Source organism: Varanus komodoensis, unplaced genomic scaffold (genome assembly GCF_004798865.1).
Source record: "Varanus komodoensis strain SLA01 unplaced genomic scaffold, ASM479886v1 scaffold7_3, whole genome shotgun sequence".
Lineage (NCBI taxonomy): Eukaryota > Metazoa > Chordata > Lepidosauria > Squamata > Varanidae > Varanus > Varanus komodoensis.
The window spans coordinates 1,384,500-1,502,676 of NW_025336480.1; the positions used below are offsets into that span (position 1 = coordinate 1,384,500).

Genomic DNA, 118,177 nt, shown 5'->3' on the forward strand with positions numbered 1-118,177 from the left:
CAAGGGACTCGCAGGAGTCTCCTCCAGCACCACAATTCAAAGGCCTCAATCCTTTGGCGCTCAGCCTTCCTTATGGACCAGCTTTCACAACCATGCATTGCAACTGGGAAAACCATAGCCTTGAGTATACGCACTTTTGTTGGCAGGGTGATGCCTCTGCTTTTTAGTATGCTGTCTAGATTTGCCATAGCTTTCCTCCCCAGCAGCAAGCGTCTTCTAATTTCTGAAGAGGAGGTATGGCTTGATCTCCCTCTTCCCAGTGACAGTGGGCACTTTCCCTTTCTCTTCATATCCGACCTGCAGCTTTCCCTCCGCTTCCTCTTGCCCCAGATTTCAGCCCTCCCCTTGGGGTTTTGGTAGAAGCTGAGGATCCTTCCCTCTGACCCATCTTACAGATGTCTAAATGTGTGCTTAGCAGCAGAGTGAGGCGAATGAGTGTACTGCTTCTCACTGCCCTAGAATCCGGGGGTGGGGGGGGGATGGTAATGTTAATTCCTTGTGACATGACAGTGACAGTCGACACTGAAGAAAGGTAGTTTGTGGACGGACGAATCCTTTTAAGAAATGACCCTCCAAACATTCAGCGAATAGGGCTGGGCAACAACACGGCAAAAGCCTCTTCTGCAAAAATCCCTAGCGTTTGGTCACTCAGCTCCTTCCCTGACTGAGGGTAGATCTTTTATGATCACAGTCACCCTATAATTACTTAAATGGTCTGAAAACAAACAAACCAACGGCAGAGCAGCCTGTATAGTAACAGAGCCCTTGCAGAATTAAATATTAAAACTTTGTATTATGAGTCAGAGTTAGACTGCACTTCTTGGGTTTTGCTCTGCTCTGCTTTTCAGTTTCACTCGTGTTCTCAGTACAGGACACCGGCAGTAAAGCAGCAAGTTTCTTTGCCTGCAGTAAGAAGGAAGGGTTTGTGTAATATGCAGTTACTATGATTCAAAGAGCAGGATTTATATGCTTCTTGCTAATGAGTGAAATAAGGGATAACTTAAAGTGATCTGAACAAATATGTACCCTAAGTTACTCATCATTCTTTTAAAGCACTTACTCACAATCATAGTGGCTATCTTGTCTTCTTTCTCTTGAGTGCTTGATAGCAAAGGATGTAAAGAGCCCTTTCCATGAAGACTATTAAGAAGCTTAAAAATGCAGAAGCTCAGTTACAAAAAATAAATGCATCCCAAAAGACTCAAGAAAACAAGAGTAACCCTAAAAATGGCATTTTAAAGAGCAGATCTGTGAAAAAAAAATGAGACAGAAAGTGAGCAAGTGGAAAGAATATCTTTTGAATTCACTTATATTGTTATTGCAATGAACAGATTTTCTGAAAATGATGAAATAGCCACCACAGAGGCATCTCTTGGTGCCTTTGAAGTCTGAATAAGTAAATCTGTTTAAGACACAATCATATGGAGGTTTAGGCAGAAAAGGGGCTTATAATTCCCAGGAAGCCAGGTGGCTGAAGCATCCAGGCAGCTGTAGGCCTTTTTTCTGCTTAACCCTGTCTAGGATGGTGCCTTCAGCTCCCTAGGAATCACTGTCCTGACAAAGAAGAGATTTCTGTAGCCAAAGTGTCCTTAGAAAAACAGAGCACCCCAAATGTGTTTCAAGCAATTTACCAGAAAAAGGTGGCTTTTGCAAATACATATCAGCTTCTGGCTGCTGCAAAGACTTTTGCCTACAGCACAGCCATCTGCGAGCTGACATTCTCGTTTCAACTCAGATCAGCCACAGAAACTTTCAGTGACTCACAGCATTGAGCAAATTTGGTTTTCTTGCATTTGAAAAAGAAAGGAAAGCTAACCTTAATTTTAATAACGTGTTTGCATTACTTTGATTCTAGGAAAAACCAAAAGCTACAACTTTTTAAAGTATGATTGTTAGGTGCAATGATGTTTCTTTCTCTCTGAAGAGTTGAATTGTGAAAATTCCATTCTGAGAGCTTTCTTGCATGTGCATCAAGCATTTTTACACGTTTATGAAAGGAAGGATATTATGCAATAAATATTTTATCATGTTAAGGACTCAGTTTCATTGATTTCAATGAGAAAGTTATGCATATTGCTTTCACCAACATGCCCCCTAAATGCTTGACTGTGGTTGGATTGAAATGTGTTGTTACTACTTCTAAACCTTTTCTTTGTTTGTTTACTGTGTTGTTGTTGTTGTTGTTGTGATACAAGCTCAAAACTGAACTTTTAGGGAAACAAGCTCCACACTAGTTTTTTAACTTCTTAATTATAGCAAAATATATTTTGTTTGTTTTATATCTTTTGATACTTTGATGTTCACTGTATCCTTAGTGTGCCTTTCTCTCTTGAAACAAATGCATTCCCCTTATTTAAATCTTGGCGTTCAAACTAAATTTTCAGTTAACTTGGCCTTTATAGAGCCCAATTTGTAGGTTCACACACACTCTGCAGACTGAAGGAGTGAGAGGGAGGGTCACTGCCTTTCAGTCCCCCTGCCTTGGCCCACACATCCTTTCTACTGGGGGGGGGGCATCATCTGGATCTGTGTGCCCCCCACCCAGCAAGTGTCCCACCTTGAAAGCCTGGTCAGAGGGCTGCCCTGCCTGCATCAGAGACTCATTTGAAAAAGCCAAGCATGTAGACTGGGTGGCATGACCAGTCCAGCAAGCCAAGCAGTCCGGTGTCCCAGGTGAACCAGGTGACTTTGTGGTTTTGCATTTGCGAAATTCCATGGGGACCTGAGCAATGCATTTTGCTGTTGAAGGGCTACTATTTCAATGCTTTAAAATATATACGAGATGACCACATTGTTTTTCTTAATTATTATTACTCTCCCAAAAGCACAAGCACAAGTACAAGAAAGTGTACAGCAAGTAGAATAGACAAGTCAGTTGAGGATATATTGATTGAGCTGCAAGATAAACTGTATCTCAGAAACTGGTAACAGGAAGCAAAAGGCAGGCTCTCTTGCCATTGTTCAGTTTAGCTGTGGAGGACGTGGACTTCTCCTTTTGCACAGTTCAAACAAGAACTCAGTTTGTTTTCAGTGTCAACAAATCCGAAACATGCCCTTCACGAGGCCTCATGAGCTGCATTCACAGGGTCTGGTTCATGGCGGAGCTTGTCACAGAGCAGAAACAAACCTCTCGTGACAAGTATCAGGAAGCTACATGAAGATCACTTCCATTACAGCGGAACTTCTTTCCCTGAGGAATCATTTCTGGTGGGGCCTTTCCAGACAACTTGTGCCTAGGAGTGGGGGAATGGGGAAAGATTTGGTGGTGACCCACGAATGTTAAAATGCTGCTGAGCAGAATCTCATGCCGGCAGTCATTCTCACCTGCAGGAATGTTGGGCAGAGATTAGGAGCCGTGGGGTCCAGCCGCCACTCAGCCATGAAGCTCTCTGAGTGAACTTGGGCCACCCTCCGTCTGTTTTACCCACCCCACAGGGCTGTTATGAAGAGAAGTGGGAAGATGCTGCCTTGAGCTCCTTGTATAATTACAAAGTGTACATGTGGATAATTTTTATCATTATTCAATTACAAGAAAAGAAGGAAGGATATCCCTACTGGAAAGAAGGAAGGGAACAACCTGGCTGCAGGGGAGGAAATGGCAATATTTCTGTAATCTTTTTAGGTAGATGTACATTCCTGTGCCCCATAGGAGGAATACAGAGGACTTAACATGCAACTGTTCAGCTACATTCATGGAATTTAAGGGGAACTCTAAAAGTCTTGAGGAGTGTGACTTTTCCTCCTAGGGGACCCCTACTTTTCAAACCCCCCTCCAAAAAAAAAAAAAAAAATTCCTGCCAGGCTGCCACCAGTGAGCCCAGAAATGCAGGACTCAAAAAAACCTTACCCCAACCCTAAAATACAACTGGTAGTTTTACAACTGTGCTGTCATTCACATGCTGGAAGGATTAGTGAGGATTCCCTTTCAAAAGTGCAGCCACATTTTTAAAAGCAGGCAAGAGAGGACATTGATTTGCATTCAATGTGCTTATGAAAATATGTGTGTATAGATGGCTATTATTTAGGTATTAGTAGTAGTAATTATTACTGAAATAGCCATACAGTAAAGATAATGTATTTGGTTTTTATGTTTAAACTGGACTCGGACAGAAAAGCACTTCAGACACAGGGCATATTCAAAACAGTGGGCTGGCAGCCCTTCAAAGGGCTGTCTTCTGTAAGAGAGGATACTTTGCAGTTTTAGGCTTGTTGCCCGTCATCTTAAGATTACCCCAAATGCAATGCCTGATGTAATGCCGGGGAGCAGCTGTAGTCCATTCCAAAGCAGCATCCCTCCTCGAGGAAACGTTTTGGTGAGTGGGGAGGAGGTGGAGGCAGAAAGCAACATGGTGGAGGCAGGAAGTGAGCAGATCAGCGGCAGGGAAGCACCTGACTAGCAGTGGGCAGAGTGCAACCAAGCAGGGACTCCATTCCCATTCAGGAGTGCTGAAGCAAACCCACTGGCTGTTTTTATTTACTTTTTGCCACAGTAATATTTTGCATATTTGCAATGTTGAGTACCTTCTATGCACCAAGTAGTAACAAGGACATTTAAATCCATTTCAGTTCTAGGTTGCAACACGAGAAAATGTGGAAACATCTGCCAGACACTGTAGCAAATTTCACTTCCTTAGTGAAAGACCCTCCTTCCTAATGGCCATAAATTTACACCTTAGAGAGGGCAGCCAGTTTGAGCCAGTTAGCTCATTCAAAAACAGAGCTTAAGAATGTTGGGGGATGTTTATTAGGAAAGATAGAGATGAGATAAGCCTATTTAAATTGCCCAGCAGGGTGCCGACTTTCCAAGTGCTCTAGGGGGCAGTGTTGAGCTACATCAGAATAGAGGGCTTTTTCACAATCTTCAACCTCAAATCTTCCTGCTTGTTTCCCCATCATGTCTTCCTTTTTTCTTTCCACCAAAAATCCAGTAAGGAAGGAAAGCCACAATAGTACTCAGAAAGCATGAAAGCTCCCCAAAATTTTCCTTTTTCCAGATGGTTAACAAAATAGCCAAGTGGGGATGCAGGGGACAGTAGCTTTCTGGTAACTGGTGCACTTTTACTGGTGCACTTTTACCTCTGCTAAAGACACTTTAACCCCAGCTGCCCATCTACCCAACTTGCTGACTTCCTGAATTGTTTAGGATTAAGCAATCTGTCCCAGGCTATAGGCAGTTCCTTTGGCTTGGAAAGAGAAGGGCGTCTCCTAGTCTATACCAAGTTTTCCTCATTTAGAAACCCTGGAAATCCCACAGCTTATTCATAGTTTCAGAAGTTCCTTATTTATGAGTTTTCTTTGTAATTTTGCTTTTTTCATTCCTGACCCAAGTTCAAATGGGCCATTTGCCTCTTCACAGTAGCCTGGCTGCTCGAAGTCCGCTATCTTTACTGCTGAACATCTGGCTGTTCTCTAAAAGGAGAAAGCGTGAATAATGTGTCTGCTAGGGACAGGACTCCCTAGGAAAAGTGGGAAGCATGGAGATGTTTCATTGCCTGGAGGTGTGGAGTACAATTTAGTTGGCTAGCACAAAACTTGTTCTGCAGGTCCAGATGTAAAGTCTGCCAATCAGGAGGGTGGAGGAAAGCGATGTGGTAATTGTGGCAACACGGAATATGCTGAAGGAAACTGGCCTGGCCGATACACATCACTGCTGTTATTTTAAGAAGTGAGCGCTGCGAGTCTAGTTTCTCTGGTTTGTGTTTTAAACCTGTGGTCTAGGCTGCGTCGCAAAAGGGGGCTGCATCGCACACGTGGCCTCTGTGTAGGAACAAACTGTGCACTCCAGTATAGCTGTCGTGTTGAAAATGCCGTGATGAGAATCGATTTGGCTGCAATTTACCTATCTGGAAGATGCAAACTCTTCAAATACATGCCAGAGTAGATAGTAGTTTAATGACTGTGTACCGCTGCCTTTATGTCAGAGAGTATAAGAAAAGCCATGCTGCTCAGACTTGTGCTTCATCAGCCCAACACTGTCTGCACAGCGGTGGACCAGCTGCCCGCAGGATCCCTCGAGCAGCGGGGGTGCAAGACCTCCGCCTGCCCAAGCTCCCCAGCAACAGGGGCAGGCAGGCAGGCAGGCAGGCCACCTCTGGTCAAGGAATAGCACATAACCAGCCAGGCTTGTATCCCTGGAGAGCCTTCGTCTTCACAAAGGCTATATGGGCTTTTATTATTATTATTATTATTATTATTATTATTATTATTATTATTATTACATTTCTATGCCGCCCCTTGCCGAAACCTCGAGGCGGCTTACAACATGATAAAATACATTGAAATACAATAGTACATAATAAATTACCATTAAATACAAAAATACAAAAAATACATTGATTTACAAATACAAAATTAAAATTATCAGTATAAAATAAAAATATAGGAGAAAGAGAAGGAAGAAGAAGTTGCCCAGGCCAGATCATATGTTTTAACAATTGAAATGATGTTTAAATAAAAAGGTCTTTACCTGGCGCCGAAAAACCAATAACGACGGTGCCAGGCGGACCTCTTTGGGGAGTGAATTCCATAGGTTGGGCGCCACCGCAGAGAAAGCCCTCCTCCGGGTACTTACTCTCCTAATTTCTTTCATGGAGGGTTCCCAGAGAAGGGACTCTCCCACAGATCTCAAAGGGCGGTCGGGCATATACGGACGTAAGCGCTCGTTCAGGTAGCCAGGACCCAAGCCGTTTAGGGCTTTATAGGTCATAATCAACACCTTGGATTGGGCCCGGGCTTCAATGGGAAGCCAGTGAAGCTGACGGAGGACTGGAGTCATGTGAGCATAACGCCCCGTCCCCGTCAGCAACCTGGCAGCAATATTTTGCACCAATTGAAGTGTTCGGACTGTCTTCAGGGGAAGCCCCACGTAAAGCACGTTACAGAAGTCTAGGCGGGAAGTCACCAGCGCGTGTGTCACCGTCGCCAGGCAGTCGTACTCCAGGTAGGGGCGCAGCTGATTAATCAGCCGAAGCTGAAGGAAGGCGTTCCTCGCTACCGCTGTCACCTGAGCTTCCAAAGAAAGCTCCGGGTCGAGAAGTACTCCTAAGCTGCGGATCTTATCCCTAAGAGGGAGTGTTGCACCATTCAGGACCAGGTCAAATCCACCCTCTCTGAAACCCGATCCGCCAACCAACAGGACCTCCGTCTTGTCTGGGTTGAGTTTCAGTTTATTGGCCCTCATCCATTCCCTTACCTCAGCCAAGCACCGGTTCAGCACAGCCACTGCCTCACCTGGATTAGTGGAGAATGAGAGGTAAAGCTGGGTATCATCAGCGTATTGATGATTCCGCAGCCCACACCTCCTGATGACCTCTCCCAGCAGTTTCATATAGATGTTAAATAGCAGAGGGGATAGAATGGAGCCCTGTGGTACCCCATGGCATAGCTGCCATGACGTAGAGACATGGTCCCCCAGCACTACCTTCTGGTATCGACCGTCGAGATAGGAGCGGAACCACTGCAAAGCAGTGCCTCCAACCCCCAATCCCGCAAGTCTATCCAGAAGGATACCATGGTCGATGGTATCGAAAGCCGCCGAAAGGTCCAGAAGAACCAACAGGGATGTACTCCCCCTGTCCTTCTCCCTGCACAGGTCATCGTACAGGGCGACCAAGGCAGATTCAGTACTGTACCTGGGTCTGAAGCCGGACTGAAAAGGATCCAGATAATCAGTTTCATCCAAGAGTGCTTGGAGTTGTCCCGCCACCACTCGCTCCGATACCTTGCCCAGAAATGGGATGTTGGCCACAGGTCTATAGTTAGTGGCCATCTCTGGATCCAGTGACGCTTTCTTCAGGACCGGTCGTATTACCGCCTCCTTTAAAGGGGCAGGCACTCGACCCTCCCTCAGAGAAGCGTTAACCACTTCCAAAATCCAGGTCCCAATCCCGTGCTTGGAGTTATTTATTAACCAAGACGGGCAAGGATCCAATAGGCAAGTGGTGGGACGTACTCTTCCAAGCACCTTGTTCACATCATCGGGCCGCAATAATTGAAATTCCTCCAATAATTTTGGACCAGACGGTGGCATTGGCGACTCCTCAGAGACCTCTGATTCATTAGTGGAGTCCAGCTCGTGACGAATCTGAGCGATTTTCTCCCTGAAATGCCTGGCAAAGTCGTCACAGCGGGCCTTTGAGGGTGGCATCGGATCTTCCTTAGGACCCAGGTGAACCAGGCCTTGCACCACTCGAAAAAGCTCTGCTGGACGGCATTGTGAGGAGGCAATGGAAGCGGAAAAAAACTTCTTTTTTGCCACCTTCACCGCCACAGCATAGGCCCGATAGTGGGCTCTCAAGTGGGTTCGGTCAGATTCATCCCATGATTTCCTCCACCTACGCTCTAGCCGTCTCCCAGCTCGCTTCATCGCCCGTAATTCAGGTGTATACCAAGGGGAAGAGCGGACTCTGCCCGGTGGGAGAGGACGCTTAGGAGCGATCGTGTCCACAGCCCTGGTCATCTCTCTGTTCCACAGTTCGACCAGAGCCTCGACAGGAGCACCAGTCTTGTCAGCCGGAAACTCCCCCAGGGCCCCCAGGAATCCATCCGGATCCATCCGGCTCCGGGGGCGGGCCCATACAATCGGGTCCGCACTCTTATAGAGGGAGAGGCCGCTCTCGAGCACAAACCTCACCAGGAGGTGATCTGACCATGACAGGGGAGTCAAACATAAGTTCTTCACCCTCAGGTCATCCTCTACCTGCCCCGTCGTGAATACCAGGTCCAGAGTGTGTCCACGTTCATGGGTAGGGCCAATGACGTGTTGAGACAGGCCCATGGCCGTCATAGAGGCCATGAAGTCCTGAGCCGCCCCGGTCAGTCCAGACTCGGCATGGAGATTGAAGTCCCCCAGGACCAACATCCTGGGGGTCCTCAACACCAGATCCGAGACGGTCTCTGTCAGCTCAGATAGGGAGACTGCTGGGCAGAAAGGTGCACGGTACACCAATAGAATCCCCAATCTGTCTCGTTCGCCCAACACCAAGTAGAGGCACTCCAGCCCTGGTCTCAAAGGGACCGGAAGACCCGTGAGAGAGATGGAGGCTCTGCAAACCAACGCAACTCCCCCTCCCCTCCCTTCTGGGCGTGAACAGTGTTGAACCAGATACCCGGGCGGGCACAATTGGGAGAGGGCAACATCCCCTCCCTGTGTGGGGATCATGTCTGTACGAGAAGAAAGCCATCTATGTTGTGAGCAGCAATTCTCAGGACTGACTGAAGCTCTGAAGATGTTCAGAGCTTCAGTGGGAGAAACAAGAAGGACAGCATGTGGGACCCAGAGCAACACGTTACCCTGTGTTTTCTTTCCTAACGCAAGTGCTCCTGTTTAGGTTCTAAGCCAGCCAGCCGAGCTTTCCAAGATACCCCAGCACCCCAGTTTTCTGTCCCTCTTCAACTAATATTCAATGTTGCACGGCTACTGGCCATGCTCAGCCCTCTGTGAGGGAGGAGGTTCTATGGGGAGGCTCTTAGGGGGGAGGTGGTTAATTTGGTGGGCACTGACTTCTTCAGATCTTGGACCTCCCCATGTGTCTTGGCATCTCCATTTAAGCGCCATTTCTGCACCCTGGCAAAAATGACCCACATGGTCCAGTAACACGTGCAAGGTCCGTCTGGGATCTGCCTCAACCAGCAGTTGCTTGGAGGTCCCTTTATGCCAGACCTGAAAAAATAAATTTGGCATGCAATGCTTCACTTGACTTACAGTTCTCACTGGCATTAGATATGAGGGGGGCGGCCAGGTGTCCTCTTATACTGAAAACAGTTCTCTATTGGAAGATGTCCTCTGTTCAATTCTGGTGTAAAGACAGAGAACCAGAAGAACCATTGACCACCAATGGTTAGCCGCTGGAAAGAGGCTGGCACAAAGGTCTTCTGTGCTATGGGGAGAAGCATTGTATTCTTTTAAAATTCAATTATTTCTAAACTTGCATCCATGCACATAACTAGAATAAGCAGATGTCATGAAAATCTGTATCCTCTTTTGCATTTCTTCTTTTCTGGCAAATCCTAAGTTGCCATCCTTTCACTAATTCAGATGATGTTTAGAATGTTTAATTAGAAGGGGAGAGGAGGAGAGAGACCAAGTGATACTGCAGCTGAGCTCTTTGGCTATCTGGAAATGGCAGCCCTGATCTAGAGGCTTTCCCCCTCTATTTCTAATATGCATTACTGATGCCCCCTGAACTGCACACGAGAACATTCACCTGCTTTTGCTTCATGTGGCTTAAGCTTCAGTTCTGCTACTGAAAACAGAGCTGGACTAAAACTGGGCACCAACTGAAGCCTAAGGCCGTCAGTTTCATGGAAGAGAAGTCTAGCAACAGTTATTTGCCAAAAAACCTAAATGCAACCTTGGAAAGCCCGATGTAGTAAGCACAAGTGGCAAGGAAGGACTTTTGCCTTCATGGCTGGGCCTATCGGCTTCACAGAGCAGCGTGCAGAGCCAGGGCTGCTTGTGCACACAGCCTGGGCTGCCAGCCTGCCCAGCCCATCCTGCAAACCCTCAGTGGGTTCCTCCACAGGCCGGGGCTTGGCCCAAAAGCCCTGCCACTGGAGGATTTCCCTTGGAAGAGCACATGCTCTGACCTCTGCTCTAGAGGCCATTCTTACGAGCAGAATGTCAGATGGGATGATCCTTTGTTTGGTCCATCGAGGCTCTTCTATCGAGGGTGGAAGAGCTGGAGTACGGCAAGGAAGAAAAACAGCTGACATTCACTTAAAATCTCCCCTGTAGCCCATAATAGACATGAGGTAAGCACAAAGCAGAGCCCATCACGCATTCCTGCAGCAAAGATAGAGCTTGTGTTACAGAAATTGTTAGTAAGCACATTACCTGTCATCATAAAGCCATAACATCTAAAGAGAGCTCACCGTTTTCACAGGAAATGGCTTGCAAAGATAACCATTATTAGAACAGAGATGCTACAGGGTTATTGTGAAGTCATCGGTAAGAGCAACCACATTGCCATCAATTCTGTCCAGGCACTAAATGGTTTTGAATAAGATGCTGGTGCACATAAGAGATGTACGGAAAGCTGTCCTGTAGGATCCATCGTGTCTGCCATGACCCACCATGTCTGTTTCACTCCTTTCTCTTCTATCCTTTCAAAGGAGCGTGGTGTGATGCCACAGCCATATACCTGGCGGGGCCGCATCAACCTTCTCTTCCCCTTGGGTGGTCCTCCCAGGTACTTCCTGGGCTGACAAGATCCCACTGTAGAGGACTCCTTATCTCAGTGGGTACCCCAAAAAGCAGAACCGTATGGAAAAATCACAGTGAGCCAGTGGAACTAAGCCCTCCACTAGGTTACGGATGCAGCTGAAATTGTATCTGCTAGCAAGGTACAGTCCCGGCCAACAAACTCTGCTTAGCACAAGATTCGGTATGTTGTTTTCTTTCAGTTGTGCCAGGTTTATTCTCAGTGTTCCCAACATGTCATTTTATGTTGTTGGTACATTGCATTTCTATCCTACCTTTTTTCCTCTTGTGAGGAAACCAAGGCGGCTTACATTAGTTCCATTTTATCCTCACAATGACAACCCTGTGAGGCAGCTTAGACTGAGTGACTAGCCCAAAGTCACCCAGTGAGCTTCCTGGCCGAGGCGGGACCAGAACCAAGTCTGCCATCCAACCCTCTAACCACCACTCTCAATTCTGAAGAAATGTTCTCTCTATTGTTTGCCGGTAACATAGTGCTAAAGCTGTCGCCTTCTCTCCTCTAACTCTTCTCCTGTAGGTTCACCTGGTAGTGCAAAGGAAAGCAGGGGCAGCTTTTGGTGTCACCTTGGGTCTCGGCTCAAGTCTTTTTAAATAGCACTGAGATCACTACAGAAAAAAGAAGCACAACTAGGATTGTCACCTTTCTATCAACTCTTCCCCTATTACAGGCAATATTCTCACACTGCCGTAATGGCAGCTGCATTTGTACTGCCCCTCATTTTCTGGGCTGCAAACTTTTTATCTGGCTGTACGCAAGCTTTTTATCATGCCCTACCAATCTTAGTGGAATCTATATCTGGATAAACGTAATAAATAGAGGTGGGCAACTTCTGGCCCTCCAAATGTTTTGGGTTGCCGATCCCATCAGCTGCCCCTTTTGTCTACACTGACTAAAACTGATGGGAACTGTAAGTCCAACATCTGGAAGCCCACAAGTTATGTAGCCCCATGCTAAAGGAATCAGCCATATTTAAGGAGAGCTTCTTAAACCAGTATGTTTCCTCTCTGAGTTATTACGCTACTGCCCACCCCTCCCCACACCAAGGCTGGTGTTTATCCTTTTCTGTTTTAGCAGTATTTCACATAACCATTATCCACGCTTATACGGAAACTTGTTCCAGTACAAAAACCCCAGATACAGAGACACCAAATACTGACATCTATGGCATCTAAAATCCAGACCTTCTATACTTCCTAAACATCACAGAGCAAACACCACAGACATAAGCACACTGAGAACTTGCTGGGTGGAAAGGTTAGACAAAATGGAGAACAAATCAGCCATGATTACACACAATCAGATTTATAGACAGATGCCTGTTTGGAAAACATGCTTCTTTAAATGAAGCTTATTTATGCATCTCTTTCAAATAGATGGATATTCTAGCAGCATTTTAAAGGCGCTGTGTCAAGATTCTGCTCATTTTATCAGGAGTCTGACATACCAAAACTCATTTTGGCTCCTCCTGCAATCATGCCCTCCCATTGAAAGCATTGGCACTATTATATGATGTGCCATCCAGTGGGGAGGCATAACCAAGGAGGAAATCTTGGTGGGGGGGGGTGTGCCTTGAAGCAGAAACATTCTTGGCTCATTTATTCTCACTAGGAAAAACTCCTCTGTCTAGGAGAAAGGTGAGAAATGTGACCAGAGCAATGCAGGAACTTCAGGTTGGATTACACGATCTGTCAGAAGGGTTGGATGTCCCGGGATTGGATTTCACTTCATTGCAGGCCTTCTAGAGTCACAGCTGGTGAATTGTGGGCCAATCTGTATGCTTGCATAAAGCACGTGGTTCAGAATTCCTCTTGGGGCTGTACTATTTCCAAATGCAAGTAGAGAATCACATGCTTGAATATGGTCCATGTAAAACCCAAAACATAAAAAGCCTCAGCATGCCAAGCACACGGATTTGGGAGAGTAGTTCTAGCCTAACTAAGAAGCTGCCCTAAACTGGGGACCTGGTGCAGAAAAATGATGGTGCTCCACATAGTTGGTGTCATATTTAAATTGGGTCACTGATGCTCACACATACAATATTCAACAGCTCAGGAATCCGAGGTCCAGGAACACACACCATGCTGGGGTGCTGATGCTGAAGGCATGACACAAAAGCACATGGAATAGTGCACTGTTGCTCTTCTTTCCAGATGCCAGCATTGTAATTAAATCATGCCTGACACGTTAATTTTACGACAACTAAATATTCAGACACATCTAAATATTTGCATGAGGAAGTGGTTCAGTTCCTACCGAAGACTTAAATGGACCACCGTCAGAAAGACATAATCTTCAGGCAGACTTTACCTCATATGTGTCATAGGACACTTTAGGTCAGGGGTCCTCAAACTTTTTGAATAGGGGGCCATTTGAAAGGCTGCAGTGACCGTTGAGGGCCGGTGAAGCAGGGGTGCCTGGGGGCCCGGGCTGGTGAGGTGCCGTCGGGCGTGCGCAAGGTGGCATCAGGCATGCGTGGCAGTGGATCGCTCACTCGGAGATCTCCCAGCGAGTCCAAAACCATCTCCGAGTGAGCAAGTCAAAACCTCGTGCACGCCTGCCTCGCGCACGCCCGACAGCACCTCACTGGCCCGCAACGGTCACTGCAGCCTTTCAACTGGCCCCCTATTCAAAAAGTTTGAGGGCCCCTGCTTTAGGTAATGTGGTCCACTCCAAACTACAGTTCCCATCAGTGGATAGCCAAAGGCTATGGATAGCCAGCATAGCCAAAGGCTATGGATTGTGGGAGTAATAGCCCAAAAATCTGGAGGGCACCAAGTTACTCCCTCCTGCTCGTCTGATTGCTTTCTCAGCAGGTGTGGGGAGACAGAGGGATGAGGTGAGGATCCCAGTATATTGAAGATGTTTTGCAAAGGGGTTGGGGAGACTGGGCTCATGCCTTCTGTGCCATCCTGTCTGCAGCATTTCCCATGGAGTGCAGCTGCTGCCCAAGAAACCCCAAGCAAGTACAACTCATGTTCCAACTCTCTGACATGTTTTGTGATGCCAGAATGCCCAGATAAATCCAAAGGTATTTGGTCTAAGTCTTTTGACCTGCAGTCAGCCCTTCAAACACACCATAGCTTGGTGGCAGAGCACCAAGAAGAAGATCCCTGGCTCAGTCACTGGCATCTCCCCTTCCAAAAGGAGCAAGCAGCAGGTGATGGGAAGGCCGCCTGGATCCCAGAGGACCAACCACTGCCCGCCACAGAAGACAATATTGTGCCAGATGGACTAAACAGCCTGATCTGGAAGGAGAAGCAGCTTTGCATGTGTCTCCTCACGCCCAGCAAGAAATGTGAAAAGTGATACAGAGGAGATGCTAACTGAAGGAGGAACTGCCTGACTACTTGCTTGCCTACCTAAAAACATGCTAAGGAGTTTTGAAGCAATAATTCAAGTTCAGTATACAAAAAGTAAAGATAACCACGATGGCCCTAAGAAGAATTCCCAAATCCATATTTAAGCCAATACTTTTCTTAGGCAAATTCAAAACATCACAAAATAACTTTTGGGATCTTCAAAATTCTCTTGCCTGATGAAGAGAAGAGGGATCTCAAAATTTCATGACCTCTGCATTGGCCTAATTAAGGCATTACCTTAATGGGGATTTGGGGATTTTTCCTCCAGTAGACTGCTTCAGATGACTTCTAATGGACAAGTGTGCATGAAAAACTCTGCCACAACTACAAACGAGGTTGAATCTGCAGGAAGGAGCCATAAACATGGTTGGATATTAGCCACAAATCTTTCTTGCAAAGGCCCCTTGAATTTTTCCACCCAGAGGTAACATTTACTACTTCTTCTATCAGTACCAAAACTTTCCTACAGAGGAAAAGCACATGATGTAGCAAATGGTTCTGGTGGGTTACACAGACAAAAGCTCCTCCGTGCAAGAAGCAAAGCATCCTCCGCTCTGCACATAGAAACAGTGTGCTCCAGGGAGATGTACACTAGTCTACTTTTCTCCCTGATATGCTAATGTGCAGAGATTACATACAGGTACAGACACACACACACACACACACACACCCATGCTGGAACACTTAACCATGATTCCAGTACCTATATTATGAAATGACACAGTGCAGAAAGAGGTCCAGACAACCTCATTTGATGCTAAGTGAATCAAGGCTGGAATGATGCAGCACTTTACAGAACTGGTGATTGTGGAATTATTTTCCCCAAAGGTGACACTGAATGTGTCTCTGTCTGAGGCACTTCAGGCATCCTCCACCTCCACGGCACCTCACAATACCGCACTTTGGTGAAGGGCCCCTCAAATGCTCCCTTCTGGTTAACTGTCCCATCTCACAGTCGAGGGACTTTCCCAGGGCCAGAGAGCAGGTGCTCAGGCTGACTAACAGTGGTGCCAGTGCAAATGTCTGTGGGGGCCTGGGGGCATTTGCCTGGGGCAATCCAATTTGCCCTGCCTTAATGGGAGAAGCCCACCCTGGGCTGGCTATCAACTATGGAAACTGCTTGGGGATGCTTCATATTGAGCAAAGGATAGCAGGTACTGAGGATTGGTTGAACCCCTTCCCAGCCATTTGCCTGCTCAAAACCATCCCTTTTCCCAGTTGATTTCTTCCCCTTGAATAAACAGTTATGGACCAAATATCTTTTCTTATCTCTCTGGGAGAGACACAGTCAGGCATGACCTGCAGCAGAAGGAAAACTGAAATGGCAAGGGTGAAGGAGCCCTCTTGCCCACTCTCAGTCTTCTGCGGGTTGGAAGTCTGCGGCTGCTGCTTTCCTGGAGAGAAGGAAGCCCTTGCGGGGACAAATCATGGAACAGGGCCCTAAGGAGGGCCCACATTAATGCTAAGCCCAGCAGGCTCTCACTGAGAGGAACTTGCTTCCTTGCTTCCCCGGCCTTGTTCAGCGGCCTCACCATCTGCCTCAGCCAACAGCAGTGGCAAAAAGGAGCGGGGGTGGACACCCTGGCCTCCTGCTCTCTGTCTGCCGAGCAAGCGAGGGGTAGCCATGAAGAGAAAAGGAAGGAGGTGCAGGAGAAGCTGGGACAACGGCGGTGAGAGGACAGACTCAGGAGGTAGGAACCCATTAGCAGTGCCTGGAACTGGCACTGACCCAACCGCACTGCCAGTGCAATCTGGCGGGGATCAGAGAACCTCTGCTTGTGGCCCCCACAAAGGATATCCCTAAAGCAAGGTGCTGCTATCCGCCCCGTGGGACTCCCAGGGCCAGCCCTGTTCTTAGGTGGAAAGAGGGGGCCACCCACAGTGGCCCCAGGATTGTGGGGGCAAGGAATGTGATGAGGCATCTCTGTGTGCCCTTCATTCATTCAGTGGAGGATGCTGCCTCATCACCTGTGTGGGGATTAGATTCAGCTGTAAGTCCCATCAGCTTTTAGGCGTGGAAAGGACATGTGGATGGCACTGTGTCCTTGAGCTTGGGCTCAGGCCAGCCCTTGTGTTTCCACCAAACACGCAGCAGCTTCTGTATCTCTTGCTCCGTGGCCTTTATAACCGTGAGGCAAAAGAGTCCCTACTTCAACGCTTATCCTTGGGGCCTTCCCTCATTTTTTACTTGTAAGGGACATTGCCATTAGTTGTGGTTGTTTAAAAAAACACTTCCGAGCGTGTATTATGTTAGAAACAAACACACTGATGTTATTATTCATTTTGTAGAACTTCCCCTTGATGGAGAGATTTGATGCACCTCAAATTGTGTAGTACCTTTTAATATTGTTTCCTACATTCAATTTGCATTTGCGCGCACGGCTTATTTTCTGCCCTGGGGTGTTTGAGTGCAAGCCTCTTACTGGATTACACTGAATTCTCTGCCTTGCAGCATAGGCTAGACTGGGAAAAAGAGGCTTATGGCCAGGCAGAGATGTGAACCCAGCACTGTAAACTCAGTTTAAGTACAACATTCTGCACGTTCATACAAATTTATGTGTGCTGGGGCAGGGGAGCAATGCTTCCCCGATTCCCTGCCCACTACATCTATACAGCCACACTTTTCTGCTGTTTGCCAGGAGTCAGATCTGGGAGCCACAAAATGGAAGGTGAGGATTGCAGACTCCTTCTCGCTGCTATTTTTCACCCCAGTTTCCCCCCCCCCCATTGCTTTTCTTTGCTCTTTTTGAAAAAAAGCCCCATGAGGTGTAGATCATCTCCTCGTGGGCCCTCTCTGAAGCTCGAGGGCTGACCAAAGCAAGCCCTCGAGTGGCAGCTAGGCCAAGCACCCCAGATTTCTCCTGTGCTCAACACCCACGATCTCCTGCGTATTTCTCCCCCGTCTGCCTTCCCCTTACCATGCTGCCAGCCGGCGGGCCTGCCTGCTTGCCCACCCGCAGGCCTGCTCTGCACACCCCTGGAGATGACTTGGCAACGCCCCGCAGGGACCTGTGCTTGGCACATCCGATCACATGCAAATGGAGGCTTCTGTGTCTTCCTGGAGACAGCTTGATCAGGAGGTAGTACTAGCCAGCAGCTCCTGCCTACGCAAATGTGTTCAATTATGCAGCACTAACAGCTTTGTCATTCTAGCCCCTCCAAATGCCTCGTGGACTCAAGGGTTCTTTCTTTTTCTTTCTTTGTTTTTCCCCTTTTTGTTAGACGATTAACTGTTTATTGGCATTTGTAGTATGAAATGCAATCTCTGGACTGCCTTAATGCAGGAAAAGAGGGGGGATTCCACCTCCCCAGTCACTTCTACAAACAGAACAGGGGTTAATGGTGGACTTTTAGCTCTTAACCAGATCAAAGGCTTTATGTTATGAAGGGCTGGAAAAACACAAAATTTCTTGCCAAGGGCAAAGGCTATCATTAAACATATTAATAGCAATCTCGATTCTCCAAGTGCCAGTCTTTATGGAGCCAAGACAACACCATCTGTTCGGGATGGTTTCAGCAGGCTCATGGAGTGGCCAGGTGTCCTCTTTTATAGGTGGCAGTCTTCTCTTTGAAAGGCCCTTACAGCTGAAGGGCTCTCCAGCCCAATTCTGGTTTAAAGATAAAGAATCCGAAGAACTGCTGCCCATCAGGAGTTAGCATTTGAGCAGGCAGGTGAGCCTGCTGCCCCCTGGTTGCCATGCCGTCTCCCACACAATGCTAGCTGCACTGTATTTATATTTAAATTCTAGTATTTTTTTTAAATGCCTCTGTGAATATACATCAGCTCTCCCTCTGTTGAAGTGGACTTGGACTGAAATAGTGCTTCCAACTTAGGATGCCTTCAAATTGAGGAGGGCTCCATAAAGCAGGGCCCATGACCACCCTCGCTGCCTGCTTGAGTTCTGCCTCACCCCCAGCTGCAGAAGCAGGCCTGGCTTGGCTTTGCACCCTCCTTGAAGCCACTGGTGTTGCTCTTGGGTGATTCAGCCCCTGATCCTGACCTCAGAGAGGGCGGGAGGGCAAGGTCTCTGGGGTACGGGGAGGGGCCTGAGAGATGCCCAGAAGGTCTTCGTGCATGCAAGGGCTGCCGGGGGCAGAGTGCTCTGTTTTCGGAGAAATGCTTGCGTCACTCAATCTCTGGCAGTCTGTTACTTTGGAACTTCACAACTCAAAACAGCCTGACTGGCTCGGAAGCTCTTGTTTTGCATCCAAAGTTCAAGTTCGCCATGTGAAGTGAATGAAAAACAAATGGCAGACCTGGAGTTTGTTTTGTTGGCTTCTTTCCAGGACGATTCTGCTCGCCTGTTTATGCCAGCCCACCTCTCAGCTTATAATTCCAGGATCTGATTGCATGAAATTGTCCTTCTAAGGAACTCTGCTCTCCTCTGTAGGTTAAGGGGCAGAAAGCCAAGAGATGGGGCCACTGCTTCCTTCTCCTTGCAATTGCTGTGCAAATTGGCATGTGACTCATCCTCCCATGCTGCCCCCTCCTTCCTTGTCCCTCCTTCAGGCTGCCTCCCGAACAAGGAACTTGGAGCGGGCAGGGCCAGCAGCAAGGGGAGCCTGCCCGGTCTGGGCACCTGCCGAGGGCCCACACCCCAGCAGGTACCGGCTGACAAGTCCCTCCCGGAGATACAAGCTGCAGCAGGCGTGTTTGCCTGCTTCTTGGCTCTGCCCAGAAAGAAGTAGCGGCGGTGAGGACCTGCTTGTTCTCTGGCTCTCTGCCAGTCAAGCAAGGGAGGAGAGGGATGAGGAGCACAGGGCAGCTGCCTGTATGGCAGCAAGAGGCCCATTCCAGGTGGCTTGCTCAACCCTCCAACGCCTCGAGCAGCAGTGGTCAGGGAGGGCTGCCTTCTCCAAAAGCGCGGGCTCAGGAGCTCTAACACAAGCTGTGCGGGGGCTGGGATAACCCCCATGTGAAGGGTTCTTCAGGGTGCGGGGACTGGAACGGACCCTGATTCCTGTGGCAATTACCTGAGTACTGAGGTCATCTTTGGGGGGCCCCTTCCAGAGCCCTTCCCCTTCATCAGCATTTGAGCTGTGGCGGGTGAGGAGCAGACAGAGAGAGCCTTCTTGGTTGTGACACCCCACCCAAGGAATTCCCCCCTCAAAGACATTCTCCTGACACCCCCATTTCTATCCTTCCTGTGCCAGGTAAAACTGTTTTTTAAATGCATTGCTCTTTTAATATATCAGGATGAGTACAGTTTAGCTTGTTTTTTTGTGTTTTCCCTTTGTAATCATTCCAGGAATCATTGCTTAATCGCACTAGGGAATGAATGAATGAATGCTTCTTCCTGGTAGTCCAAAGACCATCCTGGAAATAGACAACATCTGTTTGCGTGGCACTTAGTCCAGAAACAGTCGCTGCATGAAACCCCCTTCCCCAAGGAAACTTGCTTTCTTGCCTCAGGCTGAGTGCTGCTATACCATGGAAAAAGTTGATATCTGGGCATGTCTAAATCAGATTTTCTCCAGCTTGGTCCCCCCATGACCCCTCCACCCCGATGGGTTGTATTCCAGCTCCCATTATCCTCAGCCATCACGCGTTGGCTGGAGTGGTGACAGTTGTGTTTCAAATGTATCTGGGAGTTGTGTGGCTGGGCAAGGCTGCTCTTTGAGATCATGCGGTTGACCCCTTCCCCTAGGAAATGCTTGAAGACTTACGGATGAGAGCAGAGGATGACTGAACCCTGTGGTTGTTGACCTCCACCTCCACCAAATAGCTTATGAGCATTGGTAGACTCCGCTCGCCTGTGCACACATTCACTTCTTCTGCAGCCTCGGCTAAGTGAACAAACTCACCCCTCCCTCCCTCCTTTTCTTCCTTCAAGGGTTTTTCTTCGCACAGTCGAGTGTTTTAGGGACAGAGGCTTGATCAGGGTGGCAGCCAGCCTCTAGGACAGAGGCAGGCAACCTTTTTTCTGTTAGGGAGCACATATCCATGGCAGGCGGTGTCAAAGCCAAGGGCGGGAAAGAAAGCCAAGCCCTGCAAACTGTCAGTGAAAGACAGCCCTATTTCAAAAGGATACAACCATCCGAAAACAGCTTACACAACCTTGTAATTTTCTCTTGTAATTTTCACTTTCTTGCCTTTGCCCGAAGCATTCAGATCTATTGTAGGCATGATGCAATGCATGCTTCCAGTGCAGCCTAACCAGCAGTAACATGAAACGTTGGAATTGGACTGGAGAGATCTCTCATGTGGCCACGATAATGGTTTTTTCTTCATCTTGCTCCTGTCTGGCTTATTTCCATCTTGCCTGGGAGGCCAGGCTCCTGACTTGATCCACCTACAAAGGCCACACCTGCTGCTGCTGAAGGAGCCTAAAAACCCTCCGAGTTTATATGCTTTTGCTTGGACAAGATGTATCGCATTTGCAATTATTTCAGTTGTGAAAAGGAAAAGGAAAACAATGAAAGAGTCTGGAAGTGCCCAAATAAAAAAGGGGGTGGGGGTGCTGCTTTTCTCTGGCCTGTAGCTGTGGTACTGGAAAAGGCAGTTCCTCCATCTCCGTTCCTGCTTCTCTCTCCCCTGTCTGATTGAACTGTTAGTGGATTTTTATGGTATATTTAGTCATATTTTTACGGTTATATAAATGTTGTGGGATTATAATTGGTCAAGAATCATCTTGAGATGTTATGTTCTATTAGATAAACTCCTCTAAATTTGAGAGCTGCTTTAAGCATGATTTACCATGGGAAAGCAGCATGGAAATAAGTGAGCCTTCCCTACTCTGGTGCCTCCAGATGTTCTAGACTACAACTCCCATCATCCCCCATTGCAGTGTTCTGTTGCAAGTTGCACACCAACACATCTGGAAGGCATCCAGTGAGGAAAGCTGGAATAAGCAGACAACAGTGATATTAACATTACCTTGCCAGAGTTTAGAAGGTATGCCAGTTTGCACCAGGCAAAGGCATATGTACTTTTCCTGAGAGAACTTGATAAGTTCCTAAAATAAATAAGCATATATGTGTGTGTGTATGAGATTACCCCCAGAATAAAGGGTGCCTGTACATCCATTAAAGTGCAATTATAAGGGGAGAAAACCAAACGCATGCACATGAACTGCAAGTAGAAAGCCATGAAAACTCTCTTCTTTTAACTCATGTTAGATATCCCATCACCACAAGAGAAGCATTGTTCTCATTCTCCCCAAAGAGAACTTCTGTACAGTCTGCTGCAGTCCACAAGATCTTCTAAGCTGACAGTGAGAAACTTCTAATCATGTGTTAATTCCAAGAAAGAGAGCCTGCTTTGGTGGCCATGTGATTTCTGACCCTTCTTGAAGAGTTGAGCAAAATTCTAAATGCGAGAGACTCATTGAACGACTGGGAATTAATCCGACTATAAGTGAACTCCTCGAGGAAAGAATCATCTGCAGTCTGAATGCGCTCATGCTAAATATTGAAGGTTTGGACCCAGTTTGAAGAATTTCAGGGTTTTTAATTGGTTTTGCAGAATATTATAACAGAATTCCCATTTGTAGCACAATTATTGAACCATGAAATCACTATCCTTCATGGACACATGATATAGAAATACACTACCTGAAGAAGAACTCTGTCAGACGATTGTTGCATGGTATAATTTGAGCTGTGTGCTCATGAATAAAGACCTAGCAAGATGCTTAGTTGCCGCTCTTGAGCTACTTCTCCCTGTGCACCTCTCCTGTGATGTTGAGAGAAAAATACACGATGTGACATCACTGAGTTCAAGGTTTCCCTGCCCGTTCAGGCAGCAGCCAATGAAGTGGGGTCGAAGTAGAAATGTTGAATGCAGTGATGCCACATCAAGCATTTATTTTATTTGATGGTGACCAGGTGGATGTAGCAGGGAGACACGCAGGCTTACGGGAGCCCTGCAGCCACTTCCATAGAGCAGGTGAGCTGCCTGGCCTTCCACTGAATCAGCAACCATACACAGACTGTAAACATAGTTTATGAGTTACAGCCAGGGCTGGCCTTGTGGGTGGGCAAGTCCAGCTTGACAAGCTGAGGGGGCCTGAGCTTGGTAGCTCAGCATTTGTTGCGCTCACTGTCTGCAAGAAGCCAAGGTAAAGAAAAGTACTAAGCATCTTTTAATGGTGGTATCAAAATTGTACAGATTGTTTGGGTGCAAACTGTGAAAACAAACTTCCGTTAATGGGCTTTAGAAATGAGTTCTCTTTGCCGCTTCTAGTCTGATGTCATTTGTTCCGAAATATAAAAATAATTGGAAGTCAGCTTTACTTTTGAATCAACATTACCAAGGACTACAGGCAACACAGCTTCCTGTACAAATACTAGAAGGTCTAACCTGAACTGGGGGGTGCATTGAAGGCACTCCTCAGCCAGGTGCTGTTTAATGTAGGGCTGGCCCTGATGATGCCCTCAACTGCCTTCTTTTTGTGGGGCAGAAAGCCAGGCAGGGAGGGCCTTCTCCTAGAAGGCACTTTCAAGCTAAATGCCATCAAGCTGGGGCAAGTGCAAAAGCTGGAAAGAGGATGGGAGCCCAAGGGTGGACAAGACTTTTCCATCATTCCCCCTGCCCTTCTAGCCAGTCCGGCCTGCGAAGAGGCCACAAGGGCAGAGAGCTGTCCTCCATCTGGAGAATTTGTACTCAGTACAGCTCACACATAACTGGAGGTGACAGGCAGGGAAGCATAACGCCAGGCTCAAAAACAGAAAGCCGCATGGCTGATGTTCTGGCATAGCAGCCAGTATGTAGCATGTACTTGCATGAAGAAGGGAATACAAGGACCGCCGCGTGTCCCTTTATGCTAGGCCCATTTGTGCTTCTGGAACAGGCCAAAAAGCATCATAATCCCCAGCATTATGAAATCCCTGAAAAAACAATAATGTTGGTTTTGAAAGTATAGCCAGACTCACATAAGGAGTAACCTAGCAGAAGTGTAATCCTATACCCACTTAAGTCCCACTGAACTCAGTGGGAATTACTTTTCACTAAGCATGGTTAGGACTGCAGTGTCAACATAAGAATGTCCAGCTCAATGCAAAATGCTTTTTCATCTCCACTTGCAAATGCCAGCAGCTTAAATGTTACAATCACTTGTCACTGTAAGATCCCTGTTTTTATGGAGTGAAAGTGCCTCCCCCTTTGGGAAACTAGCTTTTTAAATGTTCAATTATTTACATCTCTTTTTGCCAGCACAATCATCTTAGCAGTGTTGGTTGGCTTCTAATACTTCTGAGGTTAGTCCTATACATTTCCTTTCTTAGACCAGCTCAGTTACCTCTCAGTGCGGACAACTGACTGTCACAATCTTCCATTCTGGCTAAGAGTGACACCCAGGTCAATACTTTGGGTGCAACTCACAATGCTGCCTGCCATGTCAAGAGTAGCCAACATGGAGAGAAATGAATAAGGAACTGGGAGTGTGCAGCCCACAATAAGCTTTGGGCCACCTTCAAATACTTAACAATGACCTGGTTTGCATGTGATGACAACCCAGAATACAGGCTGACATTGAATCTTGGGTTGCTTTTCAGTGCAAACCCTGCATCATGATTTAAGAATGGTTGTTAACCAGAAACAACCCAGACTTCATAACCCAACAACAAACCATGAGTTCTCTCCCTAGGTTGATTACAATTAACAACCCATAATTAAACCATAGTGCTGAGTTCACACGTAATGACAGCCAACGATTTGGCATCAACTCATGATTCAATGACATCCTATACTCAGCCTGTACTCTGGATTGTCATTCTGTGTGAAACAGGTTAATGTCCTTTGCCCATAATAAGGCTTGGGTTTGATTGGATGCAGATCTGTGCTAAGCTGTCCTGGAAGTGTGGATGCAAGATTGAGTGTCTCCTCATGTTTATTTGTGGGGTGTACACCCTCATTTCCTATTCATTTCTATATATATCAGCATTTGTTGGCATAGGGGATGTTGTTACTGGGACATGCCTGACACTGTTTTGTGTTGTCAACAGGTCACTTCCTGTTTGATTGGCATGCGGCTCCGCAGCCACCTGGGGCCACTGAAGCTGCCTGCACTCCCCGGACTACTCACTCCTGCCCATACTGCAAGAAGGCCAGCCTGGCACAAGTGGGGATAGAGGAAACCATGCTGCATCGCAGGGGACATCACAACATTTGTTGTTTGTCACGCCAGGCTGCTTGCTGCTTGAAATCGCTTCTTCCACAGGGGTTTTAATGTTTGGGTTTTCTCTTTTGGAACATCAGTGGACCAAGCGTACCTGTTTAGTAGTGAATGCCCTGCTGGCGAGCAATGCCTTTGTCCTCTGGCCTCTTGGCAGTGCTTTTAAAGCAGCCAAGAGGCACGAGTGACTGACCCGTTAATCTGGCAGGCCCTGACAGTAGAAAAGATGTTGGAAGCAGCTGGATCACCACAGGGGAGGAGATGGGGAGCAGCTACAATGACAGCATGTCTCCGAGAAGGTAGCAGAGCATGAAACCAATTTCACACTTTATTAGCCAATTCAGGTGCCAATTGCTCAAATCCTGAAACAATAATATCCTCTCTCCACCCCACATCGTTCCTCATTCCAGCCAGCATTTTAAGGAAGCTTATTTCCATTTCTCTTAGCAAGATCTTTGCGTGAGTTCCCTCAAATCATCACCCACACCTTGGCTGGAGGAGCCAACACATGGCCACCTGCGTTGTTCTCAGAAGCCCATGGCCCATCATGGTGCTGAGGGTTCAGCGGTCAACCAGCAGGCAAGGGCATTGCTAGACCAGGGCGCATGGGGCCCCAGACCCAGATCTATTTCTTGGGGCCCCAGATCTATTCCCCAGAGCCCAAAGCACCCACTGTTGCAAACTGAAGGTTGGGAGGTAGCTTAATTGCTAAGCTGGGGGTGGAGGGCGGGCGATTTTCCATGGGAATTTCAGCTGGGATGGAGGAACCAGTTGTCTCCCACTACATACTTCTTCCACCGCCACCGCCACCCCTTTCTTCTTGTATGGCAGTTAGGGTGATTTGAGGGGAATGGGGGCAATCCATTAATTTGGGATGATATGGGACTGGGTGCAAATTAACTGAGGAATGCCTTTTATTTGAAATAATCTGGATGAGAAATTAACTGGCTAATTTTCCCTCCTGGCAAACAAATCTAGTAATTATTTCTACACTTGCACATGAATAAGTATACAAATATAAACAAATTTTATGCAGATTTGTGTCTTAGAGGCCCAAGACATGTGTTTCTAAGAGCCTGGCAAACACACAGAAGTGGGAATTCCTTGTGGGTCAGTTGCCTTCTTCCAAGCAGCATATTGTGTGGTGAAAGCAAGACCCACATCTCCTTACTGCTTTTAAAGAACCTGCCCAGAAGCAGCTAGCAGTGGTTGCTTTGTGGATGCCAAGCAGCAAGGAAGACTTTTGGGCTGCACAGCACCCTCTGGCAAGAGCCACCTTCCAATACCAAGGATTCCCATGAGAATCTGGAGACCACAGAGTCTCTTTTATGGCACCATTTCTTGCAAGGGGTTCAGTCATATCATTTGGTACCGATGAAGGACAGCGTCACACGGTCTTCAGGAGAGCAGCGGAAACCCACCAGCGTTGCTTTGGCCCGATGACAGCCTCCTTGTTGATGCTACAACCACTTCCAGCTTGAATGAAAGCACGTTTACCTCTGGGAAAACAAAGCTGCCCCATAACAACCCATGCCAGGCTGCACTGTACTTAGCAAAGCCCACATACACATTCGGGCTTTGGCTGTTCCAGAAAGTAGGCATCTTGCAGATTATGTGAGAGTAGGTGCTGCGAAGGCCAGGACCAAACCACACCTTTGTGCTGCCAGAAGCAACGGCCAAGACGGCGCCCCTCCCTTTCCACACACAGAAAATGCCCGCACAGGCAGTTGAATCTTCACGCAGCTCTGGTGGCCGGACAGCATTTTCCTCCACAGCCGAGGGCAGCAGGCGAGTTACGGGGGTACCAGGCAGGCCATGTGGCACACTTGTCTCCAGTCCACCACTGCTTTCTGCCAAGCTCCAGCCCCAAGCATCTGCCACCTGAGACAGCCCCTTCACTCTGCCTGATGTTACTGCCAAGCCCAGAAGAGCCTTCATATCTGGTAAGAAAAGGATTACCCATCCCTTTGAAATGCACGGAAAGAACAGGCTTGGTCAGTGTTCTGGACCCCGTAGCCACTGCATCGCTGCTGACAAGCTGCTTGGGCATACGGGAGGCTGCAGGGATTGGGTCGAGGACTGCTTGTCTGTTAGGCAGAATGAAGAAAGAAAGGAAAAAAGAAAGAAAATCTCCACATGCAGGTCAGTCAGCTGCACTACTCAACACTGCCTCAGCCCAGGGAGGTTTTGCTACTAGGGGCCACGGCTCTGCCTCTGCCGGGGTGCCGCACCTCTCTCAGCCTGAGGCCTAACTCCATTTCAGACCAGCTCTTGGAGGACACATACGGTGCATCTGTGAGGGGCGGGGATGGAAAAGGGGTGGGACAGGAGGCAAAATGGGTGGAGCTGCACCTACTAGCATGTATTAGCTTAAAGTTCTTCATGGCCTCATCTAATCCTTAGGAGAGGCATTTCGGCCTTTTAGAATGTGGAGAAAATACATGCAGAAGCCAGAAAACCACCAAAGCAAAGGAAGGCAGTTGGGCAATAGACATGGGCTGTACTGGGATCCTGGGCCTGAGCTTCTGCAACCCTGACTTGAATCAACACATCCATGTTCGTTGGTATTGGGGTGATGATCCAGAATTGCAGGAGGCAAGGGCTCTTTGGCGTCTCAGTGATGCCGGCTTCACCTCTTCACATTGCTGTCCATCAAGACAACGGATGCACAGCCCCATCCTCTGCAGGCTTACTTGGAATCCACAGTGTAGTGGAGCCAGGGCTCCCGGGGACATTAGCAGGGATGGTGGTGCCTGTACCATCAGCCATTGCCCTTCTTCTCAATCCCGCTTTCCTTCTCAGCTTATTTATTTATTTGACTTGTATCCCACCTTTCCACCAAAAAGAGTAATGCACTTTAGTGATGATCCTTATAAAAGCTGGAAGGAAATGCATTTTTCCAGCAGCGAGATTCGATTCTGCGCTGTGTAGCCATACAAAGCAGTTTAGGGAGGCTTGGTCTGGAATGAGCAGGTAAGACCAGCCAGCTTCACAAAAGACCCCCTCCTGGGGGGATGAAAACAGCTTGAGGGGGTTCACTGGTATGGATCACCACAGCTGCTTGTATTTTGGGACTCCGCCTGGGGCCATGACTCTGATCTGTCATGATGAATGCCTGCTCTTCAAAATTTACTGCGACAATAGTGCTTGGAAACCAATCCCTTTGTATTGGGCTTACTCTGGATTAGATAGGCACAGGAAGGCAATCCTAATGTCATTGTGGAATTTAGGATTTCTTCCAGACTGAGAGGATGGACAAGTTCATGTGGACTTCACCTTGTCAAAGGTGTGCTATGCAATACGTTCTGACATTGCATTTCTGCTTCCTTGAAGCTATCTGGTTCTTGCCTTGGTGGCCTGTACCTCCAGGAATCTGCCCAAGGCTACTGCTATAAATCACCCTTTTCCTTTTCCCAAAGGATTCTGCAAGCAGGACCAAACCAAACCACTATGCAAATAAAAGCAAACAGATCAATGAAATGAAGAGAAGCCGGTTTGCTCAACAGGATGATATTTAATTTTTGAAGTCACTTCTGTTTGCATATGCTAAGAGGAGAATCTACGTTCCCTGCAGCTCCTGGAAGAGGACAGCGGCCTTTCAGCAAGGAGACCATTGTCTCCCACCACCCCCACCTGCTGCTTTGCATACCATGAAGTTTCTGCATTCAAAGTGGGGCACAGAAATTTTAGAGAGGAGCGTTCTACTCAGCTCCTGCATCTCAGCCTTAAGAAGCATTGCCTGCACATAATACGCAACATTGTTTGGATGCCAGCTTGGAGGAAATGGAACAACAATTGTCCTGAGATCTGTCAAAGGCTACTGGCTCCTCCTGAAAGAGACTTGAAGGACACCACTAGACCAGACTGGGGGAGATCCGGGCCTGGGTCTCCTGCAGTGTCCTACAATCTAAGGGCAGTGATAGGAGGGATTTCCTATCAATCAGGGCTATGGCACATCAAGACGGGGACACATTCTTTCCCGATTTTCTTTCCCAGATCTTGCTTACTCTGCAGGAGCTACCACTTTTTCTCTCTGGGACAAAACAGGTTGGTTTCCTGTGGTGCAGAGACAGCCAACAAGATGCCTGTGGCTCCACTGAGCCCCTGGGCACACTTGCTCATGGCTGCCAAAGTGGCCCACTGCTTATTTTTTAAAGTTTACAAGTTTTCTTACCCGCATGTTAGAAGCAGGTTTCTGAAAAGTGAGGGTTCACAGAAGTCACTGAGTGTCTTAGCACTCATCCCCTGCCTCTGCCTTTTATGGGCAGATTGTCTCTCTTTTGCCATGTCTTCCCCAGCAACCATTTTGTGACAGGCATTTTCTCAACTTTCTCCAGGTGCCCATGACCCCAAAAGCTTGCCCATGCCTGCTGTAGGGCAGCCACCCCAGGTGCAGAAACTTGACTCAAGGTCCACATTCTGCAGGATCTCCTTTAGATGTGCAGGAAAAAAGTATGGGGATAAGCGTTGCACCCACATTCTCAGAGGGCCAGGCCTTCCCCCTCCAGCCCCTTAAGAGTGAAAGCAATAGTCTTGCCACAGGTCTGGCTAGGCATGTTGGAGGAATCTCTTTGGCAGTGGGAATCCATCAGAGTCCCTGGGCACGGCTCCCCAGACTCTGGTCTGCTTTGCAATGGCCCGGGGTCCAGGTTCCTGGCAAGCAGGTCCAGTGTTCTCGGGACATTCGGCACAAATGGAGCCCCAGGCGTTGGGCTCACAGCATCCCTCTTCCACGCCCCCTGCAGCAACCCAATCATGTCTAGCTGTGTCCCTCTTCCACACCAGGTGTGGCAGCCATCTGGCCGGCTGAATCTGATGCGGAAGAAGGCTGGTCACACCAGGCTCGCCAGGAATGGAGCCCTGCAGAACAGCTCGCAGCACCCTCTCTGCACCACCTGCAGCAGCTGCCGCCACTCTGACACAGAAGGAGCTTGCTGGTTGAACCACATTTGTTCCAGGAGTGTTTGTGGACTTCCTCCTGGCTCAGCTCACCTTGCAAGACTGGTGAGCTGAATATTTGAAGGACAGAGTCCTCTAGGGTGTGTCCTAATGTTATCTCTGGCTTCCGTTTACGGAGATGGCCTGCCCCATTTGAAATGAATGCGGAGACATAATGACAGGGATGTGACGGGGCTGAGAATCGCATGGACTCCCTGGGCTCAGCACCCTGGCTTGGTTGCAGCCATGAATTTGAGTTCCTGACAAGTGTGCCCAGCTCCCACACAGTGCTCACCAGGACTCAAGCTGTGCACGACCACTGCACAAGCAGCATCCCTCTTCTGCTTCAAGGGCAGTGACCTTCGTTTGTGCTGCTGCATATGTCACAGGACAAGGGTTGGTGGACTTCCTCTTGATTCAGCTCACTTTCTAAGAACAGGCCAAGCACAAAGGGAAGCCCATGAACACTGGAGGATGGATTGCACAGGGTTTCATTGCAATACAATACTTGCATATAACAAGAAGAGCTGGGTTCAGCCGGAGCAGGTTGTGCTTCCTGGAAAGAACTGGCTGCGGGGAGCTTCTGCTGCTTCTAGCCTGAGGCTGCTGCCTGAGAGAGCTCAGTGGAAAATAAAACAGTTTGGATGCCAGGCTGTGCCTGTGAACTGCAGTCCACCATCTCTGAAACAGAGGAGTTCAACATGAAAAGGAACCAAGGAGGCCAGTGTGGAGTTGAGGGCAGCTGGCCCTCACTCAGGGTGCCTGGTTTTGCTTCCGAGGAACCTCAGGCTCTGCACACCACTCTCTTTTCAAGCTATGGCTTTTCCCTTTAGGTCAAGGGTAGTGAAGCGTGCTAGCAATCCCCCAAGGAGACATGGCCAAGCGAGAGGCAGGGCTGACCTGATGCCTCATTGCTTCTAGCCTGATTCTTTCCCCATGTTCCTTACACTGGGGAAGGCAGTGAAAGACCATCCATAAAATATCTTGCACATGGATGGGAAGAAAACATGCATCGGAGTTGTGACAAATGCAGCCAGTCATTACAATGGGAGAAACTTTAAGAAGGGCAAAGGAAGAGAGAACATGCTTGTGAACATGTGTAGCATGTCACAGATGCCTGCAGTACCCACGCTTTACCCAAACAGGCATGGAGTTGTGTACTCAGCCTGTGTTCCTCCAATTGGTCAACTCGGCCTCTGCTCTCTCATTCATTAGACCCCTTAAAGCACCTTTTCCCAGCCTGGGACACTCCAGGTGTGTGCCTGACTGCAGCGCTCATCATCAATGCTACTGGAGATGATGTGCATTGCAGTCCAACACATCTGCAGGGTACCAGGTTGGGGAAGGCTGTCTTGAGCCATTCTGTTTGTTCCCTTTCCTTTTAATCTCTGTCACACACTGTCTCTAAGTAGGCTTATCCCAGTGATGTTTGCGGCTTGACCTTCACTGTTCTGTATAGGTGCATTCATATAACGCTCTTCCTGCATGTTTTACTCCGTATGCTATTTGGAAAATGTCCCTATTCTGCTGTGATTGTACATGTTGCACTATTCAAGTGTCCCCTGCAGTCCTTTACTACTCACAAGTCAGTAGAGATGGTCCATCTCAGTAGGGACCAATTAGTCTTATCCACACAGACAGAAATTCATAGCTAGCACATCTCTTTGTCTATAATTGCATGACCCTGGAGGAAAATCCACCTCTGCGTGTGTGTGGGCATGTGAGAGCTTTCTAGGCACTGGTGGGCAGGAGCACAGGGGTAACAAAGATGAATTACTTCTGCAAGGAACTGAACTAAGTGAATAGCTCAGGGTGAAGAAGCCAGAACAGCCATAGAGCCAAGACGAAAAATAGTGGCTGATCTTAGCAGATCGTCAGCAGAAAAGGATTGCTCTACTGAAGCTTTGGCATTACAGGGTACTGGAAAATTCTTCTGTAGCAACTTAAGCCCCAAATGGGATCCTGGGATAAACTGACTACTGGGTACAAAGTGAATGGGAACCCTTCTATTTGAATCTCCCAATTTTAAACCATGTACCATGAAGCTCAGATGGTTCATCAAAGTATATTGGACTGAATTCTCAGCCCTGTTCCAACAGAGTGAGGTGTGCTTACATCCATTTTTTTTCCAATGGGCTTAAGCATAATTAACTCTGTTTTGCTTTAGAATGCAAGAGTAGCTTGTTCTTCCGGTGTCTCTGGATCACCATCTCATATGGGATAATAGATCTCAGTGTGTCAGACTGGAGAAAAATTGGGAACCAGCTGTCTGTAAAGGCTGTAAAATTTAATATTTGTTTTGCAAACAAAGGTGCCTGTGACTGTGGCATGAAAACTTCCTTGTTCTGTGGCTCATGAGACAGAGACACGTCAAACAGAGCTTTTCTACACAAGTATGTTCATCCGCTGCATCTGCTTTTGGTTTCATCACAGAACTGAGACTGACACACTACACACGGAGCACTTGCTTTTCTGCTTCATAACCTCCGGGTGGCACTACGATATACCAGAATAGCACAAATACACACCAGGAAAGCGCCTTGTCTGACCAGATGGCATGTCTTGCTGGAGCATGAAACAACCCTCAAATAACCTATGGGCTATTGTTGGGTTATATGAGGATTGTTTAACCCTCCAACAAACTGAAATACAGGTTTGGATGCGAGAATAAGCCATAGCCGGGCAATGACCACACCTGGCACTTGCCCAGCTGTAGTGATTGTACAAACCAGGCTGCTTCTGTGCAGCATTTTCTGGGACCCAGAGAGGCACTGCAGGAAGGAGGGAGAAGGGAAGCCCACTTCTACCAGCACTGTTGATCTAGCTTAAATCTGGATGCAAGCCAAGTGTGTGAGGCCCTGCCTCATTCCCAGGATTTTAGAAGGAGTCACGACAAAATCTTCCAGTTGTAGCCCTCAGTATTTTCCCACCACTTCTTCTGCTTTTCTTTCCTGCCAAAGCTCCATTAGGAAAGCAAAGATGGAATAGTTGCACAGCGCTGGGAGCCCTGCATCTGGAAGCACCCCAGTGTCCCTCCTCATCTAAGCCCAGAACCTCGCATGCCACGCTACACCAGCTTTTTTCCTTGATATTCAAAACCTGCAGAGGAATGAGATGTGTGAGAACATGTGTCCAACCACAGGCGGTGGAAGGGGGAAAGAAAAAGGGACTTTGGGTTTACAAACCAGCCAGCAATGCTGAGCTAATGTGTTGCCTGGCCCAGGGCCAGCACATCCGCATTGGCAGTCTGCGTGTGGCGTGCAGTGCTTCCCTTGCATCCGAAATGCCATCTTCACTGCAGCTGTGCTGCCGGCCCACCAGCACGCTTGCCTTGCTGCCTGGCCTATCTTGCCATGCAGGGGTGGGTGGAGAGGGGGACTGTCATCTCTGCCTGTGAGGCCACAGTCTGGCCCCTTCGGTGACGTGGCACACTCAGAGGCAGGCCCTGCCCTTTCTCTGCACTGATCTGGGCATTTACGGGCAGAGTCAGAGTCTTGCTAGGCCCTGTGTTTGGGAGGCAGGGAGAGAGGGATGAAGCAGATTGCTGGGAAATCTGGGAGGGAAGGGAAAGGGGAAGTATGATTAGAGAGGGACCTTGTGATGCACTAATTTGCTCAGACAATCCTGTCTTTATTGAGGATGTAGGTACCTGACCCTGATTGTAGGACATAAGTGCTTGTGTGGTCCATAATGCGTATGTTTGTCCCAGTTGTCAGTTACATGCACAGATTGCTAGCTATTCCCCTGCGCCCACATCTCTTATCTCTGTTTGGACAATGTTCTGGTTCAACTGGTTAAAAATATACTTTTTGGTTGAACAGGCCCCAAGGTTGGATCCAGATAGGTTGTTCTCCCAAGAGAAGGATGCCACTTCTGGAACTTTACCTTCCCTGCTCTGCTTAGCCCTCATCGCCCCTCTCCAGATCTCCTCTAGAGGGTGCTCCAAATCTCTAGATCTCCACCAGAACAAACTTGAAGAGCATATGGAAGGGATACAGGCCGGGGGGGGGGGTGCCGAAGTACCAGTCTGCACATCATGTCCTTCCAAGGGCAGGATGATGGGTCAAACCCCCTCTTTTTTCACAGAACCTTTCAGTTTAAATGGGTTGGGTCCAGATCCTTGCCAGTGGAAGGACACCCCTTGTGAAATAGAACTTTTGCATCTTTTCCTTTCTGCTGCTGCTGCAGCCTCCTGTGCACCATCCAAATGGCTGCAGAGGCTGGGAATACTCTGGGACAGATTTGGATTTTTAAAATCTTTTTATTTGTGGGGGCAGGGGGAATCTCATAAATTCTGTTCCTGACATTAAGTCAATGGAGAAACCAAGATTCTAATCCCAAACCAATGACTTCTGGTCCTTTGAAGCCTCATCTACAGAGGGTTAATCTCTCCTCTACCTTTTTGTCTGTCTTAACCCTGTTCCATCCAAAGCAACTCATGAGGTTCAAGCCCTAATTCCATTTAATTCACACATGCAAGCTGGCTGCTTCCTCCTTCACCCTTTCCCGAGGACACCATCATGGCAAAGGAGTGCATGGATTAAAATCAGCATCTGCCAGGTACACACAGTGATGGCAGCCAGAGCGGGAGGTAGCCCCTTGATCTCAGCAGCAGCCCTGGGATTGCCGCTGGCCTCTGCTGGAGGAACTCCTGTGCACACATCGCCATGTCCTCCTGTCTGTAGAATTGGATCGCTGAGGAAATGGCTGCAAATATCCAGTGGTAATATGCACGTTAAAAAAAAGCCCTCAAATTTCAAGTACAGCTAAGGTTGACTGCTTAATTCCTTAGCACACAATGGTGGAAGCTTCCACGGGGTACAGTGGGCAGGCTCATAGAACTGTAGAGCAGAAGGGGCCAGTGAGGCCATTGGGCCCAACTACCTGCTTGATGTGGGACTCCAAGTCCAAGCATCCCTGACAGATGGCTGTCCAGCTGCCTCTGGAATGCCTCCCTTCAGGGCCTCCCTAGGTCATTGGTCCCATTGCTGTGCTGCTCTGACAGTCAGGAAGTCTCCTGGCTATGGGAAGCACAATACAGCGCTGGGCACCCTGGATTGCTCTCTTGAAACTCACCCTGCTTCTCCTGGTTTTATTTTTTAACTGGGTGGATGGCTTGCTGCAAAGAAAGGGGCTACCCTCCAGCACTATTTTTATTTGGCTTCAAAAGAATGGCTTTGTGTTCTGGAGCTCAGCCCCCACCTCTGCCTTGCAGTTAGGCTCTTGGACTAAGTATTGGTCATTTATTCTCAGCAGTTTGCCTTCTGGGAAATGAGTATTCTGTGACTGGCAGCCCCTTCCCATTTGGGAGAGTGCCTCCTCTCTCCAGGATTTCAAATATGTCCATCAGTCCAAATGGTAGGATTGCACTGGTATAACTTGGTCCCATTTTGCAGTTTGCAGTAAAGGAAGAATGATACATTGTCAAGTGAAATTGACATCATTTATTCTCATTAAAACCATGCATTGGCTGGGGTATACCTACTGGATACTTACTTTAACTAATAATTAGAAATGGCTTACTACGTTAGCCCCTACTGCTATAACATTGCAAAAATGATAGTTAAAACACAATACATGTGAACTAGACTCAATTTCATTACATTATGACATTTTGATAAAACTTAGTTTTCACTAGGTTTTTGAACTTTCAACTGACATCAAAATGCAGTGACATGTAAATGTTCAGCATTTGAATTGGTATATTGGTCCAGCGCTCTGATTCCTTTATTTATGCATCTTATAAAACTGCACCCAAAAGTCCCAAGTAGGACTCTCTGGGCAATGTACATTAAACAAAGCAATATCATATCAATTATACAATAAATAATAATTATTTTTTAAAAATCTATTAAAAACATAAACTAATAAAACTGCTATGTAATGCTTTAACAGGTTTTATCTTCAGCCAAGATAGTGGCTAAGTCATCACTAAAAAATATTTTATCAATCAAACTATAGCTAAAATTAATTCGGTACCATTCAGTTAATTATTAAAATGCCTGGAGAGTAAAACCATTTTCGCCTGGCACTGAAATGATTGTAATGAAGGTGCCAGGTGAACTTCTCTGGGAAGCCAATTCCAAAGTTAGGATGCAACCACTGAAAAGGCGCTTCTTCTATTTACCTCCTTCGAAGGGCCTCTGAACCAGATCTTAACAATCGGGTAGGTACATGTGGAAGGTAGTCCTTCAGGTACTCTGGCCCAAGCCTTTAGCTCTTTTGGGTTAGGCCTTGTTTTCCTTGCTGAATTGGCTATGCTTTTTGTTGCTCTTCCTGTTCCATCCCTGGCGTGAAGAAGACGTACGTACATTTGGCACACAACTCACAAAGAGATCTTACCCTGCCCCAGCTCACCAAAATGAATTACAGAAAAACATAAAGCACCTTAACTAGGGCTGATGTGTTCCATGGAACTTACTTCCAGTTGAATGCACTTGTTTAATTGATGGATATTCCACCTTTCTAGTGGAACCATTTTTATTGAAGAATTAGCAAAATTGTTTTAATTCTTTTTGTGAACTGCACAGAGAGCCTTCAGGCTATGGGGCAGTATACAAATGCAATAAATAAGCAAGCAAGCAAGCAAGCAAGCAAGCAAGCAGAGAAACAAAGTCAAGGAGGTGACATTTTCCAAAGCTGTTTCTCATCAAATTACTGGGTCATTTTCACCCATTTTTGGTTAAATCACTGCTTCTCCCCAGTCATTTTTATGAGATGGACTTTTACGGATGTCTCCAATCATTATGTTCTCTTTCTCTCTGGCCTGTCTGGCGCCCGTTTTTCCTTCCTCCTCAGTGCATGCTCCCAGGCGAGCAGGAAGCGTCCGTACTGTGGGCGAATGCTAGTGCATTCCTGTGCTACTCATTGCCCACACTTGCAGTGCAGCACGACAAGGAAGGGGACATGTTGCCAAAAGGCCCAAGGAACTGCTACATGGTCAGCAAAGGCGCCACTGCACTGCACCATGGGAAGGCCGGAGCTCCCACCCGGTTGCATTGGCAGCATGGAGATGTGTTCCTTTCTTTCCCCACGGCACTTTCTCCAACAAAACAGGTGAGCAATATCAGCCCTACTTTCATGCCCCTGCAAAACAACCAAACGGAAGGATGCCTTAGGCAGGGCTAGATGTGAAAGCTCCCTCCGCAAAGTACCCCGCTTTGGTTTGGCTCCCTTCTCTGCCTTTCCTGCTCAAGATGGCTGCTTCATCTCCACGCTGCAAATTGAGTCCTGGCTTCTGACTTCCCACTCAAGCCTCCAGTGCAGCAACACGCTCCTGGCCTAGATTTTGGTCTGGCCAGCAGAAGCCTGTTTAGAGCCTTGCTCAGGGCTTGGGCCAGGAAGGCCTTGTTTTCCTACTGCCGATCAGATTTTGTCTGGCTCTCTGCTCGCTAGTGTCACCTTGGTCGCTTTTGCTGGTCCTGAGATCACATGTGACCCTCAGAGTAATAGGCCCAGAAAGTAGTCAGGAGATAATAAGCAAATTCCTGGAGCCATAAATACACTGAAGTATTTATGTTATGACTACTGATGCAAAAAATAAACACTGGGAAATATTTTAAAAATCAATAAATTACCAGGAATGACACCAGCCATAATATGGGAGACAGTCATAGCGAGTATATCCAGGAACTGCCTTCTGCAGGAGACAGGGGCATCCCAGGAGAGAAGGCTTCGCTGGTGGAAGGTTCCTCTGCTCGAGTTTGAGGAATCCCTCTCTCCCTACATGGCTCTTCAAAGAGCTCTCTCAATTATAATTGGTTGTGGAGCATTTTCAAGGGTCTGAAGACTCTGCTGGAGGTGGGAGGGTACAGGAAAGTCCACTTCCACCAGTGCACTTGATCCAGTTTAAATCTAGACCCAACCCAAATCACTGCAACTGAAATGGTAGAATATGCTGCCAGTTTAGGTCCTGGAATGACTAAACCACCACCCATTGTTTATTGCTACAATAAACTAATTAGTCTCTAAGGTGGCAAAGTACTTTTTGTCCTCTCAGTGCTACAGAACTAACCCTAACTCTTTACAATGAATCCTTTGTTTTTCTTTGGCTTCACTCCCTCTTGTGCCTGTTCATTGAACTACAGATGTGGGTCCCAGCGGAAGAGAGAGAATCAATAGGCATGTTTAATCTGTCTCTGGGGAGCAAAGCATCCTTCCCGTGCGGCTTTGTCTGATGCCTAGTGCTGCATTTCAAGAAATGCCAGCACTAAGGTCTTCGTGATGCTTCTGTACAGAAAGGAGAGGCCAGGGCAGATCCTAGAATGTAGCACCGTGTTCCAGTGAAAGGAGCCGCAAGCAGCTTGGCTTGTGCAGCTAACTGGACAGAGCTGACACCCAAATCCAGGGGGGTCAGGCAAGGCCTGTATGAGGCCAGCCAGTCCTTTTGACAGTTCAGATAGGTTCCTTACAGATGAAGAGGCAGTCAAAAGAGAATGAGGTGAGGTGAGGCGAGGCATGATGGAGGAGAAAGCCAGCACATAGGACTTTCTGCACTCATTTCTGAATGTGTGTCAGCTATATTTTGAGCCTGGTCTAGCAATAATACAGTCATATCTAGGAGATGAGGGAAGCTAAGCAAACAAAGCATGGCTGCTGCTGCTGCTTCCTGACCAGGATAGGTGGATGGGCAAGTAAGCAGCTGGCAGGGAAAATAGCAGGAGAGTCTTAAGAGTTGGTGGATTCCCAGTGGTTTAGTGGCGTCAGGGCTTGCAGGGATGCTGTAGCAGTTTGTCTGGATCATCGGGCACTCTGACATCATCTGCCACCCCCTTGGAGTTCCCTTTTCCCTCTAAGCTTAGCTGCAATTCTTACCATTACTGAGGGGAAAATAATTTTCCCAGCAACAGTACATTGCTGTGAGCTATTCCCCTTGTAATGCAAAGTTTTTAAGGGTAGCCTTGTCTGGAATGGGCAATGAAGAACCAATTGCTTTATGAAAGACCTGTTCCTGGTGAAGATGAAAATGGCTAGAATTGTTTTTTCTTTACAAATCAGTGTTGCTGCCTGTGTTTTGGCCTTCTGTGGAGATGGGGACTGCCATGATGAGCACTTGTACCACTACATCATGCAGGGCTCCCAGTCCGTGTGTGGTTCACAGCAGTAGCACTGATGCTAGCCCTGAATGTTTGGAATACCCAGCAGGCCCAGTTGGAGAACACGCACATAAGAAACACCACCCAGTTTTCTACTGCAAACCAAAATCTGTGAGGAAAAGCAACCATTCCCTGGGAAAGGATTCCTTTGTGTCATTTACATGGTAGAATTAATATATCTAGATCTGACCTTGGCCCATCTAATTTGCCCTTAGGAAATTTACAAGGCTTATGCTGGTTTTTACATTGGCTTGTTGGATTTATATCTTGCTTTTACACTGAGAGAGAAGCACTCAAGGGAACAAACAAGCACAAACACATTTTAAAACAGCTCCACCTTTGCTAACTACAATAATCATAATCGCATCTAAAATTACACCAAAAATGATGGAATAAAAAAGGTGCTTAAGCCAACACACTTTTTTACAGTCCAAAGTTCTGTTTGAATAAGAGTATCTTTGCTTGCCATTAGGAGGAGAGCAAAGAGAGAGCCAACCTACCCTCTCTTGGCAGGGAGTTCAGGGTCTTGGGAGCAGACACCAAGAAGGCCTTGAGAAAGTTTTAATTCTATTTTAACTGTTTTAAGTCCTTTTTGTTTTTATATTTTATGTTTTCAAGCTTGATCTGCCCAAAGAGCTTCAGCTGTTGGGCAGGGAAATAAGACAAACAAACAAAAGAAATAGCAACCTAATTAGCCCACACTGCACTCCTTTCTAACTATTTTGCTTCTACAGTGCTTCCTCATTGATCAATGGCCACCTATACAACCAAATGCCACACGAGCTTTTCTTGTGTTAAATGGACAGATCAGTCTATCTGAGTTAGTTTTGCAAATGTTCAATCATAAGTCTGCTCCATCCCATTTTCTGCCATTTTTAAGAAATGCAAATGAATGCACTTAAATTGCATGCATTTTTCCCATATTTTTTTGTACTCAACTTCTCACAATATACACTTTTTTAATGCAGATTTCTCTAAACTACACATTTTTTCTAAGCCATTTTTGAGCCTAGAACTGTGCCAGGGGTGAAATTCAGAGCTGAACTGGGTTCCAGTTAGTGTATTAGCCAAGGAAGGGCAAAGTTGGTTGATTTGCCTAAGAAGAATCTCTCCCTGTCTCTAGTGCTACCTTCTTTATATCAACACCTTTGTAGTCCATTAGCCCTGAGGGGATCCCATCTATACTTTCAGAGATATTTGGAGACATCCCTCCAGCAGCATAAAGTTAGGGTTAACATCTTGGTTGTCCCCTTGAATGAGACCCAAGATCTGAACTGCCCAGTAGATCAGAGGGCTTCCTGTGGCTTAGCAGTATGTTTGGAGAACATCTCAGCTGATAAAGGTCTCCAGTGCTGGAGGCTGGCAGAACGCAGTGTTGATCCACCCTTGCTCTGACCTTGCCTGTGAGCAGGAAGGGGGAGAAGTTCCCAGTAAGGAAAGCCACAACAGATGCAGCTAAGTGTGAAGTGAGCAATTCTTAGTCTTGTCTGATCGCCGTCACTTGAACTCACCGTATGGGTCAGGCTCTGTCCTGGCCTTCCACTGCCATTTGCACCACCCCCTGCAGTCCAAAATACAAACACAGCACGTTCCAGCAAGGCTGCCAGGGCATTCCTGATGGAAGGGTATGTCCTTGCCAGGCTATATTTAAAGGCATGCATGCTGCCCTTTATTTCTTTGCATGTTTGGGCTGGAAGAGGTCAATGCAAATACCCAGCTCAGGGAAGGCAGAAGAGGAGCTGCTCTCCCAGACAGGGACCTGCAAAGTCTCCTTCTGTTCTCCTCCTGCTCCTTTTCTATCATTCTGTCACAGGTGATGCAACTGCAGACAAACACCTGTCCTGGGTGACGCCATATTTCATTCACACCTGTAGACATAAAGGTAGTGGCTCTACTGCATCTAAACGTGCCAGTGCAGCCCTCTGGAGCTCTTTGGATGTTCACAACTCTTTCCCTAGCCAGGCCTACTTTCTTCTGGCCACTGATACTTTCTTGGCTTTTGTGCATTACCCTCCACCCCATTCTAAAAGGTGGAAATGCTTCTCCGAAAGCATAGCTTCTGGCAGTATTTTAAGTTAAACCATGCTGGTATGTTAGTTTCACCTTTTAACACAGGCATTTTAGTTCCACATTTGACCCCCATATGTTTCACATTCAGCCCCATCTACCAATGGAATATGCCCCCTAAAATTGAATTCAGACTCGGGATGAAAGAAGAAACACCCCTGCACTAGCATCCTGCTGAATCACCTGCATCCCACTGATGGTTTCCCAATTCATGGTCAACAGCATGCAACATTCCTTGCTCCCATTATGAGTTTTCTAGGATTGTCAGGTTGCAATCCAGGCGTTCGCTCTGTCTCTTTAAAACTGATGTTGTTGAACCAGGCATGACACAGTTTTTCTAGCTGTTCCTTCCATTGCAATTTCACCAGCCCCTCCCTCCAGTGGTCTGATCAACTGCTTATTACCAGAGAAGGGAAAACCAAGCCCAGGCAGCTTCTCCATACAACAGAAGGAAAGGGACTATTGCTCTGGGCCTTTTTGAGCTCTGAGCTAGAAACAATCTATGTCAGGAGTTTGAACCCAGAGCCTCCAGGCTGGCGCCATCCCTTTGCTTAATTGCAGCCAGCCTGAAAGCTGGGCAGCTCCCACCTGGGGAGGGACCTTTTGGAAATGCAGAGAGACAGACCCCTGCCGGAGAGCTTTTGAAAGTGTGGATTGGATTGGTTGACAGCTGTTCTGTTCCAAGCTTTCACCTTTAAAAGCTCTTAATCAGGCCTGTTGACAGCCAGCCAGCATGATCCCTGCTTTAAAAGGCATGCTTCTTTTAACTTGTACATGCCCCTGGCTTAATTTATTTTATTTTATTACAGTGGGTCAGTGGCTCAGGGTAGAACGTACTTTCCCTACCCCCTACTCTAAAATCAGGTTTCATTCTCCTTGAGGTGGTAAACTTGTGTCTAGGCTGTACCACTTCAGACTGTATTCATGTGTTTGTTATGTTCCTCCATGCAAAATTAAATCATCTTACACAGAGAAAATGATGGTGTAAAGAAAGGGAGCATGGAACCCTTTCCCCCAACAGGTTAGTCTTCTGTGTGGAAGGATTTCTTTCAATTCTTCATCTGCTCATGGACCCAATTAGATTTTTCTTTTTACCCAAATTTCATTCTAATTGCACTAAAACACGTTAGCCTGATTTTATGGTAGCACTAATGCGCATCGCTACAAGCACACATTAACACTACTATGAGCTTGCACAAATCCTCCCCCAAGTGAAAAACTGGTTTGCAAGTCTGAGGAATCTGTATAATTTGGAAAAAGCATGCCACTGCAGGAAGCATGGGTCAGATTCAAAGACATCCCAACTTATTTGACTCAGCCCCAAATGTCTCTGATGTTCCTATCCCCCACCTGCAGTTTTAAGTGGTTAACTGAAGCAGCCTGTAGATGTGTTTCTTTTCCTTCCCTTTTATGCCTGAAGACGAGACTACTGACCAGATTCAACAGCTCCTAGATCCCAAACCTATCCTGTTTTACCACCAGAAGTCACTGCAGCAAAATGTACTGCTTTGCATATTTTATGTCCCCAAGTAAATATGCACAGGTTTTTTTTAAAGCTTTGGCTATTGGGTGGAATAGAAAGGGAATAGACTAACTATATATAGTACTTCTGCCATTCCAATCCCTTGTTGTAATCTTGTAAGGCTTGTCTCAGCCTTCAGTAGGAAAAGAATTACCCTCTCTTTCTTATGTCCTCCGAACTACCTTGTCAGGTAGGATGCTAGTCAGCATAAAGTACCAGGTGATCCAAGTTAATTTGAAACCTTCCAGATATGAGACATAAGCCTGTGTGAAAGACTGGAAGGAACAGCTCTGTGCGTGCGAAGGGATGATCATAGACACTCCACAGTGACACATGGATACAATGGCTTCAGCCCCACACCCTCTGCAGACCTCCAGCCTGGAAACAAACACGAGGTGCTGGGGTCACTTAGCTTTGGCAGCTGACTCCTGCTTGTTGCAGGCCTCGAAGCGGCACATGGCCATGCCAGGGTCCAAGTATCTGTTTGATGTCAGGAGCTGTAGCCTCATCCTTGAAACTGGTACATAAGGTCAGCCATGCCATGAATGGCTGCTCAGCCTAAAGGCAAACTCTGCAGCAATGTGCAGGATTAACCTGGTAGAAATGGAGAAGCAGTCCTGGGCACAGACTCTTGCTGCATCATAAAGCAGTTTGGCCAGACAACCTGCAACCTGGAAGGAAGGGAAGACCCATACTTACGTTCTGTGAATCATTCCATGCCCAGATTTCCCCTCCTGTTCTGAAGACGTATCTCCTGAGTGGCCCTTCCTTCCTTCCTTCCCAACTTCCTCTCTCCCTCCCTCCATCTCTCTCCCCCTCCCCATTTAGCAAGGCCAAGGATGTGACACCTTACCTGTCACAGGAAACAGAAGAGCTGCAACAAAAACTCCGGGGTTATGCCTCATCTCTTATAGCATGTGTGGGCAATTTGAGGAGGTCTGGGAGCTTTTAAAACTTGCTCTTAACCTACATTTGACCCTTTTAATAACATAAAGCAGCTATGGAGCAAGATGGGGTTATTTTAGTTTAAGAGCAGCTACATTTGACCCTTTTAGTGCTACACAGCACTAAAATGCCTTGTTTTTTAGTAAAGATGTTTCTCCCTGACACCACATTTGATGGCACAAAGGAGATGCATGCAGCACCATGGACCACATACCGCCCAACCCTGTCTTGGGGGAAATAGCTACTCTGTGACACTCACTCTCTTTGCCTTTGCCCACCCGCACAGATCTACCAGCCATAGCATTTCCCTTCAATGCTATCCTCAGCTCTCCCTTACAGTTATCAAGTGAGGTAAATCTAAACCCTTCACTGGTCGTAAGAAGCACCGTTATAAGGCTTAGTGCAGTGTGCATGTAAGCAAGAGCACAATGTTCAGCTCCTGTTGAGTACCTACCTGGTCCCTGAGGTTGGCTCCAGAGGTGTCCCCCCCCTCCCCGAGAAGCCTGCAGGGTTGTCAGTTGAGGAAGGGTCCTTTTTGGTGGTAGCTCCATATTTATGGAATGCCATCTGCAATAAGCTCACCTGGCACTGGCACTGCCATCCTTTCAGCACCAGACAAGGACATGCTGACTTTCCAGGCATTTGGGCATTAGGTATGGCACAATCGTTGTGGGCTACTTCTGCGCTGTGCATTCCCGAGTGGGGGAGGAAATTGTGTTTATTTATGGACACTTTGCCTAATGTCTTGTTTTCAGATTATGCCTTACAGTCTTTCTATTGCATGGATTAAGAGGTGTGGTGAAGAAGGTGGAGTGCTAGACCAAGACTTGGGAGATGCCGGTTCTATTCCCCGCTCAGCTATGAAGCTCTCTGGGTGACCTTGAGACAGTCACTCATTCTCAGTCCAACCTATCTCCTACTTTGTAAAGATAAAATGGAGAGGAAGATTATGGAAACCTCTCTGGTTTTCATGCAGGAAAAAGGCAGGATATAAATAAGTAAGCCAGCAAATAAATAAATTAAATGGCTGATTTCGCATTCCCTCCCCATGCTGTAGTAATCGTGCATATCTGTATTGCCTGTAGGTTGCTTCAAGACTTTTTTTTCTAGTAGGAAGTGATGCATAGATTTAGTCACAGTAGTAGTAGGTGGTGGTGGTGGTGATGTACATGTACGGCTATACCCAAAGCATAGAGTGAGCACCCAGTTCTAATATGGCCTAGCCTTCACAAGAGTAAAATGAGGGTGCTGAGCCATCTGGTGGTCAGACTGCAAATATGCAAGTACACAAGGAATGAAGATGGCGGACGGTGGAGAGAGATTACTATCAGCAACAGCTTCTGAGGCATGTGTACAACACAAGTACCATCCATGAATTCATGTTAAGAATGTCAAGCCTATATTTCATTTTCTAGTTTATTAGGTTTCTTGGTCACCTTTTAGGAAAAACCCTCCCAAAGGGAGGATCAATACCATTACTTCTTACAGTTAATGCATTGCAAAACTCTCTCTCTCTCTCTCTCTCTCTCTCTATATATATATATATATATATGGCCTGAGACTGAAGTATGAGAGGGAAATACCACAGTAGGGGAATGGTAATACTGGAATTGCAGCAGGATGGTCAGTTGTTCCTGGTATCCAATGAATCTACTGCAGTACAACAGTGCCCTTTCTCAGACACATGTAAAAGTCAAACATTTCACATTCAATGCATACCACTGGGATAGCCCACATTACTAGCAGCAGAGTACCTCCATCATAATGACCTTACTCCTGGCAAGGTTCTCACAAACACAGTGCAGCAACTATTTTAGACGTAAAACTCCATAATGAAGAGCAAAACCCAAGAGCAGCTTTGGAGAGCAAGGTCTCTGCTTGGCCCCCATCCTATGACTTCTCGCCGTATGGAGAGGATACTATCTATACCCTGGGATGCACCATGGTAACCCAGCCGGGAAACTCCTCCAGCAAGAGTCAGTTGAACATAATGTTATCCTCTCTTTTTGTCTTTCAGCTTGCATAAAGTGTTACACATCAAAGAGCAAACCCATCCATTTTTCACGAGCTATACCTGAACAGCCCCTGCTAAATTTTTAAACCACATGAGCTGCATTATTGGCCCCACACAGAAGCATTAGTACATCTAAGTGCTTCTCCTACTCTTGATCCTTCACATCCATGGAGACATGGGTCTTCTATGCTGGTGCCAAAACTGTTCCAAAACAATCGTGGGTACATGGATAAGGGAGGGATAAGCACATTCTGTTGCCTAGGAGCACAGAGAAAGCACATCTACATGTAGGCACACCTGTGGAACACAGTGATCTCAGCCAAATTCTCCTGTTTGTACTGGAAACCAGTACAACAGATGCGCCAGTCCTTATTAACTTTAATCTATTCATTTCTGTGCTAGTTCTTGGTGGTAAAACAGCTATGCAGAATCCTTTGTGTAGCATTCTTTGTTCATAAGGCTTGGGAAGAACCTCAGCCTGTTATTGTTGCTCTGTTTTTCTTTTCTTTTTGAAGGAAAACATAGTAAAACAAGTCAAGGACTCCTATTCCTCTTGTCTTGTTTTTCAGTGCCTGACATTTTACTTCCACCCCCACCTCTGTAATACTTTGCAGTCCTGCATTCTCACCCAGGGGGTAGGCAGCGACTGCACACCCAAGATAAAGCTGTCAAGGAAATGAATACCCACCCCCACCTTGACTTTCTTATCTGGGCATGCTCCAGTTATTTCACTGCATATCAGAGCAGGGCAACATATTAAATGAATTATGAATCTACCCACAGCTAAGAAATACTGTGGTACCTGTCTCTGGTTTCTTAAAATTGGCTTGTCACACCAGATAAAAGGACTGGATTTAGCAACTTGGGAGGTGGACCACGTACATCAGTGGCAAACACTGGACCCATTTCTGTGACTCTTCCTCCACCAACATAGAGCTGAAAGGAGAACTTCACTTCAGTGAAATAGGAATGAGATTTCTACTGGCCTGGGGGCCAGGACCTCGTTGCTGATGCCGGCTGAGATGGTTATTCTGGAATGAATACACCAGCTTTCTAGCTCTCTACTTCTAGCCCTCTACTTGACACATTTCACAGGGACCTCTGGTTTCAAATGAGGTCAGTGGCACAGAGGGGTCAAGTCTAGACTCTTTGGCCTCCCATCTTGTGAATGAATCTTACCAGTGCTGCAAGGTCAAGAAAGCACAATGGAAAACCAGGACACCACAAGCAGCCATGCCCCCATGATTCCTCTGCATCTTTCCAGTAAGTACGCAACATAAATCCACCCTTGGCACTTAGGCCAATCCACAGGCCTCCCGCCCCACCACCTGCCTTTTTGCTCACTGCACAACATGTCAAAGCTGTGTGGAAGAAATGGAAAGGGCAGGAAAGTGTGAGCACAGCTGACTTCCGAAACAGAGCATCTCTTTATGGTTACGTTTGCTGAGCTGGAAAAGACCAGACAGGCGAGCTCCATCCAGGTGGTTCTGGGACAGACACTGTTGCCAAGAAGCTGGAAGGCACATAGCCTTGCTGTCCATTCACCTCCACCAGGCTCCACTCTTTGTTTCCCATCTTGTCATGAGGTTGTAACACAGTCACTGGCTGACCTGCCTGCAAGCTAACCTCATGGTCGCTCCTGGCTGTGAAGGAATAAGCCGCTATTACCTGAGGAAAGCAGAAAGAGATGCAATTTATAATACTAGAAGGGGAATCAAGGAGGAAGGAGAATAAACAGGGGGAGCCTGACCTACCACAGAGGTGCGCTAGGCTGCCACCTGGGGCACCTGTTTCAGTGTGTCAGGATCTTGGAGAGATAGGAAGGAAGGTTGAAGCAGATGGCACAGCAGCAATGCCAGAGTGCACCACGCATCAATCTTGGAGTTAGTCACTGCCTGTGCTTAGGCTAAGATGTGCGTGACAGACTTGCATCCCTGGCTGCCCAAAGAACATAATTTCCACTGAGCAGCTTGAGCTAAGGTATGAGTACAAAGAGGAGGAACAAAAGAAACTAGACATTAAGCAGGAAACTAAAACAACAGTATTCTAGTCAACTCTTGAGCATGTGTTAACAACCAAGTTGTTCTATTAACAAGGTGCTGTTGCTATGCTGCTCAGAATTCAGTAAGAAGCAAACGCCTAAGGCAGCAAAGTATCTGCATTAGCCCCGAGAATAAGATACAGGTTCAGGAGGTAATCCTGCTTTGGCTATATTTGACCCATGTGGACAGTCTCCCTATTTCACATGCTACTTCACACCATTTCACTACTTCATGTGCAACCATGACATTTAGTATCAGGCACAGAACTGATTCTCCTTAGAATTCCTATTCCGGCTTAATTTTACAGCTGGCAGAAAAAGGCTTGGGAACATCTAGACCCTGATGGTATCTTGGAAACCAACTGGGGGTCTGGTAGGAAAGAAGCCGAGCAGATTGCCTGTGTTTCAGGAGGAACTCCTGCAACACAAAGCAAAGCATTCGTTCGTAATCTGTACCAATGGAGGCAGAACCCCACAGCCATTTGCATGGGGCAGGGCACTTCCATGTTTCTTCAAAACCAAGAGCGAAGCACACTGTGCATCATCTCAAGCAGAGGAATTGTTTGCGTGAGTGGTGAGGATACGTGAGTGTGCACAGAAAGCGGGCTTTAAGCCCCTGCAGCCTTGGCATTTGAGAGAGACTTGGGCACTTCTATATGGCTTGGCCAGCTTGCTTCATTCTGTAGTTGTTTGGTCTCCCATTGCAAATGGCACATTTGCTTAGTGATACCTCGTCTGCTTCCACACCTGACCCACAGGTTCTTGCTCCACCATACAGAATGCCTCAAAATTGTGACTGTGTTGTTGGTCGTACTGCCAAGGTTTGCATCGTGCTGGGCAAGGTAGTCCTTTTGAACAAAATACTGATGAAGTCACTGGGGAGGAATGTACATGTTTGCATACTGAAATAGACATGTACGAGCGGTCAAAAATGCCACCGCCTTGCGCTCTCCAAGCAAATATTGTTGTGTGCACATCACCCACAGAATGCCAAGGGGAAAATGAGAAAAAGAACCATGAAAAGGACATGTGTTGCCCTCTACTCACCTGTAAAGCCGCTGTTCTGAAATGTACTGGCAGCTTGGGAGTCTGGGGCAAGTTGTTGGAATAATGTCTCTCAGCACCATCACCTGGAGCGAATGGCTGCATTGCAGGCTTTGGAGTTTGGACAAAATGATATTGCTGGAGTTTCCCAGCTGGGACATAGCCTCTTGGGCCTGCATGACAAATGAGACAAGTCATGGTCAAGCTAGCACCAAATTCCTGACATCAAATATGGCTCTCTCCTTTTGTTGATCAGCTACTATGGACAGCATAGACTATAAGTCTTTCTGTGTGCAGCTGTTATTTCTGTGTATCCACTTTCAGTGTCATTGCAAAACTGAGATTTGAGCGCTATACAAGCAATGTTTCCTTTCCTGCTTTTCTGCTACATAACCAGTTGGTGGCACTGCGGTACAGCAGACTAGTGCAAGTACATAAGATGTAAGCACATGTTCTTTCACTTTGACAATTAAATGCAGCATTTTCCCTGTTCTAAAAATATTTGTTAAAAGTGCTGGTTAAATAGGAAAGTAAAACCAGAGGGTTACAGTGTCATCTGAAGAACCAGTAAACAATCATGAACAGGGAATGATGATCGCATGATAAATGCCTTGCATACACTTCCAAAGCTGTACAATTACACTTACAGTGGATGGAATGAAAGGGTTTGGCATTGCTGGAAAGGCTTCTATTTAAATAATGTCTTGTATTGAAAAGGATGAATAGGAAGGCAGAACACAGTGGAAGGGAGAGGATGTGTGGGATGTACTAATGGATAGAGTGAAGAACAGAGTGGGAGAGATGGAAGAACAAGCATAGAAAGTGGTATATAAACAAAGAAGAGAGGGTGAGATGAAGACAGACAGGTGGGATTTGGGGCAAGGTCTGGGAAAGAAGGAATTTGGAAGCCACAAAAATAGCAGAGAGAGGGGTTTAGCTTAGAATGGACAAAGAAAGTAGAATGAAGTGGAATTGATTGGAGGACACGTACATGAACATCCAAGAGGGTGAAGAGAGAAGCAGCATTTAGAAAAGGACATAAAGGAAGGGAAAGAAAGACAAAGGAAAGTTTATTATTCTCCCAGCCTGCTTTGAACAAGAGGCAGGAAGCTTGCAGGCCCACCATCCATCCTCTTAGTCCCTGAGATTGGTGGGCTTACCATTCCTTCCAAGACCCACATCCTGTTTCCCAGTCACCATAGCCCTAGCAACTGTAGCTTGCCTGCTGGGACAGGGCAGCTGCCTGCCTTTGCTTCTCTCTTCTTCCTGCCACTTGCACATTATGCAACTCCCACAAGCCAGCTGAGGACATCCATGATCACAAGGATGCTTCGGTCCAGCTACCCAACACCTAACCTCGTTCCATTTTGAGAACTGGCGGTTTTAGGAAGCTATCTAATCAAAGCCCTGTTTCACAGAAACCCCCCAGAGCAAAGCACTGAAAGCAGCCTCCATCCAGTAAGGTATGCAAGATCTGAAAGAATGAGGCAGGAGCCTAAATAGTTCAGAGAATTTGGAGAAAGTGTAACAAAAGCTAAACAGCTCCTCCTCAGTGAGATCTGACTTGCTAGGAAATAATCTGCCCGCTGCAGGAGAGATTTGCTGGATCAAACCAAAGATCTGTCTAGTCAGAATTCTGTTTCTCACAGTGGTGCTCCAGCGATTTCACAAGCAGTGCCACACGGACTCAAATATAAGAACAACCCTGCTGGATGAAAGCAGAGGCCTATCTAGCGGAGCCTTCTGTTCACACCAGCGCCAAACAGGTTCTCATGGGAAGCCCAGCAGCAGGACATTCGTGCAGCGACATCCTCCTACTAGTTCTCCCCAGCAGCCATGTTCAGAGGCACCCTGACTCTGATCCTGGGGTACTGCATTGGCATGGAGTCAGGTGGCTCCTGGTTGCCTCATCCTCCATCACCTCACAAGACACGCTTCAGCTGCAACAGGGTGTTATTCCCATTGCTCCGGGTTCAGCTAGAAGCGTAACCCAGTGCTTACCGTGTCCACAGCCATGTTGTGTGTGTTGTTAATATGTGCTGTGCTGCCAGCATAGATAGAAAGACACCTGCTAAAACAGAGAACACCAAGGAAGGAGGAATGGCAGGTTCCTCTTGCAGTGGCACACTGTATAACCAAGCGTGTCTGCGGAAACACATCTGGCTCCTGCCCTGAGGCCATTCAATGAGAACTTCTCTGGCTGAAACTACTTCTGTGATGTCACCCCTGTAGGTACTGAAAAAGAGGCCTGTTGGTAGCGATAACCTTACGGTACCTCCGGTATCCACCAGCCATCGGTTAGGGTTGCCCTTGGTGTCCTGGCCATGCAGCAAAGCCACAATCTGTCCCTTTTGCAAGGTCAGGTCCATTGCTTTGTTGCTGGTGGTGTTGCTTATCACCTGGAACAGCTTTTCTGGGCTGTGCTTGCTCAGAAGCAAAAGGACCTTCTTCTCTTCTGCAGGGCTAAGAGGCTGTTGAAAAAGCACAAACAGAAGGGCATCCTAGTGCAGGAGACCATCCTACCATGTTGCTGCACTGGAAGTTGGGACACAATCACCAGGATCCTGCCACATCTGAACTAAAATGTCCTGGGGTAGGATGAGACGAATCCTGCAACTCAAGCAGATTCTGCATATCAATCACATCAATCACTGGAATCACATCGATATCTTTGTGGGGCAAAGGAGGAAGCATTCTGCTGCAGAACTGGGCTGGGGAGATTTTATGTACTGGGAAAAGAGGGAAGCAACTTATTTGCATCCACTTCCACCATGATCATCCCAACTCCTTCCACAGAAACCAAATCAACACTGGGCTGGGAATGAGTGCTGAATCCTCATGCTAAGTTTTTGTTTTTCCCAAGTATGTTTATTAATTGACTATAAACTGCTCTGAAAGCCTTGCCAGCTGAAGGGTGGGATAAAAATGCCAAAGGGCAGGATCCTATGGATCCTGGATATTATTCAGAGAACCATAGGATGGGCTGGGTTCCCAGCACTGAGGTTCAAAGGCTCTGACCTGGATGATGGGAATCAGGGCTTCTTCCTCTCTGCCTTGCAGCCAGAACAGAAAGATCAGGCCATCTGATCCTTGTGATCTAGGAAGCCTCCTGGAGAGGTGTAAAAGGGTGGCTTTTCAGGGCAGGAGTGGGGAGATGACTGGGATGGTCAGGACAGAAGGCATCTTGCAGCCACTCCAGCCTGCTTGCCTCCCTCCCTCCCCAGCTGAAACACTCTTGTTAGAAGGCTGAAAATAGCCATCTGGTGAAAATGCAGAGCAAGAAAATGGGGAGGGAAAGGGCACCCCCACTGCTTCTCCTTCTCTGCATTGGATGAGTGCGAGTCTCCAAGTTCTGAGGGTTGTGCTCATCTCTGTAGGACTGCACCTTAATAAATGCAGACATATTAGAAAGCACAGCTGTTATTCACACATGGCTTCCTCAGAGACAGCCCACCAGACAGACATTTTGGTATGTCAAGGCCATTATACTTTGCTGCCCTTTAAGGGGTCCCACAGTCTCCTGCCCAATGATGCTTGCCTCCACCTCCCAATGTCAGGCCTGGCTCTGATTTTTGCTGAGGGATGTTTGCACTTCTCAGTACTCCAGCTCCAGTCATGTAGCCACGGCAGACTCCAGCCGTTGCCCTCAGCTTAGCACATGTGTTGTGAGTCCTTTAAGGAATGCAATTGGGCAAGTGTCATGGAAACCGACTGGCTAATATCCATAACTTCAGGGAGGACAGGAGACTTCCTATTTCCATACTCATGCCAAATATTGTTGCCTCCACCAAAGATCATGCAGCCGTGGAGACTGGAAGAGCAGAATGGTTTGCAGGAGCAACATCTGTTAGTTTGGCCTTCTTCAACCTGACAACCTTCAGATGTGTTGCACTGCAAGTCCCATCACCCCCACCAAGCAATGGGCCTTCTGGATGGGGAGGATGGGGAGTGCAGTCATAATGATGTGGAGGGTGCCCACTCAGGGAAGGCTACCCTAGCTTTTCCCAGGTGCCTCATACCTGCACAACAGGGCTTGGTGAGACCGTCTCAAATTTCTTGTGGAAGGGGTGAAGCTGATCTTCAGCTCTGCTTAAAGTATCTTTCACCATCTTCCAAAACTCAGCATCTGGGAGGTGACTGTGCGGCAGCTGTAAAGAGGAACCCTGGAATTAAATGGCGTTTCTGAAAAAGCATGAGGATAGCATCTTTTAGAAAACATAATAGATGGCAAAGAATAGACATCCATGGTGAACAACTTCTCTGTGCAAAGTTTTTCAAAAGCAAGGGAAGACCTGTAGATTTCCCATCTACAGTGTGTGTGGCATACATCTTTCCTGCTGCTTTGCTTTCATTTTCCCTGCTCCTTTTTTGGTAAGTTGCTGGAATAGGGACAGAAATGCATCACATCCCTTTTTGAAACAGGGCATGTGGGGAAAGAGTGATTCCCCTGTTGCCTTTGGCTCTACCACAGAAGTCTCAGCATGATCCACAGACAGCGTATAAAATGATGCTTGCTATGGAGCTGGATAAAGACAAATTTTCCTCCTTGCCCGAAGAACCCAGGAATGCAGCATCACCCTATTGCAGAAGAGCATCTCCACGCAACACATCATTCCTTTGTGAAATGCACTGCCACAGGATGTGCCAAAGAAGTGACTTTTAAGGAGGTTACACCAATTTCTGGCAAATTGGTATGTCGATGGCTATTAACAGTGATAATTGTATTAAACCTCTGAGTTCAGAGGAAGTCATATACCTCTGAATTCCCGTTGCTTTAAAACAAGCAGGAGGTGGGTGGGATGTTCCTTCATGATCTGCTTGTGGATTTCCTAGAAACATCCAATCTGCCACTGTGGCAAACAGGATGCTGGGCTAGACGGACCAGCATCCCAAGCAGCTTGGATGTCAATTTTACCCCCAAATTGGGGTACAGACACACACCACTACAGAAATAGCTGCTGCTTCACTGCTAACCTACTGCTGAATTTCAGCAACGCAGCTTCGGTAGTGGGAAAAGGGCACATTGCCACTATAAAACTAGCCTCTCTCTTACCATCCAGTTCACTTAAAACAAGATCCAGAAGAGCATGATTTGTCATGAAAGCATGGTATGCACCAACCGTAAACCTTGCCGGGGTGCAGGTGGCAACAGGGATCACGAAACAAGCCAGGGACCTACGAAGCTTCGGCGAATGGGGCGGCATAAAAATGTTTTAATAAATAAATAATAAATAAATGTAGCCCGCGTTGTGCAGCGCTGCTCTTGATGAGCTATCTCTTAAAATCTTTAAGATTTTCTAGTACAAAGAGAAGGGTGGTGGGGCCCATGCAATTGAACATCCGACTCATTTGGGGATGTTAGTCCAACATATGGAGGACACCCAGCTGTGGGAGGCTGCTGTAGAATAACCTCTCCTGAGAGGTCCACCGGGCACTTTCCTTGCATATTTTCAGCAGCTGATGGGTTTTTCTACATGAGCCTTTTGACCTGCCACTTATCAAGGTTCCTGTTCTGGACTGAGATTGGCTCCTTATTTTTGCACAGGGATTTTCTTTCTCTTCCTTTCTATATTTTCCATTTCAGTGCTCCTAGGTGGTGCTGTGGTGCAGCAGAATTATAGCAAATATACAAGGGTTTCATGCTTCCACTCACAGGTAATACCAGGCTTTCCCTGATCTAAAAGAAGTTGCAGAAATGGTTTGAAAGAACAGGAGAAACCCTGGAGGAGGATGTCACATAAGGCCCCTGCAAACCACTGTCAGTCAGGAATCACAAATGCATAATGAATGCCTCTTGTAGTAAGGCTTGTTAAAACTCTTTTCCTCCTCTACAGTCTTCAAAACCACACACTATATTTTGCTTGTCAGTTTTAATGGGTTTTATGAGTTCCATGTCTGGAAATGAAGCATGGATTGAAGTTGGTTTTAGTGCTTGTTTGTGGTAGTGCATCACCTTAAGTGCACGCAATGTGCAGGCAAGTAAGACATTTCAGAAATCAATCCACAGGAAGTGGGAAACCTGCCGTATTATATCTGGGTAAAAATCAGCAAGCCCGTGGTATGTAAAGGACATTGAAAAGACTGGTGTTGGGAAGAAAGGATTCTGTGAGGATCTGCATACAAATGTTTCTGATGCAGATGCAAAACTCGGGCAGCTTTGGAGGGATCCGGAACAACCTATCTCCACCCCCACCCTGTTCAGGCAGAATTCTGAAACTCACATTTCAGAATGGTCAGACAGGAGGCACAGAAGCGACTCTCCAGAAAAAGAGGGCCAGTGGGGCTTGACAGAGAGAAATGGAAGGAGAGTTTTACATACCTCATTATTAGATAACAGCAGGATAAAAGATGGATGAGGGAGGATATGAGGGAGAAGGGGTATTTCTTTGCACAGGATTGCACTGAGGTCCCAGAGGGTCCCAGGAAGAACTGTGCAAGGGACAGTGGGTGGGTTCTGATGGCACTTAAATCTGCTCTCTCTCCCCATTGATCCCCTTCTTCAAGGGTGGCAGAAGATGAAGCAGCCTTTTCTCTTGCTGATAGCATGCCTAGTAGCCCAAACCTGGAGTCCATTACTCAGTCATGCTGGAGTATGGCCAAGGGATACAGCCCAGGAGCCCTCTTGAATTGTCACCATAGCAACACAAAGTACTGTTTCTTTCAATGGTGGAATGTTCCTAATCGTCAATGGTGACACAGCTGCTAGCTCTGGTAATGAAGAACATACAGCCAGATAATCATCTCCATCAGCACTGGCAGGACATCCCGAACAGTCCCTATTCCTCAGTGAGTCTGCCTGCTCACCCTCATCACCACCAGCTGATATTTCCCCTCATACTCATCCTCCCCATGGCTGCTGCTTGCTTGCTTGGCAGAGAACCCATGCATGAGGAGGCTGTAGCATCCACCACTCCTCCTCCTCCTCGTCACCACCCTTTCCTGGGCCAGAGGGAGAGGAAGTGAATGGACAGGTTGCAACAGTGAAGAGGAGGAGCAACTGCAAGGGGTCTTGCCAGTGGGGTGTTGCTGGAGTTGGAGCCCACAGAAAGTTCCTGAGCATGCCTTCCCTTGGAGCTGGCCCTGATTCTCATCCATCCCAGTCCTTACCTGGACACTCTCCTCTTCTGCCTCTTGCAGAACCTTCTTGGCCAGATCGCTCTGAAGAGCCACAAAGGAATGCAGAATGTGCCCCAGCCACTGCAGGGTGACGTGGTTGAATACGGGCAGCTCAGACACAAGCAAAGAGTTAATGGCAAGATAAGTATTCATGGCAACCTGCTCTTCATAGGTCACACTGCCTGTATCATTCCTCTTCTCCTCAAATTCCTCATAGTCCAGCTGCTTGTCAAAGCGTTTCTTGATCAGTTTCTGAGGGCCTTTCATAGTCTCTGTCAGATTGCACAGCGGAAGGTACACCAGGTCTTCCAACCGCTTCTTCTATAAGGAAGCAAAATCAAAGACATTTCTGAAATCTTGGTATCCTCCACAGTACCAGTAGCAGATCGAAAGTCTTTGTGGCTGCAGCTCACCTGATGCTGCACCTCAAAATCAGGGGACCGCCCATCCCCCAGAACTTGTTTTGGATCTCCAGGGTACCATATCAGCCACTAGACTCCCTTCTCAGGTAGCTGCTCATTAGGTACCACAAACAGCCCTCCTGTCAGTCTGTCCATCACCACCACATTCAGCACAACTGCAGGGTTTTATAGTGATATGCAAAGTGCGTCAGAGGACGCAGGCAAAGCAAAACATCAGCAAAAGGTAAGTGGACAGTTTATGCATAGCAGAAGGCAAGGAGACAGAAAGCCACCTAATGGACTACTGGGAGCTGGGAAGATCCTGAGGCAGGGCTTCCTTCCCCACACCCCCATCTGGTTTTGTCTCAGCGAGGATGTACTTAGAAACAAAGTACTGCTTACAAACTCAGGAAAGACGGTGTTATAGAGTTTCCTCTCAAGTTGGCAATATTGCTGGGTTGTTCCTGCTCCTACATCCAGCTCATTCTCATGTGGTTTAGAACTGAAGAGCATCTAAGAGGTAAAGAAATAGATAGATGACATGTTTTTCCACATGATTTTGTTGGGAGTGTACTCAGTGTCCAGATGACATGTTTTTCAACATGATTTTGTTGGGAGTGTACTCAGTGTCCAGATGACATGTTTTTCAACATGATTTTGTTGGGAGTGTACTCAGTGTCCAGAGCTGCATCAGACTCTCTTGGGTACTTGGAAAAACCATGTGGAAACAGGTTTGCAATGAAGTTCCGGGCTCATAAATGTCACCTCCCTGTGCTTTGTCCCTATCAGCAGTGTTTCTTGAGCTCTGCTTAAAGGTGCCCTGGGGAAAGCAGGCCATCCAAATCAGACAGAGAAAGAACCAGTGGGAGGGAGGAGGAGGGTGAGTGTGGAACTACTTTCTAAGGAATTGCTTGTTTCAATTGCAATGGTTTCTTGCCTCTCCAAAACGCAGGGCAGCTCACAGAATAAAATTACAGATAACTCTGGACTTCTGCATACAAGACATTTATCGTGCACTCAGGATCCCTCAGTAATGGAAGTTTGTGGGGACTTTTCATGACACCCTCCTCCTCTTCAGGGCCTCTCCTGGGTTTCCAGCCATTTGTGCTGCTGCTGCTGTTTTTTTTTTTTTTTTTGGAGTGAGGAAAGTCTGGTATTTTCCTGGATGCCACCATTATTCACTACAGAAACCTTGTGTGTTTTCACAATTCCACTCCATAGCACACTACCACCTTCCATTGTATAATGGAGTACATAGAAAAGCAGAGAGGAAAACCCTGGGGTGGGGGAAACCTTGTGCAAAGAACACTTTAATCTCCTGCAAAAAAAGCAGAAGCAGCTGCCTTGGTAAAGTGCCAGGCTATATGCCTCGGGTAGAAAAGCCCTCAAGAGTGGGAGAAGCAGGGAGTTAAAGTGCTGCTTTCCACAGAGGGAAGCCTATTATTCACTTGGCTAGTCTCAGCCTCACTTTCAGAACTTACTCTCTTTACCTGCTTTCTGCTAAATTGCCATCCCTCAGTGCTATCAGCCTGACGGCCTACGAATAAATGCTTTCCTGGATCCAAGTCCATAGAACTATGGCAGCAGTGATTTGTGATCATAGATCAACATGCTGCCTACTGTCCAGCTAGCTGTAGAGTCCAAAGAACTTCTCGGTTTCCGGTTTCACCCTGGCTCTGCTTCAGATGCCTAGCCTGCATACAGATTCAGTGCACCACCGCGTTCCACTGGGTCCTTAGCATGAGGTCAGCGGTGGGTGTATTTTTAGATCCTGCTATGAGGTCTCATTCCAAGAGAATTCTGAGATGCATATAGGTCAGAAGATGTTTATTGAGGTTGGAAAGAAACCAGGATTCGACTCTCAAATATGACCCAGTAATTTGAGTAGAAATTGTTTTGTGAACCTGCCTATCCAAATCTGTTGTGCTGAATTGTTTTGCCAATTCATTTATTTGGAAGTAAATTCTACTGAACTCTGTGGGGCTTAGACTGCTGGCTAGACTTGTGTGGACTTGCACCGTTAAGTGTCCAATTCTCCCATCTCCCCACATGGAGCCCCTTCAAATCTTTGGATCTACTTTTAAATGTAGCATCTTTGGGGTTTTTATGAAAATGTGTAAATGATGTAAAAATAGCTTTTCCTAATATTCCAGGTTTCAGAATACCATTGCAAGTCATGGCACTTTCTGTGTGCATGTGTGTGCATTTAACAGGCATAATGCCATCTCTGCTCTTTTTTGGTGGGATCTTAAGCAGTGCACCTCTCGAATAAAATGCAATGTGTAGCTGGAAGCAAGCTCTTCCAACTCTGTGTTTTTCAGCTTATACTTAACTGTTGTCCAATAGAACAGCAACCCCTCATGTGTGACAGAAGAAGCAGACCTTGTTGATGGTGGCAGCCCCTTTGGATTTCCCACAATTCAAAGAGGGCTTTTTGGGAAAAACAGAATGGTGGCTATTTCAATTCTTTTCCACAAAATAATTTTGCCTTGCCTCTGAAATATAGTTAAAATAAAACAGCAAGGTAAGGTAGAGAAGGGCAACTTGTACCCCTCTGGATGTTTTGGTTTAAATTTGGCTAGGCTCACTGGGGCTGATAGGAGTTTTAGGCAAAACATATGGAGGGGCACAAGTGGCTCATACCAGGGCTAAGGAAAATTTCTTCAGGTCAGTACAGCCCTAGTATATATGTCAGGCTGACAAGGCAAAGAGCCCTGTGAAAATGTAAAATTGGTGAAAAGAATAAAGAAAGAGGAAGGATTTGTTTCATCTGTCCACACCATGTCAGGGGCAAGCAGCTGGGACAATCCTGCTGCCTCTGTCACTTGTGGGTGGAATTTCCACTGTTCGTTTGTAGCCCAAAAGCTCAGCAAGGATTTCCATTGGCCGTGGACCTGGTGGAGGGTGGTCAGCATGCTGAATCTCCAGGATAGGGGATCTCCATGCAGCTGAGCATTGTGAGCAGCTTTGAGGGCAATCTTTGCCATTCCTTTTCTTGCCAGCCATGCACCTGGTTGCCTCTTGGCAGGTTTCCCATGGCTCCTGGTTGCCTCTTGGCAGGTTTCCCATGGCTTTGAGCAGGAAGACGTGATACTAAAGAGACTGGGAAGCTTCAAAAGTGCAGAACCTGATACTAGGAGCACAGGAGCGATGCTTTTTTGCTATACAGGCAGTCCCTGAGTTACTAACATTCGAGTTAAGAACAACCTGTACTTATGAACAAACTGCCATGAGGCCTATTTTTAAAAAATGCTGCAGAAAATTGTCATCACCACAGAGAGGAAGTGAAAGGGGAGAGAGGGAAAGCTTGCCTTCCTGAACCACCCAACCAGAGAGGGAAATCGCTCTGGCATTTCCTTGCTGCAAAGAGGCAGACCTAGTGAGTTTGGGTGGGAGGTGTGAGGCATAGCCGTGATTTTTCCACTTTCATGAGGGCCCTGCACCCTCAAACTCCACAAATGTGGAGGAGCAACTATACGTGATTCAACTTACTCAACTCAAAGACCGATTTCCATTTTCTCAGGAATGGAACTTGTTCATAGCCCAGGGACTGCCTGTATAACATTCTATAATGCCCACTGAATGTTTTTATATATTGTGCAACCACAAACCAAAGTACCAAGCCAACAAGGACTTCATTTTCAGGAATAGGCAGAGATAGTAACAGAAATAATTCGGGGGGGGGGTATAATTGCAAATGACTATTATGAACAGGAACCGTCATGCCAAAGCTTTGTATATGCAATGATGAGTTTCACTTGCATAAGAATGTGGATTTGAGCATATTTGCCACACAAATCCAGCCTTACAGTACATATGGTGGTGGAACTAGAAAGTAAAAGGCATTGGGCAACTGTTCTGTCTTTTCACCCTGAATGTATTTTCTCCATTAAGGCAGAAATGGTAAGAAAACACAGGAGAATTACAAGTAGAAGGAACACAAGCCTTTCTTCATGAGGCACTGATTGTGTGTTTGTGATTCCTCATCTATGGTAGTTTCCAGTGATTTATACAACATGGTCACCCGAAAGGGTCCCTCCTGTGCTTTCCAGGCATTTTAGTGATTCCCACCCTCCCCCATACTTTTGTGAAATGAAATAAATAACCAAACAAGGTTCTGTAGCCCCGCTTTTACCTAAAGTAACCACACTGCCTAGTGGAGTGTTCTGACTGTGCCACAGTGATCTCCTGTCAGAGTGAATGGGCCCGCGTGCATTCTAAAAGTTTTAAACCCTGAAATGGGGGGGCATAGCTTCCATCATGCTCTTCCAAGTCCCTTTTGGACAGTTCCTGAAACTTTTCCAGAGACAACGATGTGTTGTCAAAATACACTGCTCAGCATTCCACTCTCCTTCCATCAGCATGAGAGCAAGGATTACCTCCAAATTGCTCAGGAAAGATGCCACATTCTGCTTCAGGTCAGCTACAGCTGAAGCCAGCCACTGGAACTTCTCTTCCAGCTCATCAAATTCCTTATCCTCTGTCTAAAAGAGAGACAAAAGGGAAGTTAATCATCATTTTGGCAGTTTGACTCCTGATCCAGGGGCAGCTTAAACATGAGCAGGATTACACCTGCATGTGCCTGGGTGGTAACAGGCAGGAGAGGATCGCAGTCGGTGCATGCGAATCACAGTTTTAAATAGATATGAGGATGAAAATTACACAAAACAAGCGCTTGCCACTTTTGGAGGCTTCCAAGAAATTGAATATCATTCCTGACATAGGCACATCCTAGATCAGCTGTGTCCTGATGTTTTGACTGAGCATGGCCAACGTCCGCCAGGTTTCGGGCTGGCCTGACCTTGGAGGGGAGACAGCCTGGGACCCGCATGTAGCCACCTTCAGTTCCACAATGGAGGAGAGGTGGGACCCATAATAAATAAATAAGTACTTCAAAATACCTGGATGCACCATGTTGGGGAAGGCTGCCCTAAATTAACAGCAAACTAATTGCTGCAAACAGAGTTTGGTGTGTATCGTCTTCTGTATTTCTGAAATGTCATGTTATCTAACTGATCATCTAGTCCCTGTTGTATACATGCCATGAGCCCTTCTACATGAGGCTGTTAATCTACTGTTATCTGTGTTTGGTTTTGTCACAGAATTGATATTTGAGTGCTTCCTTTCCTGCTTTTTTGCCATGTAACCTCTAGGTGGCACTCTGCTACAGTGGAATATTGCAGTTACACAAGCAGGAAAATGCTGTTGGTTTTGCTTTCAGAAATGGTACTCCATTTTCCCCACCCTATATGATACCTGGGAAAGTGCCCTTAAAAACTTTAAACTGGATGATTGCATCCTCATCCTCATCTAAAGAAGCTTGAAACAAATGTAAGGAATCATGCGTGCACAATAAATGCTTCATGTGTTTAAAGTAGCAAAAAGAAGGCATTACATTCAGTAAGAAGGGCTCGTCCCACTTGCAGTCCCTGCATTTTTTTCAGAGTATTTGAAATTCATTTCTACACTTTAGAAGTCGCACAGTCCTGGTTTCATTGCCCTTGCACTGCTGGTTGGGAGTAAAGCTACTTTAATTTCCCATAATTGTGCTCAATTGCGCAAAGGGTGGTCTTAAACAGGATCATAACACTTCAGCTTCGGCAAAACTAGAACAGTGTTGCAACAGGGGTGTGATGAGGACAGAAAAATGCTCTGCATGCTTACAGCTCCACATAAATTACTAGCATTGCCATTATATCCCTGACCAGGTCACAAGTTGGTGTTGTTATGCGATCTCCACCATGTGGGTATCACGATCCCAAAACTGATGGCATGAGCTCAGGGAGGCTAAAATGCAAATGCTTACTGCCATCTATGAAGCACCAGTGACTTCAGCCTGGTGCAATGGACATTATGGATGGTATGTAGATACCTAGAGAATCCCCTCCCAACAGCAGGCAGCCTCTCTGTTGTCTTCCTTCGCCCTCCCTCATAACTCAAGCAAGGCATTCCATGTAAACACTAATAGCTGAGAAACAAGGAAGGGAATAGGCGAAGAACACAAGCGAGGTCCATCTAATCCAGCATTCTGCTCACACACTGTCCAACCAGTCTTTCTGGGAAGCCCACAGGGAGACCGTGCATGCAGCAGCACCCTCCCCATCAACTGGGATACCTCAGCAAACCACCTCCGATCCTGGAGACTGCACACAGCTAGCAGGACTAGAAGCAACGGATCTCCCTGTCCTCCAGGCACTGCTCCAACCCCCTCTGAAAGCCATCCAAGTCAGCTGCTGGATCGTCGCTATATTTTATTGCTGTGGACCTTCCAGTGAGCTTTGGCTATAGGGTGGTATAGAAATGAAAAGAACCATAATCCTAATCATAAGTTCTTTGCGGAAAGGGATGCCATAGTTTAGTTATGTGAAGCAGTACTTCCCTTTCATCTGTCCTGAACCTCTTATCATTTTGCTTCATGGGATGGCCCCAAGTTCTAGTATCCATTTTCTCAACACCATGCATACTTTTGCATCATGCATTCTCATACTCTTCATCTTTCTAAGCTAAACAGTCCAATAGCTAAATATTTAGCTTATTATTTAAGCTAAATAATAGCAACTTTTCCTCATGGGGAAGTTGCTCTAGCTTCTTGATCAATTTGGTTGCCCTTCTGTGCACCTTTTCTGTCTCTGCAATAGCCCCTTTGAGGTCCAGTGGCCAGAACCATGCATGGCACTCTGAGTGTGATACTCACTTTAGACACAATCCCAGCCTCATGCATGAAGAGGCGGCTGAGTCGTGTGGTTTTCTTGGCAATAGAGTGTGTGTTGAGGCGGGCCAGGCGTTCCCGTAAGGTCAGGTACCCAGGCTTGTTGTATTTATCTGCTGCTCTCAGACATGTGGATTAGAAGAAGGAAAGGAGCACATCATACAAGGCAAGAAAGACAGTCCTGGGCATTTGGGGATATGGAGCATTGTCCCAAAACAAGAAGTAACATACATCAACTTGTGAAGCATGACTATGATGGCGTTTTGGTCCATTCTGACACCCTGGATAAAACTGAGCTGGAGAGGGCCATGAGAAAAAGCTTAGCTACTTTTATTTTTTTTTATAATAAGTTTTATTCAAAATACCCCTAAAACAAAGAAAAACTAAACACAACATCAATCATCAGAAACATCAGACCTGCTGGGTCAGCCCCCACATTTTTTTCCGTTTATGATAACTTAGAAATGTATTTAAATCTATATGAAGTCCTGTTTCTCTAGCCAATGATAAAAAGAGTCCCAAATTTGATAGAAATCAGTATCTTCTTTCTCCTTCAATAAAAAGCTTAGCTACTTTTAGAAGGCAGCAAACATACCTTCAGGGGGCTGCCTCGTGTCTACTGTCCCTTCAAACATTGTAGGATAGCTAAAACAGCTGGAGTACTGCCAGTGAAATAAGTCAGTCATTACTAAATCTGGAGACAACCCAGTATGCCCTCAGATGGATAAGAAGCGATCTGTGTCCTGATGGAGACTCTTTTCCTGCCTCTTTTGCTTTTCATAAGGGGCAGCTTCAAAGCTAACCCCACTACTGACTGGTCCCAACCTAACAAGTGATACTAAATTCCATCTCTGTTTTGTCCAGCAGTCCAAACACAAGGCAATGTCTTCTAAAGCATCCTCTCTTTTCAGGAAGGACTTTCCACATCTTTCCATTATATTTCATTAATTAACTAATTAATTTATTTTTATACTGCTTAATAGCCAAGGCACTCTGGGCAGTTAACAAATGATTAAAAAATGAAAAAAATAAAAGCACATACACAAATACGCATAGCAACTTCAATTAAATCAGCACAGCAGTGGTACAGAATAAAATGCACTGTGTAAAATGAAGTTTGAAAGTTAAACTGTTAAATGCTGGGAGAATAAAAAGGTCCTCACCTGGTGCCAGAAAGAATACAAAGTGGGGAGTTCATTTGGGGAGGTCTTTGGGGAGCTCAGTCCAGAACCAGGGTGTCACAACCAAAAAGACCCTCCTCCTGGTAGCCACCTGCCTCCCTTCCTTTGGAAGGGCTCCTGAAGGGGGAGCCTGAGGATGACCTCAGGGTACATACAAACAGGACAAGGGGATCCTTCAGATAACTTGGCCCTGAGCCATTTAGGGCTTTGAAATGGGTCCAGACTTCAACTGGCAGCCAGTGCAGCTGGAAGAGAACTGGCATAATATGGTCTTGTCGGCCAGTCCCCATTAAACAGTCTTGCTGCCCTGTTTTGGATCAGCTGAAGTTTCCAGACCATTTTCAGAGGCAGACCCACACACAGCACATTGCAGTAATCCAAACAAGAGGCTACCAGAGCATGGATTGCTGCAGCGACGCTTTCTCTGTCCAGGCTTTCTCATAATTGGTATATCAGCTTAAGCCGCTAAAAAATGCTCTGTGCTTGTGTGTGTGAGTATGTGTGTCAGGCAGCTCCGGTCTGGCGATAGTACTGTCCATCATGGTTCCAGTCCAGATCCATTTGTGAGTCTTTTGCAGCAGTACTGTGGCCCTTAGACTGCATCTGCAGAGCCACGGGATGGCTCAGAATCCTCCCACTCTGAGGTGGGTGATAGCACTCCATCCGCAGAAGAGGGACTCAGAAATCTGGCCTCCCCTTCCCCCTTCCTCCTTGCCCTCACAGAAAGACCCATGAAGGCTGGCCTCCATGACTGGGAATGTGACTTCAGAGGGGAGGAAAAATGTGTAGGGAAGGGAAAAGAAAAGAGAGGCCAGGGTATGAGATAACCTGACCCCCAGCCTGCCTCTTTGTTTCCCCCTCCAAAATGCCATCACTAAATGGGTTAAAAAGCCCAACTAGCAAAAAATGCAGAGCGGAAGGTGCAGGCAGCCTCTGGGACCCCTTCCACCCAGTACTAAATGATCATAAGCCTCTAAAATTGGGGTTAACAATGGGACAGGACCAGTCCCTTCCATTATTCATTTTCTAAGTGTTATGCTCTGGCTCAGCAAACTTCTCTCAGTATAGAGCCAGAACTGATGTTAGAAGATTTTATTATTTTAAGTTTTTGCTTTCTTTTCAACATTGTGTTTTCGTAGGCGTTATGATGACTGAGCTCTAGATGCAATCTAGAGCATTGTGTCCATGGAGTGCTACACCAGCAAGTGCTCAGAGAGCATGTATTTTCCTCACCTACTTCCTTGCGTCTTTTGTACTCATTGATATTGGCATTGACATCTATCATGGCATTGGCTGCAGCTCGAAGGGCTTCATAGGCGCTGTTACTGGCAGGAGTGTTTTCCAAAATCTTCTGAAGCAACAGTGGGTATTTCGTGACCCGCTGCACGGGCATCACAAGGAAAAAGCTCAGATCTGAAGCACCTGTGTAAGGCCTGTCCAAGAGATACAGAACAACATCGAAATTTAAGAAAGGTTCTGGGTTGTCTGGGCTTTCCCCAACTGAAGGAGCAACTTCCAAAGCTTCTTAAATAGATAGGCAGCAACTGTGCACAAAGTTTGTATTTGTTTGTTTGAAGCCTACCAAAAAACTGATACCTGACTCAAACAAACAAATGCAAGCTTGGTGTACAGTTCCTACCTATCTATCTGAGAAGCTTTGGAATGGGTCATGAGCAAAGTAGGCTCACTTCGGGGATGGTGGTGGGGGGTGAAGTTAATGGAGGTAGCAGAAAACTTCGCTGGGCTTGGATGTTAAAGAAAGACTTTGCCATCTGCAGATCCACTTTGGATCAGGCTCACACCATTTGGGTTTGCTATGAAATGAACCTGGATCATGACATTTGAGGCCTCTGGGTCCTGATGCATTCTCATTACCTGGTACATCATAGTTATATCACCATGGTAATGCGTAAACCCCATGTAATAGATGTACTCTAAACTGAGGCCCAGGGAGTAGCTGGTGCTAAATGGCATACATCGTGTATTGCAGATTCATTGCAACACTGGCAGATTCACACTCCCTGGCTTGGGCAGCGTCTCCTTGCTCCTTCGCAAACAGACCTGTCACGACCTGTCAAGCCTGTCACAGCCTTGCTCGGTCACTCAAGTAACGGGTTCAGCTGGAGGGCATGGCCACTGCAAGCCACTGGCCGCTGCCCTTGCTTTGTGACACACAGTGTCATGTTTGTTTGGCTAACCAACGCGCTCTGGGGCTCAGTTTCGTTTCACAGATGGAAGGCAGAAGTAGAAGGGCCTGGGAGGAAGGGCCTGCAGCAGAGCCGGTGAGCAACTCCTAAAGTGTGGCTGACCGTCTTTTCCTTGCTCCTCCAGAAACACACTGAAGACAAGGCAGCAAAGGGGAAGTTCCTCCATCCAGGCAGGCTCATTTCTTGCCTTGAGATGTACCATCTGCGGTGACACAGCTGAAGCCTTCCCAACAGCAGAAGTGAAACCATGACCACGTCACCGCCTGCTTTGCAGCAATCTGCCCATAAGCTCGTTAAACAGCCCCAGTCAGAGTGCTTGGGATGGGTAACACTACTTCAAAGGCATCAGTCATAAAACTGACAGAATTAATCACCGCTAAATATTAAATGCCACATCAGCTATCCATGCTCCCTCAAATCAAGGACAAAGTATCTAAGTCTAAAATCCTATGCACACGTACCTGGGAGTAAATCCCATCAAATGTGGTGGGACCTACTTCCAAGTAGACAAGCACGAAATCAAGCTGTACGCATCTAGTTTACAGGGTGCTGGCCATATAGAATTCTATACACAGACACTCACTCAACAGCAGTAATTGTCAGATATTAAACCTACAGGACAAAATAAATTCTTGTATAGTAGTGGACTGCACATTCCAATATTCAATAACATATTTCCATTAGCTGGAAAAATGATTTACTCTGGACAGGATCCACACCTAGGCATGCAGGACCAGACTGATAGAGGCAGACTCCTGACCACCACCAGCCCTTCCAGCCCCGTGAAAATGCTACAAAGGGGTCGGGGCCATGGAGATCCCTAAAAGTCAAGCAGAGGGACCATCTGTAAGTGGAGGTTCCTGGATTCAACCCCTAATATGGTACTTTTCTTCAATTAACGTAGTAAGTTTAATTTAAGCCTCTGATTTGATTTACAGATAAAGTTGCATGGAGCCAGGGTTCTTCCAAATGAGGTTTTTCATGCACTGTCACACTGCCAGGTGCCCCAGACACAAATTTCCACTCTTCCTTTCCCATGTTTTCTTATGGTGTATTCCATGTTTTTTTCTTACCGCAGGAAATCCATTAAGAAAGGACAGAGTGGCTCAACCATGCCTTCTGGTCAGTAGCCCTAGCACCTCCATCTTAAGAAAAGCCATGCTGGACTAGACCCATGGTCCACCTAGTCCAGGAGGCTCTTCACATGCTGGAAAACCAGCTACCCACTGGATCCCTCAGGCAGGTTATAACAGCCACCTCCTGCCCAAACTCCCCAGCAATTGGTGTTTGCAGGCATGAGATGCAAGCTTCTCTCATGTCAATGTTAAAGCAGCTTTTAAACAACTTCAAGCACCAGCTTTCTTTTTAAAGTAGTTTCACACATAAGAAGGAAAAATCAACCCTAAAAGAAAACAACCCCAACCCTGACTGCTCTTTAGAAGGGCAGATACTGAAGCTGAAGCTCAAATACTTTGGCCACCTAAAGAGAAGGAAGGACTCCCTGGAGAAGACCCTAATGCTGGGAATGCTTGGAGGCAAAAGGAGAAAGGGACGGCAGAGGTTGAGGTTGCTGCATGGGGTCACTGGGGAGGTGGGTGTGGGCTTGGGTGGACTCCAGGGGACAGTGGAGGACAGGAGAACCTGGAGGAAAGTTGTCCATGGGGTTGTGAGGAGTCTGACACAACTTTGCAGCTGAACAACAACACATACAAGATGTCCAGGTGATACAGTTTCTGACATCAAGAGAACTACTTACACTGTGCTAGTCAGGGTATCCACCATCTCTTTTTGCAGTCTTGGATCCTTCCTGTAACTCTCCAGCAGCAGAAGAGCTTGGTCATAGTTGCTACAATAAGTTTTATAGACATTCTCCATCTCTTCTTTGAGCTCTTGGAATAAAGTGCCTACCATACCAAAGTTTCAAGACAGTAACACCAGAAATACAGTCACATTTCAAGTGCCTCTGAAAACGCTCGGAGCCATCAAAGCAACCATTACAAAAATCAGCCTCAAGTCTCAACAAAGAATCCCACTTCCAAAAATATATGGGAGCCGCTCCAAAAATTACTAAAGAGACTAAATGCCTGCACCTTGGGCTGTACTGAAACAGGACTGAACTTGATGGATTTCCTGACTTTCCTGTGATTGGAAGCAAGCTGAGTTGGGTTTTCTTCCACTGAGTTTCTCTAAAGGGGATTGCAATTCATGCATTTTCAACCGCTAAGGAAATTTGCTCAAACAAGCCCCTGAGAACCATGTGGATCTGGGGCAATTTGTGCAGAATCAGCTATCAAGTCACTCTTAGGTGTGACAGCCCTCTCAGGTGCCATGGCATGCAAACCAGGTCAATATGTGGTGAGCCTCCCTCCCATTACCTGCTACCTTTTGACCCTTGGCATGTTGTTCCACTTCTCTCTCTCTCTTTTACTTTGTACTCTGTTTTTTACTCTGTCTCTTCCATCCTCCCCCACTTTCTCCAGAAAATAGACCACCTCTTCATCTTTGAAGTTGTTTAGAAGTTTCTTCAGAGACCCCTTTCTGGTTAGCCCCTTCTTACCCAAATTCCTTCTTTCCTCTGCCCTTTACCTGAAGCTTTATTTGCTACCTGTACTTACTTTTGGTTGTTGTGATCTTTCCTCTCCTGGCTTCTCTATTTCTATTTCTGTTTTTCTGCTTGGACCCGTGGAATGTTTTAATTCCACCCAGACTGGCTACTATGCCTTACTTCACAGAAGCTATTCTACAAACCCTATTGCAGATTTTTTGGGGGCACCAGGCATCAGGTACCAAACAAATCTGTTATCTGCAGTGGTGCCCCAACTATGGAATGCGCTCCCTAGAGAGGTCCACCTGGCATCATCATTATATGCTTTTCAGCACCAGGTCAAGACCTTTTTATTTAATCAATATTTTAAAGTTAATTAATTTTAATTGTATATTTTTTCATTTAATTCATTTTAACCATGTTATTTTATACTCAGTCATGGTGTAGCCAATTTATTTACTTGTTAGGATTGGGCACTGTATTTGGGGTTTTAATGTTTGTAAACCACCCAGAGAGCCCTCTGGGCTATTGGGGTGGTATATAAATGCAGTAAATAAATAAATTATAGCGTTTGCAGAACAGTTTCTGTGAGATAAGGGAAATTGGTCAGTCTGGCCATGATTAAAAGCTCCCACAGAGACACCTGATTGCTGCTGCATGGGAATGGCCTGAAACCAGCCCATGGATCGGACGGCTCGCTACTCCCTGAGCGCCTCACAAACTCATCCAGTTGCACGATTGCATGCTGCCTTCCCTTGCAGTTCTCCTTCTTGTGATCTAATACAACAGCATCACAAGTGAAATCCTGCTATAGCCTTCCACTTGCCTGTAATTTAGGTATATTTTAATCTTGGCACAAATTACCAGAGGCTGTTGTCCTCTTGGCCGTATAAGCACCTTCAAAGTAATTATTTTCCTCTTCTATGGATGGCAGTAACAATTATGCAATCACAGGAACTGTGATTTTACACTGAAGCTAATTAACATCTAGATTGTCTGGCTTTGTAAACGCTTACCTTTAGTGTGATTTCCCTTTTGAAACAAGGTTGGGCAGCAGGGCATGGCTGCATGATCAGAGGAAAATTGCCCTCCTCTGCATTACAGCAATCAGTCACATTGCTCGCAGTAAACACGACTGAATATAACACACAGTTTTCAGCTGATGTAATAGCATCTGCCCCCCAAACCATGCAGACGGCTGACTGTCCTATTCTTACTCACTGATGTGTAAGAGCTGCTCATCGTGCTTGTGATTCACTGCTTCTTCAAGTCCTCTCAGGAAATGTTTGGAAACACACAATACATCATCTATATTAGAGAATAATCCTTCCAGGTCCATTTGAGGCAGCTAAAAGACACAAGAGGTATATTTGCATGTCAAAACAACCCACCTTGCAAAGCAGCCCTGGTAGACTTGTTATTTAAGGAACGATCCACAGCATGCCTGACCGACGCTTTGGTTCACTGGATGTTGTTCCCACCACTTTCCCCCTCAGTCCTCTCCCAAATATTCCAGAGGACATGGCAGTAGGAGCTGCCTTGTCTTCTCTCCCCACTGTACTCACAACCCCTTTTTGCTCAGCACTCCAGCTTTTTTCTACCCCTGCCCTTTTCCCTTCTTTTCCTTTTCTTTTCATGATCTCTGCCAGTGGCAGCCACTGACAGTCCCTGAAGGTGTCCAAGCAACGCTGAGCACCACACATTTTTATAAAAATAAGGACCGGAAAAGTGCACAAAAATTTGTGTTGTATTGTGATGATTGGTCAGTAGTTCATTTTTATGTATTATTAAATTTTACAAAAATAAATTGCAATACAACTAAAAAGAAAACATACAATTTAAATAATATTTTAATATAAGAAAACTGCATCCTGCCAGCGGACCATTAGATACATGCTAAATCATTTGCTCTTTCAAGAGACTCCATTCCCATTCCAAAACTGCAGTGAGGCTTGTGATGGTTCAAATCTTTACCTTTGGTCAATAGTTGAGAGGTACGTATGGAATTTTGCACTTGCGGGTGACCAAACTGAAAAGTCTGGCCTGTTGCAGTGAGGCTGCGGGGCACAGGATCACAATCTCACCTTCACATATCCCTCACATATTCACATATTCACCATACTCACATATCCTCCCCTTGCTGTCCTGCCCTCCCCAGAACTTACACATTTTGCACCCCCCCAAGACTTCTGTGAGAGAGGGGGTCGAGGGCAGGGGGGCATCCGCAGGGGAATGGGTGGGGTGGCACTAGAACCCTTAACTTGCTGGCTGCGGCCTACGCTGGCGGCCTTGGGTCAGTGGCCAAAAGGCAACGGCCAAAGGGCGCAGCCATCTGGGGCAATTCAGGCCCAATTGGAGTTGGAGTTGGGTTGGGCCTGGAACTCTGTTGGCTTGCACTGCGGGGCAGGCTGGGTTGGGTATGTTTTGATTTATTGTTATGGTTGTTTTATATAGAGCCAGTGGCATTTGTGCAGTAGGGCTCTGTTTTAATGCACAGCATCCTAGTCTTGGTAGTTTAACCTGTATTGTATTTCATTTATATTTGGGTTTCAATTGTTTATGGGAGTTCCTGGGGAGCAGGTGGGTGCACCCATTGGGGTGGCTATAGGCAAGGGAAGATATGGCGCTGGGGGTTTTACATGTCTTTACAGAAGACAGGGGCGGGGTGGGGGGGATACACACACAGGTGGCTAGTATCTGTCCCCTCTTCTGGTTTCTCCTCCAACCAGAAGGTCCCAGGTAGTGATATCAACCAGCCCTCAGGCTTGGTGCTGCTGCTGTTGAATGCCAAGTCAGTCCAGAACAAAACATATCTTATCCATGACTTAATTGTGGATGAGAGGGCCAACCTGGCATGTATTATGGAGAACTGGGCAGGAGAAGCGGGGGGGGGGGGTGTCGCTCACCCCACTGTGCCCAACCCAGGTATCTGGTGTAGTACCAACCCCACCTTGAGGGGAGGGGAGGGGATGTGGCTCTAATTTACGAAGATTCAATCTCTCTCATGGGGCTTCCTGACCCTTTGAGGCCGGGTCTGGACTGTTTGTACTTGGCGATAGATGACTGAGACAGATTAGGGATTTTGTTGGTGTATCATGCACCCTTCTGCCCATCAGACTCCCTGCCTGAGCTGCCAGAGATCATCTCAAACCTGGTGTTGAGGACCCCCAGGATGTTGGTCCTGGGGGACTTCAACTTCCATGCTGAGGCTGCTCTGACCGGGGCAGCTCAGGATTTCATGGCCACCATGCCAGCCATGGGGCTGTCTCAACACATCACTGGCCCAAAGCATGAAAGAGGTCACACTCTACATCTGGTTTTCTCAACTGGGTAGGAAGATGGTGATCTTGAAGTGAGGGGCTTGACTCTAACCCTTTGTCATGGTCAGATCACTTTCTCATGAGGTTTGAACTCAGGGCCAGTTTCCCCCTCTGCAAGGGTGCACACCCTGTTAAGAAGGTTCACCCCCAGAGTCTTATGGATCTGGATGGATTCCTGAGGACTCTGGGGGATTTCCCAGTTTATACAGCTGGCACTCCTGTGGATGCCCTGGTTGATTTGTGAAATGGGGAAATGACCAGGCCAATTGACACAATCACTCCTAAGTGTCGTCTCCCATCATGCAGAGCCCGCTCGGCACCATGGCATAAGCCTGAGTTGCAGGCGATGAAGCAGGCGGGGAGACGACTAGAGTACAGCTGGAGGAAATCCCGTGATGAATATGACCAAATACATCTTAGAGATCATTACTGAGCCTATGCTGTGGTGGTGAGGGTGGTGAAGAAGGAATTCTTCTCTGCTCCCATTGCGTCCTCACAGTGTCATCCAGCTGAGCTCTTTTGGGCGGTGCAGGGCCTATAACACTCTGGGCCTAAAAAGGACCTCATCACACCATCAATGGTTCGCTGCGATGACTTTGCCCAGCACTTCAGGGACAGAATCGCTCAGATTTGCCACAAGCTGGACTCCACAGTCAATGTAGTTTTAGATCGGGGAGGATCCAGAGTACCGCCTGCTTCATCTTTATTGGATGAGTTTCAATTCTTGTGGCCTGAGGATGTGGGCAAGGTGTGGGTTTAGTCTGACCCACCACTTGTCTGATGGACGCTTGCCCCTTGTGGCTGCTCATCAGAGCCAAAGACAGGATATGCACCTGGGTCCTCTCTGAGGGAGGGTCAGGTCCCTGTCCTTTTGAAGGAGGCAGTGATCAGGCCTGTTATTTTCCCATTATTTTAATGTTTAATGATTTTAATGTGGTTTTTATATTACTGAATTATTGGATGCTGTGCCCTATTTTATCTGTTGCTTTGTTGTAAACTGTCCTCAGACACCAGTAGATGCATGGTCTATAAAAGCCGTATCTCCTGTGGCATTTTCAGGCCATACTCCAGGATAGACTTACTAGAACAGAGCTGCATTTGTATTCTTGGTAGGGCAATGAGCATTCTTGCTCACACAGAGAGCCTTCCCAGATCCAGGAGGCTCCCCTCTTCAGAAATTCACTACAAGGTGACAAACGCAATGAAGGAAAGGGCTGCTGGTGTGCCCTGTTTCAGTTCAGAAAGCTTGAACAGAGCTTTGGTCTGCCCCAAGTCCTGAAAGTCCTCTCAAGCAATGCAAGCTTATTTTTCATACTTCCCCAGACACACCTGTGTTCATACAATGCAGGATTCCCTGAGGTGCAGTTTAAACATTTTGGGGCACAAGTCACTTCGAAGTGAAGCTGTGGAGTTCAGGGCATCAGCACCTCCCCTCGCCCCACCCACCTCCACAAGCTCTGTGTCTCACCTGTTTCTTCTGCAGGTGACGGCGGATATCGCCAATGCACAGCTGAAGGTTGTGTACGTAGCTGGCCTCGGTGTTGATGAGCTCCTCCACAGCCAGTCGCTGGTTCTGCTCTGCCTTGTCAGGCCATTCCACTGTTTCGTATATGTGTTCTTCAGCCTCAGGGTCTTCAGCCTGGACCGGCAGTTCCTCAGTGCTGTCATTTGCCATGTCAAGAGCTGTAAAGGGAGAGGTCAACAGCTGGGCCAGAGTGCATGAGAGACTTATTAATGTTCACACCAGGAACATCCTAAGTGTACAAGTCTATGGGAATCCTTATTACAGTTTGCAAATATAAGAGACTTGTTTCAGTGAATGCTCACATGGGTAGTAGCTTAAGCCACTGGCAATTTTGGTAGCGAGTAAGAGGAGTGAAGCAGGAAGTTCATTGTTTAAAGCTAGCCTGGGCTCTGAAACTCCACAGGTCAGGGGTCTCCAATTCAGTGCCTGCAGGTATCTCTGGGCACCTGATAGGCACCTGACATTTTTTCTTTTTAACACACACATACACACAGATTTGCATGAAATGCATAGAATTGTCTAGCAATTATACATAGGCTTCAACAAAAGCAGACCAAATAGAAAACAAGGATACTTCTGAAGATGGCATCTATATACCACTTGTTCAGATACTAGCACTGTAATGTCCTTAATCCATTGCATTATAGCAGGTGAGTATTTTATACTTCCAATACTGTGATATCAGGCTCCTAACTGTCAGAAAGTCACGGAGAAGCCATTATGTTAATCATGTCTTAATTTCCATGAGGCAGTTAAATAATTCAAATAATACATCAGTGGAAAATAAAGACTGTCCCAGTCCAAAATTTATCCTCTTGAAAAGGCGCCATTACTGAGTGTTGCTCAAGCATATGTTTTAAAGAAGCATTAGCTATATTGCACCATCAGCAATTATTAGAGGTATTGTACAATGTCTTATTAAAGGGATATTGAGGCAATCAATAGACATGAAAGGTTTTGCTGAAGAAAATCACCTTAAGATCCATAAATGCAACAGGCAGATGCCAGAATAATGATCCACTGCTTTTTCAGGTGATGCCCACAGCAGATTCTCAAATTCCCAAATGTGCTCATGGGTTCCGAAAAGTTGGACAGCAATGTCCGAAAGGCTTTAACTAAGCATCACACAAAAGAACCTCTTAATGGTGTTTGCCTTTAATGCTCATCTAGGCCCTCAGACAAGCTGTTATCTAGTCTCATTTCTCAGCTGGTGGTCAGATGGTGATAATCAGTAAGGATCTGTGAGGAATTTGTGAGGTAGGGGAGGCTCACTTCCTCTCTCCCACTTAGCCACCTATCTTCAGCCTGGCTAATTGCTCTAAAGCTGTAGCTGCTGCATATTCAGAGTCCCTTCCTGTAGCCCTCAAAACTGCTTGAAGGCCAAAGGAAGTGGTCTGCCTGCTTGTACCAAATCCCCCTCAGCCCAAGGCCACCACAGAGACTTGTTTTGGGCTTTGGGGATGGATGTTTCAAGCCCCATTCATCCCAAGTTTGAGTTGCTCAGGTTTCTTTCAGTGCACCCAGCACAGACAGTGGGAGGGTGGCTATGTTATTGTCCAAGCATTACTTGTGTGATGACGGGCACTTCATAAACAAAGGGTGCATGTACAGATCAAACAGCTGTATGTGCAATTATATGTAATTCTATGCACCACACATATAAACAGTATATAAATATAGTATATATTATTATATATGGTATATACAAACCATGTGTATAAATGTACAGTATATGCAATCGTGTACTGAATATTCTTTATACTTCCCCCTAATTACTTTCAAAGCCACACTGCCAGCTGACTAATTTAGTCCTATTTGGAGCATTCAGTGAGCTCCAACAGACACAGATACAGAGATGTAACAACAGTAGGCAAACCATTCCTCTCTGGGGAACTTTTGCTTGGCCCAAGCGAAGAGATCTGTGGCCTCTGGGACCCTCTTGGCTGTTTTTCCCTGGCAGCATGGCGACTCTTTCATCTCTTGGCATGCAGTGGTTCTGGGTGGCAGCAGGCCATCATTCTCTCCCAGCTCATCTGGGGAGCAAAGGCACCTATTGCTGCCAAGACCCTGTTCTGGTCTGGCTGAGCACCCCCATTTCTCACCAGACTAAAAGGGGAAAGGGCACCCCAGAGAACACTATACTAAAACATAACCCCCCAATGTATTCCTTGTACAAGTTTTGTGAGTTTATTCCTTTCATGTGCTGAATTAATAGGTGCTGTCTACACTGTGTGATGGCTGCATTATTTCAGTTTTATCCATCTATTTTGCATCATCTCATATATCAAATGCTGCTGCTGCTGCTGCTGCTAATAATAATAATAATAATAATAATAATAATAATGTGGAGACTGTATTCTTATTTTCACATCCTTCACATTTTCATTTTGCACACTCATATCTCCCACCATGCATGCCTCACACTTTCTAAGATAGCTACAATAAGATGGCAATATTCAGTTATCTTGTTGGAAGTCTGAGGAGGGCCAAAGTTTTCCACAAGCGTTTCAGGATTTTTGAAAATCAAAAGCAGCTACGAAAGGCTGGAATTTTGGGCCAGCATGAGGGGGCAATGGTGGGGGAGAGGCTACTTAAACTTTCCAGCTTAGGACCCTTTCCTGCTCAAAATCACCCCAGCCTCTTTCCATGATGCAGAGATCCTGGAAGCAAGTGGAGGCAATACTGAGCAAAAACACAGGCTGGGGTAGAAAGGGCAACATCACTTCCCTCAGTCTATGCATTACAGGCTACAGCAAGCCTTTGACTCTGCAGCTCACAAGAAACTGTGGTATTTCTGATTAACTTGATCATCCTAAGATATAACCTGCATTGTGGACAAGAAGCTATTTCTGGGACAGTCCCTCAGCCTCTTCAATGCATGATGAACATGCAAAGAGGCCACTGAATCAATGGAAAGTTATATATGTCATCAAACTCACATAGTAGCTGGACCTCTCCGTATTATGATTATAGTGAGCTTATGCAATGCAAAAGTTGCTTAGAATATGTGATATGAGCTGGTTAATACAGGTCTATTCATATATGATAGAATCTGCATAAAATGTCAGGAAAATGTGAGGTGCTAGGCCAGGGTTGGTGACAGATGCCTACATTTCCCTAAGTTGCCCAGCAAGCAAGCTTGAGCTCTTTTGCTCAAAATGACAGCTCTGAATAGCCGACTTTGTTGCTTGCCTGGAATCGTGAGATAACCTTTCAAAACATCTTGACTGACGGAATTTTTTCTTCTTCACATCAGCCACTCAGCATTCAGTCTGCACTGTATGATGTGTCACTTTCTGGATACAATTCCCAGTACACAGTATAAAAGTCTCCTTTTAACAGGTATGGTTTCCAGCCAGCCACAGCGCCTGCTAATCCTAAATGTTCAAACTACCCCATGCCATACTGCTTAACTGTGTTTGTTACCATCTTCTATAGGAAAGCCAACCCATTTGCAATTTAATAATTTCTCCTGTCCTCAGTTAACCCTGCATTTTAGTTGGAAGGGGGAGGGGACGCACTCAACATTACCCTGTCATGAATTGCAATGTGATTATTATTGTCATACTTGCTAATTTTGTTAGCCTAAAAATTTTTTGTTACACCTAAACCTAAGCAGTTTATGCAGCAGTGTATACAGCATCAGTGGGCCCAATTAAAAATTGTCACTTGCTTGATGTAGCTCTTTGCCAATAGAAACTATGATATTTTAAAACAGAATTCTTTCAGGTCCTGTCTATTTTCCATACAGATTACTGTTAAGAATATGCTTTCATCATACTTTGAAGCTTTGGGGGAAGGGTTCCTTTTATCTTTTGCATTACATATTACATTTACTGTATTCTTCCCTTTCTCTGCAACAAAACTGAAAGTAGATACCATAGATATTCTTATCTGAATCACAGAACAAGGAATCCCTGAGGAAAAAATATCTCTAGAATTTGCTACTGAGGGGCAAATATTTAATTTCAGCAGTTTTTATGAGAAACACACCAGAATACACAGAGGGCTACTGCATGATAAAAAGCAAATGAGATTTTAACCTGAATGCAAGTATGTTATACACACACACAAAGAAACAAAAATAAGAGTCTCACAGCACCTTAAGACTCAGGAATTCATTATGGCCTGAGTTCCACCAATTATAGTCTGGATCAGAAATGATATTTTCGGCAAACAGGTACAGAGAGAAATATGAAATGCTTATGTAGAACACACAAAGTAAGCGGAGTGCAAAAACCAACCAACCAAATCAGAAAGAACAGGTAATCAGTGACAATTAATCAGAATCCTATTCTCGCCTGACCTAAAGGGTTCTTGCTATTTTTTGGGGGTGGGGGGGATTTGGACAAAGACTGTCAGTGGAGTCAGATGCACAGCTAGAGACTCTCAGTGGTGGCTGGGTATCCCATGGCAAATTTATTAATACATGAAGAATGCGTGTACAGCATCCCTCTTACCAAAAACTATACTTAAGGTAGAGTCCTCTGCCCTGTGGCCTCGACACAACCTATGTCTAGAATGAGCCATGGAGGCAATGATCTTTGCTGAGCTTTGTGCTAGCTATTTTCTCCAGATGGCTATTTTTGGACATTAGACTTAGTGTCAGGGAGGAGGACAGAGAGCTGTTGGTGCGGCCTTCTCCCCTTCGCACTCCAGCACACACCCTTTTCCTTCTCCAACGCCCAGCTGTGACCTTGGGAGGAGGCAACAGGCATGCTTCTTTCCATACCAGCTGCAAGGGAGTAACATAGAAACAGAGCAAGTCAGAAGGGGCCTCCTGGGCCATCTAGTCTGACCCCCGGCTCCAGCCAGCTCCGCTCACGACATGCCCACCATGTGCATGTCCAGCCTGTCTTTGAACACCCTCACCGATGGGGCCTCAGCGACCTCTCCTGGAAGCCTGTTCCATACCCTCAGGGTCCTGACTATCAGAAAGTGCCTCCTGGCATCTAAATGGAACCTTGGCTCCCTGAGCTTTGCTCTGTTGGAGCGAGTCCTGCCTTCCTCTACAGGGGAAAACAGGTCTCTACCCACCTCCGTGTGACACCCTCTCATGTACCTATATATTTTTTATTTATTTATTTATTTATTTTTCAATTTATATCCTGCCTTTTTCCTTCAAGGGGCTCAAGGCAGCTTACATCATTCTCCTCCTCCATCTTATATGTTGCCAACAGGTCCCCTTGGAGTCTCCTCTTCTCCAGGCTGAAAAGGCCCAATTCCCTCAGTCTGCGCCCACAAAAGATCAGTCCCTGTGTTACATTCTTAGCCCAAGAGTCAAGACCGTATGGTTTGCGCGTGCCTGAAATTTCAAGTCAGGCGGGGTGTCCAAAATACTTTCCAGTAAACAGGCCATAAATCTAGATACTGATCAGCTTTAGCAAAGTCAGAGAACGCGGATAATGATGCTTGTTGTTTGGCACAAAGAGCAGCTCTGTGAGAACTAATTTACAGCCAGCTGCAAGCACAGCTGACTACTTCAGTCAGCATGCTCTTTCATGGAAAGCTCCCCTTTCAGTCTGTTTGGGCTTATGCCCAAGCCGAGCACTCTTCCTTCTGCCTAAGGGGTGGATCCCCTCTGCCTCTGGTTCCTGCTCTTGGGGAACCCGAGGGACTGCCCAGGAGGGCAGTGCTCTGTGGCCACAACCTCTCTGTTTGACTGTGGCTGGGGCCTACTGCACTGGCTTCCTTCATCTGGGAATCCTCCTCCAGGAAGGACATGACAGGAGTCAGGACAGGGGCACAGCCTTTGGATTCCCAGTTGTGGGACCGCAGGCATTCAGGGCCTGGGATCTGAAGATTCCTGTGGCCTCCCAGATGAGCGCGTCCTTAAGAACAGGGTAGAAACCAGGTACAGAACTAAACAGAAGTTAGAGAACAGTCCTGTCTCTACCCAAATGCATAGAAACAGTGAGTCAGAAGGGGTCTCCTGGGCCATCTAGTCTGACCCCTGGCTCCAGCCGGCTCTATGTGCACGTCCAGCCTATCTTTGAACACCCACACCGATGGGGCCTCAGTGACCTCCCGTGGAAGCCCATTCCACACCCTCGGGGTCCTGACTGTCAGGAAGTGCTTCCTGGCATCTAAACGGAACCTTGGCTCCCTGAGCTTTGCTCCGTTGGAGCGAGTCCTGCCTTCCTCTGCAGGGGAGAACAGGTCTCTACCCATCTCCATATGACATCCCCTCACATACCTGTCACCAGCAGGTCCCCTAAAGCACTAAAGCCCTAAATGACTTAGGGCCTGGATATTGTCAGGGAATCCCAGTATAGCAGCCCACAAGAATGTATTCTCAGATCAACAGGGAGACTTCCATGTCACAAACCTCAGTCATTTTATTGGTGAGAACACCCAGGAAAACCCCTGTGCTGAGACAAACCTTTACAACAGCACTGCTGGGTAGAGGTACGCCCACCAGCTACAAGTTTGCAACACACAGACAGACGTTTTTATAAGTTGTGAGTCACATACACACTTTCAAGGCAATGATGAGATTCTGAATAGGTGAGAAGGCCAGGACAAAGTTGAATAACACAGAAACATTTAGGAATCTTTATAGGCATCAGGGGGAAAAAATCATGATCCACTGAAGGCTTGGGTAACAGAAAAAACAATCAGAGTTACAGAACTCTTAACAGGTTTAAAATGTTGTGGTTTTTGCAATCAGAGATAGAATCTCTTAAGGCAAAAGTGGGCTACCTAGGCATTTCTACATTGGAAAAGGAGAATAATGGAGCTCAGAGACTGCCTGCCTCCCCAGGTGTGTGGAGCTTGGTAAAAAGTTATAGTCCCTTTCTGGGCAAGAGGAGCAGGGACACTGCAGTTTGATTTCATCTCAAAAAGGCACACATAAGTAACTTTTCTCCACAAAGATTCCATAGAATCATAGAATAGAAGAGTCGGAAGGGGCCATGAAGGCCACCAGCCCAACCCCCTGCTGTTGCAGGACACCAAGTCACACCATCCCACTCAGATGGCTGTCTAGTTTTTCCTTGAATGTCTCCAGTGTGGGAGAGCCCACCACCTCTCCAGGCAGCTGGTTCTATTGTCATATTGCTCTGACAGTGAGGAAACTTTCCCTGCTGTTCAGCCTGAATCTGGGTTGCCACAACCTGAATTCATTGTTCTGTGTCGGGCATTCTGGCATTAGTAAGAAGAAATCTTGACTTTCCTCTTTGTGACAGCCTTTGAGGTACCTATAGAGGGATAACATGTCCCCCTCAGTCTTCTCTTCTCAAGGCTGCACATGCCCAGTTCTCTCAGCCTCTCCTCATAGGGCAGTGTTTCCAAACCCTGGATCATTTTTGTTGCCCTTCTCTGGACCCTTTCTAATTTACCTGCATCTTTCTTAAATCTTGGTGCCCAGAACTGGACACAGTATTCCAGGTGAGGTCTGACTTGTGAGCAGTGTAGAGGAACTACTACTTCTCTTGATTTGGAATTAATACTTCTGTTAATGCATCCCAAAAAAGCATTTGCCCTTTTGGCAGCTGCATCGCATTGTTGGCTCATGTTTAGTCTATTGTCCACAATTACTCCAAGGTCTTTTTCTTTTTCAATTCTGTTGAGGCATTCCTCAAATCTTGAGGTTAAGTAACAAAGAAAACCCGCTTTGCCACTTGTCATAACATTCAATTAATTTTACATCTTTTGACATGTATCTTGTCTTACACTGTTTTGTATGTGCCTTTTCCTACCAGTATTCTCTTTTTTCCACATAAATCTAAATGTCCAGGTTCATACACCTGGGGGCATGTGGACCCCAGGTTGGGAATCATTGACTAGACAATTATTCTTGGCTTGCTTTCCAAGGTTTGTTTGTTTGTTTATAAAATTTGTATGCCGTCCATTACTTGTGTCTCTGGATGGCTTACAACAAAGGTTAGGTTTGCACTGACTTCCAAGATCGAAACCTTGAAGATTGAGAGATGGGGGCGGGGGGGGGGGGAATCAAGGGGCAGAGGAGTGTGAGGCTGTCGCAAGGCTCTGCCCCCAGATTCTCAGGCAGTCCATGGGAACGGACTTGGCTTGGAAGAGGAGCGAGGGGACAAAGGAGAGCAGTAAGAAGATCCCATGACCTCTGCTGTCCCTGACTCCTTGATGTGGCATCAGGATAGAAGAGCCACCCAGTTAGAGGGCTTCTGTAGGTCTTGGAAGCTACCCCTTCTCTAGAGGGACCCAGTCAGAGGGCTAGAGCGCAGCATTACCGAAAAGGAGGTTTTTCTGAAATATTATCTAGTTTGTTTTCAACTAAGCACATTGTTCATGCACGGAGACTAGTCTTTCAGTTGCTGTAGCTTATTGGCTGTGAATTGGCAATAAAGAGCTATTTTCCAAAGAGACTGGGCAGTTCTTTTTACTATTGTTGGCCTATTGTGTTGTCCAAACACAATCGTGGTATTTTGCCATGGTACACTTGATCTTGAGAAACCACAGTAAGAAACGTTTGTTATATAATTTCTCTATACCTCTGTGGCTTCTGGGTGGTCTGAATCCAGGATCAAAGTTTCCAGTGCCAGAGACAATACATTTGTTGATAAGGGGCAGAAGTCTGTATTTCTGTTCCCTCCCCATGAATTCTAAGGTACCAAACATTACAAAATATTTCACAAATCATGCACATTCTTTCTTGTTTAAAGAAAAGTTCTCCCAACCATTGCCAACAGATGTAGTTCTGTACCCAAACGTACCCGGTTGTATTCTTATCTCAGACTAAAGCAGCTCTGAGAAGAATGCCAACCACATTTTCTGACTATTTGAAAAGCGACACTTTAGTGATGAAAAAGAAAGAAAAATAAGAAATAATAAGAAAAAGTAATAACGTTCTCTAAATAGCAGAGAATTCATATATGGTCTTTGCACAGCCAATGGAGGAGTCAAAGTATTGAGGTGTTGTCATGCCTTACCTGGAGCAGTCTTCATCCTAGGACCAGGATGGCCTATTTTAGCTGGAGAGGCCCGATTCAGGTGAAGAGCTTCAGGCCCAGCTGGAATCCTCTTCCTAGCCACCCTGGAGGGGGAGCCCTCCTGGAAGGATCCACCCCTTCCAAATGAAGGGCTAGCAAGGGGAGAATTACGCCTAGGCCCGAGTGCAGGACAGGTGTGTCCTCCCAAGCATAAAGAACATGGTTCTCTCAACAAGAATAAGTTGTAGAAAGAACTTTATGGAGCAATACAATTGTAATGTGCTTCTTCTGCACAAACTGTCATGATCACATAGTTTGAAGAGTTTTGTGATTTTTAAAGCAATATACAAATTGGGAAATGCATCCTGTAAATCATTTTTGTAAATCAGGAGCAATAGATCAAGTGAGTTTGAGTGTGTCATATTTCTACAGATCAGTTGTGCTTGTTCTTTAAGCATTTCAAGCTCTGAAGCAAATTCTACAGACTCCAAGTTTTCAGAATACTTAAGAGTCAAGTTAGCACAACACTTCCTTATATCTGAATTACTTATCTGCATTAAGTTCTGAACCATTTAAAAAGGCATAATCTTCATTTAGCACTCTAGCACTCTCAAAGCTGGTACTTTATCTGAATTAATCTTCTATTGAAGATTACATAAACTGTTTACATGAACCACCCTTTTGTTGACAATGTCCAGGCCTCATTCTCAGCAAATTCCTCAGCCATCTTTCCCCTTGTGATTCTTCTTTCTGTCTCCACTTATAGGTGGTTCTTCAAACCAGCCATCAAAACTGGAAATGTTTAATAAAGTTTTCACCAAGACTTTCATTAGATGAACCGATCCAGTATCATACTTCTGTATTTCCTTACTGACCCAACTGATCTCTTTCAAGATACAATTCCATATTACCAAATTCAACACAAAACAGAAATCCACCACAGCGTTGAGAGGACTTCTGTCTTCAGGTTTTGTTTCCAGATTAAAAGTCCTATCTTGAAGATCTTCCAGTGCTTCAACTATTTTGTTAAGGTTGTTTGTTAAGAACTCAGACCCTCTGACTTTGCAGACCACCTCATCAGACTGGTTCCTTTCAGACTACTTTGTGTAAGTTTTCATAATATGCCAGTGTATTGTAGATGACACAAAGAAGCCAAACGCTCTGCGCTATAACAAACTGATATGCTGCCTCTTTGGGGCAGGATGAAGAAGCATGTACTCCTATAACTTTGAGTGGGCTAAGCATGGTACATGTTATATCCCAAAGGACGCCTTGTCAGTCCTTGGCAAACAGACCACAAGACCAGAGTGGAGAGGAGGAGAAGCTCCTTTATTTTACCTGCGCAGGGACCAACACTTTAGTAAAGTGCGGTGCCTATGTATGGTATTACAAGCCTTTTTATAGCATCTCTTTATCTCTGGAAAAGTACTAACGTATGTCTTCGGCACGTCTCTTGCCACCGTTTCTGCTGACCACCCCTAATCGTCGCTGGTATCCGGGTCTTGCAGGCCTCTTAGTCACGTTATCTTCCCTGCCTGACCTTGCGCTCGTGCTTCTTGTGCATAGCCATCATCACCTTGTTCCTGTTTCATTTTGTTTCGCATGGTGGTGCTTGCATGACTCTGAGAGGGTCGGGGTATTCCCTGCACCTTTCAGATAAAGTAGTTAGCAAGTAGGTGTGCCGTGAGCAAGGGTGGGCTAGGTTCAATAAGCGATAAGCGGGTATTCTGTGCTGCTAGCTAGCCCAGTTCAGTACACAAACAACACACTTATTCTTTTTATGAATTCTGGCCTGAACTTCCTTATGAATATCAGCCATATTACCACCCATTTTCATATGAGTGGCCATGACAATAGTTTACGTTAAAGCCATCTGTATCAAATTTACTTAGGATTTCTTCAGCAATATACTCCGCAGTTTTACCATGCATTTCTTTAAAAAAATCAATAAAATCTTATTTTATTTCACACTCACTGCTTGCATTTAGTTTCACTAACTGAATTACTCGATTTATCTGGTCACAGTATGATACATCAGGTGTACCATCAAACATGACAGTAAAGTATTCTATGGACACAATATCTCTTAAGAGCTCCGCACAAACTTTCTGTGTGTAAATTCTATGACTTCATTTTTGATTGACCTAGTAGGTAAGATACTTGTAAATTTGCGACAGATCCAATCTGTGCTTTAAAGTAGGATTGCTAGAAATTTTTGCTAGATGTGTTCAAAATCAAGTTCAAAAAGTTCCTTGTGATTTTGAAGCAGAACTAGTAGTAAGTGTAATTGAATTTTAATCAGAGCCTTGAAAAGAAAGAAATTTTGTAACAAGATACAGAACAGCATTAATGGCAATGTAAAGAATTCCCCAGAGAGGTCCGCCTGGCGCCGTCGTTATTTGTCTTTCGGCGCCAGGCAAAGACCTTTTTATTTAAGCGTCATTTTAATTGTTAACAGTATTTGCTTATTTTATCTGGCCAGGGTGATTTATTTTATTTTACATTGTTATTTATTTTATATTGTTATTTTTGTATTTTACTTCATGTTGTGAGCCGCCCTGAGGCTTCGGCGAATGGGGTGGCATAGAAATGTTTTAATTAATAAATAAATAAATAAACAAACAAACAAACAAACAAACTTTCTACTGATTTTTCTGTTTCTACTGATTTTTCAATTTTTTTATGCCACTAAAAGTTCTGATGGTTTTCAAAAGAGTTTCCACCGGACTGTACATTTTTGTGCAGTATCGAAGATACATGTTGAGACATCTTTTCTGATGACATTTTGCAGTTAGCAAAACTTGTGATTCGCAAAGTAGACAAACATTTGGCAACATGTGACATGTTAAGGAAAAGCCTCTTTGGAGCACAAAAAAGAGATTTCTCTGGGGGTTTTTTTTTTACTGTATTAACCAGATTCCTTTGACTGTTTCACCATTAAGCATGACTTTCAGCCCCTGAAAGAGTCAAACATTGGTTTCCTCCCTGAGCTGACCTATTATCCAAATAGCGTGGTTATTTCCTAGTGCTGCCATCACACCACTGAGAAAGTGTGGTATTTTTTCAATCATCTTTTCAATTATGGGACCAAGGCCAGGGTCCAGGGATTCTACTGATATTCTTTTCTTGTAGTGGCTGATCTACATTTTCTGATGACAGTTCTTCCAGCTGCATTTCTCATTGCGTTCTGGGCACCAGGAATGAGATGCATGAAGCATCATTGCCAATTTCTGATATTCTTCTTCCTGCAAAACAATTCATTCTGCTCTGGATTTCTTTCACCAGACTTTCACAGCAGCGGCACATTCTTGATCTCGCTTTCCCTTCTCTTCTGCTGGCTTCCTCCATTTTGCACTGGACAGCCTCTTTCATGGATTACTCGTCATCACGGATAAGATGAAAGAGCAACTGATGCTGCTACCTGCAAGCCACCGTTTCCCGCTTCCGGCTTCAGTGTCCTCTCACTCTCCGTGGGTGGTTGCACACACAGTGTGTAGAAATGCTCCCCTATTGCCACTGCCTGAGAGCACAACCAATGCAAAAGAGTCTGAGATACCGAAAAGGAGAAGGAAGGCAACTAGCAAGTAAGCCAATAAGGCTTCACTGCCAGCAGCTGATGCTGTCACTGTCTTCCTGGTATCGTCCTGCAGACAGAGAGACTCTGGCAGTGGTGGCAGAACATGCAGTCTCTGAAAAACTGCAAAGGAGGCTGGAGTGAGCCAGAGAGCTGGAAAGACAAATGAAGGTAGGACAACAATTTTGCCTGCCTGCTAGTAATGGAAAGGACACTTGTTTTTCCAGCCTTCTGGTTCACTCCTCCTTCCCTTTAGCTTTTTTGATCTTGCATGTTCTCCTGCTGCTGCGGCCTGAAAGCAATGCAAAAGCAGGTGGGACTGGGAGAGTGCAAGAGAGGAGGAAATAAAGCAGCAAGCTGGACAGGCAGGCATCCTTTTCTGACCTTGCTGGCAGCAGACGTTAACTGCCTTCCCACCCATCCACAACCTCAGCAGAGTATGAGTGAAATGGTGTATTTTGGTGATCCGCATTGGCAGGGAGTTTGGGCCCGATGGCCTTCTTGGCCCCTCCCAACCCTGCTATTCTACGATTCTATGTGTGCAAACCGTAGTGCCAGGTCTTGAGGGCACCAAGGGCAGGCTGGTGGTGCCAGGGCAGCCATAGCTCAAATGCTCTCTTTTTCTGACTCTCTTTTTCTCAGTCTGCAGCTGCTTGAGAGATGCTTTGTTACCCGCCAGCCTGTTTCCCAGGGGGAATGCTGACCTTGCCCTCTTCAGGCATCTCCAGTTCTCAGGATCATTACAAGAAATATGAAGTGCAACATCTTTGTTTACTTGACTTTCCTGCCACAATAAAAATATTTTGCACCTTCACAGTGTGCATGAAGCTGTAACAATGCCAATTTAATTGTTTCAATCCCAGTTAACTTGTAACACAGCAAAACGCAGAAAAGTCAAAGGGGGGTGAATGCATCCACAAGGCATTGTGTAAATGTGGGTGTGTGATTTTGTATATTTTAAAGAACGTTTAAAATTATTAACATTTGAAATCTATAAACTATATAAACAGGAAGCAATTTCCTTGTTTTTGGAGTTTTGTAGTATCACCTGCATATTGGGTGACCATTTGTTAATGCAGTGGGGAGGCAGGAGAGAGGAAGTTGGGAACTTAGACATGGTGGATTCACCCAGGATCCTCACCCCAAACAGGCCAACATCATTCCAAATCAAGCATGACTTTTATTTTTCTGCTTGTACCTCATTCTCTTTATGTCCATTTCAGAGACCTCAAAAGCACAACCCTTTGCGAGTTTAGACAGAAAAAAGGCTTACAGTTCCCAGCATTAAGAAGACTTAAGCTGTTATCTATGTATGTATTAATGCCCACATACCCTACTTTTTTTTTCCTTTTCACAAGGAACCCAAAGGATCGCACAATCCTCTTCCTCTACATTTTATTTTCACAACGGTTCTGTGAAGTAGGTTAGGCTGAGAGTCAGTGGTGAGTCCAAAGTCACCCATGAGCTGCATTGCCAAGGAGGGAACCAGAACCAGAACCCCAGTCTTCCAAGGCCTAATACAACACTCTATCCCTTACTCCTGGTTCTGTTACTAACTGTGATATATATTTTCCCTTTTTTACCTCACTAGGAATGTCCCCAGGTTAAACTAATCTATTTCTTCTAGGCTTGAGGCCAAAAGGAAGTCCTCAAATATTTTCAGTTCAGTTACAGACACTAGCTAGGACAATGCTTGAGGCTCTTCATTGTGGTGTATTATTCCCTCAAGCCAAGAGAATTTTAGGAAATGCTGATTTAGCACATGTGAAAGTAAAACTATCCTAGTTAGGTCTGGCCTGAGAGAGTTTGTTAAATTCTTTCATGTATTAGTCATCTCAGTACATACTTATCCCTATAGAATTCCCCCGGTGTGGCATAGCAGTTCAAGCACTGGTTGGGGACTCAGGAGAGAGGGTTCCAGTTCCCACTAAACGATGAAGTTCACTGACTCTCAGCCTAACCTACCTCACAAGGTTGTCATGAGCATGAAGTAGTAGGAGGAGGAAGACCATGTAAACTACCTTAGGTTCCTTAGAGGAAAAAAGCTAGAATGTAAATTTAATAATTAAATAAATGGAAGACCCAAATGTTGTGGATTCACCTCAATACATGCATACACAACAGACAACACAACCATTAAGTACAGTGACCATAAATGGATCCCTTTAAATGCTAAAATGTATATAGAAGTTCTACAGAGACCAGTTTTTTGTGGCGGGTAGAGCTCTGGACTGAAGGCCCAGGAGATCCAGGTTCTAGTCTGAGCTCAGCCATGAAGTTCCCTGGGTGACTTTGGGCCAGTCACTCTCAGTCCAACCTACTTCACAGAGTTGTTGTTGTGAGGATAAAATAGAGCTATGTAAGCTGCCTTACGTTCTTCACAAGAGGGAAAACGGTGGGATATATGCCATGCATTGTAATAATAATGATACAGGAGTATTTACAGTGATATAAAATAAAACCAAAAAAGATCAGCTGAATCAGCTGAATTCTGCTTTGCATCTCTTCCTATTATGATATGGTTCTCCTGCTTATTTGGTATAAATTAGTCTTGCTACATTATCAAATGTCTTTTACCATTAAGACCTGTACAAAAGGGAAAGATTCAGGAGATAAAGATTTTCTGCATAGAAGAATTAAGTGAATGATGCTAATTTTCTACCTATCATGTGCTTGCTATATAGACCCAGAAGCAGTGCTAGAAAGAAAATGGTTGCGCTTTCACCCTAACTTTCTTTCCTCGCCATCATAACACGAGACAGCAGAATAGAGCATACACAATCATTACTCTTCTGTCTTTATCTCCCAAGAGCAAAGGCTGGACTCAGACTCAGCAAATACATCCCAATTTTTAATGAAGATGGATGGCAAAGTACGGTCTCTTGGCAAAAGATAAAATACTTTTTTTTAGACTTGCCATGATCAAAGAAAATCATAGTATTCCCAGGACCATCCAATACTTAGACCTAACTGGTATTGCTGCTGTCATTTCACCTGAGCATTTCCACTTTGATGAGTCCAGCAACTTTGCTTTTCAAGCGATACAAAAAGTTAGTTGTAGCTTGGAGGGACCAAAGGGGTTGCATTTCTGGAAAGCACGATAGGAAAGATTGCGCCAATGCACAATCTGGTAGGAGTCAGAAGATTTACAGACTGGAAACGAGCCTGCTAACCTGAGAATATCTGATGATACTTCTGCTGTTTGATGCGATTATGCCTTTTGTCATCATGATTATCTAGAAAATAAATTATGTAGTTGTATGGGCGGGGGGGGGGACTAATTAGCAATTACTATGTCCCAAAAAATCAGATGATTTTCTGTTCACAACTTTAAAAACTTAAGTCTGCCTTCTGCCTTCTTAATATAAAGCAGACCTCTTGCTTTATGATAATAACATAAAGACTCTGGGATAAGCCGCTACTTCCCTTATGGCATCAGTTTTGTTCTGTGCCAGATTTAGTAAGGCAAATATAAAAGGTTGCACTACAGAAGTTTGTTACAATTTTTGATATTACTCTGGTGTGTTTTATTCTTAGTTTGGTAAAGTGGTATTTCTACAAATATTGGAAATCAGTGTTAAGGATTTTGTTCATTTTCTTTGATCTTTGTCTAATGTGTTCATTTTTACTTCAGTATTGAATATTTTGCCCTGTTATATTGTGATAATAAAAAGTTATAACCAATGACATCAAGTGGAACAAAAATGCAACTTCGGATGCAATCCTATGCATGCTTAGACAGAAAAAAATCCTACGGCTCCCACCATTCCCCAGCCAGCCAAGGACCTGTAGCATTTTATTTTGTGTACATGTGCATCACATTGTGCCCATAAGGGTTTCAACTTGCATGCTCAAAAGGAGCCTGGGCACTTTGCAGCTCCTGAAAAACATTGACTTTAAACCATGCATTGTTTTTTTTACGGGGGGGGGAATGAGAAATGTTCCTTGGAAGAAATAGTTCTCCCTTCGTTGTCTTATTTGCTTCCTGCTGGAAAAAAATGGAAGGAACTGAAATTGCATACTTCTTGAATTCTGTTTAATGCTTGTTTCAAAATGAAAGAGGGAGAGGCACTCACAAAATGTTCCAAGCAGAGTCATATTATCAGGGCAAGAAAATCATCACAAAAAACACATCTGTTGACTCACATCCACAGTATGGAACAATTTGTTTTTCCTGAAACACCTAATGATTTTGAAGCAAACATCAAGTGCTGGATCTAAGGAAGCCAAATGATGCATGCGAAGGAAAGAATGAAGGCAGAGAAAACCCAAGGAAGTCCATCAGAATATTCTGGGCTAGTTAGGAAATATACGGTGGAAATTTTGGACATTTCATAGGAATTTAAAGAATCTAATTGTGGAAATGGGACAAAACTGTATTTTAACTTTGTAACATGTTACATTTATGCCAGGTATAATTTTGAAGAGAGACCTGTCATTTCTATGAAGTTTTCTTATTTGTAGGAAACTGGAGAGGATATTGTGGCTTGAAAGGCTGTTTTTCTTTAAATGGAAATGGATGGATTCAGGGCTGTTGTGATTCAAGGCAAGTCAGTGCAATCCTGAAGAGCAGCCTCATCACCAAAAGCTCAAGACGTAACATGATGAGTGTATTTGTGTCACCAGTCTAAGGATGACACCTCGCTCTCTCCATCGTTCATGAGAAGCAGGTGAGGCCAGCACTGTCCTGAAAGAGGACGGCCACATATACTCTGTTACAGAGGGCCTTCCTCTGCTTGAGGACATTCTTTATTTGAAGGGCCACCCAGCCCAAGTCCAGTTTAAAGAGAAAGAACCATAAGAATTGTGATCCCTCAAGAGCTGATCAGGCAGGCACACTGGTCACCTAGTCAGTTTTCTATGCTATGGTGAACTCTACTGCATTTCTATTAAAATTATAAATTTTAAATCTGCCTCTATACATTTAAGTTAGCCTCTGCAAATGTTATACAAACCTCTGTTCTCTTTTTGGGTGATGCAATCCCTCTTTTTTCTCTTTTCCTAAGTTGACTCCTGGACCCTGAAACAGTGCTTGGGTGTGGTTATAGACAGGCAATGAAGGCGAACATACCGAGACCCATCCAGAAAAGATGGAAGTAATATTGTTTGGGACATGAATTATGTCCAGTCTGCACTAGATGGGTTCACACTTCTCCAAAGGACTGAGCCTGCAGTCTGAGGATGCCCATTTTTCCAACTGTGACATTATAGGACTGAGTACCGTGCCTGTTATCAGCTTCTGTAACCAGGATAGCTTGGTCTCTGCTAAGCCTCAATTAGCCCTGCTCCTAGGTATACCTGCGTTTCGTCAGTTGTGCTGGCTCCCAATTTATTTCTGGGGCAAATTTAAGGTGTGTGTTTGTACTGGGAGATGGGGGATGTAACTGTTTTTAAGGCTTGGGGCCAGGTTACCTGCCAAGCCCCACTTCTAACACATGTATCTAGCCAAACCTTACATCAGGGGTCTCAAACTCGTGGCCCGCAGGCCAATTGCCGGGACAGGTGGGGCACGGGGGAGGGCCCTGCAGCCTTCAAAGCGCCGGCAGCGCCCGGGCCGGCCGCAGGATGAGCGGCCCACCCCCACCGCGGTGGTGGAATACTTGATGCGGCCCAGCCTCACCCAGACTCTACTTCCAGCGGCCCCCAGGTCAGTTGAGTTTGAGACCCCTGCCTTACATTCTTCAGAGCCCCTGCTCTAAGGCCCCCAACCAAAAGAAGTGAGGTAGGTGGTCACCAGGGAAGAGGCCTTTTTGGCAATGACACTCATTTCCCTAGAGAGAATCAGCACCATCCTTTTGGTGTTGTTGGTGTTCAGTGAAGATCCTCTTTCCCTGATCATTTTAAATAATTTGTCCAGCTCCTCAGTGATGTGACTGTGCTCCTCAGTCTCAAAATCTGTGTTTGAACTATGGGGTTGTTTAGAGTTCCTCCACCCCGCTGCTGTTACTGCATCTACAGGGCTTTATGGTTTTATTTCTCAGTTTGTAATGGTATTGTTCTTACTGCTTGTTGATTTTAATCTGCATATGGCAAGCCTAGGATGAAAGCCTTCCAAAATGTTCTGTTCATCTCAGCCCTGCTTCATTCTAGTAAATTCAAGGATGTGGTTTCCTTTAGGAATTGATTCATCTCATAGTTGGATGGGGTAGCATAGAATTGTCATAAATAAATGTTTATGAGGAAACTATGTGTGGTGGAACATGAAAGGAGAGATAAGAATACAGAATTGGGCCAGAACTTTGTATTCAATGTAATGAAAGGGCAATATAAAAGACAAGGATGGTTTTGCAGACAGTTGGCCAAGGAAACAAAAACACATGTGATGGTTAAGTATAGCATCTGGCCTTGCAGAACAGCTGCAGTTTTGTTGCATAGAAAGGGAAGTCTGCTGGTTGTGAGTTCCACAGTAGTTTCATGACCAAGCAACCCTAGGGGGAGGGAGGGCAGAAAAGGCCAAACAACACTGATTATTTGGCCAAAAACTTAATTATGCTTTGCTCAGGCCAAATTGAGCCATTAAAGTTGTGACAGAGAACTAGGTGGAATGTTGCTCAATCAGGATTCATAAGAAGCTGTACATCTAAACTTATTTTTGGTGCCCTCCATATACCTGGGAGCCAGCTGACTACATGAGACCCCTGCATTTTCAGTCACTGCATGGCAAAAAGATGGTGCAGTATGCTTCCTATCAGGAAGGGTGAAAGGAAGCCAAGTATTCAGATTTGGTCCTATAAAAGCCTCTGTCTGTATGTTTGAAAAAAGCATGGAGCATCATTCTCCTAAGACACTACCATTTTAGAGTCCCGACAGAAGATTTCATGTGGCGCTCTCTCCACACCAAAATCCCATCCGGAAAGACTTCCTGTGTCAGGAAGGGTAACTGTAGCCTTCTCTCACACACATTCAATTCCTGCATGCTGGAAGTTTTTAAAGTGGGGGAGCATGCAAACATACCATCCCTCATCCACTCTGAAGTAGTATGGTCCCTACAGGGCTATAACACACTTTTTCTGAACATGTGAAACACCACAGAAACAATTGGCATGAAGGAGGCGGTATCATAATTTATAATCTATATCTTCTTTCTAAGGTTTCCCACACCATTTGGGCTGCCCCTCCCCCCCCCAACTTTTCTGGCAGGACATCTGTATCGCATGATGGCAATCAATAAATAAAAACAAACAGGTGTCACTTTGCGTATCACTGCACCTGTTGAATGTCTGCATGTTCAGTAGCTGCAAAATCCACAGGAACCCTGCCAGAAAATAAATTGTGGCAAAGTTACTGGCTCTATGAAAAGAGTGGAAATAGCAGTATTCAGCTTTACCTCCTCCGGTGACAATCACCTGATCCTTTCACCCAGAAGGCAATGGAAATGGAAAGATCTGGAATGTGGTTATGTAACCTGTCCACTCCTCCATGTAGGAAAAGACTGCAGTGATTAATGGCTGCCCTACACAATTCTGCTAACCACACACATTTCCAAGGGCTTGCCCCTGCTCTGTTGGAGAATAGCTCCATTGTCAGCAGAGCAAATGCTGCTGAGTTCTTCCTTCGCGCCTATTAATTCTTACCTGCTAATTAGCCAGCGACTTCAAGCTTGTTCAAGCTGCTGCTTCTGCTGCCACTGCTGCCTTTCAGAGAGTTAATAATAAACCCACTCTGTTCCAGCTGCAGGGACGCAGCCTAGGTGAATCGAAAGGGCCGGCCCACTCAGCTGTGTGCATGTGCCCGGGTGCCAGGCCCCGCTCTGTGCTCGTGCTGCCATTCCCTCCCTACGCTGTTTACTGGAGGAGCAGGCGGCCGAATGCAAGCCCGAGAGAGTCAGATGAGCATGGCTGCTAAGGACTGCCCTGTGCAGCACACGCAGCCAAGGCAACAAATGCTGTGGCAGCGGGCCAGCTCTGGAGACTGCTGGATGGAAGTGGAATGCGCGCTGCCTGGGAAGCACTAACCAGGCCTGACAGGGAGACAAAAGTAGGCAAAACACTGTGGGGGACAGATCGGGTGAGCCCCAGAATGCAGCTCAGCTGACCCAGCTTTGCCTTCAGCCACGTCTGAGCCTAGGGGATTCTTCCCTGCGTGTTTACTGACTGGCAAGCACATTCCCAGCACATCATCCCTGGGCAGCTTCATCTACTTTTATTAACCAGCATGGTCTGGGGCATCAGGACAGCTGTGAGCAGGCAGGTTTTGCTCGATAGATAACCCTAAAAGTGCCAATGGCCCACGCTGCCGCCGCCATGCCTGGCTGGTGGGACATAAGATCTCTCCCGGGATTGATTTTTGAGCATTTGGTAATTACACGTTTTTGCACCATAATAGTCCCAAATCAAAACAGATTTGATTGGGAAGAAGCACAAATTGTACCAGCAGATGAGGTAGGTTTTATGTTTAATTCATGTTTATTAAATTTCCACATCTTTATCATCATGTTCTGCCTGTGTGGGATGGGGAAAAGAATTATTCCAAAACACTGCAGCCAGCCAACTTTCTCAGACATGACAGCATAGCTTTACCAAGGCCTGGCTCTCCTAGTAGCTGGTGCAGCCTGCCCAATCATTTGTTTAGGTATCCTCAAGGTGACCCAGGAAAATGGAAGGGTGGTACAGTCATACCTCTTAGTTCAGCCAAAAATGCCCTGTGGTGTACTGTAGGGTTTTGGCTAAATTTTAATTCACATTGGTTTCAAATTTGCCTTCAACTGAATTGGCTTCCCATATCTTCCCTATTCTGTGTTCTCATAACTAATGTTCCAAGGTTTATTTCCTTCTCTGTAGTGACTTAAGAAGGCTTCTATCTTTCTTAGAAAGAGGCATTCAGTAGCCTAACACCATTCTTTGCTTTTAGTTGGGTCTCTACAATGTGACTATGTTCTAAACCAGGGGTCTCAAACTCAACTTACCTGGGGGCCGCTGGAAGTAGAGGCTGGGTGAGGCTGGGCCGCACCAAGTATTCCACAAAAAAAGGATTTCAAGTATTCCAAAAAAAAGTACAACTGATCCAATCTTCTCAATCTTTACTAATAATAATTCAGAACATGAACGGTTCTTCAGAACATAGGCTTCTCTTACTTCCTCCTACTCCTTGCTTCCAGAGACCTGACAGCGCTTCCTCTTACACAGCTGAGCCACATTTGGCTTGAGGGAGGAAGCAACTGAGACCCTCAGTATGACTTGAAGATGTTCATCAGTAAGTTTGGACCTGAACTTTGACTTATTAAAGTTCATGGTGGAGAAGAGCTTTTCACACAGATAGGTGCTCCCAAAAAGGCACATGGTCCGCTTGAACATCCTGGAAAGCTCAGGGAAGGTAAGGAGCAATTCTATCAAAAATTGTCCAAGCTTGTCTGCTTTTCCTCCCCTCACTCACCTCCCTGAACTTGGCTTTGAGTTCAGAATTGCACTGCAGGTCAATTAGCTCCATTTGAAGCACGGGGGGGGGGGGGCATCTTCCACATCGAAGGAGAAGGGGTCATCAAAAATTTGAAAAGTGGCTCTGTGTGTCTTGAAATCTGCAAACCTGTGATCAAATTCTTCCTGTAGCTTTACAATGGCATCAGCATACTTCTCATCGCTGAATGGTGTGCCAGAATCCATGTGTGCCTTGCATGCTGGGAAATGGCAGAGGTTTGTCTGAGAAAGCTGGGCTTTCCCTAACACAAGTTTTGTGGAGAATGCTCTGACATTGTCATAGGCAGCACTAACAAACTGCCCCTGGCCTTGTAATTTCTTGTTCAGTACATTCAGCTCCCGTGTGATGTCAACAAGAAAAGCTAAGTCCATGAGCCATTTGGGATCTCTTAGTACAGGAACAGCCATCCCATCTTTCTCCATGAAAGTTTTCACCTCTGCTCTCAACTCAAAAAACCTCTTCAAGACATTTCCCCCACTAAGCCAATGCACCTTGGTGTAGTAGAGCACATCCTCATATGCTGACTCTATTTCCTCTAAAAAGGCACGGAACTGCCGGTGCTTTAAGCCCCTGGATCTGATATGGTTGATGCATTTCACAACGTCAGACATCACATTGTCAAACTTCAGGCATTTGCTGCAAAGGGCCCGCTGATGGATAATGCAGTGCAGAGAAATGGCCTCTTCCACAGCCTCTTTTTCCAATTTTCTTTGAACAAATGCCACGACTCCACTTCTCCTCCCTGTCATTGAAGGCGCTCCGTCAGTTATTATTCCAGCAAAACTCTTCCATAGTAAGCTGGCATCTGCAATGGCATCACACAGCTGGCGGAATATCTCCTGAGTGGTGGTCTGGCCATGCATTGGAATCACTGTGAGTAATCTTCCATCACTTCAAAATTGTCGTCAACACCACGGACATATATTGAGACCTGCGCAGTGTCAATGATGTCTGTGCTCTCAAGAGCGACTCAGTATGCATGAAAATGTTTAGTTTTCTCATGCAGTTGATCGTAAATGTTACCTGACAGGTCAGAAATGCGCTCTGCCACTGTGTTGGCTGAGAGGCTCATGTTGCTAAACTGACCCTTTTTTTCCAGACAGTCTATACTTGCAGCCTGTAACATGCACTTTTTGATGAACTCACCGTCTTTAAATGGCTTTCCTGCCTTAGCAATCATCTCACTCACTACGTAGCTGGCTTCGACTGCCGCATCACTCTCTTTGCTTGCTTTCTTGAAAAAATCTTGTTGTCTCAGTAGACATGTTTTAAGTTTGGCGACATGGTCCTCTCTCTCATCTCCCTGGTATTTTGCATACTCCTCAGCATGTCTAGTTGAGTAATGACAGCTAATGTTGTACTCCTTGTGCACTGCAACTTTCTCTGGGCATATAAGACACGTCGGGATGCCCCTGTGCTCAACAAAAAAATATTCCGTCTCCCACTTCTCCTGAAATTGTCTGTACTCATCGCCAACCTCACTGGCACAGTATAAATTAGGGTAGTTTAACCAGCGATGCCATACAAGGCAATCCCAAAACATGCCCACAGGAAATAATGTGTGGAGCACTGATAGCAGGACATCAGCTCCAGACAAAAGCTGGGGAAGGAAGTGGGTGGGCACTGGGAAAGGTGTAAGGACATGTGATAAAGTGCAGTTTCTGTTTCATGAGATGTGTCAGTGTTCAGCCCATGCATTTTGCTCTAGGTAGACGTCTGTTCCTTTGTGTATCTTCATAACTTCAGGGCCAAACTCGATTCTTGGGGATCATGCTGGGTAACAGCAGGTGCAGTCGGAGTGCTTTTCACTGGGGCCGCTGCATTTGTTTGTGTCTGTGAGAGGGAGGAGGGGAACTTTTCTCGTAAACCCAAAATTGCTCTCAGACATGGATCTACAAAACGTCAATTGGTGCCAGTAGCGACAGTTACAAAGTGGAAGGGGGGATAATATCATGGGGACCATGACAGGGAAATAAAGAGTTAAACCTCACTTCCTTGGACATCAGTCATGACAAAAATTGGGGATTCCTATGGATGCTATTCATTTTACAAAAAACACAGAAATCTAAAAGAGGAATCTTGCCAGCAATCCTCCCTTCCCACAGCACCCTTGTAAGACATGGTCCACAATGCATATTTCTTTTATTTACATCCCACCTTTTCTTCCTTTCAAGGAACTCAAATCAGCCTACATAATTCTCCTGCTCTTGTCAATCCTATCATCATAACAACCCTGTGAAGTAGGTTGGGCTGAGAGTCTGTCTGGCCCAAAGTCACCCAGTTAACTGCATAGCTGAGTGAGGATTAGAACCCAAATCTCCAGCGTCCCAGTCCCACACTCTGAACCACTTCACCTTTCCTCTGGAGAAGCTTTTAGAGGGGCACAAAAGACTGCAGCAGACAGAAAAGAGCCATGGCCCAAGCATGCCTTCTGCTTACATAACAGTGAATATCACCCTTCCGATATAAGCTTCCAAGAATATATAGTTCAGGGATGGGGCACATGTGGCCCTCCAGATGTTGATAGACTACAGTTCCCATCATATCTGGCCATTGGCTATGTTGGATGGGGAGAATGGGAGCTGGAGTCCAACATCAATTGTCCACACGATCCCCATCCCTTTTGTGGACCTTCACACATGCCCTGTTCAATGATTCAGAGGGCAAAATTAGAGACCACCAACAAAAATGCATAGTTTAAAATGTGGCGCTTGAAACTTGCTGCCATAAACCTCAGCAATCCCATCTGTTTGTCATTCTGACATTACTAATACTAAGCCAGGCTGGATTGTACAATGTGGTATACAAGGCCTAAATAATGTTAAGATATTCAACGACTGAAGAGAACATCAAGATCTTGAGATACTTGGTGTGGCTTGAATTGCCAAATGTCTACTCTGAGCACTGCTTTGAAAAATGACTTCCCTTGCATAGAGATGAGAACATGTGATAACTAATTAGAGCAGCAAGGTCATTGGAACACCATCTCCAAATGGGGGAAGCACAGCTTTAATATCTCTTTGATGATGCTCCATCTGGTCATCATTCTAGATGACCACTACTCATAATGTTTTTCTAAAACAAAATACCTGACTTGCTATCCTCAGTTTTGCATACATTCAAGAGTTATGAGATTGGAAATCCAGATTTTTATCTAGCCCATGTCCTAATCCAGGATAGAAACAAAGGTTGATCAAATATAAACATATAACAATGGCCCAGTTTTCTGGCTCAGCATTACATGTGACAAAACCTGATTAAACTGTTTGTGCGACCAGTTGCAAGTACACTGGCTCCTGATTGTCCAAAGTCACTCCGTGTTCAGAACCCCTGGAAAATCAGGGGCTATGGATTTGACTGTCTTTCATTATGAAACAAGTGATCAGCAGTTGCAGGATTGTTCTTTCTGAAGGGTGAAGCTTACAGAAACACATCAGTTGATGAATGATCCAAGAGAGCTAGCAAAGGAATACAGCTGGAACACTCTAGAATTCCTTGCTCAATTCCTTGGAGGTCTGCAGGGTTCCATTTTGTCCCTAATGCTGTTCTACATCTATATGAAACCACTGGGAAAGGTCATCCGGAGGTTTGGGCTGAAGTGTCATCAGTACGCTGATGACACCCAGCTCTACCTCTCCTTATCATCTGATCCAGGTGTGGCTGTGACTGTGCTGAAACAGTGTCCAAGTGAGGTGATGGACTGGATGAGGGCTAATAAATGGAAGCTTAGTCCAGGCAAGATGGAGGTGTCATTGGTAGGCAGGTTCTTTGCCCAGATGGATGACATCTGCCCTGTCCTGGATGGGGCTGCACTCCCTCTAAAGGACAGAGTTTAGAGCTTAGTGGTGCTTCTGGACCCAGAGCTTTCCCTGGAATACCAAGTGAGCTCCATGGCCAGGAGCACCTTTTATCAGCTGCGGCTGATTTATCAACTTGGTGCCTATCTGGACAGGCAGACCCTGGCAACTGTGATCCACAACCTGATAATCTCTTGGTTGGATGACTGTAATGCGCTTTATGTGGGACTGCCTTTAAAAACGGTCCAGAACTGCTACTAGTTCAAAATAGGGCAGCTCACCGCCTACCAAGAGCTGTGAGGCATGAGCATATCACACCAGTGTTATATCCTCTGCACTGGTTGCCACTCGATGCCTGGGCCGGCCTTAAGGGGCTTATACTGACATACAAGGCCCTGGACGGTTTAGGACCTGGACGGCTGATGGAGCTTCTCCTCCCATACATGCCTGCCTGGACCCCGAGGTCATCATCAGAGGTCCTTCTCTGGGAGCCACCTGCAAAGGATGTAAGGAAGGAGGCCAGTTGGAGAAGGGTCTTTTTGCTGTAGTGACGTTTGTGGAACCAGCTTCCCAGGGACGTGCACCTGGTTCTACACCTTTTGGCGCCAAGCTAAAGCCTTATTTTTTCAGTATTTTAATTGTTGAAATGTTATGTTTTCTCATTTGTGGCACTGTGCATTAATTATTTTAATTATAAATTATTCTAGGTTTTATCCTATTGTGAAGTTAGGTTTTACTTTATATTTTAAACCATACAGATAGCCAATTGGTTATAGGCACATTATAGAAAAGTTTTTTTTAAAAAAATAAATAGACCACTGTTTCCTATGGCACCATGCAGCAGGTTATGATCTTAATTCAGATTCAGAAACATTCCCACCTTCTGCTAACTGGTGGAAAAGAGGAACATTCCAGACAGCAAAACCCTCGAGATGGCATTCTTGCTGCTAGTGTGGCACTTGTGCTTAATGAAGATGTGGAACATGGGCTCCAAAGGATAGCAGCATGCAAGAAAGAGGAATAAGGAGAAGAGCATCCAAAAGGGCCGGGTATGAATGAAAAAACAGAGCATTGCAGAGGCAGCATACAGCCTTGCTGGTGTTCTGCTAATTGCAGGGATTCGTGAGCACCCCTCACACTTATATAATCCAGTTCAGGAAGGTGCTAAAGATTTCTCATCGTGATTGTGATCTTTAAAAGAACAAAAGAGAAAGGAGAGCTGTGTTGCTTGGCAATGGGGACATTATAAAGACATTGTCCAACAACTGGTGACATCAGTTCAACACAGTACTCACCATCACAATAGATGGGCTAACTATAGTGAAAACTGCAAGATGCTTAACAAAGCAGCTGTTGTGTTGGGAAGATGTGGTTTTCCCCACACCTACAGTGCTTGCTGGAAGACAAATGTTTGAAAATGCTGCAATACAATTATGCTGAAATCCATATTTGGACATTAATTTTATTAAGCCAGCTTAAAGGTCACAATTCATTGTGTGAGCAATTCATCAGGCTAAATGGTAAACAGAAAAGAAAGCAAGAAAGCAAGAGGATGCGTGGGGGAAAGTGGATGATGTTCCAGCTATGGGACATGCAGTTACAGTTGCAAGGCAAAATATGGGAAGAGTTTCAGACATTCAAATTAAGTTCTAGCAGGTACAGAGATGGCTTCAGTTTACATTTGGGATACTTCCAAGGCCTGCTGGGATGGAGAAACAAACAAACAATGGTTGATCCTCCATTTCTGAAAATATAAGACCTAGTTGTTTCAGCACTGTCACCCTCCTTGGACAAAATGCACAGATGCCTTGGTAGGTGGAAAACAAAAGGAGAGAGAAACAAGGTGGTTTTTATATCAACAAAGCCTGGAAAGATCATTATGTAATTATGTGATTGTCATTATGTAATTGTCCTAGAAAGGTCATTATGTAGTTTTGTACTTGTTGGGCAGTAAGACAGCATGCCCAGTTAAACTAGAATCAATATGAGTTTAACAAGAAACAAATATGGTACAGCTTGATGTTTAATAACTAGCAAGCATAAAATGTTTTCCTACTTCCTCCTGTTTTTCACTCACAATACATTTTTTAAAATAAGAATTCTAATCTTTAAGAACTTCCGTTTAGAGTTTGGCATCCTCTTAGTCATGTTTTTAAGAGATGCTAAACAATACAAGTATTTTATACATCTTTCTTCCTCTTCTCGGTGGAAAGGATGCAGGTGTCTGCTTTTGTTAAATGAGTTCGATTTGATTAGTGTTTTCATATTTTCACATCAACCTAAACTCCAGTTGCTCCGTCCCAGCTCCTGCCAACCTTGCAGTTCGAAAGCATGCAAATGCAAGTAGATATAAAGGTACCACTTTGGTGGGCAGGTAACAGCGTTCCGTGCACCTCGGTGTTTAGTCATGCCGGCCACATGGCCATGGAGACTGTCTGCGGACAAACGCTGGCTCCTTCGGCTAGGAAACAGAGATGAGCACCACCCCTAGAATCAGGCATGACTGGACTTCATGTCAAGGGGAAACCTTTACGTTTTAAACTACAGGCAAGGCAAAAAAGCTGCCTAGACCATGGTATGATGGTGCAGAAGTTTTAAATTTCACAACACAATGCTTGTTTAAATCCAAACCTAGCTGGATAGACACTGCTTATCAAGTATGGATATGATATGGAATGTGAGAAGGATGCACAATGGATATCACACTGTTCATGCCTTCCAAATTTTATGTACTTTGTGAAAAAGCTAGGGGGCAATCCTATGCACATTTAGAGAGAAAAAGGTCTTACAACATGCTAGCAGTCACATTCTGGGTGTTGAAGGAATTTTTTCGATCTTAACATGCATAAGATTATGCCTTTAATGGTACGCTCCTTTAAGCACATCTTGTTTTACCTAAAAAGAAAGAGTTAGATATATATGTGGTTGTTCAATTTAACTACTAGCAATTAAGAACACCTCCAATAAAGCATAAAGTATGTCACCCATCAAGGGGATTGGCAAAGCAATAACAAGAAAAGATTTGCTGTTGGTTCAAATAGGGAGCAGTGCCATGGGACATGTATGTTCAGAATAAACCTGAAAAGTGGAGAGAAAATTTGGACCATACCTTATTCTTGGAGAGAGAGCAAAGCCCTAAAGTATTGACAGAAAAGGCTCTGGCCTACCCTACCCATTTGCTTTTTTGTTACAGACTCTTCAGGTTCAGGTGACTCCCACCTACCAGTCAAAAGACACTGGGTTGGATATTTGGCACCAATCAGAAAAAAAAAGGATGAAGGAAGTTGTGGGAGTGGACATTTATTGCTATGATATAGCAGTATGTGGGAATAATGTCCCACAGTAGTATTTTCTGACATGAGACAGGAAAATATAAAGATTTGTGTCACGATCATAAGTGAACTGAACTGTTTTCATAGGATCTGAGGGTGGCATGATGATCCATCAAGACATGATTTCTGATTTTATAGAGAGGCATTTTATCATTCTTACTGCATGTCAACTTGCAGGGAAGCCCAAATATCTTTCAATAAAATAACTATGAGGTAAGAGTTGGGGAAAGATTGTAGGCATGCATTCATCTACTTCAGCCACTCTCTTTTCACTGAATTAGGCTCAACAAATACCACTGTTTCTATCATCTACTAATAGAATAACGAAAGTAGTAGGAAATGCAAATACTGAGCACCTGGGGCAGGCCTTGCTATATTTTCACAGGTTTTGTGAGCACATATTTTGGCAGAAGAGCTTAAATTCTAATAAGAGCCACAGTGTCTCTCAACTTCACAGAGTTTTGTGAAGTACAGGAATTTCCTGAAAAACTTGATTGTTTGCATTCTTTGGCACAATAGAAATTGGTCCAGCAAACAGGTATCACATTCACAGGTATCAAACAGGTAACACATATTCAACATACCAGTCGTGACCCTGAATTCCACTGCTGCTGTTTGGTCAAGTAAACACTCTTGCCCGTGGAGTAATTAGAGCTAGGCATGTGGAACATGCTGACTCCAACTTTCCACCTAGCAACATTAGATGTCACATCATAGTGTGACTATTAACACAAGTACATGATCATGCAAGCAAGCTGGGCACAGCCAGTGCTATATTTCCTTGTTGCATATGATAATCTTGTTGCATTTAACAATTGGGATAATGCTGCAATGTAGACTTACGAATTTTGCTCAGTTAACTGACAGCTACAAAATGTGTCTCTATTCCTGGCTTGACAGTAAGGGCTCTTCCTATTTTGGGCTTCACAGAACCCCCACCATACCACTCCGCTTTTGTGCTTTCCTGCCACTAGTGCGCTGATTCATGTACCAAAAACATCTTCTTCCCTTTAACATTTGCAGAGTTTTCAGAGTTTCCTTTGTTAAGAATGAACAAAGGAAAGCACCACTGTGGCAGATATGAATGCAAGTAAACAAGGGCAGCTTACTCACAAGCTGACACCACCACCTACACACCACATGCCTGTTGCTGCTTCTGGAAGGAATGGAAGCTGATGACACAATTACTGTGATAGCCAGGAAATATTATAGGCTCTAAAATGCAAATGTTCTGCAGAGGATTCTTGGTAGGGTGGAATCAATGCTTTTGAGGGTTTGAACTGTGTCGAGACATTTATGCCATTTATATAAAAAAAGTGACAGAAATAAGTACTTAAGATATGTTGGGCAAAGCAAAATTTACTGTAAATAAAGGAGCAAGTTCCATCAGCTTTGCTTATTTACTATACTCTGGTTTTTGGATAAGGAGAGAAAACATCTTGTATGAATCACTCTTACATTAGCTGGAAGAAAGAGTGACATGTGACAAAAGCTGCTTGGAAGCAGGATATGAACACCCAGCTACACCAATATATATCTCCATTCTACAAATTGTTCTGCATTCATATTTCTATCTTCTGAATTTGCAGAATCCAACATCATGGCTGGGATCAGATAACACTACAAGCCATGGCAGTTTTTTAATCACTGTTGGTCTGTTGTGTTGTCCAAACTCAGTCATGGTAGTTCACCATGGTAGTTTGGTTCTTAGAAACCATGATAAGAAAGAGCAGGTATGGTTTCTTGGAACCACCATGGCTTGTGATGTTTCCTAAACCCTGAATCATAGTTTCCACAGCTCAGGAGCATAACTACCTCAGAGTCCTGAAATGAGTGGTATTTGCAGGTGCCACTTCAGCCATCCATCCTCTGTGTGTAGAGCAGTAAGAAAGAAGCAGGTGACATAAGCAGGGAGCAGTATACCTTGGGATTAGATTTCAGGCATGGTGGCTGATGGGATACATGCTAACAGTGAAAGGACTGATCAGAGAAGATGCAAACAACAGTAAAGGAAAAATGACTTAATCATCTGTTAGGTAGATCATTATATGAAACCAAAAACCATGGTAACCATACAGGGTTGCTTGCCATGTTGTGTGAATGCAGCCCGTCTCACTGGCCATTTCCCTCCTTCCTTCCCCCCACCATCTGCAACACTAAGATGCACAATTCATTTTGAACCTATTTAGCATTCTCTTTTATTTTTAACAAAACCAACACAAATTACTCTTTCCACCAACATACAAGAAAAGCAAACAATATACCCAAAATGGCAGTGCAGAGAAGTGAGAGAAGAAGGTAGCCTTCTGGTGTTCACACTGTAGGGTGGCAAAAACTGATACAGAGAGTTCATTAAGGCTATTCACCTAGCCATCAAGAGACAGTGCGGAACAAGGTTTATAGATCAGGTGTCTATGGTTCAAATTGAACTAATATGGAATTCTTACTCATCTGTTGCAGAGATTCAGGTACCTGATACATTAAAAATAGATATTTCTTAAAGGCTGTATTATTGTTATAAGTATGTCCCATTTTCCTGGTATTCAGACTGTAGTATCTTGTCACTGGTAAAGAGTTTTTTTCCCCTCTCCCCAGTTGATGCATTGAGATAAAGACTGCTGCATGGAATGTGGCTGAGCCAATGCACGGAACATCTGTTTGATAGTAATTATGACATCAGCAGAAAGAAGTTATAAGGAGAATATGGAGAAGAGACACTTATAAGTGGCTTTGGGATCCTTGGAAGAGGAAGAAAGATGAGGTATACATGGAATGGAGGAGAACAAGAAGAGGAGCCATAACTACCCTCCAACGCTTGTGCGATTTTCTCACCATTTTTGAAGTTTAATGTTAAAGGATATATGCTTTTTAAAATAATGTTTACACAGTCCTTGGAGCCATTATGCTTCTTCAGATACTCCACCTAGTATACTCCACATGACTGTTCATGTAGGAAAAATCCCAAAATGAACAAACTCCCCAAAAGTTGTAAAAATCAGAATGTCTACCCTCTCCCTCTTCAGCATTTGGGAAATACTCCTTTTATTCTTTGGTTTTATACCAGGGTGAGCAGTCCTTTGGAAGCTGTACATGATTCTTCCCCTAACCTGGTGTACTCCAGTGTGTTGGACTACAGTTCCCACCCCACCCACCTACCCAGCAGGCACGGCCATTGGTCAACACATCTGAAGAGTACCAAGCTGAGGAAAGTCAGTCTCCAGGCTCCATCCCAGCACTGAAATACAGTCCACTCTTTAAAAAAATCACCATATACATCAACCCCCAAGCAGCAAGGGTACCTCCCCTCCCACCCCTTGATGATACTCCACTGGCTCTGCAGCCTGTTCCACAGAAGCTGAAATGTGGTCAAGGAGCCCTTCAACGACAAAATAAGTGTATTTTCAGAAAGATGAAGTAACGCAAAGCAAACACTCAGATCCTGGCACTTGTTTTTCCATCTACCTTCCCCCCTTCCCATTTATGCTACTGCTGCCAATGTTTGGTACAAACTTTTGTCCTTAGTATGTGCTACGCATTTGAAGCTCTTTATTTACAGCAGACGCTTTGAAACCGTGAGTACAGGTGGAAGCTTACCCTAGTCGTGCTCCTCCTTTCTGGTAGTTCCCAGGGAACCCTGATGGCACTTGTTCCCCATTCGTGTTTGCACAAATTCTTCTAAATAGGCCAATCCAACCAGCCTCCTGGAGTTGCTCTTCATTTGCAGCCTTTGATCTGTGTTTTCCCTGATTGGTTGAAATGTCTGGACTGGAAGGCTTGCAGAGGAAGCATTATGAAGCAGGGGAAAAGTTGCTGAGCCTGTTAGAGCACAAGCTCTCTGGGCAGCATTCCCTGAGCTGATGCAATTGAAAACATGTTTACCTGTTCTAAATCCAAATTACTGGTTCATGTCAAGAGGGAAAAGGTGTTTCTTGTACAATATGGCTCACTCTGGCTGCAATCCTATACACCCACCTGGCAACTAAGTCCTACTATACACACAGACTATCAGAGCTATAAAACACTTGCACAGATCTAATAATAAATGAACAGTTCCTCTTAATAAGCTGTACATGTTCCTTCAAGAGCCTCAAAATAGTCAACCCACACAGAAGTTGGTTTTACCTAGCAAATAAATTCTCATGTGGATGCTTAATTTCTACCTTAAGAGATATTTGTGGCTGGTGTCAAAAGTGCAGGCCAATTTAGGCCTTGTGTTTACTCTCCCAAAGACTGTAGGAGCCAACTAAATGTGGCAAGAAGAGTATTCGTTTTGGAAATGCTTATATTACTTGTACCACTGATCTGGGAGATTTGGGACTTAGCTGCATGCCATGCTAATTACTTGGCTTGCAGTCCCATCCGATATGATGGAGGACAGCAGAAGGCACTGGGACCAGAACATGTGCAGAGATCCAACCCTTCCCTTCAAACCTGCAGGCCTAAAAAAATTAGTTAACCATACAAAAACTTCTGCTGCCCCTCCCCTTGCACTTGTTAAGAAATTTTAAAATCAGTCCCATATGTATTTAGGCCCTTGGAAATGTGCTCCGGCTTCTACCAAGCTCAGATGCAGCTTCTTATGAAAGGGCGTCAACTATTTGTTTGAGATTAAACATGACCGGGGCCCAGAGCCTGAGTCAACCGTTTTAACCCCGACAGCAGCAAATATTGTCCTACTGTCTCTGGAAGGCTGGTATGAATTCGAAGAATCCCTCCCCCAAATATGAATGTCACTCACCGCAGTATCACTTGATGCACTTTGTCACACACCTGAGCTGCCCAAAGTAGCTTTCACCTGGCAAGCAGCATGCTGCAGGTGGTACTGGCCAGACAGCAGCCACCCACAGGCAGCTCGCCACAGAAGGAGGTATCTTCCATCGATTCCAGCAGGGATGTGGACAGAGAAAATAATAAGGCAGTTAGAGGTGGAAACTAATGCAGAAGGATCTCAACTTTTATGTAGACATACTTCATATTTTTTAGTCTGGCTCAGAGACAGACGCCTGCTTCTATTAAAGGCAGCAATAAAATTTCCGTTTAAGCTGTGAGAAGTCTGGGGCTGCAAACATAGCTCAAGTTGTTCAGTCGTACCACTTTCTGATTGTCACAGAGTAACAGCATTTTGCCTCTTCCTGAATTTTCACTTCTCTCTTGTTTCCTGTTGCCTTACAAAGCAGAGACATACCAACCTTAAAAGCTGAAGTTCTTTACTTAGTTTTCTAACTGTTGTCTTCCTGGAGCAGAAAGTGAAAGATCATCAACTGTGAATTCTTAAAAAAACAGACATTATTGGTAATGATTGATAAGAGTACTTTAAGATACAAACTGCCCTATAATCCTCTTCCCTTTGAGCCTCACAATAAAGTGGTGATGTAGGACCATCATATACAATTTTACTGATATAGGGCAGAAACAGAGATACTGAAAGTTTAATTGACCTGGGTCTAACTCACTGACCATGGCACCTATGCCTGTTCTGCATGCATTTGCTGAATTTATTTCTAAAGCAGTACCTCCATTTCTGCGGGGGATTTTAAAGTGGGAACCCCATATCAGCTCCCCAGTGGATGCCTGAAACCAGGATAGTAGAGTCTCGATAGCAGCCGTGAGACAGGATAACCTGGTTCAGTAAGGAAAGATTCCTTTCGCCTTGAACCTCAGGAGTTTATTGAAGATCACTCAGGCACCCTCTGCAGAGAACACATATAGTGCTGTTGGGTAGAGGCCAGACCAACTACAGGCTTCCAGAACACATACAGAGTGTTTCATAGATTCTGAGTCGCCTATGCCCAAAATGCCAAAATAAGGGGAACACAGTGAAAAGAATGTGAGAGCTCTGCAGAGGAGACTTATTACAATAGTGTTTGATTACAGGAGATTGTTGTCAATCATGAGCCATTGGCTATCAGTTTGCAGGTGAATTAATCAGGCCAGGTTGCACAAAAGCCTCAATGCAGTTAACTTTGTAACTGAATGTAGCAGTTGCCTCTGGTGAGCGGACTTCCTGTCTCTTAAAGTAACAATGCTAACCAGAAGCTCTGTCTGGAATTCTGATGCTTTTGAGAAAAGGGCGTAAGTATATTGCAGCTTTCATTTTATTACACAAGGCACATATATAAGCAACGTTTTTCCACCAGGATTTACCTGAATTTCTCAACAGTAGCAAATGCTACATTTGTGGGGGTTAGGGGCACAGGACCTCCCAAAAGTGGAAAAATCATGAATATCACTTGAGTATTCATGCTCACTGAGAGAAAACATGTGAGGCAAGTTAGTATCAAAACAAAGAGCATGGTGTCCCAAACAGAGTGTGTAACTCCCTAGAGGTACTAGCAGTTTTTTGCTAGAGATATTCGCAGTTTCCACTTTTGTGGGGGTCTTGTGCCCCTAACCCCCACAAATTTGGAAGGCTAATAGCCAACCTCAGTTAAGTGAAACTGCAGTAACTGTGGCTGCAGGGTTAGATACAGGGGTCCTACAGCATTGCGAATTACACCAAAACATTAAATCTAAATAGAAGAAAAAGGGAAAATAATTATAATATGTAAAATGTAATATATAAATATCCATAGCTGCATAAAATGTATCCATTATACATAATATTCAGCAAAGCCAACCAAATACTCATATATCCATTCAAGAGTGATGTCTGTATGTCATCCGCTCAAAAGTCCATTAGGTCTTCAATCTATTGTATTATAGGAGATGAGCTTTTATCTTTCCAGTATAAATCTTTCTAGTTGTAATATCACCCTTTTAGTTGTCACAAGAGCATGGGAAAGCCATTGGTATTTACTAGGTTTCAATGTCTAAGAAATAAGTAGAAGGGTTGGGATGAACCCTTTCAAAATCTGACCCTCCGTGATCTGTGGACTTCCTCTCATGCTCAGCCCAGTCTTGCAGAGCAAACTGAGCTGAGAGGAAGTTTGTGAATGCTCATGAACCACAAGTTGTAGAACTGGCCACTTTTCCTGCTTGCCGCTGCAAGTTGTGCCATGTGGAGAAGGAGGTCAGTTGCCAGAAAAGGTGCCTGGCGCATGCACTTGTGCTGCCTCTCTTCCACACCACTGCTATAGCGGGCAGGGAAGAAGGTCACTGTGAGCATGTGTGCCAGGCATCATTTGCAGTGACTGACCTTCTCCGCCTGGCACGCCTTTGCTATTATCTGTCTAATAGCACCCACAGGGGTTCTAAACTTAGGTCAGATTTCAATGGAGAAAGCAGATGTCCCTCTCCCAGGTAGGGAAGGCCAAGAAAAACCTATTGGTCATAACTCTGGCCGTAGGGGCTGAATATAGAATTTGGCCCCATTTCAAAAATTCAACAGGAAAACGGAAATTAGTCAACGTGATAAAAATAAATTTCAAATGAATGTTGGAAAGGCTTTTTCAGCATTTCAAGAAACAATAGCAGCCTGATCTGTTCCATCAGAATTTAACATTTTTATGTCAAGAAGCTTTCTGATGTTATTGGTCCCTGGTCTATGTTGAATAAATCCCAAGTGATTTAGCTGAACCAGGGTTGGAATGACCTGTTGCAATCTATCAGCCAAAGCTGCAGTCAATATTTAGCATCAGCGAGATTGGCACAACTGGCACAAGAATTATGATCTTTAACAGGTTTGAAAATCACTGTAGTATAAGTATCATTTAATGCTGCCAAGATGGAAGCCAACTCAAGATGGATGCCAAGTCCAATTTCAAAATCAAGGAATAAAACCAAAGACATTTAACAACAAAGAAGTGTGCCACTCAATTGGAAACCTGTCTGGATCAGGTGCTTTTCCAGGATTCATATCCCAACTTCTTCAGGAACTGAAAGAACCTGCTGCTATGAAGAACTCATTCAGAGAAGGTTAAGCCGGGGAGTGGGACGGCACCCATATTCAGCGCCAATATTTTACTACACCTACTGTTTAGATACAAATAAAATTGTAAATTTCTACAGGAGAGATTCGTATTTGTTCATTCTCAACTTTCATTGCTGCGATTACATTTCAATGTTCCTGTTTAAGGTGGTATGCCAAAGTCTTAGTGGCGGTATGTGTGGAAAGAGGACTAATCAGCCTGATCAGCCATGACCACCGAGTGCTGACTCAGGCTTGGGATGGGGGGTAGGCCCTGCGGTGGTCCTAAGGCATGGCTTGGGGGCAGCAGAGATGTGGAGTGAGCTAGGCCTGGAATGTGCCAATGCCACGCCTGGAGAGTGGTTAGCAGTGCCTGGCGTAAGCTAAGCCAGTGTCCTATCAGGAACTGCCATTCTGTAGGTGGGGCTCCTGCACTGTGAAACCATGAACAGCCTTGGCCTACCCATGGCCATCATCTCCACCAAGCAACATTCTCTGGTAAAATGAGAGCCATTTCTCTCCACTCTTTCTTTTTTTAGTACCCTCAGTGTGCACAGTGATTTGCAGCAGGGTTGGCAGACGCTAGATCACCAGCTGGTTTCGACTTCAGCTCCCAGAACCAGTCCCTTGCCAGCATGGACAATGGTCAGGGAAACTGGGAATCTGAAACCCCTGGAGAGCTATTTTCTGCGTACCCTTGCTTTACAAAGTACAAGAGGATGGTCCCTGCCCCAGGGAGTATGCAATCTACAAGTCTGCACAAGGCAAAGAACAGAGGAAGATGAAGGAAGTGGAGGTGCGGGTGACCAGAGAAGCAATGGTGTGGCTGCTTCAAGGGCAGGGCTGCAGCTTGGTTTCAGGCTAAAGGAAACAAGGGTTGTGCCAAAGGCTTCATAGGAAAGGCTGAGGAAAGAAGGTAAAGGTTGCAAGCCTAATCAAGATTATATGAATTTCTGGAGGGGATATGGGTATAACTGAAGTATATTATATATTAATTGTCATAATATATGAAATGAAAGGTAATAATTGGTCTTCTGGGGAGTAGGTGCACTGTGTTATATTGTTTTTTTAGTTATTAGATGGGCTTTAGGTGTTAATATATTCTGAATGATATGTATCTGTATTGTATTTGTTTTTTTTTTTCCTGGAAAAAAATTAAAAATGGGGGGAGAGAAAAGGCTGAGGTTGAAATGAAGTAGAACGGGTGATGGATGTTTTCAATATTTTCTCCTGCCTGCATCACCACTATTAATATTTAAGCAAGCACGTTGTCCCAGCCAAGGATGGAAGCTGACCGGATTTCTCTTCAGAATGCAATCCCTGTTTGTGCAACGGGGACTACCTGACTGCTGTGGCAATCTCAAATCAACTCATGATTGTGGCTGATAGAGAAAGGAGACTCATTTCTCTCTGCATGCATCTTCTGGAATACCACCTGGGATATTTTCTGTCAGGCTCACCATGGATGCTTTGCAAAACAACCAACTCACAGAGGGTGGGTTATTGTCTGTGAACTCAGCCTGGGCTGAGATTAGTCTCTAGGCTGCCACCAGACTTTCCCAGACGCAGAGTGAGGGGGCTACTTGGTCACAACACCCTCACTGGATAACCATGTCTCATTCAAATTCTGGAGGCCTGGGCAGATTGTTCCTGAGATCAAAACACATAATGCACAAATGTCAAAGCAAGCATGTGTATGCTAAAAAATGTAAATAAAACCTTTCTTAAATGCCAAGTTCAAATCCACTAGTTTTGGCTCCTTTTTCTTCAGGGCAAAGCAAAGTGGCAAAACAAATCATACTTCTTCTGTTGTTGCTGATCTGTTTGCAACTCTTGTCACATTGCAGAACTAGCCCTTTAATGTTCCTCATTTGGAACATTTCCTATCATTGTGCAAGCAGTTCAATTTCACACACAAATTTCACAGTAGCGGTTAACCCATTTTTGGTTTTCAAACTCTCACAGGACAAGAGGATGTTTCTGCAGTTTGTAACAGTATTGCTTTTTTTGTTCAACCAAGACCAAAAGGCATCTTCTTATTCACTAAAGAACTGTGAGGTCCATGGATTATTAACAAACAGAACAAAAGTTCTGTGCTATGATCGGCAATTGACTCATGTCCCAGCTTATCTGCCAAGTAAACTTTTTTTCTTAGATGTGTCTCAGAATAATATCACAAGTCTGAGGAAAAGTGACTTCACGGAGATGAGTAACTTGCACATTCTGAATGTTTCACAGAACAAAATAGGTCACATTGAAGAAGGGGCTTTTGTGCACACAAGTCGGATGGAGATCTTGAACCTCACTACAAACCAGCTGCATCATCTTACCAGCTTTATGTTTGATGGACTGTTCAACCTCACCGTCTTGCTGCTTGGCAACAATCAGATATCCAGGATTGAGCCATCCGCTTTTGCCCACTTGGAGAAATTAAAGGTAATTGACTTGTCTTCAAACCAATTATATACCATGAATGCTGTGCATGCTGTGTTTGAAGTGGAATCTTTGGAGGAGCTGCACATCAAAGACAATGGCTTGCAGAACCTCTCAACTACAGAGATCATTAGTGTACTTGTGCGGCTTCGTGAACTGGATGCATCCCATAATCCGATTTCTCTCATTGACATTGCCACCCCAGCTTTGCAAAGTCTTCTTTCACTTGATGTATCCTACTCTACTCCCAGAGGCTCCACTGTATGGCTAAAGCAAGATCCGTGCTTCTTGAAAGGGTTAAAGATAATATATTTAGGAGGAATGGCTATGATACCATCAAACATATCAGCCTTGCTCCAAATGCTGAATTGTTCTGTTTTAGAGATTATCCACCTAAACCACTTGAATTTGACTGAGTCAGATGGCCTTATAGAGAAGGTGTGTCTATCACATCCTAATGTCAAAACCCTTAACCTACAAGGCAATAGGTTCACAAGTATTGAAGCAGAAACCTTTGAAAACTGCACACAGTTGAGATCCCTGAATATGTCATCTAACAGGCTGAATATGCTGCCACCAACATTGTTTCAATCACTGCATTTTTTGCAAGTTCTTTCTTTGGTGGACAATAAATTCACTAGTGTACCAAATGCAACTTCTAATATCACATCATTAGAAAGCCTAGATCTTGGTTTTAACAAGTTCCACATCATTTCACCAGCTGACTTTATTAATCTACCTAGTATTAAAAGTCTCTGCATCATTGGAAATCATATTTCTCATGTCCATTCAGATCTTTTTGGTAGCCTGTACAGTTTGCAAGAACTGAATCTAGGGGAAAATCATTTAAGAAAACTCAAAGAACCTTTCTCAGCAGGCTTAGCAATGCTGAAAACTCTGCTACTAAACCACAATAATCTGGCATCCATAAAGAAAGGCATTTTCAAGAATCTCACTTCTCTGCGGGTTCTTAATCTGGTGGACAACCAGATTGTCACAATAGAACCAGGAGCCTGGGAAGGTTTGAATAATCTGCGCAGTCTTGTTCTTGGAAGCAACAGGATCACTAGAGACACTTTGCAGGATGGGACTTTTCAAGGGGTAAGTTCTTTAGAAGAACTTCAACTTTTTAGCAATTACATCAGTTATGAGTCCACAAAGAGTCTTGCCAATCCACCCTTTCAGCATCTGCACTCTTTAAAGAAACTGGCAATAAACAGCCAACGTCATAATGGATTTCAGAATTTTCCAGTTAACTTCTTGGAAGGATTGCACTCCATTGTGCAGATTCATGCAGGCAATTTAGCAATCTCTTCCTTAGAACCTGAAACTTTTAAACACACCCCTACTCTCCAAGAGCTTGATTTAAGTGAAAATAACCTGATCTCAATTAGCAACACAGTTTTCTCATATGTGCCAAACCTGAAAGAACTCCACCTCAATAAAAATAGACTAAATTCTCTCAGCTTTGTTTCCCATGTCAATCTTTCCAAGCTGACTGTCATCAGAGTAACTAGAAACCTAATAGATATAATCACAAAAGAGCAAATAAGAGCTTTGCCAAACCTCCTTTTACTTGATGCACAACAAAACACCTTCACCTGTTCCTGTGATAACCAAATGTTCCTCAACTGGTCACTACAGAATCCTAAAACTCAGGTGCTCCATTTCTATCAGTACACCTGTGCTTCACCACCAGCATTTAAAGGGAAGAAATTGTTGGTCTTTAAGAAAATCTCTTGCATATCTGACTGTATGTTTATCCTTTATGTTGCAAACATGACAGCAGTCCTGTTATTGATGCTTGTCTGCTTCTTTTATCAATGGAGAATGCACATGATCTATAGTTACTACCTATTACTTGCATACTTTATTGACAAGAGACAAAAAAGGAAGGGTCAATGCATGGAATATGACTATGATGCTTTCCTTTCCTACAACAAACATGATGAACAGTGGGTGATAAATGACCTCCTACCAGTGCTGGAAAACCAGTATTGTTGGAAACTTTGTCTGCATCACCGAGACTTTCAGCCAGGACGGCCCATCCTGGAAAACATTGTAGACAACATATATGCCAGCAGAAAGACCATTTGTATAATAAGTCACCATTACCTGAACAGTGAGTGGTGCTCCAAGGAAATCCAAGTGGCAAGTTTCCGCATCTTTGATGACTGCAAGGATGTCCTGGTGCTCATTTTCTTGGAAGACATTCCTAGTGAGTACCTGTCACCCTACCACAGAATGAGAGAACTGGTGAAGAAGAAAACATACCTCAAATGGCCCAAGGATGAGCAAGAGATTCCATTGTTTTGGCTTAAACTCAACATGGCTATGAAGACTGGTGAAAGAAAAGAGGATGAAAATCCTATTTTGGCTTGATTTGTTTCAACAATGTTCCATAAAAAGAGTACCAGTACCCTGTAGTGAGTTTATGCATACCATGTTTAATCATCAGAACATTATATAACTAGGATTATAATAATAGTAGTAGTAGTAGTTGTTGTTGTTGTTGTCGTCACTCTGGTAATAGTAGACATTGGTTAGGTTCAAACATCACAAGAAGCCACGGTGAGTTCTTACTCTGGCTGGTTCACCATGTTGTCCAGACCCAGTTGTTGTATTTCTGCATGGTACTTTTAGTTTCCTGAGACCACAAAGAGAATTAATAGCCTGTTCTAAATTTTCCATGGCTCCTCTGGTCATCAAGGCCCAGGTTCTTCTTTTTAGGATAGATGGCATGGAAACACCATAAAGTCCTGAAGAAAGAGAGGCTGCAGAAGTGGCCACTTAGCCATCTGTTCTCTATTATCCTTGGCTCCCTAACAACACATTTGTCATCACCCACTTTATTCCTATTGGTCAAGTGATGTGCCTATCTCCTTGTTCACTTTTGGAGGCTGGAAAAAGTGTGTGAATGCACATAATCAGAAGGGAAAAATCATGGCATAAATGTTTTATACTTTAAAGAAAAATCTCCTGGGGGCTGAAGTGGTTAGGAGGTATTACAAGGACGCAGGAATACTTGGGAGAGGGGAAAGAGAAAACCCACCTCAAGACCTCAGCATATTACTCTGGATGAACTGTTGAGGTCATAGAGATACTGAAAGGAAGATTTTACTCAAGAGGCTGCAAGGATGTATGGCAAGAACAATCAGGTGGAACAGAGAACATGGAAGCTGCAATGCCCAGGGAAGCATATGATCATGTGACTGGTGTTTTCGGGGGGGAAATTGCACTCTGTGGAAGCAGTGCAAGGTTCTGTGCCATGAGATGTGAACCCAGCCATTGCCTGTTCCCGTCAGATACTTTGTAGGATCAGTTCCAATGTAATATTTATTTATTTTTAATGGAAAAATACACTTGGACAATTTTAAGACAAGGGCAAACACACATTGATTTTTTAAAAGGTTATGTTTGTCCAGAATATTCATACAAATCTTATGTGGGATTTGCATTTTGACATTTTGCTTTACCAAGTGTGTCTATGAAAGGAAACATGTAACATCAGAAAGCGACTCTAAAAGCAAAACTTGTGATCTGTTCCTATTCATGATGAGTGAGAAAGCAGTTACTTCAGCTGAGCAGAGGGGGAATAAAACAGGAATAGCTGGCTAGAACATGCCCTGAGGAGTGTGTGGGCCAATAAGAGAGAGGCAGACAGTGCAGGCAGGAGCAGTGCACCCTGGGAATGATTTTCAGTCATGGGGGCTGATGGGATACGTATTGCCATTATGAGGAACTATGGAGGAGGTTGAAAACCACGCAAGCACAGAAACCATGCAATTGTCTGAACACAGCAACCAGGTAGGAGACCATGCTGTGTGGTAACTACATGGTAACCATGCAGCATGGTTTAGTGTTGTGTGAATGCAGCCACAAAATAGTGAGCAGCAGCAACAATGGGAAGTCTGAGTTATAAAATAAATGGCCAATCAGTTTGGTGAAACCAGAATAAAGAAAACACAACTCTTCCTTCATGTAGTATTGTTGGGTATAATGGGTATACAGGAGTAAGCTTTTACAAGTCATTATAGTTTCTAAAAATGATTAGGTGTATACATTTGTTTAGTGATCTTTGCTGCCTAAATTGTTTTATAGTTTATTTTTGCAAATCAGTGAACAGGAAAAAAGGGTATTTTTGACTTGGAGAAAAATTGCTTCAGCTTTTTGAAGTTACTGTTATTGTTTGGACCTACCTATTTCTAACCCCATTCACCAAATGAATAGTTTGATATATAATCTTTTGATTTGCAAGATAATGGATTACCATGCCAGGACATAACACCTCGCTTTGGAGGACAAGGTTGTCTGGTACAGTAATAATTAAACTGCTGAATTCTGGTAAAGTAACTTAAAAGCTACACATTTAGAGCTAAGAATAACATCTAACCAGCAGGGAATAGAGAGTGTTTTCTGAGTAAATATTTCATACCATTTCCTGTTTATTTTATGTAGAAATTCTGTACTCTTCTAAACCTTGTATATGTTATTTGTTGGCCCAATTGAACATACACAGCATAACACACTTATTCTAGTGTGGTTGTAAACTGATTAATTGTATGATGGTATGGTTCTGTTATTTTAATTTTTTACCAGTTTTATTGCCAGAAAGCTTTGTGTTTTCATTGCACTAAATTTTAAATCATCTTTGAGTTTTGGCTGTTGGGCTGTGTACAAATAAATAAATAAATAAATAAATAAATATTTGTTATTTTTGTCTCCCAGCTGAAGTGCATGGCAACTCTTAAGCCACTGGGTGGGTTCACACAACACATGAAGCCATGATGAAATCTTACAATTGTGGATCAGTTCCAGAGTACCTGAATGTTAGGATTAGTTTTTTGAAACCACAGAGAATCAACAGGCTGTTCTAAGGTTTCCAGGCTTTACCAAAGCTTCTCCAGTTGTCCAGACCTGGGATTGCCATGGAAACACCACAGAGAACCAAGGCAAGAGTGGCCACAGAAGTAGCCACATCCAGCCTTCAATCTCTACTGCCCTCAGCCTCATAGCAACACATGTGTAATTGCTCACTGTATTCCCATTGGCTCAGCAATTTGTCCATCACTGTTAACTTTTGGAAACAGTAGAGTAGTGGCAAATTTAGAAGTGCGAGCGGGGGGCGGGGTCCCCTTCATGATAGTCAGAGTCACACCTCAAGGCCACGCCCCCATTAAAGCCACCCCCAAGCCACACCTATTTCCAAGATTATGCAACCTATGATTATACAATAAAAATGAGCTTTGTCACTTTGTTGGAATTTCTGTTGAGTAATGAATGCTGAGCGCCAAAGGATTGAGGCCTTTGAATTGTGGTGCTGGAGGAGACTCCTGCGAGTCCCTTGGACCGCAAGGCGATCAAACCGGTCAGTCCTAGAGGAGATTAACCCTGACTGCCCTTTAGAAGGCCAGATACTGAAAATGAAACTCAAATACTTTGGCCACCTAATGAGAAGGAAGGACTCCCTGGAGAAAAGCCTAATGCTGGGAACAATAGATGGCAA

The 118,177-nt window shown here is 45.2% G+C and overlaps 2 protein-coding genes across 3 annotated transcripts; one reads left to right on the forward strand and one right to left on the reverse strand.

Moving 5' to 3' along the window:
• Nucleotides 1–44,665: 44,665 nt before the first annotated feature.
• ARHGEF37 (Rho guanine nucleotide exchange factor 37) lies at nucleotides 44,666–94,801 on the reverse strand. 2 transcript variants are annotated; one of them, XM_044454405.1, is made up of 13 exons: nucleotides 94,755–94,801; nucleotides 73,310–73,524; nucleotides 69,743–69,869; nucleotides 67,733–67,880; nucleotides 65,003–65,202; nucleotides 62,574–62,704; nucleotides 60,259–60,363; nucleotides 56,282–56,392; nucleotides 55,470–55,799; nucleotides 52,382–52,510; nucleotides 50,638–50,833; nucleotides 48,366–48,535; nucleotides 44,666–46,945 (listed from the first exon to the last, which is right to left on the reverse strand). In XM_044454405.1, the coding sequence occupies exons 2-13, from the start codon at nucleotides 73,514–73,516 to the stop codon at nucleotides 46,712–46,714; spliced, it is 2,088 nt and encodes a 695-aa protein (XP_044310340.1). In that variant the 5' UTR covers nucleotides 73,517–73,524; nucleotides 94,755–94,801; the 3' UTR covers nucleotides 44,666–46,711. The 2 variants fall into 2 exon arrangements, with proteins under 2 accessions (XP_044310340.1, XP_044310341.1); XM_044454406.1 differs by lacking the exon at nucleotides 94,755–94,801 and adding an exon at nucleotides 93,424–93,552.
• Nucleotides 94,802–112,130: 17,329 nt separating this feature from the next.
• LOC123035802 (toll-like receptor 13) lies at nucleotides 112,131–117,385 on the forward strand. The gene has a single exon (XM_044454403.1). It carries the CDS (start codon nucleotides 112,213–112,215, stop codon nucleotides 115,051–115,053), a length of 2,841 nt encoding a protein of 946 aa, XP_044310338.1. The 5' UTR covers nucleotides 112,131–112,212; the 3' UTR covers nucleotides 115,054–117,385.
• Nucleotides 117,386–118,177: the final 792 nt, after the last annotated feature.

Excerpts from the sequence above, each read along its gene's own strand:
- ARHGEF37 (XM_044454405.1), bottom strand. The coding sequence starts at position 73,516 with ATGGCAAATGACAGCACTGAGGAACTGCCGGTCCAGGCTGAAGACCCT. Across the intron at positions 56,393-60,258 it reads CTTTCCTGAGCAATTTGGAG|ATGCTCTTCAGTTCTAAACC; the intron begins GTAATCCTTGCT and ends TTTACCTCTTAG. Across the intron at positions 46,946-48,365 it reads TCAGAACAGCGGCTTTACAG|GTAATAGCGGCTTATTCCTT; the intron begins GTGAGTAGAGGG and ends TGCTTTCCTCAG.
- LOC123035802 (XM_044454403.1), top strand. The coding sequence starts at position 112,213 with ATGTTTCTGCAGTTTGTAACAGTATTGCTTTTTTTGTTCAACCAAGAC.